Here is a 144179-nt window from a genome sequence, read left to right on the forward strand (position 1 = left end):
AAGAGAACCCTTAAGGCATCAGCATACCAAGACATTTTGGACAATTCCATGCTCCCAACTTTGTGGGAACAGTTGGGGATGGCCCCGTCCTGTTGCAACATTACTGCGCACCAGTACACAAAGCAAGGTCCATAAAGACATGGATGAGCGAGTTTGGGCTTTAGGAACTTGACTGGCCTGCACAGAGTCCTGACTTCAACCCGATAGAACACCTTTGGGATGAATTAGAGCAGAGACTGTGAGCCAGGCCTTCTCGTCCACATTAGTGCCTGACCTCACAAATGCGTTTCTGTAAGAATGGTAAAACATTCCCATAGATACACTCCTAAACCCTGTGGACAACCTTCCCAGAAGAGTTGAAGCTGTTATAGCTGCAATGGGTGGGCCAACTCAATAGTGAACCCTACAGACTAAGACTGGGATGCCATTAAAGTTAATGTGCATGTAAAGGCAGGCGCCCCAATACTTTTGGTAATATAATGTATTTTTTGAGAAAATATCCCTATCTCTTCCTTTTTATTGTCACCTGCTACTTATGTATCAATTAAGCTAGACTGAACATCTGGTCAGGGAGGACAGGGAGCATGCACTGTAGAGTAATACTTCATATTCCCATCGCACACATTCCTGGTATAAGCTTTCAAGGTTTGGGTGCTGCAGCAACAACCAGCTGGTTACTGGTTCAAGTCACAACGTAGATATTTGCCAGCACACCAAGGATCGGCACAAAGTAGCATCCAAACAGGTAGTTTATTGCATGATCACAACACAAGAAAGGTGCAACATTTCAGAGTCACGCAGGCCTCCTTCGTCAGGAAAGGTGCAACGTTTCAGAGTCACGCAGGACCCTTTTGTCAGGAAAGGTGCAACGTTTCAGAGTCACGCAGGACCCCTTCGTCAGGAAAGGTGCACTGTTTCAGAGTCACGCAGGACCCTTTCGTCAGGAAAGGTGCAACGTTTCAGAGTCACGCAGGACCCCTTCGTCAGGAAAGGTGCACTGTTTCAGAGTCACGCAGGACCCTTTCGTCAAGAAAGGTGCAACGTTTCAGAGTCACGCAGGACCCCTTCGTCAGGAAAGGTGCAACGTTTTAGAGTCACGCAGGACCCCTTTGTCAGGCATGCCTGATGAAGGGGTCCTGCTTGACTCTGAAACGTTGCACCTTTCTTGTGTTGTGATCATGCAATAAACTACCTGTTTGGATGCTACTTTGTGCTGATCCTTGGTGTGCTGGCAAATATCTACGGCATCCACTGTAGAGGTCACATGACCACTCACGTCAGCATTTCTTGATCCTTCATCCCACTGGCACAAAGTAGCATCCAAACAGGTAGTTTATTGCATGATCACAACACAAGAAAGGTGCAACATTTCAGAGTCACGCATGCCCCCTTCGTCAGGAAAGGTGCAACGTTTCAGAGTCACGCAGGACCCTTTTGTCAGGAAAGGTGCAACGTTTCAGAGTCACGCAGGACCCCTTCGTCAGGAAAGGTGCACTGTTTCAGAGTCACGCAGGACCCTTTCGTCAGGAAAGGTGCACTGTTTCAGAGTCACGCAGGACCCCTTCGTCAGGAAAGGTGCACTGTTTCAGAGTCACGCAGGACCCTTTCGTCAGGAAAGGTGCAACGTTTCAGAGTCACGCAGGACCCCTTCGTCAGGAAAGGTGCACTGTTTCAGAGTCACGCAGGACCCTTTCGTCAAGAAAGGTGCAACGTTTCAGAGTCACGCAGGACCCCTTCGTCAGGAAAGGTGCAACGTTTTAGAGTCACGCAGGACCCCTTTGTCAGGCATGCCTGATGAAGGGGTCCTGCGTGACTCTGAAACGTTGCACCTTTCTTGTGTTGTGATCATGCAATAAACTACCTGTTTGGATGCTACTTTGTGCTGATCCTTGGTGTGCTGGCAAATATCTACGGCATCCACTGTAGAGGTCACATGACCACTCACGTCAGCATTTCTTGATCCTTCATCCCACTGATAGCACAGTGCAAGTGCGCCCATCGCCCTTTCAACTGTAGATATGATCTCCCTCCTCCTGAGGTACAACAGTGCATGCACCCCAAAGCACGTGCAGCCAAAATGCATCCCACCATCATCACATGACTACCCCAATCCTCAGTGCCATGACTAGAACATGCATATGTTCTGGTCACAGGCGAAAGCATGCATGGCGGTTGCTCCAAGTGACCCCGCATGGCAGCGGGGCCACCCTCAGGAGAGAAATAGAGAAGAGGGACCTCCGAGAGAGGATGCAAACAAGTGGCAGGCTACAGGAAAAAAGAAAAGAGTTTAATAACACTTTAATTGCCCCTATGTACCCTATCCAGCCACACAGGGAAGGGCAGTTTCAATCCTCCCCTGGTGTTGCTGTTGTAGAGTAGAGGGCAATTAGACACTCTACAAATGATATTTATATTCTCTCTCTGACATTGACACTCTCATTGACCGGCTAAATTGCAAAGAGAAGTCTTCTGTGGAAAGCTGAAGAAGTTTCATGAACAATTTAGATACAACCCGCTAGTTCCCGAGGGGTATTCCCTTACACCACCACCTATATTAAGCATTATTACATCACAGAGACCTTCTGGACCTTTCCAGAGGCCCCCTGCCTCTGTGATATTTACTACGTCTGACCGTCATACCCATCTACTTCCAGAGCTGCTGGTTAAAGGGCTGTCAATATTACTTTTATTATGTCTTAATTAGTGATTAATTTACATTTCTTCTATGAAACCTCGAGCATTTTCAGAACAATTTTCAGATGCGCTTGTAATTATGGTTACCCTTATTTTTTAGTGCACTGAATTGCATTTTAAAGTCATTTTTACTAAGTTTTTACATTTTTTTTTTTCCCTTTTGATAATTTTTTTGTAACTCTATGTTTACGATGCATAAAAATGTGCAAAGATACCCAATACATTTATGTGTTTATTCTTATATGGAATTCATTTTTATATGGAATATTATCTGCATATAGCTATATACCCTTTTCTAGTAAAACTTAAAAAAAAAAAAAAATGCGATTTTTAGTTCACATATATCGCAATACATGTTAAAGCTGGCTTGCATCAAAGTGCATCAAACTGCATCAAAGTAATCCCTCTATGGCCAGTCCCTAATGTGCTCCGCAAAATTCAAATGTAGTGGATATAGTGCTAATATGGGGAAAATACAGTAGATACAAGTTGTAGGAGAGCTACAAGATCCAGGTTTGGACACTGACCTGAAATGAAATTGAAGTAAGATATACAGAGGAAAGTGGTTTACAGGTAACGCGGTTAACCACTTACAGACTGGACCATTTTGCTGGTCAAAGACCAGACCACTTTTTGCGATTCGGCACTGCGTCGCTTTAACTGACAATTGCGCGGCCGTGCGACGTGGCTCCCAAACAAAAAAAAACACATTATTTTTTACTTTTTGTTATAATAAATATCCCCCAAAAATATATAAAAAAACATTTTTTTCCCTCAGTTTAGGCCGATACGTATTCTTCTACATATTTTTGGTAAAAGAAATCGCAATAAGCGATTATTGATTGGTTTGCGCAAAAGTTATAGCGTTTACAAAATAGGTATACTTTTATAGCATTTTTATTAATAATTTTTTATTATTTTTTTTTTTTACTAGTAATGGCGGCGATCAGCGATTTGTATTGTGACTGCGACATTGTGGGGGACCCATCGGACATTTTTGACACATTTTTGGGACCATTGTCATTTATATAGTAATCACTGCTATATAAATGCAGTGATTCCTGTGTAAATGACACTGGCAGTGAAAGGGTTAACCAGTGGGTGGCAGTGTAGGGGTTAAGTGTTCCTAGGGGTGTGTTACTAACTGTGGGGGGTTGGGCTTTCATTTAGTGAACACTGATCTCTGCTCCAATCACATGGAGCAGAGATCAGCGTCACTAGTTGCTAGGCAGAATGGAGAAATGCTGTTTACACGGCATTTCCTCCATTCAGCCGTCCCGTGAGACGATCGCGGGTATGCCCGCGGCGATCGAGTCCGCGGGTCCTGCGACCGGACTCACGGGGGTCCCGACCAGCGCGGGAGCGCGCCGCCGCCGGCGCGCTCCCGATAGCAGGGCGGCATTGAAGATTGGACGTACCTGTACGCCAATATGCCTGCCTGTGCCATTCTGTCGACGTACATCGTCGTGTGCTGGTCGGGAACTGGTTAATGAGCGTTTTGAAAGAGGACCACCTTTTTTTTCTCATTCTGACTCGGTTTGCGGGTGTTGTCTCGCAAAACAAGCAGAATTCAAGCTATTAGGGTGTGCAGTACCGCATTTGGCCAGAGGTGTGGTTGCAGTAGGGACACTCGGAACGGTTCGGAGCCATTCAGAAATACTTGCAATCACTCGGAAATACTCCAATCCCGAGTGTTTCCGAGGCTATGAGTTCAGCTGAGCTGTCTTTGAGTATTTCAGAGGCTCCTTGGTGCCCCCCCCCATCTGTGACCACATGTGGTATTGCATGTAATAGAAGTCAATACAGAACAAATTATCTTCGTTTCCATTGACTTCTATGGGGGAACTAGCTTTGATATGCAAGTGCTTTGGATTACAAGCATTCTCCTGGAACAGATTATGCTTGTAATCCAAGGTTCCACTGTACATAGAAGCCATTAGGATTTGAGGACAGGTATATCTTTCATCCATTATTATATGGAGACATATATGAGACTCCGTTTGCATCAAAGTAGTTTTCAGAGATATATTATATCAGTTCTTGAGGCAGTCAAAGGCAAACCATGCATTATTGAATTTTATTTTCTTCAATTATGGGTTGAAGAAAAGAAAATTGCTTGATTCCTCCCCATCAACACAGTCAGTGTTGATGGGGTAATCCCTCCCGAGGAGCTATTTTATTTTGTCAGTGGGGGGTTTCCCAGCTATAGCTGCCAGCAGTGATCGAACGAGAAAACCAACTAGCTGGTTGTACCGAAGTCGATTGATGGATCAAATACAGTACAACCAGCCTGCCCATAGATGGATCGAAATTCAGCCAGTTCCAGCTGTCTATGGTCGGCTTAACCTGTTGCCACCCACCTAAAACATATGTTGGCATGTAGCCAATAAAGCCCACCTTTTTTGCCACCGCACATATGCGTCGCTGGGCATGATGTTTCTGTGCTGTGAGCATGCTCACTGAGCACTGAAAAGACAGCTCTGAAAGAGAGCTCTCTGTCCGGTCTAGTGATCAGTAGCTGGCGGGACCGACTTCTGATCACGTGACCACTATGACAAGCTGTGACATGCCAAGTTAAACATTCAATACTGCAAAGGGCACCAGCATGTTGTTTTGTATGTGGGCAGTTTGGGAGCAGCAGTAAAAACAGTGGCGTTGGTATGGGGGTGGTGGGGGTGTGCGAACCGTACTCCGGTGACACCCGCCAGAGGGGTGTATCATCCATGTGTGCAGGGTGTGCGGTGCACACAGTCCCCCAAGGCCAGGGTGGCCAATGTGCCCTGTCACACTCTGTCCACATGGAGTGCCACAACAAAGTGAATTAAATCATGCCCCATGGGGATCCCTGAAGTGTACAGGGCTGGGAGCTTTGCCATTTGCCTTTGCCTTGTCTATAGATCTGGCTGTCACCATCCACATCTGACTGCAGCCAGTGTGCTCCACTCTGCACTTCATAAGTTGCAAGGGTGAAGCTGTGGACGCAGTGGATGCGGTTGTATGGGACCTAGTGGCCCTGCTGAGTGAAGTAGTGCACAAAAGTTTTTTTTTCTGCAAGAGAGACCCCCCCAGCCAGTCCAAATGCCCCCCCCGCCAGTCCAGGTGTATAGAGTCGCAGTGACTACCACTCTATACACCTGGGCTGGGCCTGGGGAAGGCTCTCTCTTACCAAAAGAAACCGGTGCGCCACACCACTTAGCAGGGCCAGGACCCAGGTACCCTTACTGCCACGCCCAATATTTAGTGCAATTTAAACCACACCCACACCTTTTTTCCTGGGGGGGGGGGGAGGCTGACCCCACCGCACGAGGTGACACCAACCCTAGTGACACCACTGAGTAAAAATGAGGATGTATGTTTTACTGTCCCTTTGCTACTACCCATATGAACCCTTTTTAATTCAGCACAGTTTTATCTTTTATATTGACTGAGGCTTGGTTCACATATTCAATTGCCAATTCACATGTGATTCATTGTGGTGCAATTTAAGTCCATTCATTTTGAATGGGATCAAATCGTTCCACATCACACCAAAGTAGTGCATGTACTACTTTTGGAAATGCACTGCAATCGGATTTCATGGTAGTTTTCCCCCATGCCCGTGGAGGCAAACACACTACATTTGTGTAGCGGTACCTCCATAGGGGCTGCTGAAAGTTGTGGCCCACCTGTCACCCTGCCCAGCCCAGCATTCACTTCCCAGTCACTTTTGAGACAATGAACAGTCCATGTGGTCGGTTTGTATTTTTATTGAGGGATTTAAACTTTGATAGGGATAGGAATATATGGGATGGCCAGTAGAACAAGCAATCGGTTGATTGTATATCAATCAGTTGGGACAACTATATACACTTGGCTTACTCCAGTCTCCTCCAGCACACTCTTCTGCACATCACCTAACTCCAGGCACAGCTAGCTCATGGTTAGGCCCAACTGGGCAGCACAGTGGTGTAGTGGTTAGCACTCTCACCTAGCAGTAGGAAGGGTCACTGGTCCAAATCCCAACCACAACACTACCTGCTTGGAGTTTGCATGTTCTCCCTGTGCCTGCATGAGTTTCCTCCAGGTACTCCGGTTTCCTCCCACAATCCAAAGACATACAGTTAGGTCAATTGGCTTCTGTCCAAAATTGGCCCTAGTATATGAATGGGGACCTTGGATTGTGAGCTCCTTGAGGTAGGGACTGATGTGAGTGTGCAATGTACAGGGATAGGGACAATTGTAGACACTCACTCAGGTTGAACTGGATGGACTGATGTCTTTATTCAACCTTACTAACTATGAACTCTAATGCTGCATACACACAATCAGAATTCCAGCCAGAAAAAGACCAATGAGAGCTTTTCATCGGAAAATGCGACTGTGTGTATGCTCCATCAGAATTTAGCTGTCCGAATTTCCGCCAGCCAAAAATTGATAGCATGTTCTCAATTTTCCAGACGGAAAAACTTTCAATCGGAAATTCCTATCGTGTGTATGCAATTCCGACATGCCAAAAATCACGCATGCTCAGATTCAACTACGAGACAGAAGCTATTGGCTATTGAACTTCCTTTTTCTAGTCCCGTCGTACGTGTTGTACGTCACCGCGTTCTAAATGATCGGAATTTGGTGTGACCATGTGTAGGCAAAACAGGTTGAGCTGAACTCCATCGGAATTCCGTCATGAAAACCATCAGAGCTTTTTCCGATGAGAATTACGATTGTGTGTACGCAGCATAACTCAATCAGGCCTCAGCATCTGCCTTTTTGCAGGCAGGGACCATGGGTCCCTTTAATGTAGCAAAAATAGAAATAGGAAGTCTTTTAGTGCTAGCTGTCCTATGGTGGACTACTGCAGCTGCCCTACTCCACTGCCCATGACATCACAGTCATTACTGCTGGCTCTGCACCCATCCAGACTGCACACTCCCAGTCCTCTCAGGCATGTCTCCGCAGTCCTCCCGGCTGTACCTTACACTGGTGGTTCCCTCCTGAAGACTTACCCAGCAGTACTAGCTCCCGCTGTCCTCTTTGATCCCTCTTTGTGCCTCCTGTCCGGATCCTTCATGTGTTCTTGAAGGGATACTTCCTGCACCTGAGTCCCAGGCCCAAGGTCACCCCTCCTGGCCATGACAGCCTAGCACTCCATCCTCAGTTCTTCCACCCGACAACTCCTCCCCAGCTGGGCTTACTCTGGGTATATCAAGTAGGCCTGGCCACCGCCAATCCTAAATGGGGATTGGTCAGGGCTCCCTGAGACACCTCAGACAGATCCACCTCTCTTCCCCTCCTCTCTTCTAGAATCCTCTAGAAGCCAGAGGGAGATAACCAGAGAAGTGATGCTAACTGTGAGTCACCAGCCTACTCTGAGCCACTTCCAGCCCACACACAAATCAAAACAGCTTCCGGCTAGGCCTGCCTAAATATACCCGTACTCACCAAAAATCTCTCAGCCCTCTAACACCTACCTAAGTAGAGGGTGCTACATTTGCGATATGTGTTTAGGGTGTTGATATATTGATCGCAAGAGCAGTGCATTTTAAACGCAGTGCAGGAAACGTGCACGGATTGCGAGTTTCCCGCACCACAATACACTAATTCTGATTTCAGTGTGTTTTTACTGAACATTTGTGGAAATATCACAGAACCTAAAAAATTAAAAAATAAAGAACCGCCTTTTATTTCTACATGTCTGAGTGACATATGGAAAGTTTTTAGAAAATTTCTAAAATGTGAAAAATAGGAAATTAAGTTTGCTCATCTGAAGCTCACAGTAGGAGCAAAAAGATTAAAAGCTAAAAATGGCTCATACATACCTCCCAACACCCATCAGCAAAAGTATGCAGGCATAGGATACACCCCTTGCCATGCCCCCTTAAAGGAAAATTGTACAAAAAGAATGATTGGTTAAACCCACAAGTGCTTTTTTTTTTTTACCACTACTATTCCTTTATATTGGCTTTTGAAATTTACAAGTTCAGCAATTTAGAAACCAGATGAAAAGTTTAGCACTGGGAAACACTTTTTGATAGATAAAAAGTGCATTTTATATACAACTATATAGATCAGACCAAAATGAGGGACAAATGAGGAGGAATGAGAGACAGAGGGACATTGCTCCAAATCAGGGACAGTCCCTCGAAATCAGGGACAGTTGGGAGCTATGGCTCATAGGCTGTCTTAAGCTGGCCATACACTAACAATTTTCTTGTAGAATTTTCTTTAGAGTTACCTTCTACCTTTAGCTAGTACAAGGGCTGGCCTGATTGCATACAATTTGAAAGTGTTTAGGTTTGTACCCATATTATATGGTTTTGGTAAATCTAAAGGAAAATTGTACAAGAAAATTGTATAATATATGGCTAGTCTAATGCCACATACACACGACCGGACTTTCCAGCAGACTAGGTCCAACGGTCTTCCCGAAGGACTTTCGGCAGAGTTCCGACGGACTTTCCGAACGAACGGACTTGGCCACACACAAATGGACTAAGTCCGTTCGAAAGTCCGTTCGTTTTGAACGTGATGACGTAAACGGGACAAAACAAGGAAGTTCAATAGCCAATAGCTGCCCTTGCGTTGTATTTGGTCCGTCGGATCAGCACACAGACGAACGGTTTTTCCTGATTTTTTAGTCCGTCGGAATTGAGTCTGTCGGATAGATTTGAAACATGTTCTATTTCTAGTTCCGTCGGATCTTTTCTTTGAAAAACGATCAGACTAGCCCACACACGATCGGATTGTCTGATGGACTGATCCTGTCGGATCTAGTCTGCCGGAAAGTCCGGTCATGTGTACACGGCATAAGTCTTTAAGCTATTCAAATTACAAGGAGTTTAAAAAATAAATAAATAAAATAAAATAAAAAATATTACAGAGTCCATATAAAAGTCAGAGAGACTATAAGAGGCAGAGCTGCGTCTATCCTACACTCTCTCAGCTGTTGTGACATGAAGCCAGAGAGCAACTGCTTCCTAAAAATAGGGACAAGTTGTTTCGCAGAGCCTTGGGTTCAGTGGAAGATTGTACTAGATCATTGTGGGTGTGCATTGTGCAGCTTGACAGAGCATACATAACCTTAGACACTGCAGAAACTCAGTAGCAGATCCAGCAGCCTGGTAGAGTGTTAGCATTAGCAGTCACCCTCAAGTGGTGGGACAGGCGTGGAGAGGGAGGGGTGGTCAATGTTCCTTTTATAGGACTGCTCTTCTGGAATGTGAAGGTGCTGAAATAGCAGACGTGACTAAGAACTGAAGTTGTGATTATCGGCCAGGCTCTCTTCAGTGCTGTCCAATTTTGGGCTACCACAGTTACAAAGCATGGAAAACGTAGAAGTTTTCAACTCCGAAGCTAAGGGTCGAGGGCTAAAAGCCACCAAGGATTTCTGGGCTGGGGATGTGATCTTCGCAGAAACAGCTTATGCGGCCGTAGTGTTCGACAAGTAAGTTTATGTCATTTTTACATCTGTTTCGGAAACGTTCATTGGAGAATGTCTCTGTTCAATGTCACGGTGTCACCAGATATTTTAACGCAGGGCTTTCACTGATAGATATAGAAAATAGGATTCCGAGATATTCCATAAATGCTTGTAGAGTCACTATTTATTCTTACACAGCTTCAATTCTTTTGTTTTTACTTGCTGTATATAGGAGAGAAAGATTAAGGGACTTTCAAGGTACCAAAGAAAAGTCAAAAAGTACATCCAATGTAATAAAAATAGATCGATTTGAACAGTCAAAAATTGGACACAATACATCAACACTCACACATAGTATAAAATGTTATGGACGGCACCACCATGCTCATGTTTCCCATGTTGCCTCTTATTCTTAACAATGAAAATACCTCAAAAGGCTGGAAATATTTATTGAAACTTGTTGAATCGATTGCTCACGTTTTTCCAGTAATGTTGTAATTTTACTGTACACCAGCCATTCTCAACCAGGGTTCAGTGAAACCCTTGGTTTCCTCCAGAGGTTGCTAGGGGTTCCTTGAGCTGTGGCTTATGGTGTCAGAAACTTCCAGGTACGATACCAATTGGCAGAGCCACCAGCATACCTCCCAATTTTTTGAGATGGCAATGAAGGAAACCAGTTAGCAAAAGTATATAGGGATAAAACACAACCCCTGTCACCGCTCCCTTAAAGAAGAATTGTACAAAAAAATGATTGGTTCAACCCACAAGTGTTTTTTTACCACTAATATTCCTTTATACTGGCTTTTGAAGTTTACAAATGCAGCAATTTAGAGGTTGGATGAAAGGTTTAGCACTGGGAAACCCTTTTTGATAAGTAGTGCATTTTATGTACATATATATATATAGATCAGACCAAAATGTGGGACAAATGAGGAGGAAAGAGGGACAGAGGGACTTTGTTCCAAATAAGGGACAGTCCCTCAAAATCCGGGACAGTTGAGAGCTATGGCCACCAGCATGGCACCAATGATCTTTTTAGCTGTCTGAAAGGATGGTAGTCTGGCCCCCACTATAAAGAGGGCATACTGGCTACCAATGTAAGGAGGCATTATTTCCACTGACTCCTAATTCATTTAAGTTGGGGTTCCCTGAGACCAGAAAATTATTTCAAGGATTTTTGGCTAAAAAGTTTGACAAAAGCTGCAATAGACAATGTACATTTAGAAGACGGTGTTCTCTTTGTGTCAATTAATAGACAGGTAACAGAGGTACATGAGCATGGTGGTGCAGTCCTCGGAGTTTCACTTCCGTCTGCAAAAATCAAAAGTCAGATGCTACAAAAACTGTAGTTGCTGACTTTTCATAAAATGACACTTACCGGGCCAAGGATCCAGCGCTGTCCTCACCTGAACCGGTTCTTTACCGATCTTCGGGTCCCTGGCGCCAGTGTGTTAACCACTGCGTGGGCAACCGGCTGTGAAGCCGCAAGGAGTCACAGCCTGTTGCCCACAGTTAACATGCTAGTGCGGGAGCTGCTTGGACTTTGTGAATGGTCCTGCAACATTCTGGGACCTGTGATGTGTCCCAGAAGGTTGCATATGGGGTAGTTGTTGGGTGGAGGAAAACTTCCGGTGGAATTGCCTCAGCAATCCAACTGGAAATGGGAGAGGGTACCTGTCAAAGCCAGTTACCCACCCACCCCCCGCAAAAAAATGTATTCCAAATATAGCGGGTAGGGGGAGGAAGAGGAAGAGCCGAACTTCCCTCTTTGGGTGAAGTTCCGCTTTAGGTTGTTTTACTATATGTGAGTCTTGGGGGGTTATTTACAAAAGGCAAATCCACTTTGGAAGTGCAGTCGCTGTAGATCTGAAATGAGGGGGAGCTCTGCTGATTTTATCATCCAATCATGTGCAAGCTAAAATGCTTTTTTTAATTTTCCTTGCATGTCCCCCTCTGATCTACAGTGATTGCACTTCCAAGTACACTTGCAGTGCAAAGTGGATTTGCCTTTTGTAAATAACCCCCTTGGTGTTCTAAAAAAATTAAGTGTTAAAAATGTTTTATCACTTTTTATTAAATAAATTATTATATTATTAATATAAAAAAATAATAATATTAATATTATTCTATATTTTTGAATACTTTATGACTTATTTTGGTACCTTTGTACCTTGAAAATCGCCAAATCTTTCTCTCCTACATATTGCTTTTACCCTTTTACCTGGGATGTCGGTATCATTATAAACATAGATTAAACATTTCTGGGTCATTGGCTAGTATTTGCTATTCCAAACAACGCATGCAACCAAAAATTCCTAGGATGCCGGGTAAAGATATAAGCAGTGCTACATCTGTTAAAAGCGTGTTTTTAAAGCAGCGTTTTCCTGCCAGCAATCCAACATCCAGAAAGAATTTTTTGAACGCTGCTTTAAAAACACGCTTTTAAAAGCGTTTTTTAAACGTGTTTATGTGCGTTTTTCAGCATCAGTGTTTTTGTAATTTTTTTTTTTTTTTTTTTACATTTCTACCCAGCTTACATTCAGCTCTGCAATGTAAAAAAAAAGCACGTTTATAAGTGTGTTTTTCAGTGTTTTTTATGGTCAGAAGAATTGCTCTTGAATGCGATTTTAGGGCGTTCAGATAACAGCCCATAAACTCCCCTGCTGATAAACGTCAATAAACGTCCATGTGTGCATGGACACATAGGATAGCATAGAGGGGGGTTTACAGGCTGTTAAAAAGAACACCCAAACTCCCAAAAACTCCCAAAAAAACATCAGCTTTAGTGTTCATGTGGCTTTAATGAAAAATAAACACTGTATTACCACTGCTGGTACTGATTTAGTTTTTTTTTGTTTTTTTTGGATATTATGTTGAGGGAGTAAACACCTGCCAGTTTTATATTGCTGCCAGTGTCCATGCTGCGGAGAGTCACCCTCTCCATTTGTCCTGGTGACCAATGTCAGCAGGAAAGAAGTAATGAGAAATCCAGGCTTTACAGCTGTCACCAGAACAGGAATAGAGAGAAAGCCTTTTAATGGGGACACCTGTTTTGGTGACAATTGTCTAAGGGAGAATTCCCCTTCATTTAAAAAAACAATTCCTGTGACTGTCTTGTGTCAATGGGACAGAAAGTAAAGGGAGATCTTCTCAATGGGACTGAATGATAAAAAAAAACAGACCCATTTTAACCACTTCAGGTCCAGAAGGTTTACACCCCCCCCCCCCCCCTTCATGACCAGGCCATTTTTTGCAATACAGCAATGCGTCACTTTAACTGACAATTGTGCAGTCGTGCGACGCTACACACAAATAAAATTGATGTCCTTTTTTTCCCCGCAAATAGAGCTTCCTTTTGGAAATACCCTAAATTTTGAGAAAAAAAAAATTTTTTGTAAATATTTTGTACTTTCTGCTATAAAACACATCCAATAAAAAAATATAAAAAAAATCGAATTTCTTCACCAGTTTAGGCCAATATGTATTCTGCTACATACTTTTGGTAAAAAATCCCAATAAGCCGATATTGATTGGTTTTTTTATTTTTATGAAATTTTTCTTTATTTCTTTATTTTTTACTAGTAATGGTGGCAATCAGTGACTTATAGTAGGACTGCGACATTGTGGCAGACAAATCGGACACCAAGTAACACTTTTGGCACATTTTTGGGGACCAGTGACACTAATAAAGAGATCAATGCTAAAAAATATACTGTACTAATGACGTTGGCTGGGAAGGGGTTAACATCAGGGGCAATCAGAGGGTTAAATGTGTTTCTAGGGAGTGCTTTCTATCTATGTGGGAGGGTGCATTAACTGTGGGAAGATAGACATCCATGTTCCTGCTTAGCAGAAACACAGGATCTCTGTCTTCCCTGGTCACAGAATGGTGATTTGCCTTGTTTACATAGGCAGACCGCCATTCTGCCTCTCCCGGGAATGATCAGTTGGTCCCAGCGTAGGGTTGCCACCTTTTCTTAAAGTCAAACCCAAACACTTTAGCGGTGCACAGCAATTTTTTTTATAGTATAAATTATACATATATTTTGCTATTAAATAACATTCCTAATCATATGAAGTTAATAACAAAAGTCCTCCTTTACATCAGAGTCCACAGAGTTCCGCTTTTACATCTGAATCCGCAGAGTTCCTCTTTTACATCTGAACTTGCAGAGTTCCCTTTCACTGTTAGGGGGAACTTTGCAGACTCTGATGTAAGGGAGAACTCCAACATAAGGGATGCTCTGGGAACCCTGATCTAAGGGGGAACAGTGAGAACTCTGATGTATGGAGAGGACTCTGATATAAGGGGGAACTCTGTGGTCTCTGTTGTAAACAGGAACTCTGAAGTAGAGGGTGCTCTGAGAACCCTGTTTTACCTTAGTGTACTCAGAGGCAGGAGAGAGAAGAGAGATCGAATTGAAATCGAAATATTAAAATGTATTAAAATTGAAATTAAAATGATTTAAAAAATTGTTATTTATAAGTGGAAAAAAAAAATTGGGGATGATGATAGTGGGGGTAGTGACATTAAGTGTATTGACAAAGTGAATCTAGTCATTGGCGAGAATATAGAATTGGATCTGAACTGCTTTCTGGCCAATGACTAGATTCACTTTGTCAATACACTTAATGTCACTACCCCCTCTATCATTATCCCTGATTATTTTTTTCCGCTGATAAATATTTTTTTTTTAATCATTTTAATTTCAATTTTAATACATTTTAATATTTTGATTTTATTGTTATTAATTTAATTTCCTTTTTAAAATACAATTTATATAACCAATGTATTATGTATGGTAATTATTTATCAGAATGATATGCATTGATTTAGAGACAATCATATATTTAAAAAGTTTTAATGGGACTTTTAAAGCGCAAGAACAATTTATCAAATAAAAACGAGGCTAGTAATTTTCAGGATAGTACAAGGAGTAGAAAAGAAGGTTTCAATGAGAACCTCTATAGATATTCTCGGGGTACCCTGAATATATCAGATTAAAAAAATCGGAATATTTACAAAAAGGGGGGGGGCCTGAAGGTATAAATAACACCCCCAGGATTCCCTTCTGTTGACAATGAGTATCCTCTCTTAAGTGGATCAAGCGTCTGATCCACTTGAGAGAGGATACTCATTACTATTACTAGCCTCATTTTTATTTAATAAATGGAGATGGACCTCCAGTGTTGTCTCCTAATTTGATTTATCTCTCTCTATGGTACCATCAAATTGATCCACTTGTATCCATTCGCTTCTGGATTTCTCACTTTCCATTGAATACACAGTGATCAAATGCATAACTTCTGATATCAATAGTTCTCCTGAAGAAGCCTGAGTTTGTATGACGAAACATGTAGAGACTAATCAGCTTTGCAAACATATTTGTGTATTCTGTGATTTATTCTTTGGAATATTTATTCTATGTATTTATATTTTTTAATCTATTAAATTTTTTTTAATATTTTTTCTACATTTTGATTTGTTCTTGCGCTTTAAAAGTCCCATTAAAACTTTTTAAATATTTATAAAGGGATGTGGCGCTATAAATATAAGTTTTAATATCTCAGCCCTTATATATTTTCTTCTCCTTAGAAACAATCATGTTACATGTAAACCGGCACCGTTTTAAATATTTGATTTCCCTCTCCACCAATGAATATTGGTTTTGCATTATAAATACTTACGCCCATTAGTGACCAAGTACGCTTCCTGATGACGTAATAATGAAACGTACACCGGTACTTGGTCGTGTTACTTCACGCACTTCCGGTCCCTTTGGTTGTCTCCGGATAGGACGGTGGAACACACACCAGCTGCTGGGGATAGCAATGAGGCACCTTCCCGACATCGAAAATAATAATTTGCAGAATATTTTAAATGTTTATTAACTCTACTGCAGTGAATTGCATATATATATATATATATATATATATATATATGTATGTGTGTATATGTATGTATGTATATATATATATATATATATATATATATATATATATATATATATATATTATACAAGTTGTATATTGTGCCATCAGTGCTTTACAATGTAAGGAGACAGTAAATTTCAAGGGAGACTAAAATTTAAATTTTAAGCTGGTAATGACTTTTCTCGTCAGAGCTTACAATCTATCTGAAATCACGGATGACAGTATAACAGGGTGCTAAAAACGAACTACAGGGCTTTTCTTACCGAGAAGGAAACAGATGTGACATTTGGTAAATACTGTGATCTGTCACTGAGATGATGCAAACCATACACCAGGCCAGAAAGAAAAGCAAGTACTATGGAATAGCTGGAGCCAGACTGATGCACAAATAAAATGGGTTTCAGTTTTAACCACTTGCTTACTGGGCACCTAACCTCCCCTTCCTGCCCAGACCAATTTTCAGCTTTTAGCGCTGTCACTCTTTGAATGACAATTGCGCGGTCATACAACACTGTACCCAAATGACATTTTTTATCATTTTTTTTTTACCATAAATAGAGCCTTCTTTTGGTGGTATTTGATCACCTCTGGGTTTTTTATTTTTTGTAAAAAAAAATGTAAAAAGACAGATTTTTTAAAATAACATTTTTTGCAAACAGGTATTTTTTCTCCTTCATTGATTTATGCTGATGAGGCTACACTGATTGGCACCGATAGGCTGCATTGATGGGCACTGATAAGGCGACACTGATGGGCACTGATAAGGCAGCGTGGATGGGCACTAAGAGGTGGCACTGGTGGGCACTGATAGGTGGCATTGGTGGGCACTGAGAGGTTGGCTTGCTTTGATACCACCTGAAATAATTGTTTAGGTTTTCTTTGTATTATAAAGTTTTGGCAAATCAAGGAGATTTGTACAGCTAGATTGTATAGTGTGTGTGGCCAGTTTAGGTTTCTCTAATCTGTTTGATTCCTATTTCTCCAAATGAGCCCCAGCCAGCGATGTATTTGAGAAGTTCATTGGAATTACAGAATGTGAAGACTCTCATCTACTGTCTATGGGAACTTTTACCCATAGATGTATCCAATGTCCTTGTGAGCATTATTTTATTCAATTTATTGCAGCTAACTGGTCCTTAGATGTGGTTTATGCTTTTTTTCCCCCCTATATTTTCACCTGGTAATCCTGGGAATAACACACTTCCTGTCCCTGGGTGGCTACACTCGATCCCCTACACCAGGGGTCTCCAATCTTTCTAAACAATGGGCCAATTTACTGTCCTTCAGACTATAGCGGGGGACGGACTGTGGCCAGGGGAGTAGATAATGCCTTAGTCTTGGTGGTCAATGGGAGTACAAAAATTACATAGTGTTCTTGTGGTCAGTAAAGGAAAAATATTTCCCAATCACTGGTTTTAGTTGGAGAAATAGTGCCCCAATAGTTGGCTTAAGGGGGAAGAATATTGCCCAATTGTTGGTGCCAGTAGAAGGAATAGTGCCTCATTGTTGCTGTCAGTGGAAGAATTAGTGCTGGAAGGAATAGAACCATGTCATTAGTGTCAGTGAGAGGACTAGTTGCCCCTCATTGGTGTCAGAGAGGGAAATAGTACCCCATCGTAGTGCCAGAGGAAGACGTTATGCCCCATTATTGGTGTCAGTGGGAAGAATAATACCCCAATGTTGATGCCTGAAGGAGGAATTATGCCATACTCTTGGTGTCCATGGGAGAAAGTTATCCAAGGGCTGCATAAAGGCAAGCAAAGGGCCGCATCTGTCCCTTGGGCCACAGTATGGAGCCCACTGCTCTACAACTTTGGAAGGAGCAATGGTTCTCACTCAGACTGGACTTTAACTCTCTCTTCCTCTTTTCATCTCCATTACATGGGAGATGGGAGGAATTAGTATTTTACTGAAGGAAAATAGTTTGAGCTTTTAGTTCAGCACACAGGAAGTGACAAGAACCCTGCATTTCTGGCAAGATCAACAGGTATTTTAAGTACTTGCTGAATATGCTTATAGCCTGCAAAAAAAAAAAAACGAATGTAGTCACCACATCTAAGGACTGGTAAGATGCAATTTATAACTTTTTTTGTTCTTTGGTTTAGATATCTTTCCATTAAAGTGGATGAGCCGGGTGTATCTGGCAGACCACCTACAGTATACTAGTCATTCTTTCAGTGTTTTCCCCAGCTAATAATGAATCATCTCTCACAGAGACATTGCTATATAGAGAGCAGTACAGTGTGTAGAACCCATGTAATGACACTCATGGGATCCACTGCTGCTTCGTACAGCCACCAATTGAGATGAGTTAGGAGAGGTGGCTGTATGTTGTTGTGCACCACTGCACAGCCTGCGCACTGACCGATCCTACGAGCGCACACTATATGCATTTGGAGCAGATGTCAGTGCACATACAGGTGCTTTACGCAACTCCCGGCTTTCTAATGCATCTCAGTGTTTGGCTGTACATGTTGGCACGATCTTGGGAATGTCACTACACCGGCTCTGCATGCTGTACAGCCCCTGTACAGCTATGTGTATGAAGCCTAAAACCCCATGTCCCCAGTGCGAACTATAAAAGGGGTCATTTCAATCCTTACCTAGTTGCCTTTTGCACCCTCATTCAGGAGCGTTGGCTCTACGCGCTCCATTCAGAGAGAGAGAGAGAGAGAGAGAGAGAGAGAGAGAGAGAGAGAGAGAGAGCAAGCCAACAGGAAGGCACAGGGGATTATGGGAGTAGAAGGGGGATTTCCACGCTGTTGTTCAAATCTACTTCCTATTGGTTGCAAGACTAGTGCAGTAGTCAAATTAGAAAATATCTTGGTTAACTACCTGCCTGGAGTTTGCATGTTCTCCCTGTGCCTGCGTGGTTTTCCTCCGGGTACTCCGGTTTCCAGTGGCGTCACTAGGGTTGGTGTCACCCAGTGTTAAAAAAAAACGGTTTCACCTCCCCTCCATCAACTAAAATCCCACCACAGTACAGCCCTCTCTAATAATTACAGACCCCCTCTCTCAGTATATACCCCCCTTCAGTAGCCTCCCTGGCGGTATTCCCGAGTCTGGCTCGGGTTGAGATTGAATTACCATAAGCGGTATTCCCGAGCCAGACTTGGGATCGCATTGCTGGATCCATGTAAGGGTTACTTACCTTGTCCCCTGGATCCTGCGATGTCTCCCTGCTGTGATCAGCGAGCTGCTGTGTCTCGCTCGATCTGTGACAGCGCAGAGCTCCATTCCCTGCGAGCGTTGTAACGCACGGGGATGGAGTTCGGCGCCAAGTTCAAAAAGTAAAAAACACAGTATAGATACAGTATACTGTAATCTTACAGATTACAGTACTGCATCAAATAATTACACATCCCCTTTGTCCCTAGTGGTTTGTCCAGTGCCCTGCACACAGTTTTATATTACCGTATAAAATACTATTCTTTATGCCTGGAAACTGGAGATTGTCTATAGCAACCAAAAAATGTCAGTTTACATAAAAAATGGTTTTAGACCAGCTAGAAAACAGCGATAATAAATTATAATCACTCGCAGAATTAAGCAATAGTAATTTGTGGCGAAATTCGTCATTAAACACTAAAAGTAATGACAGCGACAATTCTGCAACTCACCATATTTCTGTGTTTTTGATTTTATTAAATTATTGAATAATTTTTATTATTATTATATTATTATTTGTTATAATTATTTATAGTTATTTATTTTATTATATTTATAAATACCACTTTCAGCACCTAAAATCTGAAATAATCATACAGCCAGGGAGGTTAAGTACAGACCACCTCTCTCAGTATAGATCCCCCACTAAGTACAGATCTCTCTCCCGCAGTATAGATCCCCCTCCCTCAGTACAGACCCCCCTCACTAAGTATAAACCCCCCCTTCCTCAGTTTAGACTCCCCACTAGGTACAGACCCCCTCCTGTAGTATAGACACTTCTCCCTCAGTACAGACCCCCTTCCTGCAGTATAGATCCCACGCCCTCAGTACAGACCCCTCTCAATAAATACAGACCCCCCTCCCACAGAATAGATACCCCTGCCTCAGTACAGACCCCCTCACTAAGTAAAGACCCTCCCTCCTCAGTTTAGACTCCCCACTAAGTACAGACCCCCCTACTGCAGTAGAGACACTTCTCCCTCAGTACAGACCCCCCTCCTGCAAAATAGATCCCCCTCCCTCAGTACAGACCCCCCTCACTAAATACAGACCCCTCCCACAGAATAGATACCCTTCCCTCAGTAGAAACCCCCTCACTAAGTACAGACCCCCCTTACTCAGTTTAGACCCCCCCCACTATGTACAGAGCCCCCTCCTGCAGTATAGACACCTCTCCCTCAGAACAGACCCCCCTCCATCACTTTAGAGCTTTCCCTCAGTACAGACCCCCACTTAGTACAGGCCCCCTCCATCAGTATAGACCCCCCTCCAGTGCAAACCCTGCTCTATCAGTATAGACCCCCCTCTCCACTTGTGCTAGTGGCCCCCCCCTCCCCTCCCATAGCACCCCCCAGCACATGTCCTCGTAACCCCCTATCACTCCGCCATAATTTTTTAACTTGCCCCCCTTCCTGGTCACTGTCGCCCCTCTTCTGGCCATCTACATTACAATTAACTGTACAGACCTCAGAACAGCACAGGGTATGCACAGCAGTGTGTGTCCCTCAAACCCCCTCCTCCTATGTAGATGTAAACAGAGAGCAGGGGGAGGCGGCTTTGGTCCGGTGATGGCGTGGGTCAGCCGGGTGGGGCCTGCACCCCCTAGCAAGGCCACTGCCGGTTTCCTCCCACACTCCAAAGACATGCTGGTAGGTTAATTGGCTGCTGTCTAAATATGTGTATCTAAATATAAGTATGTATGTACAGTCTGTATGAATGTGAGTTATAGACCTTTAGATTGTAAGCTATTTGAGGGCAGGGACTGATGCGAGTTATATGTTGTGCTGCATAAATTGATGGCTCTTTATAAGAACCTGTAATAAATAAATAAATGAAATAAATAAACTCTTTTGCTAACGAGGATTTATAAACTTATAAACATAGTGCATTTGCTAGATTATTTTTGTCTATAGTCATCAGCACAGACTGACCTCTGCATAGGCAGAGTAAATGTAAAGGTCGCACATAATTCCCATTTCATGGCCAGAATAGACACCCACTTGCAGCACCGAGCTGAAACTAAATCAGCATGAATACTGATGGTCATTCCTTCCCAGCACAGAAAATATATAACATTATTTTCAAGGGACACATGCATAAACTGATAGTCTTTCCATACTTAGGCTCTTTATTGACCAGAACAATGAAAGCTAATATATGATTAGTTAAAGAGAAAACTATAGTGGTTTAGCAAAACTACAGCCAAATGTAAAACCAAAAATTTAAAAAGTCAGGGACATCGGGTCAAGTTTTCCATTTTTAATTCTCTGCTCTGCTTTGCATTGGATACTTTGCAGAATATAACAGTCATAGGTTCTTGGGGGTGTATTCATAAAAGGTACTGCGAAACTTCATGCACGTTCATTTTGTGCAAATGAGGGCAAACTTGAATGTTATTAGGCTATGGGCAAGGGCGTTGCTAGGTCTACAAAAGATCTGGGGCTAGAGCCCATAGCAGCGTAGTAAAGAAATTCATACACTTGGGCAGGCATACACATGTATATATAGCAATATACGTGTGTGTGTGTGTGTGTGTGTATATATCCCCAGAGAGCCCCCCACTTACATTAGGGGCCCCAGAGAATCCTTCTTACATCAGAGTCCCCAGAAAACCCACTTACATTGGGTCCCCAGAGAGCCTCCCCCTTGCATCAGGGTCCCCAGAGAGCCCCTCAATTACATCAGGGTCCCCAGAGAGCCCCCCCACTTACATCAGGGTCCCAAGCGAGCCCCCCACTTACATCAGGGTCCCCAGAGAGCCTCACCACTTACATCAGGGTCCCCAGAGAGCTCCCCACTTACATCAGGGTCCCCAGAGAGCCCCCCACTTACATCAGGGTTCCCAGAGAGGCCCCCACTTACATCAGGGTTCCCAGAGAGCCCCCCTTACATTAGGGTCCCCAAAGAGCCCTCCCCTTAAATCAGGGTCCCCAGAGAGCCTCCCCTTAAATCAGGGTCCCCAGAGAGCCTTCCCTTGCATTAGGTCCCCAGAGAGCCACCCCACTTGCATCAGGGTCTCCAGAGTGCCCCCACTTAAATCAGGGTCCCCAAAGAGCCTCCCCTCCCCTTGGGGACCCCTGCAGAGACTCGGGGCTATGTGCTCCTGATTCTGAGCTATAGCCCCAAAAGGCTCCCCCTAGCGACACCACTTGCTATGGGGTTAATTTACAAAAGGCAAATAGACTGTGCAGTTACTCCAGAACTTAGTAAATGAGCAGAAGCTCTGCTGACTTCCATCATCCAATCATGTACAAGAAAAAATGTTTTTTTTTTTTTCCTTGCATGTGATTGGATATTCTTTGCAAAGTGAAGCTTTACCTCATTTACTAAGCTCTGAAGCAACTGCTCTTGCAGAGTGCACAGTCTGTTTGGCTTTAGTAACTACAAACCCTATTTTTTCTGCAGGTGAAATGTTTTCCATTCATAGGGTGAATCAAGAAAATATTGCATTATGGCCACTACATGGAGCTGATGATCATAGCTAATAAATACTTATTTCCTATGGTCTTCAGCTCCATCTAGTGGCCAAAATGTAGTATTTTTCTGATTCGCTCTATTCTTTATGAATGAATAACATTAGACCTGGAGGGAAAATAGCCTAGTAACATTTGATTTTGCCCCCATAAGCATAGAATGAATGTACATGCAATGTACATCTGTAAATCTTTAAGTTATTGGTGGCCAAACACTACACAAAAAATCTTTCGAAAATCTGTCATTTTTTTGAACAGTTCGTTAGTTTATCGTCTAGTTAATGGGCACAAATCGAAGTTCGGTTGTGATGTTTTTGAGCCGAAAAAAAGCAGGAAAAGTTTGGAAAACTTCAGCCAAACGGACGATAAAATGAAAGGTTAATTTGTTTCTTGCCTGAACAGTTTGCACTGGGCTTATGTGACAAAACGAGCAAAGAATTGATTAATTTATGCCAGTTGAACGATTTATCGATCACATTTTGGTCATTACACAATGGGAATCGTTTTCTCTCGCGACTATGTGTTCGTTTTTCAAAAACGTGTTCAAATTAGTTTTCGACGGGTGTATGGCTAGCATTATTTGTCTTGACAAGATCCCAAGAACTAATTTATATTGACTACAACAGTTGGCTTTGTAATTTACAGCTCTGACGGCTCAGACGCTATCAGATATTGGGAGATGTGTTGTGTAGCAGGGATGCTGGTGATGCCATATTTCACTGACACTGCGGACAGTCCTTTGTCACTAGGCAGTAGTACACTGAAAATGTATTATATGCCGGACCCTCAAGGTACTGCCTACCTTATTAATAAGTCAGAAAAAGTGAACAATACTAACATGTGGGGATTAGATAACCTCAAAACATGAAAAAAAGGGGGGGGGGGGAGAGAAGGAGGGCATGGGAGCTCATGGTATGCTGAAGATTAAAAAAAAAAACTTATGCCGTGTACAATTCTCGTTGGAAAAGCATTGGATGGTTTTTCCGACGGAATTCCAACGGAATTCCGCTCAAGCTTGTGTTGCCTACACACGGTCACACCAAATTTGGACCGTCAAGAAAGAGGTGATGTACAACACTTCGACGAGCCACGAAAATGAAGTTCAGTGCTTCCGAGCATGCGTCGAATTGTTTCCGAGCATGCGTAGGAATTTTGAGCGATGGAATTGCCACAGACGATCAGAATTTTAACTTTTTCCGTCGTAAAAATTGAGAACATGCTCTCAATCTTTTGCTGGCCGAAATTCCGCCAGCAAAAAGTCAGATGGAGCATACACACTGTCGCATTTTTTTAAGGAAAGCTCTCATCTGTCTTTTGTTGGCCGAATTTCCGATCATGTGTGCGCAGCATTAGCAATAAAAACCTGTAATAGCTCAACCAACCCTATGGTAGTACATATCTATGGAACTTCACTCACCCTACAATCATTATTAGCAAAACAAATGTATTGATGTCCAAGTTAAGAAAAGGACATAAAAAACAACATGCATTCATAGCATTGGAGCTATAAAAACAAAACAACCATCTCTGGATAGGTGGTGTAATTCTACCTAGGTTTCAAAGTTTGTTAATGTTGTAATACAGCTGGGATAATATCCCCAGGTCGGATGACCTATGTAGAGTGACCCTGGTGTTGAATCAAGGTTGAACTAGTAATAAAAGGGGGAGGATGAATGAAGTCAAACCACAAGGTTGGAACTATGAAGTAATATGATGAAAGGGGGGAGCCTTTCTGGGTAACAGTGGTGAAGAGGAGGTATACAAGGGGGGTGGTATATGTGTTTAAATGTCCAATAAGGTGATGTGTGGCTCGCTGGAACCATAAATAGGTGAACACGGTCCTCCTTAACCTCCCTCTCATTGTACCAATCAGAGTTCCTTTGAGACTTGCTCTAATGCCGCATACACACGACCGGACTTTCTGGCAGAAAAGGTCAGACGGAATCATTTCATTGGATATTCCAATCGTGTGTGGGCTTCATTGGATTTTTTTTCCAAAAATTCTGACGGACCTAGAAATAGAACATGTTTTAAATCTTTCCTGACGGAATCAATTCCTATCGGGAAAATCGTTCTTCTGTATGCTATTCCAACAGACCAAATACGACGCAAGGGCAGCTATTGGCTACTGGCTATTGAAATTCCTTTTCTAGTCCTGTCATACGTCATCATGTTCTAAACTAACGGACTTTGGTGTGATTGTGTGTAGTCAAGTCCTTTTCAGCGGAACTTCGATGGAAAGACCGTCAGAGTTTATTCTGACGGAAAGTCGTGTGTACACAGCATAAAACCCCAAATGAAACAGTCATATGAAGAAATAAATATTTCCAAAAGGTGATCCTTTCCCAAAAAACGAGAGTTATACTTATCAGCTTGTGATCAAGTCCACAGATCCAAAGTCCCAGGGTGTGTTCCTCCCTTATCCTTGAAAACGTCAGCCTTGTAAAGTATGGATGGGTCAAAAACATGTAGTCCAGAGATGGGCCGTGCTGGCCTGACTGGTTTCACCAATCCCTGTTGGCTGTGTCAGAGGTTGGTTGCCAATGTGGCTCCCCCCCCTTTTTTCACAGTCATTTTCTACTTCAACATACAATGATCCACTTGTCCACAGTTTCCCAATGTAGATCAGGAGAACTATTCATATTCCTTCATAGGTCCAACCTTGTGGTTTGACTTCATTCATCCTCCCCCTTTGATTACTAGTTCAACCTTGATTCAACACCAGGGTCACTCTTCATAGTCCATGGGACCTGGGGGATATATTATCCCAGCTGTATTACAGCATTACCAACCTTTGAAAGCTGAGTGGATCCACATCACCTATCCAGAGATGGTCCTTTTGTTTTTATAGCTACAATGCTATGTATGCACGTTGTTTTTAATGTCCTTTCTTAACTTTGACCTCAATAATTTTATTGCTAATCATGCTTGTAGGGTGAGTGAGCTCCATAGATATGTACTACCATAGGATTGGTTGAGTTATTACAGGTTTTTATTTCTAAGTTTGTTATTTGTCACTAGACAGTGCAGACAACTAAAGCAGCAGACAACCAGTGGTGGTGTGATATTGCTTGCATACAGACTCATTTGCCTTGGTAAAGCACCCCTCTAACTTTATAATTAGGCAAAAGGCAACTAGACCATTAATGGTCACTGTGTAGCTTATCCCTTTATTTGGACGTTATCGTCCAAATGCATTTTTGTCCAAAATTATGGGATTTTTGTGTTAATTTTAACAAAACGATAACAAATGCGCAGAATCTGAAATTCAAAATATCCGAAATAAAAAAATCGTTTATTTAGGTATCCATTATATTTTGGTATCACTGCGACAACAGTTCGATATAGATAGATAGAAGATTTGACATGACCGTGACAATAGCAATCTGTGTCTATCGAACCTGTTGTAATACCTTTCGACATGAAGATTCGACGAAGCAGCTAAAAATATACGATCACCGTGAGCAGACATTTACTCTCAAATGCTCCGCTCATAGGCTATAGAAGAATGATGTTTGACTAGTAATAATTAATAATTATAATTATTACTAATCAAACAACATTAGAGATCTACTATAGCTTGTGGGTAGAGCATTCGTCTGGAAATGTACGATCGCAGCGTCATACAGTTTGGCTGCTTCGTTGAATCTTCTTAGAATATCCGACAGATACCATAAGCTCCTCAATTGACAGATTCAACCTTAATTAATTCAGATTTTAGTACAAATGCATTTTTTAATGAAACAAAATAATTAAAATCGAATTTCGGGAGTAACTAAATACATTTATTTTTCGGACGAAACCGAAATTCCCAATATTTCAGTGTGCACATGGCTAAAAACCAATGAAATCTGTCGAATGACAAACAATGTTCTGAGAATTTTTGGATACATTTTCCTAAGACTTCTCTTAAAGTAGACGTAAGTAAATGAAGTAAATTAAGGCTTGCACCTTGTACAGTATAGGATTTCATGTCAACTGTGCCCAGTCTTGCCACAAAGTTAATCTAGCTCTGAGCAGTCCTCTGATTTTTTTTCAGCGAGATAAAATCAGACAGACAAGAAACAGATGTTACTGTGAGTGACAGGTGATTTACAAAATCTCATGCAGTGTGAGAGAGGCATTCTGTGTACTTCCCCTCCTCCTTTCTACTCCAGCTCTCCCAGGATTGGCTGCTCCACACCTCAGCATGATTGGGCATGCTGAAGTCATGTGGTGACTTTCCTGGGTTTTGACGGGATGTTGATGATGGGTCATCATGGGGCATAATCCACGAGACCAGCAGAAGTTCAGTGTAAGAAATATCAATGCCTGGCCAAGGGGAGTGTAGAGGTGGACGGGGAGTCTACTGACATCACAACTCCACCCACAGAGCTCGAGACAACAGACAGGCCCACAGAATCTGTAGTTTTTCAGGTCTCATAACACACAAGGGGAGACATTTGACAGGTAAGGATACATGCAGAAGGCATGTATATCCTTATAGATAACCCCTATGGCAGTAGTTTAGAAAGGATGAGAGTGGATTTACATCCACTTTAAGGATTTACATTTAAAATGTTATCTATGGTCAGCTTTAGACTTTTATCACCTTAACATGTATTTCTGTTGGAAGATTTTCCTTCTGCTCCTGTTCTGGTGGCCACTCAAAATTTTGATTTTCTCTCACTTGGAGACATTGGTCATCAGGACTAATACAGAGGGTGAATCTCCGGTGAAGACACAAACAGCAATACAGACCAGACAGAGTTGCTAACCCCTCAGTACGTTCTAGTCAACTCTGCATTCAGATTAGTATTTTGACTGCAGTTTTACTTTACATATGCCCATTGGGTACTCTATATCAGTCATCTCCAAACTCTGGCCTGCGGGGCTTGCCTTTATCCGGCCCTTGGAACACTCTTCTCCCTCTGACATCAAGGGGGTATTATTCTTTCTACTGACACCAATGATGGAGCATAAATTCTTCCTCTTATAACCAACGATGGGGCACTATTTCTCCCACTGACACCAACAACGGGACACTATTCCTCCCACTAATACCAATGATTACGATCTATTCCCCTTCCACCTAACCTCAGGGCGAGGACGTGCGGTGAGGTCAGTGGCTGGTGAGGTGCTGGCTAGTATCAGAGCCAGATGCACACAGGTGATGTTCGCCACGAACGTTAGAGCGAGAGCAATAATTCTAGCACCAGACCTCCTCTGTTACTCTAAACTGGTAACCTGTAAAAAAAATTAAAGCGTCGCCTATGGGGACTTTTAGGTACTGAAGTTTGGCGCAATTCCGCAAGTGTGTGAAATTTTAAAGTGTGACATGTTAGGTATCTATTTACTCAGCGTAACATCATCTTTCACATTATACAAAAAATCGGGCTAACTTTAGTGTTTTTTTATTTATTTTTTTATTCATGAAACAGTTTATTTCCAAAAAAGCAAGTTTGAAAATTTACCGTGCAACATAAAAAGTTGCAACGACCACCATTTTATTCCTAATGCTGCGTACACACGACCAGACTTTTCGAGGGACTAAGTCTGACAGACTTTCGACGGAGTTCTGACAGAGTTCTGACGGACTTTCCGAATGAACGGACTTGGCCACACACAATCACACCAAAGTCCGACGGATTCGAACGTGACGACGTACGACTGGACTAGAATAAGGAAGTTCATAGCCAGTAGCCAATAGCTGCCCTAGCGTCGGTTTTAGTCCGTCAGACTAGCACACACACGAGCGGATTTCTCGGGAGGAACTGAGTCCGGCAGAGTTCTGTCGGAAAAATTTGAAGCATGTTCCATTTCTAAAGTCTGTCAGACTTTTGCAAATCAAAAGTCCGCTGCAGCCCACACACGTTCGAATAGTCTGCCGGAATCATTCCGTCAGACTTTTGATGTTGAAAAGTCTGGTCGTGTGTACGGGGCATTAGGGTTTCCTCTAAAATAATATATATAATATTTGGGGATTCTCTAGCAAAATAATTATGACTTTTACATGTAGGAGAGTAGTGTCAGAATTGGTCTGGGTGGCAAGGGGTTAATTACCATAAGTAAGTAATATACAAATAATTATTCTATATTGCTTTTAAAGAGGAGGTCCACCCCTGAAAGGTGCCAAATGTGATACTGGAGGGGGGGGGGGGGAGGATTCCGAAAAGCGAAGGTTCAATTTTTGTGTGAACCTCCCCATTAAGGTAAGTTTGAAGTTGTAATTTCACCAGTAATTTCACAGTAAATAGATAAATAATAAATTATTATGTTATAACATATAGTATAATGATATATAATTTAGCTTGATTAAAACAGTACCTTTTTAACAGCAGCAGATTCTCATTCTCCCTCTTAACTGTGTGAGTAAAACTTGGCATTATAAATATTATACCCATAAATCCATGTTTTTTCTTTCTAGTTAGGACGGCTGGGCTGTAAGGGAGCCTTTGTCTTTTATACACATGCCCCCTTCTATGACACTGCAGTGAGAGGCGTGCCTCCACTTTAGCATTTTTATTGGACAGCTTGGGCCAATGGTGCTTTACCATTGGTCCAAGGCTCCAAGCTGTCCATTGAGCTCAGTGCCTCTGACAAGAAGTGAAGAGTGGAACTGTGAGCTCATCCTCTCAGTCTGCTGCAAACAGTGTGTGCCAGCTTGTATTTAAACTGGCTAATCTGTATGTAGCTTCTGACAGGCTGCGCAAGGAGCCCCATATCTCTGGAACCATAGCTGATAGGAGCCCCAATTTTGACCAGTGGTGTTGAAGGACTTCAGCTACATACCCCCCAAATTTGGGTTCTTTGTGACCCCAGGTCACCGAGCTACGACCCTCAAAGCTTTATTTATTTTTTTTATTTAAAAAATATATATATTTATGTTCATTGCAGGTGAGGCACTGCCTCTCACTGCAACAGGGGTGCTATGTATTTTTTTTTTTTTACACCCACTGACTACCAAGCGGGAAGCATTATCTATTCCCACTGTCCACAGTCTGGCCCGCCTAAAGTCTGAAGGACAGTAAACTGGCCCTTTGTTTAGAAAGTTTGGAGACCCCTGATCTACATCAATGAAGGGAGAGAGGAGCACAGGTAACCAATATCTGACAGAGGTATGATGATCACCTATAATAGTCTCCTAATAACGAGTTTTTATAAATCTCTTCCAGCCTCACACACTCTGTGTGTCACACATGCTTCAAGAGGCAGGAGAAGCTCCAGCGCTGTGGACAATGTAAGTTTGCTCATTATTGTGACCGCACTTGTCAGAAGGATTCCTGGGTTAACCACAAACATGAATGTGCTGCCATCAAGAAACTTGGAAAAGCACCAAATGAAAACATTCGGTAAGATTTTATGTATATAATGTTCTTTTGGAACTTTTTTTGTAACCCAAGACAGATTTGAATTTTCTACATGTCTTTGGTAAAAAAAAAGTCCCAATAACTGTATATTATTTGGTTTGCGTGAAAGTTATAGCATCTTCTATAGATACTGGAATTTGTATTTATTTATTTTTTATACTAGTAATGTCAGTATAAACTGTAACTTATAGTGGGAGTGTGATAGTGTGGCGGAAAATCCGATACTAGCTGACACTGGCTGTGGGGGGCTTTGTGTTGTTTACAACACAGAGCTCCCTTTTGTGAATGATGGAGCCCATCAGCAGGTCCTGGCGATCAATCATTGGCTGGGACCTGCTGATCAGCTTGTGCTGTAACAAATCAGTTGGCTGGGCAACACTGATCACGAACAAGATACGCGATCCAGCACACAGCGGCCACCTTTTTTAAAATTTATAACAAACTAAGAAAGACTATTTGTTTTTATTTCTCCAAATTTTTGGTATTTTTTTGTTTCTTTAGCAAAAGATAAACCTCAGTGGTGATTATATACCACTAAAAGAAAGCTCTATCTGTCTAAAAAAAAATATAAAAATTTAATTTGGGTACAATGTTGCATGCCTGCGCAATTGTCATTCAAAGCGTGACAGCCCTGAATATTGGCCTGGGCAGGAAGGGCGTGAAAATGCATGATTTTGAAGTAAATAAAGGAAAAGAAACACACCGGAAGCCCAGACTTTACCTCTATAAGGCAGTTGAAGCCCTCTAGTGTGTGTCTGCACCAAATCCAAAAAATCTAAGATGGCAACTGCTGTATTAAAAAGGCAAAACAAATCTCCTTTAAATAGTTGCAGACTTTGGGCATGCTACACATGCCCTAAAAAACATCATCATTGTACACAGGGCATGTGTAGCAAGCACACCCAGTCTCTCTGCCCTACTTCTGGGAGCCCCCTTTCAGTATACCAATGCTGCTCTCCCACCTGATCAGTGTATGGTGTGTTATATGGCCTCAGCCAGAGCTACTCCATTGACCACGGCCCCTAATACGTTTCGCCCTGGCCACTGGGCTTTATTCATATAGTTCTAAGCCTTGATAGGTGGAGCAAAATGCACCAGTGGGCATGGACAGTGCCACATAGCACACCATACACAGGTCAGGTGAGACAGGTGTTATGGATCCTTCTCTCTTCAACTATTTTCCTGCTGATTTTTATTTGTTTCTATTTCATTAAATATTAATATTTGAACTTTTTTTGTTTTGTTTATTGACATTTTCACACATTTAACATATAGTTACACAGTTACCATTAACCACTTAAACACTCCTCGTGACCAGACCAATTTTCAGCTTTCAGTGCTCTCACAATTTGAATGACAATTACTCAGTCATGTAATACTGTACCCAAATTAATTTTTTTGTCCTTTTTTTCATACAAATAGAGATTTCTTTTGGTGGTATTTGATCACCTCTGGGGTTTTTTATTTTTTGCGCTATAAATGAAAAAAGACCAAAAATGTAGAAAAAGTTTAGTTTCTGTGATAAAATTTTGCAAATGATTAATTTTTCTTCATAAATTTTGACCACAATTTATACTGCTACATATCTTTGGTAAAAATAACCCAAATGAGTGAATATTATTTGGTCTTTGTGAAAGTTAGAGAGTCTACAAACTGTTGTGCAAATCATAAAAAATTTATCACATCTGATGTACTGGGGGCCGATCTCATTTCGTGCGACCCGAACAAGCCAGGAAAGTACAAATACCTCCCAAATGATCCCTTTTTTGAAAGTAGACATTCCAAGGTATTTAGTAAGATGCATGGAGAGGTTTTTGATGTTGTCATTTTTTCCCACAATTCTTTGCAAAATGAAGATTTTTTTCCACACAATTGTCATTGTAATAGGTTATTTCTCTCACGTGGCATGTGTATACCATAAATAATGCCCCAAAATAAATTCTGCTACTCCTCCTGAGTATTATGATTCCACATGCGTGGGACTTTTTCACAGCCTGGCCACTTAAAGAGGCCCAACATGCAGGGAGCGCCATCAGGTGTTCTAGGAGCATAAATTACACATCTAACTTGTTGACTACCTATTACATTTTTTAAGGCCCTGGAGCACCAGGACAAAGACATGTTACACTGACTTGGCACTGATGGCAGATGGCACTGATACATGGCACTTATAGCACGTGACACTGATGTCACGTGACACTAATATGTGGCACTGATGACAGGTGGCACTGATGACAGATGCACTAATACATAGCACTGATGACATGTGGCTCTAATACGTGGCACTGATGACAGATGCACTAATGCGTGGCACTGATGACACATGATACTAATGGCACTGATACGTGGCACTGATGACACATGACACTGATAACAGATGGTACGTGACACTGACAGGTGGCACTGATGACACTGATACGTGACACTGATGACAGATGGCACTAATATGTGGCACTGATGACACGTGGCACTAATATGTGGCACTGATGACAGATGGCACTAATAGGTGGCACTGATGACATGTGACACTGATGACAGATGGCACTTATACGTGGCACTGGGGACAGATGGCAAGGACAGGGGGCACTGACAGGTGGCACTGGGAATAGGTAAAACTCGTCTTGGGTGCCCCCATAGCAAGTTGCTTGCTGTGGGGGCACTCAACAGAAAGGAGGGGCCAGGAGCTCCAGCCAGGGACTCGAGAAGAGGAGGATCTGGGCTGCTCTGTGCAAAACCACTGCACAGAGCAGGTAAGTATAACACGTTTGTTATTTTAATAGAAAAAAAAAACTTTACAATCACTTTAAAAAAACAATATATGTATTACTTTGTTTTCTTTAGTAATTCCAAAGTTATTGCCAAATAAACAGTTCCATAGCAGAAATGAAACAATTGCTCTGGTCCATAGGGGGTGAACAGGTGTAAGAAATGAAGTGGTTAAAGAAAAAAGGACATTTCAGTAAAACTTTGGCTGGCATATTTCCTTACACAGTAGGTTGAAATGTATGTCTTTATTACATATCAGGCTTGCAGCTAGAATTTTGTGGCGGATAGAGCGAGAAGGAGGAGGCCTCACCGAAGGATGCTTAGTCTCCGTTGATGACCTCCAAAGCCACGTTGAGCATTTTGACCAAGAGGAGAAGACCGCACTTATGGAAGATGTTCAAAGCTTTCTTGATTATTGGCCAAGTCAAAGTAAACAGTTTGCAATGCAGTACATCTCTCACATCTTTGGATTGGTAAGTCCAAACTGTAGTAAACTAAATCTGCCAGAATCCTTATGGAGTCCAGCAAATTTATTTAAAGTGTTTCTAAGCCCACAATAGTAAAATCAGTCTGTATATGCAGTAAAACATGCTTGTTATACTTACTGTGGAACCTAAGGGGTTAATCCTCTGCATTGAGTAAAAAGGCTGTTTGAGCCTGTCTTCTCTGATACTCCCATTCTTCCACAGTCCCCAATCCATTTCCTGATAGAACAGAGCCTTGGGGTTAAGCTGCACATTATTATTATTATACTGGATTTAAATAGCGCCAACAGTTTGTGCAGCGCTTTACAATGTAGGAGGGACAGTACAATCACAATACAGTTCAATACAGAAGGGACAGGAGGGCCCTGCTCATGGAGCTTACAATTTAAAGAAAGGGGGAGATGGTACAAAAGGTAATAGATTATTTTGGGGGATGATCTGATGGAGGTGGCTTGGGTATGGTTCTTAGGTGGAGTTGGGGTAGGCTTCTCTGAATACACTTGTTTTCAGGGACCGCCTAAAGGTGGACAGGGTAGGGGCTGACCGGACATTTTGGGTCAGGGAGTTCAGAGGATGGGAGAGGCTCTGGAGAAGCCCTGAAGATGAGCATGGGAGGAGCTAACAAGGGAGCTAGAAAGCAGGAGGTCTTGGGAGGAGTGCAGAGGACAGTTTAGGCTATATATACTGATGAGGTTGGTGAGGTTGGTGATGTAGCAAGGGGACAAGGCTGTGAATGGCTTTGTATGTTGTGGTTAGTATTCTGAATTTTACACAGTGGGGTAGTGGAAGCCAGTGAATGGATTGGCAGAGAGGGGCAGCAGTCACAGATCGGTTAGTGATATTTATGAGTCTAGCAGCAGCATTCTTAATATACTGAAGGGGGGATAGCCTTTGTAAAGGTAGGCCAGTGAGGAGAGAGTTACAGTAGTCGAGGCGGGAAATACACATGCTCAGTTTGGTGTGTATTGTTAGAGAGATTTTTTTTCTTGGGAGAGTGAATGTGATCAGCACAAGGCCAATCAGCACTGTCCAGACAGAGGGTGCGGGGTCCTGCATCCTGATAAGACAGTCAGAGGAGAAAGAAAACTCCTGCTACAAGCTTTAACCAGACACTGATAGAAGTCACAAGACTGCTATATACTGCTGATGAAAAGAATGTATTTAGCAGTTTATATTTACTAAAACTATTGCATTTCCATGTTCTGTGTACTGTGGGAGACCAGATATAGTGAATGCAGGGTCCTGGGTTTAGTGACACTTAAGGAAATAAATTTAAGTCTATTTTACAGATCACTAGGGCATTAGGGAAGCAAAGCAGGGATAGTAAAGTCAAGCACTTACTTGAAAGCTGAAAAAAGCAGGTTGCGCAGAGCTTTCTGTTTTTACACGTTTTTGACCCACTGCAACATGTATTGGGGGACTAAATTCAGCAGAGTCTGCATTGAAAATGAAATAAAGCCCTGTTGATATCAGCAGTGCCAGGGCAAGGTCATCCAGCGCCCAGGGCAAAGATGTCAAATAGTGCCCCCTCCTCCGACGTTCATGATGTGCAAGCTTAGAGGATCCTATGCCCAACAGTCACTAGCTTGTCAAAATCACTACTGTTGTCACTACTTCTGTCAGCCTTGTAACAGAAGGAAGGCACCCTCATCCCTACAAGAAACCATTGCGCTCAGGGCAACCGTCCCTCTCGCCCACCCCTGTTCCCCGGCCCTGGATATCAGTACCCACAGTGCAGAACTGCATGCACCCAACATGCAAGCATCATCGAATATAACTTGGAACTAGGACTATCTTTTTATAGCTCTAGTGTTTGATTGCTTTACTGTCTCTCTAATGCCCAGCTGATCTATTAAATAAAAAACAGCTCTACAGTTTTAGGTTTACTTTTAATGTAACACTCCACACAGAATGAAAATGTTGCATTTAAACTGATTTAGGGAATAAGCGTCTACCTGTGGGAATGCCTGTAATTTACATTTTAGTAGAACCTACATACATGGCTGACCAGTTTGATGAATATTTATCCACCTGGGCCTTGAATGTTTCATCATGACTCCAGTATTACCCTTTTGCTGAGTCCATTGTTGTCCTGCTTGGAATCTGGTTGGAATGTTTTTTGATGACATTAGCAGCACTGATTGACTACCTATTAATTGCAATTGACATGCATGCTGAGCTCACTATAGGTCTTTAAAGTGAGACAGAAGACTACCTCATATTCAGAGATAATCACAGGTCATGGTTAGTTTCTGCATTACTGATGGTGGACCAAATGGTTTCTTTTGCCCAGTTTGGAATAAGATTTTCTAAGGATACGTGCCAATTACCACGTTTGCATTGCATAGCTATTTTCTAATTTTGTTTGTTCCATTTTCTTCCCTCTCCTGTGGGTTGTTGGTCAAATTGAAAGATAAACTGCAATGGATTTACTTTAAGTGACCAAAGGGGTCTTCAAGCTGTCGGCGTTGGAATTTTCCCAAATCTCTGTCTAGTCAACCATGACTGCTGGCCCAACTGCACAGTTATATTCAACAACGGCAAGTAAGTCAACTATTTTCTAGAGCAATGTTATAATAGACAGACATTGAATTATTGTGTAAGATTTACTGGTGACCCTTTAGATAACCTGTTATATGTTCTATATACTGTACGGATCAATGGTAATGAAAATGTGCCTACCAGTAGAATGAGTAGTCATAATGAATGAATCTGGCTCAGTATTGTGGTATAACTAATTTAAAAATGTCTAATAATTATAATAATTATTGAATGTCTAATAATTATAATCATTATTTAATGTCTAATAAGTATCCTATTGGAAACGATGTGAAGTAAATGTGATAGTCTCTAAGGTTAAAATGGTGCCATTAGAATCATAAAAAGCCAGTTTAGGTGAATTGGACAGCTGGGAGGACACATCACAGCAGACCCGGAACTTACCGATGGACTATTCCTCCCTTAAGGTCTTAGAAACACCTTAAAATGTATACAAGGACAAAATAAAAAAAAACATTCAGTGCCTCTCAATTTTACATGCACATTTCCTCATGTTTTGCTCTACAAGTAAAAAAACAAACAAACACGTTGATCCTGCCAGAAATACAGTAAACCCATTACTACCTGGGATCTCTGCAAATGCTGCACTGAAATCCCCAATATTATTATCAGCCCTGCCCAGTTTGTCTCTGTAGACTACAGAACACATCCTCCCTATTTTATGGTGATGCGTGTGTGGGTGTTTTTTTAGTTCTAACTTCTTATCCAAGGGTGACAATGATGCTCCTCTGTAAATACAGTACAGTGAGTGAGCCTTGTCACACTTGGATAGGTCATGTTCCTGGCAGGATTGCCAGGTCAACATAAATGGAAAGAAACTAAAAAAAAGATAACCAATGCAACTGCCACACATAGGACTAGAACATTTTGGTTGTATGGTATTAATATATTTTAAGGATGATACACACAGGACCAAAATTTGCTTTCAGTAGGGTAACCTTGCCAAGCCAGACTCAAAAATGATGGTCAATTTTATTTTAGCTAGTTACATATCTGCGAAAGGTTCATAAAGTCTATAAACGTTTTGAGACAGGTTGCCTTCAGGCTCCCTCTACCTTACTAAAAGAACTACTACACTTTTTCCATAAAAACCCAACCACCCCTCCCTAGCACCTTCCACTAATCTAATTTGGACCCACCACCCTTTGTTAAGCTATACATACTTGGACAAATTAGGCTGCTGATATATCACCTACTTGGGTCTAGGTGTCGAAAACTTGCAACAGATACAGGACTCTGTGGTGAGGAACAAATCTGATGTTTGGCACAGGGCAGGGGTGGAGAATGTGGGGTAATGTGGGTTAATTGGGGGTGCAGAGTGTGGAGTATAATCAGGGATATAGGGTGTACAGAGTGCGGAGGATTGGGAGGAGGGAGCAGAATGCAGGGTAATGGGGGGGGGGGGGCTAGGGGTGTAGAGTGTAGGGTAATAGGGATATAAGGAGTCTGGAGTAATGGGGAATAAGGGGGTATGGGGTAGTGGAAGGATCGGGGGTACATTGTGAGGTGTAATGAGGGTGCAGATGGAGTAGCGGGAGAAGTGGGGGGTACATGGTGCTGGTAGTTGGGGATGCAGGCTGTGTAGAGGATTTGATAATGGGGAATGCAAGGGGTTCAGAGACGGGTGTAATGGGGGGATGCAGGGGTGCAGAAGGTGGGTGGTGGGGGATGCAGGGGGTGTAGAGTGTTAAAGAAGTGGGAGTACAAGTGGTGCAGGAGATGCTGAGTGTTTGGGTAGTGAAGGATACCAAAGGTGTAGTGTAATATATTACAATTTTGGTTTTTGGTTTAATAGCGCTTTACGTAAGGATTGTTTTGCAGATTGCTTTTGAAGTCTAAGGTTTTTCTTATAGCAAGGTCTAGAAGGGTTAATAAATATGTAATAGCAGATGTAATATCAGAACTCTGTGATTTGTATATGAACACTCAGCCAAGTGACCTTAAGTGTCCTTGTTCAGTAGAGGAAGCATAATGTCACGTAACGCACACACTAAATACTACTAGTATTAGTGTGTATAAAGCCCCATACACACTATCAGATTATCTGCTGAGTTTTTAATTCAGATTTACCAAAACCATGTAGTAGAAGGGCCTGCCTGATTGCATACAAATTGAAACTCCTAAGGTTTGTCCTCATATTATATGGTTTTGGTAAATCTGAAGGAAAAACTCAGCAGATAATCTGATAGTGTGTATGGGGCTTTAGTTTAAGTACTAAACGTAGGATTCTGTCATTCAGCTCTCACGAGGTGTGGTGCTATTTGACTACCTTGATGTTTGTATAAAAATAATAAGAGTAGTATTTGTTGCAAATGTGTAACTCAACCTTTACAAAACAACAGACACTTAAACATGACTGGTATTAGAATTTACATATTTGCTTCTAGCTGATTATATAGCGCAACTAAACCCATTGATTCAACGGTTTAAAAAAAAAAGTTACATTCCCGACACGTGGCGGGAATGTAACTGTCACATTGGTTGTGCTCTCAACCAAACAATCAAACTATAAAATGGCTGGAGTCATAATTGATCACATGTGAAGCATCATGGTATTTGAAGATAAACCACAGGCCAAGATGGCAGCTTCCTTGGCTGAAAACGATAGGGGGGTTTAGTTCCACTTCAAGCATCTTGCACACCATACCCTTTCTGAAGCCGATCCGGTCCAGTCTCCAGTGGCAGATGCTGTGTGCAGGAGAGAACCAACAACAGCTGGGAAATGCCTGGGAAGTGACATCACCCATAGACTTACTATGGGGCCACCATTGTTGGCTGCCTCTCCTGCACTTGCCAACACACTGAACCTGCTGCTGACAGCTCAGCGTGGGACCAGACTGGACTGGCTGCAGAAAAGGCATGTGTAGCGATTTTAGCTGTGAATAGATTTAGGATTAGTTAGTTTTTGGCTGAACTTCTACTTTAAGTTCTATTCACACAGTGACTTTGCAATGTGGCCCTTTTCTTCGCACCCTGCAGCATTGATAAAAAGTACTGCATGTCGTACTTTTTTCGATGCAGCAGTACTTTTTCAGCACACACCCCTACAACACAGAGGTTTGAACTGCCCTCATAGGCAAGCAAGACTTTTCGCCTTGTCTTGTAATGGGACTTTGCTGGGTAAAACCATTCAGCATAGTCCTAGGGCACCTGTTGTAAACAAGCCTTTAATGTGAAGTTATTGTTTCTCTAAGATCCTCAAACTGCTTAAAAGAGAAGTGTGGAATATTAAAAAAATAAACATACTTACTCACCTTGGTGGATACCCCGTCTACACTGGGAACTGAGCAATCAAAGACTGCTGGTTGCTTAGTTCTCAGTCTTCTTTGAGCCCTCCTGTGCTCAATGGAGTGCTGGGTTCTGGAGGGGGCAGGAGTGGCTGGCTCAGCCTCTCAGCTGTGTGCTGAGAGGCTGAGCCAGCTGTTGGTCCAGGCATCTGGGTAGATCCCAACATTAAAGCCTAGAGTCTAGAGTCTCTCTAGAGTGATGCCAGCCGACAGTGGACTTTAGCCCACTGTTGGCTGAACACGCTGAACACTTCCCTCTGCACTCCTGTGATTGCTAGGAGTAAGGAGAAGAAGGACCAAAAGACCTTTGGCTTTACTTCTCCTTTAAAAACATTTGTTGTGTGTTTATATTAGAGGGCTGACAGCCAGCCAAGATTCAGTTTTCATAGAAAAACCCAGTTTCTGTGTTGTGAATGTTGAAAATAAATTTCTTCACAATGCCTATAGATACATTATCATACAGATGTGAATGAGGGTTTGTTTTAGTGCTTTTGCTGCTTGATCAGAATACGCATGATCTGGGTATGGGTTCACTTTAAGCAGAGGTCTAGGTACTCCTGTTTGGGAGGGTCAGTTTTCGACCCAATTTGTAGCATTTTTTAATACCGAGTGATGATGTCACACTGCTGGATTATCATAGTGCATTGTATATAAAAAAAAAAGAAAAAAGAAAAAAAAAGATTGGTATGGTAATAGAATGCATGAAGGCAAAAAACCTTCAGCCTTCTCGTTGCATTTTATAAATTGACCAGCTGTAGACATTGGGCGTGCTACACATGTCCCAAAAAAACTTCCCAGAACATTACAGAGTGTGTAGCATATCCTGTCCTTCTTTCCTGCTGCTGCTCCCCCTACATTACTGGCAATCAGTTTGACAGCATGGAGTTGCTGTACAAATAGAGAAGCTATTACAGCTTCTGCTGTTGAAAGACTTTCTGAACAATGTTTATAAACACTTTTCAAACGGGATAGAGAGACAGAAAGTGACATTATTGTTATTTTTTTATTTATTCTTTTCCATTCATTTGTACATTAAGTGGGTAAGCTTTGATCTGCATATGATGAAAGTTAAATCAACCTTACAAGTAAAATAAGAGTTTTTTTTATTTTAAATAAAATGTTTCTATTTACCCTTATTAACTCTTAGTTTACCCTAATCAGCTCTAATTAACTTATTTTGCTCTCCATATTTTCCAGATTTTTTTTTTTTCATTTCTATTTCTATTTTTCATTTTTATTTGTTTCCTTTTTCTTTGGAAGACATTATGGAGGTTTTTTACTAAAGACAACTAAACTTTGCACTACAAGCGCAGACTACAAGTACAAAGTGCACTTGATATTGCAATGAAAGTGCACTTGGAAGTGCAGTCGCTGTAGATCCGAGGGGGACATGCAAGGAAAATAACAAAACAGCATTTTAGCTTGTACATGATTTGATAATAAAATCAGCAAAACTTCCCCTCATTTCAGATCTACCCCTTAGGCCGCGTACACACGGGCGGACTGTTCGCCCAACCTTGTCCGCTGAACAGTGTTTGGGCGGACAGTCCGCCCGTGTGTGGGCTTTCAGCGGACAGTTTCAGCGGACAGTTGGACGGACAAAGTCTTTCGGTAATTCCGAAAAACTGTCCGCTGAAACTGTGTTTGAGCGAACAGTCCGCCCGTGTGTAGGCCACTTTCGAAATGAGCAAACTGTTCCCGCTCGGAAAGTCCGCCCATTTCGAGCGCGTGTACAGGTAGGCGGGGCCCGCGAAGGAGACGTCGCGGGCTCCGCCGCCTGGAATGGGCTTAAAGGGGAACCCCAACGCCGAAAAAAATCGGCGTGGGGGTTCCCCCAAAGTCCACACCAGACCCTTGTCCGAGCACGCTACCCGGCCGGCCAGGAAAGGGGGCGAGCGAGCGCCCCCCCCTCCTGAGCCGTACCAGGCCGCGTGCCCTCAACATGGGGGGTGCCTTGGGGAAGGGGGGGCCGCGCGGCCCCCCCACCCCAAAGCACCTTGTCCCCATGTTGATGAGGACCAGGGCCTCTTCCCGACAACCCTGGCCGTTGGTTGTCGGGGTCTGCGGGCTGGGGGCTTATCGGAATCCGGGAGCCCCCTTTAATAAGGGGGCCCCCGGATACCGGCCCCCCACCCTATGTGAATGAGTATGGGGTACAATGTACCCCTACCCATTCACCTGTGAAATAAAGTACAAAAAAAAAACACAACACAGGGAAAAAATATTTTATTGCACAGCTCCGGGGGTCTTCCGTCTTCGGGGGTCTTCTCGCCGGACTCCTCCGCTATCTTCGTGTAGCTCTTTTACTAGCGGAGGAGCCCAGCTTTCTTCCTCCCCGCCGCCGGCCTCTTCTCCCGACTTCGGGGGTCTTGTCCCCCTCTTCGGTTCTTCTGCCGGGCCACCGCGCCTTCTTATAGCTCTTTTACAGGCGGTGGCCCGGTCTTCTGTCGCCGCTGCCTTCCGTTCTTCTGTCGCCGCCTTCGGTTCTTCTGTCGCCGGGCCACCGCGCCTTCTTATAGCTCTTTTACAGGCGGTGGCCCGGTCTTCTGTCGCCGCTGTCGCCGCCGCCGCCGCCGCCGCCGCCGCCTTCCGTTCTTGTTCTTCTTGTTCTTCTTCTTCTTCTTCTTCTTCTCCTGGAGATGTTGACTCGACGAGCTCTCCGGCCGGAATGCCAGGGACACGCTCCGCTGCCACTTATATAGTGACAATGGGGCGGTGTCACATGGTATATGTCACATGGGTTGGTCACATGGTGACCCCGCCCCCTTACGATGTCATAGTCCCCATGTGACATCAACCCATGTGACCAACCCATGTGACATATACCATGTGACACCGCCCCATTGTCACTATATAAGTGGCAGCGGAGCGTGTCCCTGGCATTCCGGCCGGAGAGCTCGTCGAGTCAACATCTCCAGGAGAAGAAGAAGAAGAAGAAGAAGAACAAGAAGAACAAGAACGGAAGGCGGCGGCGGCGACAGCGGCGACAGAAGACTGGGCCACCGCCTGTAAAAGAGCTACAAGAAGGCGCGGTGGCCCGGCAGAAGAACCGAAGGCGGCGACAGAAGAACCGAAGGCGGCGACAGAAGAACGGAAGGCAGCGGCGACAGAAGACCGGGCCACCGCCTGTAAAAGAGCTATAAGAAGGCGCGGTGGCCCGGCAGAAGAACCGAAGAGGGGGACAAGACCCCCGAAGTCGGGAGAAGAGGCCGGCGGCGAGGAAGAAAGCTGGGCTCCTCCGCTAGTAAAAGAGCTACACGAAGATAGCGGAGGAGTCCGGCGAGAAGACCCCCGAAGACGGAAGACCCCCGGAGCTGTGCAATAAAATATTTTTTCCCTGTGTTGTGTTTTTTTTTTGTACTTTATTTCACAGGTGAATGGGTAGGGGTACATTGTACCCCATACTCATTCACATAGGGTGGGGGGCCGGTATCCGGGGGCCCCCTTATTAAAGGGGGCTCCCGGATTCCGATAAGCCCCCCGCCCGCAGACCCCGACAACCAACGGCCAGGGTTGTCGGGAAGAGGCCCTTGTCCTCATCAACATGGGGACAAGGTGCTTTGGGGTGGGGGGGCCGCGTGGCCCCCCCTTCCCCAAGGCACCCCCCCATGTTGAGGGCACGCGGCCTGGTACGGCTCAGGAGGGGGGGCGCGCTCGCTCGCCCCCCTTTCCTGGCCGGCCGGGTAGCGTGCTCGGACAAGGGTCTGGTGTGGACTTTGGGGGAACCCCCACGCCAATTTTTTTCGGCGTTGGGGTTCCCCTTTAAGCCCATTCCAGGCGGCGGAGCCCGCGACGTCTCCTTCGCGGGCCCCGCCTACCTGTACACGCGCTCGAAATGGGCGGACTTGGCTCCGCCTTACGTGGGCGAGTCCGTTCATTTCAAAAGTTGAGCGAACTGTTTGGCAAACAGTTCGCTGAAACAGTCCGCTCGTGTGTGGGCAAGTCCGCTCATGCAAATTTTGAGCGGACTGTTTGCCGAAACTGTTTGACGAACAAGGTTGAGCAAACAGTCCGCGCGTGTGTACGCGGCCTTAGATTTACTACGACTGCACTTCCAAGTGTACTTCCAGTGCAATTTAAAGTGCACTTTGCACTTGTAGTTTGCACTTGTAGTGTAAAGTGGATTTGCCTTTCGTAAATAACCCCCTATGACTAGAAGAAAGCCTTCTTTGTTCTAAAAAGAAACTATGGGGGTTATTTACTAAAGGAAAATCCACTATGCACTGAAAGTGCACTTGGAAGTAAAGTCGCTGTAGATCCGAGGCGGACATGCAAGGAAAATAAAAAAAAAAGCATTTTAGCTTGCAAATCATTGGATGATAAAGTCAGCAGAGCTTCCACTCATTATTTCAGATCTACCCCTTAGATTTACAGCGACTGCACTTCCAAGTGCACTTGCAGTGGAAAGTGGATTTGCCTTTTGTAAATAGCACCAATGCATTATTATGGTATCTTAAATAGTGAAAAAAACAAGCCATCAGCAGAAATGTAAAAAATACTCTGGTTTATGAGGGGTTTTAGAGGTGTGAGAGGTGAAATGTTAATATTACATCCTATTGATGCTAGAAACATTTTTTTTACTCAAAGGTTTTGAGGAAAAGCCGGTGTTGTGTCAAATACTATCCCCCATCGGATAGTGTCCACCCTAACTGCGCTTGCGCAGTACGGAGGACAAGGAGATGCCGAAGATGAACGGCGCCTGAGTCCAGGTTCAAGCCCCACCATCCAAGTGGACATAGAGTTAGAATAAAAAATTACAGAGCGAAGCGAGGCCGTGGCCGAAGCGTGGTGAGCGAAGCGAGCCTGCAAGGGGCCCTGTTACTAAGTGCATACCGTATGTCCACTTGCATGGTGGGGCTTGAACCTGGACTCATGGCAGAAGGTACTAGCAAGTGCGTAGGCGCCGTTCATCTTCGGAGACTTTCGGAGTCTCCTTGCCCTCCGTATTGCGCAAGCACTGCGCCTGCACAGTACGGGGCGGACACTATCCGATGGGGGGACAGTTTTTGGCAGAACACCGGTGAGGTTAATCTCATTTGTGTTGTAAAATAACGTAGAACCTTAAATTGGGCCCGTTGTTTTGGCACAGTCTTTTACTCAAGGGTGTGATATAATAATATCTGTCTTTCTCTATTAGCAAGTTAGTTTAGCATGCTGTGATGAAGCCATTTTACAAGCAGGGTCCTATGTGTTCCTAATGCCTGACATTTAAATGTCATTTTATTCATTGAGGTATCACCATCCAATCTTACCCTCTGCTCCAAGAACAGCTGGTCTGGATTACTGGCTGACACTAACTGGCAGAGGCATGTACAGTTCCCACTTATCTCTAATGGCATGTGACACAGGTGGACATGTAGGCTGCCTTTAAAAATATTCTCTGAACGCCGGTGCTCGTTTAGGGCCCAAGGACACCTATACATTGAGTTGCATTACCAGACAGTGTATTATTGGTTTGTTGCAGCACTGTGCCTTTTCAATGACACCCTAATGCATTAAGACAACATACCCGCTGTAAAAGCACACGGAACAGCACCACCATGCGCTCTGGTGAGCTGTGTTGGAAAAAATGGTGCTGGCTCTGGTATTAGGATTTGCGCAGTCACAGTTTCAGAATTTATGTTTCAGAATGTATAAGACTTTGAAAATAATAAAAATAAAGAATATAAGAAAAATCTGTCATGTTTAATCTGAAGTCATAGTTGTGCAAATAAAAAAACCTATGCTCTATCATGTTTGTATAATACTATTATAATTGAGGCAATTGAACAGAAATATTACTTTGTAAATGTTACGGGCTATGTATCATGCATGAGAAAAGTAAAACCACTTATTATTTTTATTATGTATTATACAAATTGTAGGTATTTCGATTCCTAGAAAGCAGTGAGTATCTGAACCAAAATCATTTGAGCTACTGAAAATATTTTTGCATCAAAGCATATAAAGAAGAAGCTGAATTGATACATAGCCTCTCTTAATCATGAATGCCTTAGTGATCCCATGATCCCACCCTTTTAATTGAAGCTCTTGTTCCAATATGCATTGTAGACTCTTGTTTTGTTTTTCAGTCATGAGGCTGTAAAATCAATGTTTCATACACAGATGAGGTGGGTCGGTGTCCAAGAATCATTGTCCACCCTTCACTCCCCCATCACATGGACCCAGTAACCCACTCCATGTCCTAGTCCCCAGATTCCCATCACCTCCTCCATATTTGTATCCATGTTTGGGACCACCATTAATACTGTTCTTTCTGAAGCCTGACCATCCCGTTCTAATCTCACCCTCTGTTCCATGCATTGCACCTCCCACATCAATGACTCCTTGGTGCTCAGTGATATCATATCATCTAAAAGCATGAGCTGTTGTCAATACAGATTTTGAAAAATAAATGAGTCTAAGTCACCTACTGATCTGCTCCTTTCCCATTAACGACAATTTCTAACACCAATAAACTTACTAAAAAAAGGAATAACTTGACTACCAAGCCTAACTTTGAATAGAAAGATGTCTTTGGTCTCTTTGCATCTGTTATATCTACTCTGTAGTGGAAATAACAAAACTGGTGGAGGAATCTGTTTTTTGGTCCAATAGGCATGATTCTAAGGGAGTGTATCTAAGTAAAATTATATACCGTATGTATCGGCGTATAACACGCACCCCAAGTTTAAGAGGGAATTTAAATGAAAAAAACTTTTAGGAGGGAAGTTTAAGGAAAAAAAACTTACATTTAAATGCCCATCAATGCAGCCTTGTCAGTGTCAATTGCAGCCTTGCATTGCAGCCTTATCATTCATTTGCAGCCTTGTCAGTCATTTGCAGCCTTGTCAGTCATTTGCAGCCTTGCATTGCAGCCTTCCATTGCAGCCTTGCCAGTCATTTGCAGCCTTGTCAGTCATTTGCAGCCTTGCATTGCAGCCTTCCATTGCAGCCTTGCCAGTCATTTGCAGCCTTCTCAGTCATTTTCAGCCTTCTATTGCAGGTTTGCCAGTCATTTGCAGCATCGTTAGTGCGTTTGCCGTTTAAAAATGGCACCCTGCCGAGATACAGAGCGGATGTCATTTGTTCTTGGCCGTTCTCGGCGGCCTTCGGGTATTTTCGGCTGCAATCGGCCGTTCCCGGCTATTTTCGCCTGTTCTCGGCAATTTTCGGCCACACTCGGCCGTTCTTGCAGGCTTTCGGCTTTCCGAAAGCCACCAAGAAAAGCCAAGAATGGCCGAAGATAGCCGAGAATTGCCAAAGATAGCTGAAAATACCTGGAAGCCACAGAGAGCGGCAGAAGGGGATAGAAACAGCGGGGGATCGGCGTATAACACACACCCCGATTTCCCCCTGATTTTAGGGGGAAAAAGTGAATTTTATACGCCGATAAATACAGTATGTTTACCCTAGGCCATATCAAAGTGTCATGGGAAAGAACAGTTTTGGAAACCCTTTTTCATGATAGAATTGAAATATAATTCTAGTTAATTAAATGACTAGATCATGTGTAGGACAAAATGACTACCTTAATAGGATGTGATACTCAGATTGACTTGATTTTTTAAGATTCATATTTACCTAGGTTTAGGATTACTTACACAGTGGATGCAGCATCGGTCCGATCGGTCAGTCAGCAGCTCTCTGCTCTGCCCCCCCTCGTGCTCACTGAAGCCCTGAGCTGTGGAGAGGGTAGGAGAGGCTGGCTCAGGTTCTCAGTGGCTTGCTGAGAGGCTGAGCCAGGTGTCGGTCTAGGCATGAGGGCAGATCTCGATTCCATTGTTGTGATCTTGGCTGATCCTGGACCGGCTCTTTGACATCAGCTGACAGCAGGCTTTAGCTGCTGTCTGCTGAAAATGGGTCACAGGAATGTAGAATGAACTACACTCCTGTGATCCACAGGAGAAGTACAGCCAAACAAGCTTTGGCTTTACTTTTCCTTTAAGTGTATGTAAAGCCCAAACTTTTTTTTTGATAGAGTAGGGAACGGTTAAAGTGTATGTTATCTCTAACAATGGACTTATCTTATTGCTACCTCTTGGTCTATTAAATATAGCTATGTACGGTAACTGCTTGATAAGTAAAAAAAAAAAACTGTCCATCATTTCAGAGCTATCCTGTGCACATTTCCTGTGTTATCTCAAGGAGGCTTATTAGCCTTCTCACAATTTGCTGACACCACAAAAATGCTATGTGGTGTCAGCTCATGACTGGATTAAAGCCTAGTACACATGGATCTAATGTCGGACGACATTGGCCGGTTCAATAAAAAAGGCCGACATTCGGATCATGTTTATTGTAGCCGGTCGAACAGAAGCCAGACGTGCATGCTAGAAAAACAGCGACCGACTGGCTCCCGATCATCGCTTTCAGCCAATGGCTGAGAACACTGACCGGAGTTTTCTGCCAATAACTCAGCTGGGTTGGGGATATGGCTGTACTAACTTTGGATTGTTAGTACAGTGGCTGTCAGGTTTTTTTCCCTTCAACCCACTGGGCATGTACTAGGCTTTAAGAGCTGAGTTTATTTTGTGATTAATCAACAGGTATTTTTCTGTATTTGCAGGATGTTTAAAGGGATAAACATGAAATGTACATGAATAGCAAAGATGTACTGCATTATGTATTGTGCCATGACTTACACTTTAAGGTCTTCTTCACCCATGCAACCTTGCTTGCTGGCCCTAGTGAAAAGTGATCAGCGGGGGACTGCTTTTCATAGGCATTTGACAGGCGGTGGGGAGGTGATATGTAGCCTCTTAACCACCTACTTTAACCCTGAAAATGCTGACCCACCACACTGCAACTGTGCGCATGGCACTCATTTGCAGCACACCTGCATTCATTTGGATGGGTTGTGCAGTGGCAGCACTGCCTGCCAAATGTGACATGCCGTTTAATCTTTGTTGCAGCTAGAAAGCAAAACACTGTTGCTGGAGCATAGGTACATCCTTGTGTGGCAGCATTGTTGTGCTTAGGTAGGGATGGGTGGCGGTAAAACTTGCTGTTTGGCCTACCCTTAACTCATTCTGGGTGTATGTGTACCCCATGTTGGGAACCACTGATAGAGTGTGTCGCTTGAGTCTTAGATGGCGGAACACAGCAGCAGTCACAGGGTTCTTGAAAGCCTACACAAGCAAGATTTTTACAGGTAAAAAAACATGAATAAATCACATTAAAGTGGATGTAAACCCTCTCCTATACCAAGTGAAGTGAACAGCTTTAGATGATACACAGAGATGAAACAAATCTCCCTACATAAGTTTTACATGTATATCTGCTGTCTTCAGTTTTCTACATTCTTTAGAAAGTGCACATCATGCTAGAAATATTTCTTTCTGTTTCAGCAGTGGGTGTGGAGTCTGGGAATATACTATGTGACAGCTGAATGGAGGAAAGGCACCCCCTCCACATAGGCAGAGGAAGGAACTTGCAGAGCTGTGCTGTGAATACACAAGCTATCTGCTTATCTATCTCTACGTACCCTCCCTGACACAATTTTCCAGCTGCTTTTAGCTCCTATGTCAGAGAGCTTGTCTGAATCATGCTGCTAACAGAGGAACAAAGCATCAGAAAGACACAGCACTTAGAGCTTTGGAGAGAGATAAGTAAACACTACAGATATATGTGCCCAGGTCAGATTTCATGAATGGGGTTTACATCCACTGTAATCTTATAGAAAGATTGTTGTTGAAAGAATGGTCTGGCGATAGGGTCTCTGGGGAGAGCAGGAGACCTTTTTTGTTTGGAATGTTTTAGTCCTATTTAATAAAGTCAACTCTACTTATATCACTAAGAGACTCCAGCTTCACTATTTCCTCATTCTAGTGCTTCTCACTTCTAGTATTCTGTTACTCCATCAGAAATCTCTCACCATTGGTATCTGTAATGCCACGTACACACCACTGGACGTTTCGATGGACTAGGTCCGACAGTCTTCCTGATAGACTTTCGGTGGAGGTCCCACTGACTTTCTGAACAAACGGACTTGGACACACACGACCAGACTAGGTCCGTTCGAAAGTCCATTCGTTTTGAACGTGATGACGTAAACGGGACTAAACAAGGAAGTTCAATAGCCAGTAGCCAATAGCTGCCCTTGCATCGTATTTGGTCCGTTGGACTAGCACACAGACAAACGCTTTTCCCGAATTTGAGTCTGTCGGACTTGAGTCTGTTGGATAGATTTGAAACATGTTTTATTTCTAGGTCTGTCTGACTTTTTGGAAAAAAAGTCAGCTGGAGCCCACACATGATCGAATTGTCTGACGGATTCCAGTCTGCCGTACCAAGTCTGCTGGAAAGTCAATCGTGTGTACGCGGCATAAGAGATATAAGGAAACAGAGTGTGAGTCTCAACCCACCAACTTTTACTTTTTGTTTTAGAATCATCCAGATATCTTGGTGGTGGCTGATAGGGGCACAATAACAATTGTAAAGGTTTTCATAAAAAATACACATTGTATAAGTCTCTCTGCCATTTTTGTAAAGATAGTTTATTATATTAATAACACTGTGATTAAACAAGAAAGTGACTTCTGTAACCCATGTAATCCATCTAAACATTCTACACTAACATTTTCACAGAATGTACTCGCTAATCCTTTCCTCGCAGATCTGAATTGATATGTTGACATGAAAGGCCATGTTTGTCATAAGTATTCAATAATTTTAGTTACCCTGTCCGAATTTTTGAGGATGTGTTTTTTTTTTTTTGTTTTTTTTTATTACGATGTGAAAGGTATGAAAAAAGAATGTAAAGTGCAAAACAAGTAGAATGCACAAAGGATTGATTTATTTTTGCATAATATATTTTGAATGACATTGAGAGTTCGGACAATGGACTGGGATGGTAAAGAGAATGTCCCATTGATGATGCATGCTTGCAGGATTCACAACTAATACCCACTTAAAGGGTCAGTCTATCCAAAACTGATATCTCAGCTCTAGTAGAAGCTGGACAATTAAAATATTTAGATGTGAGATCTCTCTTGAAATCCCAGGTCTGAACACCTGTTGCAACAATTATGAGGGGGTTCCATTCTCTCTAAGAATATTTTTTATTATTTATTGTGGATAATGCAACAGGAGGAGTGGAAAATTTGAAGGTGGACAAGAATACCAAAAAAATAAAAAATAGGCAGGAACAGAGGTAGGAACTACAGCAGGGAGATGCTAACTAAAATCACCAAGAGATATAGCACAGGCATCCACTAAGTGACTCAACCTTCTTCACACTAATACAATAATATCTCTTTTTGGGTTAACTAAACCATAAATGATTTTCAACTCACCCTTTTATTTTGGGTATGGGTGGATGGTGCTAGGTTGTGTGACCCCCCACCGTCTTAAATATATATTGTAAACTTCAGTCTTATTGGCTATGCTGCCTCCATCATTGAGTTTTACTCTAATGTTGCATGCTGCACATTGTAAACTATTTCAATGATCCTTCTGTAAAATGATAACACCCTTGCAATGACTGTGATAGGTGGCTAGACCTGGAAACTTGGGTGCAGAAGATGTCACTATCCATGTACCTGAAGGACTTAGGACGTGGGTAGTAATTCAACCAACGGGCATCTACTAGGAGCAAATATATCAGATTGGGTTTGACTGACCCTTTAAAATGGATCTGTCTCTTTTGAAGTATGTTATTCATCAATCAGTTTTATAAAGCTATAAAACTTTTTAATAGAACTTATTTTCCGAAATTATTAAAATAAGAGGTACCAATCAGACTTCTGTGTTCACTGTAGGACAACCCAACTATGTAGTATGAGGCCTTTATTTAATATACTGTTTATTTAGATATTCTAAATGCTCTTCTTTGTTATAGGCTAATGTATGTACAAGCATGTAAAAATAAAATCTTTCCATTTAAAAAAAAATGTAATTATTATTTTTTAATATTGTAATTGTAACCAGAAATTACAATATTAACAGAATTACAATGCCACCTTTAGGCTGCAGTGCTAACTGCACCTGAAGGCTTATTTGATCAATGAAGCCTCCAGCCAGCATATAATCACCAAGCCTTGACTGACATGCCAAAAGACTTATATTGGATTCCAATAATCAGTGGGGACCAAAGCTGTCATTGCCATCTAAGATTGAGTGCTACCAATTGTGCAAAGTGACAATTGGTGGCTCTTAAAGAGTGGATTTTTATAATTGTAAACCTCAGCAAGGGACATCATACTGGAGAATTGTAATTTACAGGTAGCAGACAGGAAAAGGTTAAAGCTGATCTGTAGCCACCCCAGTAATGTTATATTTTTATTTGTGATGTAAAGTTAGATTGTGAAATGTATCTATTACATGTAAAGTCCAAGCTTTTGTAGATTAAACCATTTCCTCCCCCCACAGTTTCCCCCACTGACAGTAGAACCGTAGTGGAATGTCTATGACCATTGAGTGCAGAAGCCTTCTGACTTAGAACAGTAATGCCGCGTACACACGATCAAATTGTCCGTTCGTTATAAAGTCCGGCGGATTGTTTGCCTGACCAATTCCGCCGGACAATTCGATCGTGTGTACGTGGCATAAACGTCACTGCTACGCCCCATCTCTCAAAGCAACATTCAATTTACAGTACATGCACTGAGTGGGAAAGCTTATTTTTCTGAGCAGTGCCTCTATTACCATTCTGCACCCAAACTCCTAGGCAATGTTTAAACAGAAAATGGAGTTGGTAAAGCATTGATATTGGAATGATATATTAGGGAAAAAACACCATTTAAGATGCATTTTATGGTATTTTAGATGTACATTATACAGTTCACCTTAATTTATTCACTGCAGTGAGAAAAGTCAAAATTTGAATTTTCTTAAATTTATTCTATAGTCCAACTCAGTAGAGGAGTTTACAGAAGGTAGCTCTAAGTCTTTGACAAAAAAATGATATAAAAATGGGAAAACTTGCATAAACACTAAGATTGATGGGTAAGATTTTTCAAAGGGTACCGATCCTCTTAAAGTAACTCCAAAGACTTTGGTTATGAGATTGACAACCTTCAGCACTCTTGCAGTCACAATAATGCATGGTGCCCCTAGCTGGAATGCCAAGGGTTGACGCACTCTTGAAATCGCCCCAAAGGTTCCTTTGCTGCATTTTTTCTGATTTCTCGTGCTTGGTAATTACAGAATTGAGCTTCGTGCTCTTGGAAAGATCAACAAGGGAGAAGAACTCAACGTGTCTTATGTAGATTTCCTTAACCTCAGTGAAGACAGAAAAAAACAGCTGAAGAAACAGTACTATTTTGACTGCACGTGTGAGCACTGCACCAAGAAGACTAAGGATGAACTGTTGCTGGCTGTCATAGATGGTGAAACTAAGGTAGGAGTGTTGATATTCTTTTTTTTTCTATGCTTGGTTCTGTTTTAGATGAAAACTTATTAAAAATGCATACTGTGTAGATTAGTAGGATGAAGCAGAAACCACAGGCCAGCAACTATCCTGTTCTCCTAATAGAGGGCGGGCTGCATGGTACTACACTTGCGTGTCGATTTCTCTTTATAGTTTATTAGAGAAGCCATCTCCCTGCAGGTTTGCAAGCAGAGGTGGACTGCAACTCATGGGGCCCCTGGGCAATACAAGATCATGGTGCCCCCTGTGTCCACACTCAAGCCACACCCACACAAAGCCCCATCTACATATTGTAGCTCAGCTGCATGGGGGGGAGGGGGCATTTAAATATCTATTGCAGCAAAGCCTGCATGGAAGTTCCCGTAGAAGCCAATGGGCACTTCCAGGTTCAAAGGTGGCTGCCATGTTGCAGCCATCTTTTTTTCTTTTTTTTTTTACAAGAAACATGTTGCAGTCATCTTTATAATGCAACCAGGGGGGCATTTTATGAAAGCAGTGGGCCCGTGAGCGAGATCATAATTTGGGCCCTAATACCAAAGGAAGAAGTGCAGAGCATGCAGTGGTCCACGGCAAATATTGGGGGTGGTTCTCGGAGGCTGTAGGTTGAGCCTGCTTTACATAGTACAGTAAAAATGCCTGATGATTAAGAGGTTAATTGCCTTGTGTGGCCGGTCAGCTCCCATTCAGCTAATTTCTGACAGGGTTGCCAACCCCCACAAATTTTTATTTTATTTTACTGACAAAACATGGAAAATCTACTGATATAACACATTTTTTACTAAGTACCTGAAATATGCTAGAAACTCCCATTAGAAATTTAGAGAGGAAGAGAGAGTGGAGGGAGATAGACAGAACGGGGGAGGAGGGAGAGAGAGAATGAGAAGGAGGGGGAAGGAGAGATAGCAATAGGAGAGAGTGAGAAATATGGGAAAGGGGGGGGGGGGGAGATGGAGGAGAGATAGGGAGGTAAGAAGAAGAGGGAAGAGGGAGAGAGAAAGAGAGAGAGGGGGGTTAGAGAGGTGAGTAAGACGGAGGGAGGGGTGAGAGAGAGAGAGGAGGGGGTGAGAGGGAGGGATGAGAAACAGAGGGGGTGAGATATAGAGAAGGGGGTGAGAGAGAGAGTGGGTGTAAGGGACAGAGTGGTTGTGGGAGACAGAGAAGGGGGGTAAGAGAAAGATGGGAGAGGAGAGAGAGAGGGAAGGGTGAGAGATGGGGTGGGGGTGAGAGGAAGATGGGAGGTGAGAGACAGAGGAGGGGTGGGAGACAGAGGGGGGTAAGAGAGAGATGGGAGGGGTAAGAGAGAGAGAGGGGGTGGGAGAGACAGAGGGGAATGAGAGAGGGAGCTGAGAGATGGGGGGTGAGAGACAGAGGGGGGTGTGAGACAGAGGGGGTGAGAGAGAGAGAGGGGGTAAAAGAGTGACTGCAGGGCTTTAAGGAAGAAGGTAATTCTTCAAAACGCGTCAGTCAGCAGTGACCCCTATAATCTCCTCTGTTATGATCTGGAGTCTGTTGTCACCTTGACCAATTGCTATCATCTGGAGACTATTTGTGTTACAAGTTTTCATCTATACGTTTGTGAGTAGTTTCATATTTTACTTCTAATTATATTTACCTAAGGATAATGCACAAGGTTGGTGCACCCTTGTTTTCTTTATTTTCTCAGGGTAAAAGAGAGGGTGTGAGAGAGAGGTGGGTGAGAGAGAGAGATGGGTGTAAGAGAGGGGGGTGAGAGAGAGGGGGATGTAAGAGAGGGGGTGAGAGAGAGGAGAGTGTAAGAGAGGGGGATGAGAGAGAGGAGGGTGTAAGAGAGGGGGTGAGAGAGAAGAGGGTGTAGGAGAGAGGGAGTGAGAGAGAGGAGGGTGTCAGAGAGGGGGTGAGAGAGAGGAGGGTGTAGGAGAGAGGGGGTGAGAGAGAGAGGAGGGTGTAGGAGAGAGGGGGTGAGAGACAGGTGGGTGTAAGAGAGGGGTATGAGAGAGAGGAGGGTGTAGGAGAGAGGGGGTGAGAGAGAAGAGGGTGTCAGAGAAGGGGTGAGAGAGAGGAGGGTGTAGGAGAGAGGGGGTGAGAGAGAGAGGAGGGTGTAGGAGAGAGGGGGTGAGAGAGAGGAGGGTGTAGGAGAGAGGGGGTGAGAGAGAGAGGAGGGTGTAGGAGAGAGGGGGTGAGAGAGAGGAGGGTGTAAGAGAGGAGTATGAGAGAGAGGAGGGTGTAAGAGAGGAGTATGAGAGAGAGGAGGGTGTAAGAGAGGGGGTGAGAGAGAGAGGAGGGTGTAAGAGAGGGGGTGAGAGAGAGAGGAGGGTGTAAGAGAGGGGGTGAGAGAGATGAGGGTGTAGGAGAGAGGGGGTGTGAGAGAGGAGGGTGTAGGGGAGAGGGGGTGAGAGAGAGGAGGGTATAAGAGAGGGGGTGAGAGAGAGGAGGGTGTAGGAGAGAGGGGGTGAGAGAGAGGAGGGTGTAGGAGAGAGGGGGTGAGAGAGTGGGGTACAAACATACAACATGTATGAAATACATGTAATGCTATTTTATGCAGTTCTCTCATACGCATAACTGAAACAATGTTGGGAATAAATTTAACATAAATGAACAGCTTTGTCATATGAGATGATCAGAAAGAACAAAGCTGAAGTCCCGAGCAAACTTTACAGACCATAATCTTTCCGATTGTTGTCAGTTTGGTAAATGTTGAATCCTGATGCTATGGGCCACTGGACATTGCTTGCTGACTTACCTAACACATACAGATAGTAAACCTCTGTTTTCTTTTTGCAGCCTTCAGAAAGTGTCATTAAGGAGGTTATACAATTCTCAGTGGATACAATGGAAAAGATTGATAAAGCCCGCTCTGAAGGGGCATACCATGAGGTAGGTATACAGTCATTTTTTAGAACTAAAGGAAAAGCTCTTGTTAAAGGATAACTAAGCCCAAGAACAAAAATGTAACATGTTGTAGCTACAAGTCCTTAAATGTGGTGGCTGCATACATTTTCTGCTGCGGACATTTTCAGCACATACAGAAAATATCTGGAACTCCTGTCCAAAACAAAGTGTCCATACAGTATCAATTCCAACAAGCTGCTCCAAAGAAGATCTTCCTTCCTACATGTCTTCTGTAAACTACGGAAGCCTTTCTTTGGGGTGAGGGTGTGAGAAATGACCCTTCTCATACAAGACATTGTGCTAAACCTGTAGGTAAATAAGATTACCAGAACCATCACTAAGGCCCCTTTCACACTGAGGCTTGAGGGCATCGGCGGTAATGTGTAATATGTACTGACAGTCTTGCTGGTTAACAGCTCCTCTTTCCTCACAAAGACACAGCGTGAGAGGAAAGGATTGCTGATAACCAGCAAGTCTGTTTACCTTTGATCAGCTGATCACATGGTAAAGGGCTGCTATGATTGGCCCTTTACCATGATCTGTGATCAGCTGTGTCTGAAGGTCATAGAGCACGCTGGATGCACCTCTCAGGGGCATGCGGGAGGCAGGGTTCTGGGAGGATGTCCATGGATGCCCTCTCAGAACTGGAAGCCCAGGACTCAGATGGAAGGGGAGGGGGGGCTTCATGGTTTCTTAAACAGAGCCCTGAAGGTTCTAGCTATGCCTCTGCTACCATCATAAGGGTTTCATTTCTTCTACTGACCACCAATGAAAGGAGCATTCTCTCATTGTCCCCCTATGAGCTGGATTTCGTAAGGATACCCTAAGACCCAACAAATATTTTAGGCGTTCCCATGCAGCAAAAAGATTGAGAAAGCCTTGTATAGAGTAAGCATGGGTAAGAACCCCTGTCAGTTTTCTTTGGCTGTCTGTATTCCCACTAGAGAGATCCACTCTCTTTATGTGCCTGGAGACCACTGTCTCCAAGTGATAGAAACCCAACATTTTACAGTTGTCACCAGAACAGTAATAGAGGGGACAACTGTCCTAAAGTTGATTTCCCCTCACTTTGGAGGGATTTCTTCTCACACTCATTAGGTATCCAGTACAGGAAGTAAAGAGAAATAGAAGGGTCCGGTACGGCATTTGGTGGTGTCCCCATGCCTTTTCTTTTGTTTTTTGTGTGTAAGGTCGCCTTAAAATCCATACCAGTCCCCCGTCCACCCCAATAAGGGCCTAGATTTTATTTTTTTTGTGGGATATAGGTCTGATAGAGATAAAGTTCCCTGGTCACTATGTTCACAAACAGAATGAAGCCACTGGGCACTGTCATTTACTGACAATTAAAATGCATTTCTAGTCTTTGTAAATATCAGTTTTGCTGTAGTCAGTTGTATACATTGTACAGATGCATCAGGTTCAGGGAGTTCTCCAGGCTTGATATTTAAAGGAATTTTACAATTTTAAGGTTGTCATTTAAACATTATTGAAATTGCTTCTCTTCTTTTTCTTTTGCTTTGGTATATGTGTTGTGACCTATGTTATAGATCTCTACAGGATGGCCTTTGGCTCTTTGTTAAAAGCTGATTATACTGAGATTGTGTTTGTCTCCGATTTGGTGACCAGGTGGTTAAGCTTTGCCGGGAATGCCTCAAAAAACAAGAACCGGTCCTGGCGGACACAAATATTTACATGCTGAGAATTCAGAGCATAGCATCCGAAGTGCTCTCTTACCTGCAGATGTTTGATGATGCTGCTGATTATGCCAAGAAGATGATAGATGGATACTTGTAAGTAATTTGGGTGAAGTTCTATGCAAATCTTACAATTTTTTGGGTAAATATCATGATTGACTCTTGATGCTGCTGTGTACCACCTGAGATTTAACAATGAAGCCGCTGAACACTTTTTATTCACATAACAGAGTCACTTTAACTGTAGATAAACAGTACAAACAAATGTATAAATTACTCTATACTGGTACAACTACACCTACTAGAATCTTTGAGCCTATTTGCACCAGCCTGGTTCACTGAGGAGCATCTAATGCACATGTGTTAACAAGTGTTTCATCAAATTGTAGGCAGGCGCAATCTATTTTCTCCACTGCTGGTGGCGCTCAACCGCAGGGGAAGGGGGAGTCGAGGAACCTAGTTCCTCTATGGTTTCCTGGGTCACTAGGGGGCAGCTATCTGATTGGATGCTGGTATCCCATGTGACTCTAGTGGCCATCTTGGGTCAGGTAGCGTCTATTAAAGACCCTGGCTCCCAGGCTTGGCATGCATTTCACGTTTGGCTAAAGTAAGGAATGGTCACCCATCTGTCAGGGACAGTGCTTAGTGTCAGGGAGAGGTTCCAGTCAAGTAGGGAAAGTGCAGGGGCAAGCTATCCTATCTGGAAGCCTCTCAAATTTGGTACGGACCTGCCATGCTGCATTCCTCTCCTCAAGACAGATGAAACCTTCTACTACTGACACACCGCTGTTACATTCTGTCAATGCTCCTGGTTAGGTTGACTTCCCGCCAGGCTTGTGTATTTTCGAACTTCAATTACAATATATTTATGTTTCTCTACACCTGAACTCTGAGTGTTTTCTGACGCTGCACCATGCTGCACCTACCCACAACCTGTTACCGTGTGTTGTGCTAAAGTGGTTCTAAAAACAGAAGGTTTTTTACCTTGCATTCTACACATTTTTTACCTTGCATTATACGCATTAAGCTAAAAAACCTTGTTGCGCAGCGGCCCCCCTCAGCCCCCTAATACTTACCTGAGCCCCATCTCAATCCAACGATGTCGCACAAGAGCTACGGCTGTCTGGAGATTCCCCATCCTCATTGGTTGAGACAGCAGTGGGTGCCAATGGCTCTCGCTGTTGCCAATCAAAGTCAGTGAGCCAATGAGCGATAGGAGGCGGGGCTGTGCCACAGCTCCATGTCTGAATGGACACATGGAACTGCGGCTCAGGATCGAGTGCCCCCATAGCAAGCTGCTTGCTGTTGGGGCACTCGGCAGGAGGAAAGGGCTAGGAGCCCTAGCAGGGGACCCAAAAAGAGAAGGATCTGGGCTGCTCTGTGCAAAACTACTGCACAGAGCAGGTAAGTATGACATGTTTGTTATTTTTAAACGAAAAAAACAAAAAAAACAAGACTTTAATATAAAAAATATAACAGTGCAGCGCTAGAAAACGTATAATATGTGAATGTCCAAAGATCAAAAAACAAAATATAAAAAAAGCAGTCAACAATTAGTGTAAAAAGATTGCTTGTGGATAAGCTTGGTGAATCACTTCAAACTGTTCCTTATCCAGATATAGAAGGATAGTTTTTAGATATTTTAGCGTTAGAAATAGCGCCTGAAAATGACCTTCAATGCCACCCGAATGTGAAAGCCCGAGTGTTTTCGCAAGCAGGTGGTGCTCTTGCCCGCAAGCATTATCTGTGGGGCAGTTTGGGAGCGCTGCAATGAATGCCCAGCGCTTCCGAAGAGCCTGAAAAACGCTTTGGAAGCGCCACAACACGTGCATTTTTAACCCCTTCTTTGGCCTCTAGCTAGCTCCTACTTCGGGCGAAAAGCGCCGATTGAACAGCGCTAAAGCGACGCTAGAACGAGCGACGCTTTAGCGCTAACGCGCGGGCGGCCCCAGTGTGAAAGGGGTTTAAGGGAAAATAATCCACCACTCTGTGCGATGTAGTAAAACTTTGCAGTGAATACCCGCCACCAGCATACAGTGCACTCTCCAGAAACTGGATATAAACCAGCCTTGCATGGGTATCCTGTGTCCAAATGATGGTGTGCCCAATAGACTTAAATATCACTTTAAGGACGCTTAATACACTTAATAATGCTCTGCAGTAGACAATAAACTGTGCAAGCAGACTTTTCATCAGTGCAGCATAACACAAGGCGCGGTGTGCTGCAATGCAGATATGCTAGGGAGGTGCAGAGGTGTGCGATTCTGTGCGATTCTGAATGGCAAATGTAAATTGATCCTGCAATGTGTTGGTGTGACTGGACCCTTGCTCTTAACGTTTGTTCTGCTTTAAATATCCTTTACAAACTGGAGCAGCTATAAAGTAATATGGTAGGCAATTCCATCACAACAGTTCAGCTAATATGTTATAACTGATGACCATTGTCCCAGATTTATGTAAGCTACTACAGTCTTGCCATATGACCTATTACTGACTTATGTCTATTGCTTCAGGATTGCTTCCGTTGCAACCGGTGGAGCTGTAAATCCCATATTGGCAACAGAGCTGTGGTTGTCAATTACTGGCCTAGTACTAGTAGGCGATAATGTTTCCTACACAAATTTAGATGCCTCCATGCCCCAGTCCACTCGCTCTTAATTATGGTAAGGTCATGTCCTAGGACGTGGACATGCGGTAGGGAGTGGGGCCTGCACGCAGCTATACCAAGAAGTGCCAGAATTTTCTAATAACATCAGCTCAGGATTTGGAGTTCCTGGGCTGAAGAAGAATGCATATAAAGTATGCAGATACTATCTGGTTGCAGTTCTGGAGCCTGTCTGTAAGTGCTGTTTGGGTACCAATAGGTTTAATTTTAAGCTAACTATATTTACATTTAAAAAAAAAACTCAAAAGTCTATTTACATTTAAAAAACTCAAAAGTCTGTACCATATCTTTTTATTCAACTTAGCGCTGCGTAGACTGTCGGCGCTATATAAATTGTGTATAATAATAATAACATATTAAGCTTAAATAAAACGTATTTTTCCCTGATGACACTGATGACACTGATCCTTTTTTTTTTCCAACAGAAAAATATACCACCCAAACAATGCCCAACTTGGGATGTCAGTGATGAGGGCGGGAGTCACACACTGGCATGCTGGGCTTATTGAAGTTGGGCACGGAATGATCTGCAAGGCCTATGCCATCCTGCTGATTACTCATGGTCCTTCACACCCTATTACCAAAGATCTGGAGGTCTGTATAACAGTCATTTATAATTACATATATTTTCAAAGTCATCTTGAATTAAATATATATTTTAAAGTCATGAAAGACCCACTTGCTAAAATCCCCCTATTCAATTCCATATCCTGTGATTAGTACATACCAATGCTCCTCTTGTTTTAAATGGTGAATGTTCTCCCATTACTGTACACATGCTGGGGGGGGGGGGGGGGCCTCATCACAAAAAACACTGGCCCCTTGTTCCCCCTCTTTCCTGCCACTCTGAGCTGTTCAAACTGCAAGTGCATTGTGCGCTCTATCCTTCTCTATCCTTCTCTAGCTAAGCTCAGTTTGGATGGCCTGGAGTGTCCACTATTGAGCTTAGCTGGAAAAAGGAAGAGCACACTGTGCATGCACTTCGTTTGAGTGGCCACTAGGGGGCACACAATTCAAATATCCAGCTGACGGTGAACTTAACTTATGCCGCGTACACACGATCGGACTTTCCGGCGGACTTGGTCTGGCAGACCAGAGTCCATCGGACAATTTGATCATGTGTGGGCTCCAGCAGACTTTTTCTTCCCAAAAGTCCGGCGGGCCTAGAAATAAGACTGGCTTCAAATTTGTCCATCAGACTCAGCTTTTAGCGGACAATCGCTTCGTTTGTGTGCTAGTCCAACGGACTAAAACCGATTTTTTTTAAAGCACCCCTGTCCCCATGTGCTCGCATGCAGAAGCGAATATGAAAACGGTGTTCAAACCACACATGTGAGGTATTGCTGCGAACGTTAGAGTGAGAGCAATAATTCTAGCCCTAGATCTCCTCTGTAACTCAAAACATGTAACCAGTAAAAAAAAATGTAAGCGTTACATATGGGGATTTTTAAGTAGCGACATTTGGCGCCATTCCACGGGCGTGTTCAATTTTGAAGAGTGACATGTTAGGTATCTATTTACTCAGCATAACTTCATCTTTCACATTATGCAAAAATTGGGTAACTTTACTGTTTTTTTATTTTTTAAGCACAAAACTGTTTTTTTCCCCCCAAAAAAAAACGCGTTCGAAAAATTGCTGCGCAAATACCGTGCGAGATAAAAAGTTGCAACAACCACCATTATATTCTCTAGGGTCTTTGCTAAAAAAACATATAAAATGTTTTGGGGTTCTATGTAATTTTCTAGTAAATAAATGATGATTTTTACATGTAGGAGAGAAATGTCAGAATTGTTCTGGGTGCTCCAGAACGCCTGATGGTGCTCCCTGCATGTTGGGCCTCTGTATGTGGCCACGCTTTGTAAAAATATCACACATGTGGTATCACCGTACTCGGGAGTAATAGCAGAATGTGTTTTGGGGTGTAATTTGTGGTATGCATATGCTGTGTGAGAAATAAACTGATAATATGACAATTTTGTGGGAAAAAAAGAAGGAAAAAATATCTTGATTTTGCAAAGAATTGTGGGAAAAAATGACAACTTCAAAAAACTCATCATGCCTCCTACTAAATACCTTGAAATGTCTTCTTTCCAAAAAGGGGTAATTTGGGGGGTATTTGTATTTTTCTGGCATGTTAGGGTCTCAAAAATTGAAATAGGCCATCAGTACCTCAGGTGTGATCAATTTTCAGATATTGGCACCATAGCTTGTGGACTCTATAACTTTCACAAAGACCAAATAATATCCACCAATTTGTACTTATTTTTACCAAAGAAATGGTATAAATTTTGGCCAAAATTTATGAAGAAAAATTACTACTCTGCAAAATTTTATAACAGAAACGAAGAAAAATTCATTTTTTTACTGAATTTTCAGTCTGTTTTTTTTTATAGCACAAAAAATAAAAAACCCAGCAGTGATTAAATACAACCAAAAGAAAGCTCTATTTGTGTGGAAAAAAAGGACAAAAATTTCATATGGGTACAGTGTTACATGACTGAGTAATTGTCATTCAAAATGTGAGAGCACCGAAAGCTGAAAATTGGTCTGGTTATTAAGGGTGTTTAAGTGCCCAGTGGTCAAGTGGTTAATAATAACTTAACTATTGCTAACTAATAAATTATAGGTATTGTAATTTCCCTTCAAATTTGGCTGTTGGTGAACGTAACAAATACAAATTTATCCAAAAGTTACAAATTAGCCGTAATAACGAATGCCGTATCCAAACAAATGGAATTAATAGTTAGTTACTATTTCAGATTTTCTAATTATCGGGTTTTCGGATTTTAGAATTTCCAAATTTCAGAATTTTCCAATTTACGAATGTACAAATTTACAAATATACAAATTTTCTAATTTACGAATGTACGAATCTATGAATGTACGAATTTATGAATTTACGAATGTATGAATTTACGAATGTACGATTTTACTAATTGCGATCATAACGAATGACACGAAAAATGGAAAAAAATAAATAAATTAATGAAATGAAAACGAAAACTAACATATGTTTTGGCAGTTCACATGTCTACAAAAAGGTGACCATCTCACGCCAATCTGCTATAACACCGCCCATTTATTAACACATGAAAAAACAAACCTTGCACTCACAGATCATAAATAAAGAGAAACACCCTATGAATAAATGTGAGATTATGCATGTTTTTAATAAGATGGAATCAATGCGCACATTTTTAGCAGTAATTTGTGATATGATTTGCTTAGTGCCGTCACATTCTCTTGTTGTTTTCTGGGTGTTAAAAAAACCCTGTAAAAAATACTGTATTAGTCACCAGCCACCATTATATGATATATTTTGATCTATGTATTGTTTCCTGGCAGGTGATGAGGGGGCAGACAGAAATGGAGCTCAGAATGTTTCAGCAGAATGAATTTGTATATTACAAGATGAGAGAAGCAGCTTTATCCAACAAACCCATGTGTGTCATGGAGGAGCCTAGCAAGGAGAATGAGACAACCATGTTCCATAAAAAGCCATAAAAAGAGAGAACTTACGAGTGGGCCGCCAGTCATGTGACCTTCCTGGACTAGCAGTCATGCAGCAGGAGGACCTGACCAATGTGCATCAACTACAGGGACCCCCTCTTCTGACATCACAGATAACTAGATGTGCTTCATGATGTAAACTTGCTGAGCAGTTAGCGTTTAGTGTTCCCTGCCCCTGTGCTTTATTTAATTTTATGCAAATGTATGTAAATTGCAAATTCATATTTTACAACAGATAATAAAGACTGTTTAGGAAACATCAGCGTGCACAAAGGCTGGTTTATAGTCCACTGAAATCATTTGCAAGGGTGGATATGAAAATGAAAGATGAAGATGAAAATGGGTTCTATGATTGGAGACAAATTATAAAAAGTTACTGCAGAAGCACAGCCTTCTAGGAAAATGCAACTGGATTGTAATTTTTCTGGAAATGCCATCTCTCTTCTTTAATTCCTTACCTTTCAGAACTGTCTGCTTCCTGTCTTTTTTGGGCCCATTCAGCTCGTAAAACGCTCATCTCAAAAGTTCCAAAACGCCCAACAAGCAAAATCCCATTCATTTAAATTGCCGCTGTTCACATCTCAGTGTTTTGTCACCTGAAGCAAAATAATAGCCCCCCAAACGTCAGACGTCAATTGCCGTAAAAACGTGCAAACAGAATCGAGGGGCACCTGTTGCCCAAAAGAATACAGAAGCTTCTTTGGGGTGACGGGCGTCCCACCACTATATTTGCGTGTTTTTACCACCATTGTCGCCCCCCATATGCACAGATGTGACTAGAGCCTTAGGCCGCGTACACACGGGCGGATTGTCTGCCCAACTAAGTTCATCAGACAATCCAACAGACAGTCCGTCCAACTTTTGAATGAACGGACTTGACCACACACGATGAACAGACAGTCCGCTGAAAGCTTGCGCGATGACGTGTACAGCACGTACGACGGGACTAGAAATACGACGTCCAATACACTGCAATGCAACCTTCGGCGTGTAAATCCTTTCTGAGCATGCGCCATACTTAGTCCGTCCAACTTGCCTACACACGAGTGGACTGTCCGCTGAAACCAAGTTTGGACGGACAAAATTACGGAAATTCCGAAAGACTTAGTCCGCCAGACTGTCCGCTGAAAAAGTCAGCTGAAGCCCACACACGAGCGGATTGTCCGCTGAAACACGTTTCAGCGGACTAAGTTGGACGGACAATCCTCTCGTGTGTACGCGGCCTTAGGCAGATTACAGGTGTTTTTCTGCTTTTTACATTGGTGACCTTTTGATCTGTACAAAAACGTGGCAAAGATTGCGGTAAAATCATGTGATACGCTCAGGTGTGAATGCAGTCTAATGCCGCTTACACATGACCGGATATTCCGGCAGAAAAGGTCAGACGGAATCATTTCATCTGATATTCCGATCATGTGTATGCTTCAGCTGACTTTTTTTTCAAAAAGTCTGATGGACCTAGAAATAAAAATTCCTATCGGGAAAACTGTTCGTCTGTATGCTAGTCCAACGGACCAAATATGACGCAAGGGAAGCTATTGGCTACTGGCTATTGACGTACGTCATTGCGTTCAAAACAAACGGGCTTTGGTGTGATCGTGTGTAGGCAAGTCCATTCGGTTGAAACTCTGTCGGAAACGCAGTCGGAAAGACCGTCAGAGTTTATTCTGATGGAAAGTCTGGTCGTGTGTACGCGGCATTAGGGAGGGATTCAGGGAACAGGCCCCACTCACTCATTACTTCAGTTACTAAATTAGGATTGTACCGATACCGGTATTGGTGCAGATACCAATACTCTGATACCTGAAACAGATATTTTCAGTCTTGGTTCATTCAGATGTCAGCGGGGTTCCCCCACTGACAGCTAAAATGTAAAAAGAAATAGGTGGCAATTATTATTTGTTAAGGAGCAGGGCTGCCGTGCCCTTAGGCCGCGTACACACGCGCGGACTGTTTGCCCAACCTTGTTCGTCAAACAGTTTCGGCAAACAGTCCGCTCAAAATTTGCATGAGCGGACTTGCCCACACACGAGCGGACTGTTTCAACGAACTGTTTGCCAAACAGTCCGCTCAACTTTTGAAATGAACGGACTCGCCCACGTAAGGCGGAGGCAAATCCGCCCATTTCGAGCGCGTGTACAGGTAGGCGGGGCCCGCGAAGGAGACGTCGCGGGCTCCGCCGCCTGGAATGGGCTTAAAGGGGAACCCCAACGCCGAAAAAAATCGGCGTGGGGGTTCCCCCAAAGTCCACACCAGACCCTTGTCCGAGCACGCTACCCGGCCGGCCAGGAAAGGGGGGCGAGCGAGCGCGCCCCCCCTCCTGAGCCGTACCAGGCCGCGTGCCCTCAACATGGGGGGGTGCCTTGGGGAAGGGGGGGCCGCGCGGCCCCCCCACCCCAAAGCACCTTGTCCCCATGTTGATGAGGACAAGGGCCTCTTCCCGACAACCCTGGCCGTTGGTTGTCAGGGTCTGCGGGCGGGGGGCTTATCGGAATCCGGGAGCCCCCTTTAAGAAGGGGGCCCCCGGATACCGGCCCCCCACCCTATGTGAATGAGTATGGGGTACAATGTACCCCTACCCATTCACCTGTGAAATAAAGTACAAAAAAAAACACAACACAGGGGAAAAAATATTTTATTGCACAGCTCCGGGGGTCTTCCGTCTTCGGGGGTCTTCTCGCCGGACTCCTCCGCTATGTGTGTGTAGCTCTTTTACTAGCGGAGGAGTCCGGCTTTCTTCCTCCCCGCCGCCGGCCTCTTCTCCCGACTTCGGGGGTCTTGTCCCCCTCTTCGGTTCTTCTGCCGGGCCACCGCGCCTTCTTGTAGCTCTTTTACAGGCGGTGGCCCGGTCTTCTGTCGCCGCTGCCTTCCGTTCTTCTGTCGCCGCCTTCGGTTCTTCTGCCGGGCCACCGCGCCTTCTTGTAGCTCTTTTACAGGCGGTGGCCCGGTCTTCTGTCGCCGCTGTCGCTGTCGCCGCCTTCCGTTCTTGTTCTTCTTCTTGTTCTTCTTCTTCTTCTCCAGGCGATGTTGACACGTCGCTCCCTCCGGCCGGAATGCCAGGGACACGCTCCGCTGCCACTTATATAGTGACAATGGGGCGGTGTCACATGGTATATGTCACATGGGTTGGTCACATGGTGACCCCGCCCCCTTACGATGTCATAGTCCCCATGTGACATCAACCCATGTGACCAACCCATGTGACATATACCATGTGACCCCGCCCCATTGTCACTATATAAGTGACCGCACAGCGCGGCTCTGGCATTCCGGCCAGAGGGAGCGACGTGTCAACATCGCCTGGAGAAGAAGAAGAAGAACAAGAAGAAGAACAAGAACGGAAGGCGGCGACAGCGACAGCGGCGACAGAAGACCGGGCCACCGCCTGTAAAAGAGCTACAAGAAGGCGCGGTGGCCCGGCAGAAGAACCGAAGGCGGCGACAGAAGAACGGAAGGCAGCGGCGACAGAAGACCGGGCCACCGCCTGTAAAAGAGCTACAAGAAGGCGCGGTGGCCCGGCAGAAGAACCGAAGAGGGGGACAAGACCCCCGAAGTCGGGAGAAGAGGCCGGCGGCGGGGAGGAAGAAAGCCGGACTCCTCCGCTAGTAAAAGAGCTACACACACATAGCGGAGGAGTCCGGCGAGAAGACCCCCGAAGACGGAAGACCCCCGGAGCTGTGCAATAAAATATTTTTTCCCCTGTGTTGTGTTTTTTTTTGTACTTTATTTCACAGGTGAATGGGTAGGGGTACATTGTACCCCATACTCATTCACATAGGGTGGGGGGCCGGTATCCGGGGGCCCCCTTCTTAAAGGGGGCTCCCGGATTCCGATAAGCCCCCCGCCCGCAGACCCCGACAACCAACGGCCAGGGTTGTCGGGAAGAGGCCCTTGTCCTCATCAACATGGGGACAAGGTGCTTTGGGGTGGGGGGGCCGCGCGGCCCCCCCTTCCCCAAGGCACCCCCCCATGTTGAGGGCACGCGGCCTGGTACGGCTCAGGAGGGGGGGCGCGCTCGCTCGCCCCCCTTTCCTGGCCGGCCGGGTAGCGTGCTCGGACAAGGGTCTGGTGTGGACTTTGGGGGAACCCCCACGCCGATTTTTTTCGGCGTTGGGGTTCCCCTTTAAGACCATTCCAGGCGGCGGAGCCCGCGACGTCTCCTTCGCGGGCCCCGCCTACCTGTACACGCGCTCGAAATGGGCGGACTTTCCGAGCGGGAACAGTCCGCTCATTTCGAAAGTACAGCGGACAGGCCCACACACGGGCGGACTGTTCGCTCAAACACAGTTTCAGCGGACAGTTTTTCGGAATTTCCGAAAGACTTTGTCCGTCCAACTGTCCGCTGAAACTGTCCGCTGAAAGCCCACACACGAGCGGACTGTCCGCCCAAACACTGTTCAGCGGACAAGGTTGGGCGAACAGTCCGCCCGTGTGTACGCGGCCTTAACAACTGATGATTCATTCAGCCATCAGTGGGGTTCCCCTGCTAACAACTAAAGCAATTGGAGTTCTCAAAAAAAAAAAAAGCAGCCTTTATCAACATTGCTGCGCTGCCGAGACAGAATGATAAAAAGAAACATTGTTTCTTTCTGTATCTTTCTGTTTATACATCTACAGATCTAAGGCCACTTTACACGCGCCTGTACAGCGCCTGTAAAGTGCATCTCCTGTCACCCCAGTGTGAAAGCCTGAGTGCTTTCACACTGGGACAGTGCACTATGCAAAACGGGAAAAAGGTCCTGCAAGCAGCATCTTTGGGGCGGTGGCGGAGCGGTGTATACCCTATTGAAATCAATAGGCAGTGCTGCCAAAGCACCTGCAAAGCGGGCGCTTTTAACCACTTTTTAACCCCTTAAACAGCAGTAAAGCGCATACCATTACTGCCCCCACCCACTGCCTCAGTGTGAAAGTGCCCAAAAGAATGAACTACGATCTGCAGATACAGTCAGTTTAAAGCAACCTGTCAAGTAAATATTATTTATTTTTTATACATTTTTCCTCTGTTTAATTGTTATTAACCCTTAATGTACTCTAATCAACCTTAATTAACTCCTTATTCTCCTTCTCCATTTAATTATTATCCTGACGATTTAGAATTTTTTTTTAATCACTTTTTTAATGACCTATAAAAGTGGAGCTCCTCACCCCCTTACATGTCACGCATGGCATATCATGCCATGTCTTCTCTTCCGCTAAAGCTTTAGGCATCCAAAAGGATTGCCTAATGCTTTGGCCAATTGGGATACAGGTCTCACTGACCTGCCTTCTGATTGGCAGGGAGGAACGTTAGTGGGAAAATAGTGAAAATGAATTTGCAATGCCACACAACAGGGTGGGTTCGGGACACAGTGCTCTGCGCCCCGAGCCCACCCTATGTCAAAGCCTATGAGAGCCTCTGGCTCTAATCACAGGCTTCAAAATACACACCCCCAGCCTAACCCGCCATAGTATTTCATGTGTCCAGCATCCTGAATAGGGAGGGCGGCTGAGGTTTCGGGGGGGAGGCGCCCATGTGTCCACAATGCACGGGCCGCTACTGGGTATGTCTGTGCCAATTCATCCTCGCTTGCAACTTCTGCCCTGTTTCACCAACATAAGATCCTTTGCTTTATCTTTTGCATTGGATGAGGTACACAACAGCTGGAAATGCTGTATGACCCCGTGATATTGAAGGTCCCATTTGTGGGTGCAACGCTTTTAGATGGTTGATCTAGTTGCACAATTTGGAGTGTTTTTATTTCAGGGTTTGCTTTGATTATTTGGGACTTCATAATCAGAATGAAGTTTCCTGCTGATTAGTTTATGTCTGAGGTAGAGCTGCATGATTAATTGTTAAAAAATTGGGATCTCGATTCAAACCCCTCACGATCTCTGTGCAGAATTTCCTGATTCATTAATGTAACGAGTGTAGAGTATTCTCTGCTCACTCAGCTGTCAAAAGAAAAAAAAAAAAAAAACGGGCAGCCTGCCAAGTTTTTCACAACATTGTCCACTGCTAGATAACTATAGACATTGTAACTTTTCGTACTTCAAAGGATTGAACTTTGGTCTGTAGATGAGGGAAGTTTAACCACTTAAAGTGTAAGTAACCCCCCCCCCCCCCCCTATCGTTTTCAGCCAAGGAAGCTGCCATCTTTGCCTCTGTTTAATCTACAACTGCCATGATACTGCACATGTGATCAATTATGACACCAGCCATTGGATGGTTTGACAGTTTGGTTGAGAGCACAACCAATGGGAGTGTTACATTTCCGGAAATGAAACAGTTTTATGGATGGGTTTACTTTCGCTTTAGGCTGGGTTCACATTGCAGCGATGCGAGAACGCCACAAATCCGCTGCGGGTTCCCGCATCGCATACCTCCCGGCGGCAGTTCACACTGCCCTATGCGAACTGCTGGGAGTGTCAATGAAACGTTAATGACACCCCCAGATCAGTTCGTATATCGCAGTGCGATCTGCAAACTCGGACAGGAATCGGATCGCATGGTGTGAACACCCATGCGATCCGATTCTGCTGCGGACCAAAAAAAGGGTCCTGTGCGAGTTTGGGCCATGTGCGATGCGAATTCAGCCATACTATCTGTATGGCTGAACTCGCATCGCACAGAGATCGGATGTGATTTGCACTGCAGTGCGGTGCGAATCACATCCGTTCTCATAAACCGCTGCAGTGTGAACCCAGCCTTAAAGACTAAACCTTTTTCTTACACTTGTTTCTTACAAAGCTAAAATCAGTATTTTTTGCTAGAAAATTACTTGGAACGTCTAAACCTTATATATATATATATATATATTTTTTTTTTAGCAGAGACCCTGGGGAATAAAATGGAGATTGATGCAATATTTTATGTCACACTGTATTTCTGCAGCGGTCATTTAAACGCAATTTTTTTTGGGGTGAGAAAATACTTTAATGAAAAAAAACAAAAACGAATAAATTAAGTTAGCCCATATTTTTTTGGGTGTAATTTGAAAGATGATGTTATGCCGCTAGGTCGGACAACATGTAAAAATCAATGTAAGTGAATGAGAGCCATCTTAATGCACACTCTAACTTCAGAAAAGGTTCCTGTACTTCTTCAATCCGACTTGTAGACGACTGGTACCCATTGATTTCAATGGAGGTCGCCTCCAAGTCGGATCTCCGTCTATGCGGAGGAGACTCTCACAGAATTATCAGCTCTCAAGAGGGAACTCCACGCCAAATTTATAAAAAAAAAATTGGCATGGGTTCCCCCTGCGAGAGCATACCAGGCCCTTAGGTCAGGTATGGATTTTAAGGGGAACCCCCTAAGCCGAAAAAATGGCGTGGGGGTCCCCCAAGATCCATACCCTTATCCGAGCATGCTACCCGGTCGGCCAGGAAAGGGGGTGGGGACCAGCGAGCCCCCCCTCCTGAGCCGTACCAGGCCGCGTGCCCTCAACATGGGGGGGTGCCTTGGGGAAGGGGCGGCCCCCCACCCCAAAGCACCTTGTCCCCATGTTGATGAGGACAAGGGCCTCTTCCCAACAACCCTGGCCGTTGGTTGTCGGGGTCTGCGGGAGGGGGGCTTATCGGAATCCGGGAGCCCCCTTTAATAAGGGGGCCCACGGATCCCAGCCCCCCACCCTATGTGAATGAGTATGGGGTACAATGTACCCCTACCCATTCACCTGTGAAAATAATGTACATAAAACACAACAAACAAGGGTTAAAAATAATTTATTGCTCAGCTCCGGGGGTCTTCTTCCGTCTTGGGGGGTCTTCTCGCCGGACTCCTCCGCTATCTTCTGCTAGCTCTTTTACTAGCGGAGGAGCCCGGCTTTCTTCTTCGCCGCCGCCGCCCTCTTCTTCCGACTTCGGGGGTCTTGTCCCCCTCTTCGGGGGTCTTGTCCCCCCTCTTCGGTTCTTCTTGCCGGGCCACCGCGCCTTCTTCTAGCTCTTTTACAAGCAGTGGCCTGGTCTTCTGTCGCCGCCGCTGCCGCCGTCTTCTGTTCTTCTCTTCTTCACTTCAGGAGATGTTGCCTCGTCGCTGTCTCCAGTCACAATGACAGAGACGCGGCGTGCAGCGACTTATATAAGGACATCGCCGGATGATGTTCCCGCCAATTATAATGTCACAGTCCCAGCATCCTCTGGGACTGTGACATCATAATGGGTGGGGACATCATCCGGGATGTCCCTATATAAGTCACCGCACGCCGCGTGTCCTGTCATAGTGAACGGAGACAGCGACGAGGCAACATCTCCTGAAGAGAAGAACAGAAGACGGCGACAGCGGCGACAGAAGACCGGGCCACCGCTTGTAAAAGAGCTAGAAGAAGGCGCGGTGGCCCGGCAAGAAGAACTGAAGAGGGGGACAAGACCCCCGAAGAGGGGGACAAGACCCCTGAAGTCGGAAGAAGAGGGCGGCGGCGAAGAAGAATGCCGTGCTCCTCCGCTAGTAAAAGAGCTAGCAGAAGATAGCGAAGGAGTCCAGCGAGAAGACCCCCGAAGACGGAAGAAGACCCCCGGAGCTGTGCAATAAACTATTTTAACCCTTGTGTGTTGTTTTTTTTTTTACTTTTTATTTACAGGTGAATGGGTAGGGGTACATTGTACCCCATACTCATTCACATAGGGTGGGGGGCCGGGATCCGGGGGCCCCCTTATTAAAGTTCCCCACCCGCAGACCCCGACAACCAACGGCCAGGGTTGTCGGGAAGAGGCCCTTGTCCTCATCAACATGCGGATAAGGTGCTTTGGGGTGGGGGGGCCGCGTGCCCCCTTCCCCAAGGCACCCCCCCATGTTGAGGGCACGTGGACTGGTACGGCTCAGGAGGGGGGGGGGGGGGGCGCTCGCTCGTCCCCACCCCCTTTCCTGGCCGGCCGGGTAGCGTGCTCGGATAAGGGTCTGGTATGGATCTGGGGGGGACCCCCACACCATTTTTTTGGCGTAGGGGGTTCCCCTTAAAATCCATACCAGACCTAAGGGCCTGGTATGCTCTCGGAGGGGGAACCCACGCCAATTTTTTTTTCATACATTTGGCGTGGAGTTCCCCCTTGAGAGCTCATTCTCTGATTGGCCACGGCAAAAGTCGCCTGGCCTGGGGCGACTTAAAGTCGTGTTGTAAGTCGCCCCAGGTCGTGTCTAAGTCGTGTTCAAGTAGTGTCCAAGTTGCCTCCAAAAGTCGTGTTGAAAGTCGTGTTGCCCCTGTGTGAACCGACCCTTAGTAAATAAACCCCATAATGTGCTATACTTATACTGACCTGCATTAATAAATTCTACCAGCAGATGGCAGAAGTGCACCATTAACAGTTTTTATGTATAGAGGACTTTTTAGTTAAAGCAGGCGCATTTATCTGCATTCTCTGGCAATTGCCCTATAAATTTTAAAAAAATTATTGTGCATAAAAATATTTACTAAATGTAAAATAAAATCCTCATTAGAAGGGTGTCCAATGTGCATCAAATATTTGTGAAGGTGATGGTCTGGAGAAGATCATACACAACCTTTGATCTATATCACAGGTTAAGGTTTGATAAGATTGTATGAATTACTGCTGCCACGTTTGCCAACACGTGTAATAAAATATCTATTCATTTCATCTATTCATTTACCAATCAGCACCTTTTACCTTTTTACAACACACCTTAGGCGACATTCACACAGGCAATACGGTGCGAATTGTTTGTTGCTAAATACTGCTGCAGCTGCACTGTGTTCTATGGCCTACATACAAACTGGCTGATTAGCTGTGGCCAGAAATTCTGCAGAAATGCCATCCTTGGGTGCACATTGGGGTTGATTTACTAAAACTGGAGAGTGCAAAATCTGGTGTAGCTCTGCATGGTAGCCAATCAGCTTAGTTCAGTTAAGCTTTGATTGGTTTCTATGCAGAGCTGCACCAGACTTTGCACGCTCCCATTTTAGTAAATCAACCCCAATGTCTGTGTCCAGGGTCGGTCAGAGACTCTATTCACATGTATTTGTTAAGATGGATGATTACATGCAAACAGCAGTGGCGCCAATCATTGAGAGAGTATAAATTTGACAGCTGCCACATGTGTGTGGGCAGCATTTAGCAACTGCTGGCAAGATTCCTCAGATTCTCACTGCCAACCACCCCTGGCTGCCATTGTGAATGTAGCCAAACTGAGAGAGAAGCAGTGGTTTCCTTTGCTGAGCTCCTCGGGATACTTGCACACAGAGATGATGTTTCAATATCAGTATTCAGAATCCTGGGCAAAATTTCTTGTGTTTATATTGCACATATTTGCGCCTACACGATTAAAATAAATTCTAGCTCTCAGAATGGAATTCTAACCTCTTTAAATTAACATTTTACACATGTGCGCAGGTGTTTACACACACAGGGAAAGATCTAGAGCTGAAGCGGGGAAGGGTTAACTGTGACTCCAATTGTCACATACGTATATGCAGAGCCAGAGGTGACTAGGGTGGCCTCTTGCATGGTTCCCATCCAAGCAACCCTGGATGTTGAGACGGGCTGAATTTAAACTTACCACCAATTTAATGGGGATTATACACTGACTATGAATGTAAGGGTGATTCTGCACTAACCACCAATGTAAGGGATATTTTACACTGCCTACCTATGTAATGAAGGATTCTACACTGACAACCAACCTAATGAGGAATTTCCGCTGACCACCAATGTAATGATGGATTTTACCCTGACCATCCATCCATGTAATGAGAGGTTCTACACTGACCACCAATGTAATGAGGGATTGTACGCTGCCCATCAACATAATGAAAACTTACACTGACCACCAATGTAATGAGAAAATTTACACTGATCACCAATATGGGGGAAGGTGGAGGGGGGATTTACAGTGAAGACCAATGTATTGAGTAATTTACATGTAGTGCTACCAAAATGAGGGCCACTTACAGAATCCGTACCGCACTGGTTGCTATGACCTTGCAAATTCTCCGACACCTCGGACATTCTGGGTTCTGACATTCTTGTGGCGACAATAAGCACTTAGAAATACACTTAGACATGTTAAAGCAATTTAATCTTATTTTACTGGGAGATTTCTTAGCAATGAAACTCAGTAAGTTCAGTTGGTAGATGGTGAATAAAGTCCCAGAAGATACAAGAGTGATGATCCTATGATAGTAAAACAATAGTGCGCCTCACACCAAAGTCCATGTGCCACACTTCCCTTTGGGGTTAAAACTCTCCAGAGAGATGAACACATCAGGCATTGATATGTATGGGCAACCATCAGCCTCAGTATCATGGAAAGGGTCACACTTTGTCCTGCGATCTCCACCGGTACTCAGATAGAAGAGAGTCTCAAATAGCGTGATATTGTTTCATCTCACGTTTATTAAAGTGTTCAATCAATACATCCCATCCATTTCCATCAGTAAAAGTGCATATGAGGTTAACTTTAAAACAATCAGAATTTAACACGACCCAGGTAGTCTAATGCCCCACACACATGGTCGGACAATCCGACAACAAAATCCATTGGATTTATATATCAGCCCACTGATATGCAGGGATTAACCCTGCGAGTGCATGCAGCTCTCACTTCCACAGCATAACAATACTACAGCATGGGCAACATTCTAATATATATCCTACATAAAGAGACATCGATTATATCCTCATACATTATTCATAGTGTCTACTGATTAACAATAAGTCCATAACAACCTATCATAATACACTATTCTATATGTCAACATCCTCCTAAGGACATAGTGTAAAAGACTAAGCTGTAACACTCATGAAATAATAATCATATATAATGATGCATTAAAATACAGTAGATTCCTAAAATTCCTGCAAGAATAAACTAAAATGATATATTACTAGCAAAAAAAAATAGTATTAAGCAATAAAAGAATACAAATAAAAATTAAAAAAGAAAAAGAAACACCATTAAAAATCTGAAAGCTTATTACAAAACTAAAACAATCATACTCATAAGCACATTACATTACAGCGCAGAACTAAGAACTGGAGTAATACTCAATATCATGATATTATGATCAGTACAGTATAACTCCACAATATCAATAAATAAATGATTAATATAGTGTTAAAATTAATCTTAAAATGACCACAACACCCCCTTCTGTGTAGTCAATCATAATAGCATTAATAATCGCTAATGAAACAATTTATGTCTAGCTCCACATTTAACCTCTTAAGGGTAAGGGTGTCAATCAAAAAGATCCAGTATGTCTCACGTTTAGAGAATTCCCTCAATTGATTAGACCCTCTCCACAAAGGCTTAACATGATCCACCCCCTAAAATGTCAAGCCTGAGGGGTCCCGATTGTGGAAGTGCAACAAAATATTATGGTCTTTATGGTCTTTAAAACCCAGTTTGATGTTCTGAATGTCTTCCGCAATCCGGAACTTCAAGGGTCTTTTAGTGCGGTCCACATACATCAACCCACATGGGCACTTCAAAACCTACGCCACATGCGTTACATGTGATGAACCCTTTCACTGCAAATTCTCTGTGGTTCAAAGTCGAGATGAATTTGAATACTCCTCTCATAAGTACAGCCACTTCCCTACATGCTTTGCACTTACGACAGGCGAAGAAGCCATCTTTATCCCAAAAAATAGAGGGCCTGGAAAGTCGATCAACATTTTCTTTACCATCCTATCTCCCACACTAGGGGTCTTTTTGTAAAATAAAGGACAGTGGGCAATACAGGTTACAAAATATTATCTAGGCATAAGATATGCCAATGAGCTTTAATGATGGACTCAATTTCCTTATACTGCGAATGAAATGTTGAAATTAAACTCCATTGATAGTCTGTCTGTGTCCTAGAAATTGTCCCATTACTAAAACATTCCTCTCGTGGGATCATACTCCTTCTCAGCAAAATGTTCTTTTAATATCTCAGATTGTATCTCAAAATCCTCTATTTTTGAGCAATTCCTTTTAACTCGCATCATTTGACCCTTTGGTATGTTCCTTAACCATAAAGGATGATGTCCACTCTGGAGAGGTAGGAAACAATTCTGGTCCATTGGTTTAAACTAAACCTTTGTCTCCAATTTGTCATTCACCCTATAGATGCTGACATCCAAAAAATTTATTTGGTTTTTAATCTACTCAACTAGTTAAAATTATATTGTTTTTATTACTGTTAAGGTGATCCAAAAAGTCTATCAAAGTAGACTCAGTGAGATACCAAAGCAGCCGGGGGGAGTGGCCGGATGTGCAAGGTGCGGAGGGCGTGTGCGGAGATGTGAGTGAGGGACTGACAGGCTCTCTCCCTGTGTCTCCAATGCTACGCATACAGTGGTTGGAGAGATGGAGCGGCTGAGCGGCTGAGAGGAGCGGTGATCGGCGGGACGCGGATAAAGCGAGGAGATAGGCGAGACTTCGGAGTTTGCCGAGGGGAGCCGAGGCATTCCGAAATTCACCGGAAGTTGCCGAGTCCCGCCGAAGCACGCCGAGTCAAGCTGGAAGGACACGTTGTATGAGAGACGCCACGGGATACGCTATGGTCGGGTACTGAGTGTCTCGGGGGACACGCTGAGAGTGGTGAGAGGAGCTGCGAATGGCTGTGGAGTGGAGGAGATCAAAATCTCAAAAACCTTGAGGTATGTGAAGGGAGAATGGGAGGACTGGACGGAGGCAGAGGAGCCAGAATACTTAATAGCAACGAAAGGGGCTACCTGCTCCCTCCACTCCAGACCTCAGTCCTAGCTGCGCAGTGGTAAGAAGATTTGTATGAGTACATATTAGAGCTGTGTATTAAGGAAGACTCCAACTCATATATTAAGCGGATCGATACCTTACCACCTCCAAACATTCCAAGCTGGTTAATAATGGACAGCCCGATCTGTGAATCATAAAGTATAAGATCTGTGTGAGTGTCTGAACCGTTGGGGTTTTTCTTTTTCCTTTTCTGAAATCGCATAAGCAGGGTATAGCGAGATATATCCTGTTTACAATGGTATCGGTATTGAACAACGTTTTTTTTTCTTGAAGGAAAAATGATTGATTTTGTTCGGTTGGATACCTAGTTTGCCAACCCAGCATATGGGACTTTCTTATCTGCCCCCCTCCATTATTGCCATTATTGCCTCCCCTCCCTCCCCTCCCTTTTACCCTGGATCTCTTTTGAGGTGTTAGGGGAACATTTACTTTATTTCTCCAAGATTTTCCGGACTATAATATTGGCCTCTGGGGTTTTTTTTTTTCTTCGTCATAGTTATCATAATTACGCTGCCTTACTGATCAAAGCCTCCATTTTAGTAGTGACTTTTGTAGTAATTTCGAATAAAAGATGGCGAGGCGCCGAGGAACATGTGCTAGCGGAGAGTGAAGGGACTCAACATCTTCGCTCCTCAAAAGAAAAGAACTCACAAGTAGCACAAGCAGCTGCAGCAAAATTAGAGCGGTACACTCGTACATCAGGTCAGTCTCCAACAAAGGGAGAGCAATTGATCTCGCTGGCTCAACCTACACATACGAAGCCGTAACAGGGGGGCTCAGTGGATAGAAAAAGCCAGGGCCAACCCTCAGCATTAAATACTACAGGTGCATCAGGCTCAAAGAATGCAAGTAAACGTCAAGGGGTAACCCATGGGGACGCGGAAATCACTGCTAAGAGTATTCCCCCCGCCGAGGAGGACCCAACTTTAAGAGAGGTTCTTCAGGCGGTCAACGCATGCAAAAAGTCATTGGGAGAGTTATGCGGTCAGTTTAAGAGTATGAAGGAGGAGCTTTCACTGATCAGACAGGACATGCAAAAAGCAGCAGAAAGAACAGCACTGCTAGAAACAAGGATAAGCCAAATGGAAGATGATTTGTACCCAGTGCAGCAAGAAGTTGTTAGCATGAGGAAACAACTAGTCAATCAATATACCAGAATGGATGAAATAGAAAATAGACTTCGCAGAGATAACATAAGGATGTTGGGACTACCTGAGGGAAGTGAAGGACCGGATCCTATAAGATTCTTAGAATCATGGTTTATAGAAAAGTTTGGTAGAGAAAAATTCTCAGCATTTTTTTCAATAGAAAGGGCTCATCGAGTCCCTTTCAAGCCCCCACCTACGGGGGGTCGTCCCAGGCCTTTGATCCTGAAATTTTTCAATTATAATGACAAAGTGGTATTGATGCGCAGGGCAAGGGACTTGGGCAACGTCATGTATAATGATGTGAAGATTTCCTTTTCTCCAGATTACTCGCCAGAATTACAAAGGCGTAGGGCTGAGTTCTTAGAGGTTAATCGTACCTTACGGTCCCATGGGATTACATATGCCCTCTTATACCCAGCGCGTTTGCGAATAGCGGTGCTGGGGGGAACACAGTTGTTTGAATCCCTGGGTGATGTAGTCTTATGGTTGGAGGCTAATAAAGAGTCATTATAGACATATTAGGGGGGTGGGGGAGGTGTGATGGGGGAAGTGGGATTTTTTATGTTTCACTTTTTGTTACTGAGTATCTTCTTGGGAGCACGGGGAGAGAGATGAGAGTGGTTTAAATGAGGTATGAAATATTGATAGAAGGGGAGACAAGGGTAAAATTTGTGGTAATTTTTGTTACTTGTTTATTATCACTATTGGTTCTTGCACTTTCCTTGGTGGAGGAAGAAGGTTATAAGAGTGGGGAAGGGAGGGATGGGAAGGATGGTAGGGAGGAGTGTGAGAAGGCCATGTGTTCCCCCTTGGGGGAGTGCCTAGATAGGTGGAGGGTTGGGGGGGGGGGCGGGAGGGGATTGATAGAAATGGGCGGGAAGGGAGAGAGGAAGGATTGGATCAAGTAATTTTTGTGTTAGGAGATTATAAGAAGCTGAAGGTTGAACACTGTATAGAGGGTGCACAAATAGTAGTTAATTCAGAAGTTAACATCATAAAGACGACACACTTATGGGGATCTCATATTTTAGGAGGGTGGGGGTGGAGCACGGATAGAGTATCCTCACCCCTCTGTTTACTTTATTGTTTTTGGATGTTGAATGATGCAGGATAAAATACTTAACGTCGCCTCCTGGAATGTAAGAGGCCTGGGGACCCCAATTAAACGAGCAGCGGTCTTCTCGACGCTGGAGAGACATGGGATCGGACTGGCTTGTCTGCAGGAGACACATTTAACAAAATTAACCATACCCCGACTTAAAAATAGGAGGTTCCAAAATCAGTACCACTCTACTTATACATCTTACTCGAGAGGAGTGAGTGTGATGATAGGAACGGGTGTGAGGTTCTCTTGCAGACAGGCCAGTATTGATGAATTCGGTCGGTATGTTTTTTTATATGGTAGTTTGGAGGATAAACCTTATGTCTTAGCAGGTGTTTATATACCGCCCCCGTTTAAGATGGAGGTGGTATACAAACTTATGGACTTCTTGGTGGATAAGGAGGAGGTTCCAGTTATAATGCTAGGGGACTTTAATGAAGTCCTTGATAGATGGACTGATAGATTCCCCATCAAACGTCAATTGGGAGAGACAGGGTCAACAAGACTGTGTCACTTCCTGAAGGAAGTGGGACTGATAGACATATGGAGGGTGAGGAATGTGAACGTTAAGCAATACTCCTGCTTTTCAAGTTCGCATTCGACACTCTCCAGAATAGATCTGGCCCTGGGAAATGAGGAAGTACTACAGGACGTAAGGAATATAGAGTATCTGCCTAGAGGGATATCGGATCACTCATTATTGAAAATAGTATTGAGTATAGGGGAAAAAAAAAGAATAATAGCGGAGGGCTGGAGAATTAGCCCATTCTGGTTGGAATTACTGACGGATGTAGAAGAAATCCCAATAAATATAAAAGAGTTCTTAGTATTTAACATAGGTACGGCCCCGGCTAATATAATATGGGACACATTAAAAGCGTATGTTAGAGGCATCTTGATCCAGCAGGTAGCTAAAATCAAACAGAAAAATAGGAGCTGGGAGGAAAAGATTAGGAAGGAAGTAATAGAGGCAGAGGAGAACTATGTTAAAGACCCTACTTGTGAAAAGAAAGGGATATGGTTGAATAAACAGCAGGGGTACAGATCGGTAATTATTAAAAGGGAAGAAAATAAGCGGTTATTCCAGAAGCAACGTTGCTTTGGAGAAGGAGAGAGTGCGGGTAGGATGTTGGCCCAGTTAGTAAAAACTAACTCCCCCCCATCTATAATCCCAGTGATCAAGTCCACCAATGGAACAGTTCTCACAAATGGGAAGGAGATTGTAGAAACATTTAGAGCCTTCTATGAGGACCTATATAGAGCCCGAGGTCAGAGAAATTAAGTTAATATGGGTGCTTTTCTGGAGAAAGTGAAACTCCCAACCCTCACACAAGAGGAGAGGGAGGATTTGGAAGCCCCCTTAACCTTGACTGAGATACAGCAGGCGGTGTTAGGTATGGCCAATCAAAAATCTCCAGGGCCAGATGGCCTGCCGGTGGAGATATATAAAAAATATAGTTAAATCCTACTCCCAGAACTACTTAGGACTCTAAAGGGGGCAAAGTTAGAGGGGAGACTACCCGCATCCATGAGGGAGGCGACCATTATTGTGATTCCAAAGGAAGGGAAAGACCCCCAAGAGGTAGCCTCATATAGGCCAATATCACTCTTATGCTCGGACGCAAAAATTTTAGCTAAGGTACTGTCAAATAGGCTAAATAAGGTAATTAAGAGGCTTATACATATAGATCAGACAGGCTTCATTGCAGGGCGCTCAACCAGCATGAACATAAGAAGGGCATTTTTAAACATTCAGGCGCCCCCGGTGGGTGTGGGCTCGAGGGCCATCCTGTCCTTGGACATGACAAAAGCCTTTGACAGTTTAGAATGGGAATACTTGTGGCGTGTCCTGGAGGGATGTGGGTTTGGACCCACATTCATCGGGTGGATTAAAATGTTGTATAGTGCCCCCAGTGCGAAAGTAAGAATAAATAAAGAACAATCTGAAAGGATAGAAATGAGCAGAGGGACAAGGCAGGGGTGTCCACTTTCCCCAATGCTCTTCGCTATTGCAATGGAGACATTAGCGATCGCTATTAGATTAGATCCGGGGATAGTAGGGTTTCAAATGGAAAAGGGGTGGGAGGAAAGGATCGCATTATACGCGGATGATGTTCTCCTATTTTTAGGGGACACTGGCCAATCTTTGGTAAGGGCAATTAAACTAGTGGAAAATTTCGGAGGATTTTCGGGCCTAATAATAAACTGGGGAAAGTCAGAGCTGCTTCAACTAGATAAACCAGGTGAGGGAATTGCATTGGGGATTCCGCGGTTGGAGGTGGTAGAGGTAATGAAATACCTCGGCATATATTTAACAGCGGACCTAGAGCAATATGTTGATAAAAATTTGGCCCCGTTAATTGGTAAATTTAAGCGAAGCTGCGATGCCTGGAGCCGACTCCCACTGTCAGTAGCGGGCAGATGTAGTCTGATAAAGATGATATGGCTGCCACAATTGTTATATGTCCTGCACAACGCCCCAGTGTGGATAGGGAAAAAATGGTTTAAAAAATTTGAGACCCTCTTCCGGAAGTTAATCTGGAGGGGGGACAGGCGAGGATTCGACTCCAGGCATTGCAGCAGCCAACAGATAGGGGGGGATTAGTGGTGCCTAGCCCCAGGAATTATTATTTAGCAGCTCAGTTGCAACAACTGGTGGGCTGTGACCAGGAGGGAGAGGTTAACCCAAATGGCAAAGCAATGCTGATAGGTGCCCCACATAAAACCATGGTGGAGGTTCTAGAGGCAAGTTCTTTCCACCGTAAGGACCCCATAACAAACATGGTAAGCAAAGTATGGAAAACTGCAAAAAAGATGCTAGGATGTAAAGGATGGACAGATTACACCCCATTATGGGATAATATGAATGTACAAGAAGTACTGTCAATTGGGAAAATTAGTACCTGGGAGAAGAAGGGTATAACCAGGTTAAGTCAAATTTATGATGGTACAACCCTGAAAACATTTATGGACTTAAAAAGGGAATTTGATCTGCCGCAAAAAACATTTTATCGATACTTGCAGCTTCGGCATGCCCTGACAGAGCAGTTTGGCCCACAGATATCTGAATGGGATAAGATATCCCTACCCCAGAAGATAATGGAAGCAGATAAACCCCAGGGAGTTATCTCCGCCATTTATGAACTACTAGGTAAGACATCTGAAATAGAGCCAGGCTTAGTTAAGCAAAAAACAATAAAAATAGTGTAGCGCTTCAATAATAAGTGTAATCAACACAAATTATATAAAAATAGTAATAGCGAAACAGAAATCGCACAGAACCAAATGCCTAGAACACAGTTGAATGAGTGTTTTATGTTGGACTTTGATTTCTAGGCATTTGGTTCTGTGCGATTTCTGTTTCGCTATTACTATTTTTATATAATTTGTGTTGATTACACTTATTATTGAAGCGCTACACTATTTTTATTGTTTTATCTGTTGAACTTTGTTTGTTTTTGGTGTTGGCTGCTGTTGTGGCCGTTGTGGCCATTTTTTCACAAACTATAGCGCAGTGTTTTCCCTTTTTATATTAGTTAAGCAAAAGAAGAAATGGGAGGAGGATATAGGTGAAATCACAGAGGAACAATGGAAGAGAATATTGGAATTAGGTCCATGGGTATCAGTCTCCCCGTGACAGAAAGTATCACATTTAATGTTGATACATAGGGCCAATTTCACCCCTAAAAGGTTGTTACTATTTGGAAAGAGGAAGGATGCTGACTGCCCTAGATGTCGAGGATACGGGGACCTTATACACATGGTGTGGAGGTGCCCAAAGCTTTTTCGATATTGGGAAGGAATAGTAGAAATTATAAATAAAACTTTTGGGACTAAGTTAGACCTAGACCCCAAAACCTGCATTTTAGGATATAGGGAAATAACGGGAGAACAAAAAAATACTACGTTGGCAGTTATACGGTGTTTATTCCAAGTGCGGAAATTGATCGCGCAGAAATGGCAATCTGAGAGGGCGCCTCTTTTGGGTGAATGGACCCGAGTTATCAATGATATAATTTGGAAAGAGAAGACCGTATACATACGCAGGGGAAACCTTAGGAGGTTTGAGAAAATTTGGAGGCCATGGCTGAATGAAATAGGGTACCCGCCTGATCAATAAAAAAAAATGAATGTAAAATAGAGAAATTTAAAAACTACGGAGGGTGAAATTGGAGGCCTGTGTTCAATCTGGAGGGGGGGGGGGGGGTTGGGGGGGAGGGAGGGGAGGAGGGAGTAATAAAATATTGGTTAAACAAAAATAGAAAATGCTGAAATTACCTAACAAAAGAAATATCCGTGTTACCGGTACGCAGATAACCTGCTTCTACTTTATGTAATTTTTATTTTTATTTTCAATCTTCTTTTATTATGGAGTAAAATAAACAAAAAGATTTTAGAAGGAAAGAAAATAATAATAATAAAGGGAAAAAAAAAATGCATATGATGGTTCAGCAGCCCAGCCAATTTCACACAAGTGGTGATAATAAACTGGTTATTAATACTGGGCATCCGTGCCACGGCGGCTGCTGAAATCAGTATATTCTGCTGGCTGTCCTCTGATGCAATAAAAAAAAAAAAAAAAAGTAGACTCAGTACCTGCCCAAATAAACATATATCAATGTAACGCTTGTAAAATAGTAGTTCAACTCTCTTCTTCTGAAATAGGAATTTATCTTCCCACTCCCCCATAAATTAATTTGTTATACTGGGTGCAAATTTAATACCCATGGCTACACCTTTTCATTTGGGAGAAGTGTAGTTATAGTGCAAGTCTAAAGGAAAAACTCAATCTGAAAAAAAAAATTTGGGGACTTTTTAAGCACATATACAAAAGGAGAAATATATATATAGAAAAATATAAATTTTATTCAATTAAAAAATCCATAAACAAGAATAAATTGATCAGTAACAGATACCATTATACGTGTAAATTGTTATCTCTACATGTTTCACCTGTTACGGCTTCCTCAGGAGATTCTTTTGCAATGAACACTGTAGTTGTGGACTGATCACTACAATAAAAAAGATGTATATCAAAACAAACAATTATATGTAGCACTAACCCCCGAAGGAGCTGCTGGTTTGATTGGGCTTACCGTTACCTTCTTCACCTCGATTTGCATCTAGGGGTTTCCCATGGTAGATGGCCCAGAAACTTTAGAGACTGACAACAGATCCGATTAAAGGGATTTTTCTTTGCAAAAACGTAGTTAACGAACAGTCTCTTAGTATAGGATCAGAGGGTTAGGAGGAAAGTTCAGGTATTCTTAGTGTCAAAGTCAATAATAAAGAACTTGCTTACTTTGACTAAATCTAGATAATAGCCATTCAAAGCTGGATGTTCACTCAAGTTGGATAGTCCCTCTCTCACAAGGCCTAGGAGCCAATAAGGTACTTAAATCAGGAATAAGTCTTTGCCACAGACTTTATTGTAGAACATGTATGAATAAGTCTCTGCCACAGACGTTATTGTAGAACATGTAGGAAACTAGGACTTGTAGAACACTCATGTGGTACCAGTATCTTTTAGCCAGTTCGGCGATACCCATGAAACAGGATTCACTGAGGTACTTCAGCCCTACCAGGCTCTTGCTAACAAGCCAACCTGTGCGTGGCCTTCTTCTGAAGAGCCCTCCCCTGGATAGCTACGAAGTCGCTGGGCCTCTCCACGACCGGAGACGGCACCGGACCAACTCCGAATCCTTTCCTTAGATTCCCTGCCTCGGGCTAGCCAGCCCCGAGACATAAAGTCAGATGGATCTGCACCCCAGGCCATAGCCTTCCTGGGGGCTGGTCAGAAGAACCAGGACCATGGAGTCAGAACATACTTCTGGACCGGGACCCCAAACCACAGGACATCCGTATCTTAAGTACCCTCTCCCAGAAAGCACAGCAAGAGTGACCCTCCCACTGGGCTGGCTCCAAGAGAAAATAACCTTAAAGCACCCAACCAGACTGTGGTTCCATGCCTGCCAGAAGAGACAGTGCCCCCTATGGCCAGGCTGAACATCCTATAGTCCAGTCAGACTGATGCTGAGGTCAAAATTAGGAACAATTATAACCAAACCAAACTGCAGTTTAGGTGTAACTTTAAATTTCGAAACATATATTGCATGCTCTACAGGAGCCGGCGCTACATATACAAAGTAAATACATGTAAAAAACAACAAAAAAACTAATTAAATACATAGTTTAATATAGGACTGTGTGCTAACAAACAAAATGCATGCTCTGATCTGGTACCAACCTTAAAAAGATCAATGAATGATTGATTCAATGATCAATGATCATTGAATGATCATTGATCTTTTTAAGGTTGGTACCAGATCAGAGCATGCATTTTGTTAGCACACAGTCCTATATTAAACTATGTATTCAATTAGTTTTTTGTTGTTTTTTACATGTATTTGCTTTGTATAATTGTTTGTTTTGATATACATCTTTTTTTATTGTAGTGATCAGTCCACACCTACAGTGTTCATTGCAAAAGAATCTCCTGAGGAAGCCTTAACAAGCGAAACATGTAGAGATAACAATTTACACATATAGTGGTATCTGTTACTGATCAATTCATCCTTCTTTATGTATTTTTTAATTGAGTAAAATTTATATTTTTATATATATATTTCTCCTTTTGTATATGTATGTGCTTAAAATTTCCCAAAAATTTTTCTTTTCTGTGCTTTTCATTTGGGAAAAAAACGTATTATTAAACCAAAAATAATTATGGAAAAATCAGAAGTCCAAGCATCTCATAAAAACACTTTCTGGGGGTGGAGTAAGTCCTCTTTTTGGCTCAAGGCCCAATTCAGGGCCAATATAGCGTTGTCACGTCATGACACAGTGAAAAATCTCATTATCATTATCAGTGAACTTCCCTTCCCCAAGAAACTGTAACACATTTTTTGTGTCTCTGAGATACACTTTTGTCACTGTAACACTTTTTTGGAGAAAATGGTCCAAATACTCACCCATCCTAGATGTGACCGACCCAATGCTATTTACAATGGGCCTAGCTGGGGGGTTTTGGGGGTCCTTGTGTATTTTAGGGAGGGTATAAATGATAGGAATACGAGTACTACTAGGGGCAAGATATTTTATCTCCTTCATTGTAAGGACATGTGACTGGTAACCAAATTCAACTAAGGCCTCAAGTTCTCTACTATATTGAGAGGTGGGGTCTTTCTCCAATTTTTTATATGTATCGCAGTCTGATAACATCTCTGTTAATTGATTGTTGTAAAAATCTTTAGTCAAGACTACCACTCCCCCACCCTTATCCGCAGGTCGAATAATCACGTCATTCCTAGTTTCTAGCTGTTCTATACCTTCCCGTATGTAATATGGGACCACCTTTTTCAAATCCCTCAATACTAATTCTTTAAAAACATAAAAATTATGTGCTGATAGGTCCATTTGAGCATTGACAAATACATGGGATTTATTGATGGGTCTTTTTAGACCACATTTCAAACCAAGATTTAAAATATTTGTTTCTTTTGGGGTCAATTGAATATGGGTTAAATTGTATATTCCAGTTAATGACTTCACCTTCTTTTTTTGTTGGACTCTAGATCCTGCCCTACAACCACTACTTCTTTCTGTCTTTGGCCTTGATGTTGGTACTGATCCCTCTCTTGATATGGTTGCTCCCTCCATTGTGGTTCTCTGTAAATTGGGGCCATGGGTGGGTATGGGGATGGTGGCTGCCTGCCCTTCTGTGGTAGATATCCGTGGCCTCTCCTCTGACCACCCTTCTCTCTCCCTAAAAAATTACGTGGAGGGTATATATCATTATCGTTACCGTAGTGCCATAAGGGAACACAACCCATTGGCTACAGATATATGGTAAAAGTTGTTACTTTGTCAAAAGTTGTCAACTGGTAGCGGCAGATTCCTCTTCTTACCCCCTCTTCCCCTCATCCCCCCTCCTCTATTTTGGTTGCCCCTCTTAGTGGTCAAATACCCAGTAGTGTGATGAATTTGTTTTACACTATCTGCATTATTCTGCACTGGTCGGGGAGGGTGGGGAGTTTGTATTGGAATTCTTTCCTCAGAACTATGGCTATCTACCACTGGTTCACTTTGATTGGGATCAAGTGTACCATGACAACAGTATATGGATTTCATTTTAAAATCGTTCAGATCTCGATGGAGTTTTTTTAGACTTTTTCTTATGGGTGTCCCTATCTACATTCTCTAGTCTTTTTTTAATGCAGTTATTAAAATCAATAATTTGCTGGGATTCTTTAATTGGATCCAGCTGCAATTGCAGTTTTTCTTTGCAGGATTAATTCCTGTAACCTCTAACCAACACCATTAAAGAATCTCAGCCATTCTGCCATGGACTCAGGGTCATCCAGACCATCCTGTGGTGGTACCTCCCATTTCAAACTTTGTACTATAATTTGCTCTTTAACTGCTTTCCGACCACCTCACGCAGATATACTGCGATAGAAGGGCACGTACAGGCAGAATAATGTACCTGTACGTTGCCCTTTAAGAGGTGGGTTGCAGGTGCGCGTGCCCCCACCAGGAGCTTCGTGAGCATGATCACAGGTCCTACAGTCTCGATGTCTGTGGGGATACCCATGATTGTCTCAGGGAGAGTAAGAATGGGGAAATGCTAAAGTAAACAAGCATTTCCCCATTCTGCCTAGTGACACTGTCACTGATTCCAGCTCCCTGTAATCGGGGGCGGTGATTAGTGTTGTGTCACACACAGCCCCCCCCACAGTTAGACTCCCTCCCTAGGACAAACTTAACCTCTACAGAGCCAGCTAGTGGTTAACCCCTTCACTGCCAGTCACATTTACACAGTAATTAATGCATTTTTAATTGCACCGATCGCTGTATAAATGTGAATGGTCCCAAAATCATGCCAAATGTGTCCGATCTGTCGGCCATAATGTCACAGTTATGATCAAAATCTCTGATCACCGCCATTACCAAATAAAAAAGCTATAACTATTGCGCAAACCAATCAATAAATGCTTATTGCGATTTTTTTAACCAAAAATATGTAGAGGAATACCTATCGGCCTAAATTGAGGAAAAAAATGTTTTTTTTAATATATTTTTGGGGGATATTTATTATAGCAAAAAGTAAAAAATAATGCATTTTTTTCACATTTACACTATTTTGTTTATAGCGCAAAAAATAAAAACTGCAGAGGTGATCAAATAGCACCAAAAGAAAGCTCTATTTGTGGGAAAAAAAGGACGTCAATTTTGTTTGAGAGCCACGTCGCACGACCGTGCAATTGTCAGTTAAAGCGACACAGTGCCGAATCGCAAAAAGTGCTCTGGTCTTTGGCTAACCAAATGGTCCGGGGCTTAAATGATTAAGATAATGTTCTAGTACTTAAATCCCACCAAGTTCTCACCTGTTTTTCTAGTGCGTTACCCAATGCTGTAATCATACAATTATAATTCTCCTCAGAATTAATCTGTTCTTCAACTGAGAACAGATTATTAATATCTATTTGTCTATTACACAGAAACCTAATAGCATTCATTGCTAACCAGAGTAAAAAAAAACACAATGTAAAACTACAGTGAAACCCAGACCTATTTCCATACGAGTATAAGGTTTCTTAAATAATATAAAGTGACAGATACACTAAAATACGTATTAACGTTATTAATAAAATCACATATGCATAACAGTATTGTTAAAATAGTAATGAAAAAATAGTCCAGCTCAAGTTGCTAAAATCACTACAGCAGTGCTATTGTCATAATAGATTATGATCAACTTTCATGTGAAAAAAACACACAAGTAAGTTCAGTTGATAGATGGTGAATAAAGTCCCAGAAGATACAAGAGTGATGATCCTATGATAGTAAAACAATAGTGCGCCTCACACCAAAATCCATGCGCCACACTTCCCTTTGGGGTTCAAACTCACCAGAGAGATGAACAGATCAGGCATTGATATGTATGGGCAAACATCAACCTCAGTATCATGGAAAGGGTCACACTTTGTCCTGCGATCTCCACCGGTACTCGGATAGAAGAGAGTCTCAAATAGCGTGATATTGTTTGATCTCACATTTATTAAAGTGTTCAATCAATACATCCCATCAATTTCCATCAGTAAAAGTACATATGAGGTTAACTTTAAAACGATCAGCATTTAACACGACCCAGGTAGTCTAATGCAGCGTACACACGATCAGGAATTTCCAACGGGAAATGTTCGATGTGAGCTTGTTGTCAGAAAGTCCGACCATGTGTATGCTCCATCGAACATTTGCTGTCGGAATTTCAGCACACAAATGTTTGAGAGCAGATTCTTAAATTTTCCAACAACTTGTTGTCGGAAAGTCCAATCGTGTGTACACAAGTACGTTGCACAAAAGCTCACGCATGCTCGGAATCAAGCAGAAGGAGCAGCACTGGCTATTGAACTTCCTTTTTGTTGGCTCGTCGTATGTCTTGTACGTCCCGGCGTTCTTAAGTTAGGAATTTCTGACAACATTTGTGTGACCGTGTGTATGCAAGACGAGTTTTACCCAACATCCTTCGGAAAAAAAATCCATAGTTTTGTTGCCGGAAATGCCGTGTGTATGCGGCATTAGACTCGCACTATAGGAAGGCAGTGTCCACTGCTTGCTTCCTGGTGCGTCACTTCCTGTTCGTGGAACGCAAAGGTAATTTCCCGTCACCGTAGGGTCACGCACTGATGCATTTTGTCATCATGACTTCCTCTGAGGGCGTGGCCTTATGGTGCAGTACTACAGCATGGGCAACATTCTAATATATATCCTACATAACTGAGATATTGATTATATCAGCATATATTAATCATAGTGTCTCCCGATTAACAATAACTCCATAACAACTTATCATAATACACTATTCTATCTGTCAACATCCTCCTAAGGTCATAGCGTAAAAGACTAAGCTGTAACACTCATTAAAAAATGATCATATATAATGATGCATTAAAATACGTTAGATTCCTAAAATTCCTGCCAGAATAAACTAAAATGATATATTACTAGTAAATGTTAAAAACTAGTATTAAGCAATAATAGAATACAATTTAAAATGAAAAAATAAAAAGAAAGACCATCAACAATCTGAAAGGTTATTACAAAACTAAAACAATCATACTCATAAACATATTACAGTGCAGAGCTAAGAACTGGAGTAATACGCAATATTATGATAATCAGAACAGTATAAGTCCACAATATCAATAAATAAATTATTAATATAGTGTTAAAATGAATCTTAATATTACCAAAACACCCCCTTCTGTGTAGTCAATCATAATAGCATTAATAATTGCTAATGAAGGACTTTATGTTTAGCTCCAAATTGAACCCCTTAGGGGTAAGGATGTCAATCAAAAAGATCCAGTATGTCTCACGTTTTGAGAGTTCCCTCACTTGATTAGACTCTCTCCACAATGGCTTAACATGATCCAACCCCCAAAATGTCAAACCTTATGCCGCGTACACACGAGCAGACTGTATGGCGTACTTAGTCCGTCATACAATCCGACGGACAGTCCGTCATACTTTCCACTGAACGGACTTGACCACACACGGATACATGAACAGTCCCTCGAAAGCTTGCGCGATGACGTGTACAACACGTACGACGGGACTAGAAATAGGAAGTCCAATACACAGCAAAGCACCCTTCCGCCGTGTAAATCCTTTCTGGGCATGCGGCATTCTTAGTCCGTCCAACTAGCACACTGACGACCGTATTGTCTGCTGAAACCAAAGTATGACGGACAGAATTACGGCAATTCCGAAATACTTAGTACGCCAGACTGCACGCTGAAAAAGTCCGCTGAAGCCCACACACGAGCGGACTGTCCGCTGAAATGTGTTTCGACGGACTAAGTACGCCATACAGTCCGCCCGTGTGTACGCGGCATTAGTCTTAGTCACTGCGGATGTGTCATCGTTATATAAGGTGATACAGCATGACGACACCATATTGGCTCTGAAAAAAAGAGAGGATTTACCCCACCCCCAGAAAGTGTTTTTACGAGATGCCCTGGACTTCTGCCTTTCTCATAATTATTTTTGGTTTAATAATGATTTTTTTTTCCCAAATGAAAATGTGTAGCCATGGAAGCTAAATTTGAGCCGAGTATAGCAAGTTTATTTATGGGGGAGTGGAAAGATAAATTCCTGTATCAGAAGAAGAGATATGATTATGAACTACTATTTTACAGGTGTTACATTGACGACCATATGTTTATTTGGGCAGGTACTGAGTCTACTTTGATAGACTTTTTGGATTACCTTAACAGTAATAAAAACAATATAATTTTAACTAGTGAGTGGAGTAAAAAAAATTATTTTTTTGGATGTCAGCATCTATAGGGTCAATGACAAATTGGATAAGAAAAGTTTAATTTAAACCAATGGACCAGAATTGTTTCCTACCTCTCTAGAGTGGACATCATCCTTTATGGTTAAGGAACATACTAAAGGGTCAAATGATGTGAGTTAAATGGAATTGCTCAAAAATAGAGGATTTTGAGATACAATCTGAGGTATTAAAAGAACGTTTCGTTGAGAAGGGGTATGATCCCCAAAGATTGGATGTTGTTGTAAGTGAGGTGAAGGTTATCCCACGAGAGGAATGTTTGAGTAATGGGACAATTGCTAGGACACAGGCAGACTATCAATGGATTTTCATTTCAAGATTTCATTTGCAGTATAAGGAAATTGAGTCAATTTTTAAAGCTCATTGGCATACCTTATGCCTAGATAAGATTTTGAAGCCTGTATTGCTCACTGTTCCAAAGAGGAGTAGTCAAATTCACTTAGACTGTGAACCACAGAGAATTTGAAGTGAAAGAGTTCATCACATGTAACATTACGCATGTGATGTATGTGGGCCGCACTAAAAGATCCTTGAAGGTCCGGTTTGCGGAAGACATCCAGAACATCAGACTGGGTTTTCAAGACCATAATGTTTCGTTGCACTTCAAAATTCAATCAGGACCCCTCAGGTTTGACATTTTGGGGGGTGAATCATGTTAAGCCATTGTGGAGATGGTCTAATCAAGTGAGGGAACGCTCCAAACGCGAGACATACTGGATCTTTTTGATTGACACACTTACCCCTAAGGGGTTAAATGTGGAGCTAGACATAAATTGCTTCATTAGCGATTATTAATGCTATTATGATTGACTACACAGAAGGGGGGGTTGTGGTAATTTTAAGATTCATTTTAACACTATATTAATAATTTATTTATTGATAATGTTACTGTACTGATTATCATAATATTGAGTATTACTCCAGTTCTTAGCTCTGCACTGTAACGTGTTTATGAGTATGATTGTTTACGTTTTGTAATAAGCTTTCAGATTGTTGATGGTCTTTCTGTTTATTTTTAAATTTTAATTGTATTCTATTATTGCTAATTTTTATCATTTCAGTTAATTCTGGCAGGAAATTTAGGAATAAACTGTATTTTAATGCATCCTTATACATGATTATTATTGTTACAGCTTAGTCTTTTACACTATGTCCTCAGGAGGATGTTGTCATATAGAATAGTTTATTATGATAGGTTGTTATGGACACTATGATTAATATATACGGATATAATCGATTTCTCTGTTATGTAGGATATATATTAGAATGTTGCCCATGCTGTAGTATTGTTCAGCTGTGGAAGTTAGAGCTGCACGCTCTTGTAGGGTTAATCCCTGCATATCAGTGGGCTGATATATAAATCCGGGAAGCTGCGCCCTAAGGCCACGCTCTCAGAGGAAGTTGTAATGACGAAACGCATCAGTTATTACCTTAAGTAACTGGAAATTACCTTTGCGTTCTACGAACAGGAAGTGACGAACCAGGAAGTAAGCGGTGGATGCTGCCTTCCTATATTGTGAGTCTAATGCCACGTACACACGATCGGACTATCCGGCAGACTTAGTCCAGTGGGCAACCCCCTGGACTTTGCAGTGGATGACTTTCCGAACAAGCAGACTTGCCCACACACGTCCAGACTTTTCCGGCGGACAATCCGCTGGACTATGGCGGGAGTCTGCCGGACTTTTGAAATGAACGAACTTACCCACACATGGAGTAAAGTCCGTTCATTTTAAACGTGGCTCCAGATAGATGCGACTAGCGCAGGAGGTCAATGTCGCCGCCTCCATCGGTGAGATTGACACCTCGCTGGCCCTGTTACCTGGTATGGATTTAAAGAGGAACCCCTACACTGAAAAAAACGGCGTGGGGGTCCCCCCAAAGTCCATAGCAGACCCTGATCCGAGCACACAGCCCGGCCGGTCAGGAAAGGGTCTGGGCACTCGCTTGTCCATATGAGCCATACCAGGCCGTGTGCCCTCAACATGGGGCATGTTGATGAGGACAAGGGGCCTCTTCCTGACAACCCTGGCCATTGGTTGTCGGGGTCTGCAGACGGGGGCTTATCGGAATCCGGGAGCCCCCATTAATAAGGGGCCCCCAGATACCGGCCCCCCACCCTATGTGAATGAGTATTGGGTACGATGTACCCCTACCCATTCACCTGGTGAAAAAAGTGTAAATAAAAAACCACAACAAATGTTTTTGAAATAATTTATTAGACATTAAAAGTCCGGCCGACTAGCACACAGACGGGTGGATTGTCCGCCGGACTGCCGAGTCCGGCGGACAATTTTGAGTCAAAACTTCTTTCTAAGTCCGCTGGACTTTTGGAAAGAAAGAGTCCGCCCAATAGTCCGATCGTGTGTACGCGGCATTAGACTACCTGGGTCGTATTAAACGCTGATCATTTTAAAGTTAACCTCATATGCACTTTTACTGATGGAAATGGTTGGGATGTATTGATTGAACACTTTAATAAATGTGAGATGAAACAATATCACGCTATTTGAGACTCTCTTCTATTCGAGCACCAGTGGAGATCGCAGGACAAAGTGTGACCCTTTCCATGATACTGAGGCTGACGGTTGCCCATACATATCAATGCCTGATGTGTTCATCTCTCTAGGGAGTTTGAACCCCAAAGGGGAGTGTGGCACACTGACTTTATTGTTAGATGCACAATTGTTTTACTATCCTAGGATTATCACTTCTGCATCGTCTGGGACTTTATTTACCATCTATATACTGAACCGACTTGTGTATTTTTTTCACATGAAAGCTGGTCATAATCTATGATGGCAATAGCACTGCTGTAGTGATTTTAGCAACTTGTGCTGGACTCTGTGTACTATTTTTTCATTACTATTTAAAAAATACTGTTATGCTTTAAACTTCAGCGGCTTCTGTGATTTTATTAATAACGTTAATATGTATTTTAGTGTATCTGCCACTTTATATTACTGTATTTATCGGCACATAACACGCACTTTTTTTCCCTTAAAACGTCCGAGAGCTACAGAGCCTGCCGAGATACACAGGATATCTGGCTCTGTATCTCGGCGGCGCCATTTTTAAACGGCAAGGCTGCAAATGATACTGATACAACGCTGCATAATAAGGCTGCATGACAAGGCTGAAAATGACACTGACAAGGCTGCATGACAAGGCTGCAAATGACACTGACAAGGCTGCATGACAAGGCTGCAAATGACATTGACAAGGCTGCAGATGGACACTGACAAGGGTGCAATAATGGGCATTTAAAGGTAAGTTTTTTCCCTTAAACTTCCCTCCTAAAAGTTTTTTTGCTTAAAATTCCCTCCTAAACTTGGGGTGCATGTTATACGCCAGCACGTGTTATACGCCGATAAATACAGTATTTAAGAAATCTGATACATGCATGGTGCCGAAATAGTGGAAAAAGGTCTGGGTTTCACTGTATTTTTACATTTTTTTTTTTTTTACTCTGGCTAGCAATGGATGCTATTAGGTTTCTGTGTAATAGACAAATAGATATTAATAATCTGTTCTTAGTTGAAGAACAGATTAATCCTGAGGAGAACAATAATGGTATGATTACAGCATTAGGTAACGCACTAAAAAAAACAGGTGAGAACCTGGTGGGATATATGTACTATAGAACATTATCTTAAATAGCAAATTATAGTACCACGGGATGGTCTGGATGACCCTGAGTCCATGACAGAATGGCTCGGATTCTTTAATGGTGTTGGTTTGAGATTATAGGAATTAATCCTGCAAAGAAAAAGAGTGAAAATGAATAAATTAGAGAATAAAATCAATCAACTGCAACTGCAGCTGGACCCAATTAAAGAATCCCAGCAAATTATTGATTTTAATAACCACATTAAAAAAGACTAGAGAAAGTAGATAGGGACAACCATGATAAAAAGACTAAAAAATTCCATTGAGATCTGAACAATTTTAAAACTAAATCCATATACTGTTGGCAGAGTACACTTGATCCCAGTAAAAGTGAACCAATGGTAGATAGCCATAGTTCTGAGAAAAAAATTCCAATACAAATTCCCTTTCCCCCCGACCAGTGCAGAATAATGCAGATAGTGTGAAACAAATTCATCACACTACTGGGTATTTGACCCCTAAATGGGGCAACCAAAATAGAGGAAGGGGGGTGAGGGGAAGAGGGGGTAACAACAGGAATCCACCGCCACCAGTTTATGACAACTCTTACCATATATCTGTAGCCAATAGGTTTGAGCGCTTATGGCACTATGGTAACGATAATGATATATACCCTCCACGTCATTTTTTAGGGAGAGAGAGAGGTGGTCAGATGAGAGGCCTCGAATATTCACCACGGAAGGGCAGGCCACCACCACCCCCATACCCACCCATGGCCCCAGTTTACAGAGAACCACAATGGAAGGAGCAACCGTATCAAAAGAGGGATCAATACCAACAGCAAGGCCAAATACAGAAAGAAGTAGGGGTTGTAGGGCAGGATCTAGAGTCCAACAAAAAAAGAAGGCAGGAGACAGATTAACTGGAATATACAATTTAACCCATATTCAACTGACCCCAGGAGAAACAAATATTTTAAATCTTGCTTTGAAATGTGGTCTAAAAAGACCTATCAATAAATTCAATGTATTTGTCGAAGCTCATAAATACATCAGGAATCTCAGTATTCTGAAACACTTTTTAAATAGGAATTTGAATCCAGTTAGCTCAAATGGTAATGTATCAATATCTGTGGATAGTGGGTTGAAGAAGAAATCCTTATTCAACCCTTGCTACCTATCAGCACATCATTTGGAAGTTTTTAAAGAATTGGTGTTGAGGGATTTGGAAAAGGTGGTCCTTAAAAAAGTTGTAAACCCATATTACATACAGGAAGGTACAGAGCAGCTAGAAACTAGGAATGATGTGATTATTCGACCTGCAGATAAGGGTGGTTGAGTGGTAGCCTTGACTAAAGATTTTTACAACAATCAATTAACAGAAATTTTATCAGACTGTGACACATATAAAAAATTTGAGAAAGACCCCACCTCTCAATATAGTAGAGAACTAGAGGCATTAGTTGAATTTGGTTACCAGTCACACAACCTTACAATGAAGGAGAGAAAATATCTTGCCCCTAGTAGTACTTGTATTCCTATAATTTATACCCTCCCTAAAATACACAAGGACTCCCAAAACCCCCCAGCTAGGCCCATTGTAAATGGCATCGGTTGCGTATAGGATGGGCCAGTATTTGGACCATTTTCTCCAAAAAAGTGTTACAGTTACAAAAGCTCTCAGAGACACAAAAAATGTGTTACTGTTACTTGAGGAAGTAAGGTTCGCTGATAATGAGGAGATCTTCTTAGTCATTGCGGATGTGTCAATGTTATATATGGTGATACAGCATGACAACGCCATATTGGTCCTGAATTGGGCCTTGAGCCAGAGAGGACTTACCCCCAAAAAGTGTTTTTACGAGCTGCCCTGGGCTTCTGCCTTTCCCATAATTATTTTTGGTTTAACAATTCGTTTTTTTTCCAAAGGAAATGTGTAACCATGGGCGCTAAATTTGCGCCAAGTATACCAAGTTTATTTATGGGGAAGTGGGAGGATGAATTCCTGTTTCAGAATAAGAGAGATGAACTACTATTTTACAGGCGTTACATTGACGACCTTATGTTTAGTTGGGCAGATACTGAGTCTACTTTCATATACTTTTTGAATCACCTTAACAGTAATAAAAACAATATAATTTTAACTAGTGAGTGGAGTAAAAAACAAATACATTTTTTGGATGTCAGCATCTATAGGGGTGAATTACAAATTGGAGACAAGGGTTTACTTTAAACCAACGGACCAGAATAGTTTCCTACCTTTCCTGAGTGGACATCCTTTATGGTTAAGGAACATACCAAAGGGTCAAATGATGCGAGTTAAAAGGAATTGCTCAAAAATAGAGGATTTTGAGATACAATCTGAGATATTAAAAGAATGTTTTGTTGAGAAGGAGTATGATCCCCAAAGATTGGATGTTGTTGTAAGTGAGGTGAAGGCTATCCCACAAGAGGAATGTTTGAGTAATGGGACAATTGCTAGGATGCAGACAGACTATCAATGGACCTTTATTTAAACATTTAATTTGCAGTATAAGGAAATTGAGTCCATCTTTAAAGCTCATTGGTATATCTTATGCCTAGATACGATTTTGAAACCTGTATTGCCCACTGTCCCTAAGTTCATTTACAGAAAGGCCCCTAGTGTGTTAGATAGGGAGGTAAAGAAAATTTTGGATCTGCCTTCCAGACCCTATATTTTTGGGGATAAAGATTGCTTCTTTGCATGTTGTAGGTGCAAAGCATATAGGGAAGTGGCTGTACCTATGAGAGGAGTAGTCAAATTCACCTTGACTGTGAACCACGGATAATTTGAAGTGAAAGAGTTCATCACATGTAACATTACGCACGTGGTGTATGTTTCAAAGTGCCCATGCGGATTGATGCATGTGGGCCGCACTAAAAGACCCTTGAAGGTCTGAATTGCGGAACACATACAGAACTTCAAATTGGGTTTTAAAGACCATAATGCTTCCTTGCACTTCAAACTTCACCACAATCAGGGCCCCTCAGGTTTGACATTTTGGGAGTTGGATCATGTTAAGCCATGTTAAGCCATTGTGGAGAGTGTCTAATCAAGTGAGGGAACTCTCCAAACACAAGACATACTGGATCTTTTTGATTGAGACCCTTACCCCTAAGGGGTTAAATGTTGAACTAGACATAGATTGCTTCATTAGCAATTATTAATGCTATTATGATTGACTACACAGAAGTAATTTTAAGATTCATTTTAAAACTATATTAATAATGTATTTATTGATATTGTGGAGTTATACTGTACTGATTATCATAATATTGAGTATTACTCCAGTTCTTAGCTCTGCACTGTAATATGTTTATGAGTATGATTGTTTTAGTTTTGTAACCTTTCAGATTGTTAATGGTCTATCTTTTTATTGTTATTTTTTTAAAATTTGAATTGTATTCTATTATTGCTTAATACTAGTTTTTAACATTTACTAGTAATATATCATTTTAGTTTATTCTTGCAGGAATTTTAGGAATCGACTGTGTTTTAAGGCATTATTATATATGATTAATATTTAATGAGTGTTAGAGCTTAGTCTTTTACGGAGGATGTTGACATATAGAATAGTGTATAATGATAGGTTGTTATGGACTTATTGTTAACCACTTCAGCCTCGGACCAATAAACACCTTAAGGACCAGAGGTCTTTTTACAATTTTGCACTGCGCTGCTTTAACTGGTAATTGCGCAGTCATGCAATATTGCACCCAAACGAAATTTGCGTCCTTTTCTTCCCACAAATAGAGCTTTCTTTTGATGGTATTTGATTGCCTCTGCGATTTTTATTTTTTGCGATATAAATGGAAAAAGAGCGAAAATTTTGAAAAAAAATGATATTTTCTTCTTTTTGTTATAAGAAAAATCGAATAAGCTAAATTTTAGTCATACATTGAGGGCAAAATTTATTCAGCCACATGTCTTTAGTAAAAAAAATGTCAATAAGCGTATATTTTTTGGTTTGCGCAAAAGTTATAGCGTCTACAAACTAGAGTACATTTTCTGGAATTTACACAGCTTTTAATTTATGACTGCCTATCTCATTTCTTGAGGTGCTAAAATGGCAGGGCAGTACAAACCCCCCCCCAAATGACCCCATTTTGGAAAGTAGACACCCCAAGGAAACTGCTGATGGGTATGTTGAGCCCATTGAATAATTATTTTTTTTGTCCTAAGGGATTGAATAATGACAAAAAAAAATAAAATTTACAAAAAGTTGTCACTAAATGATATATTGCTCACACATGCCATAGTTATATGTGGAATTGAACCCCAAAATATATTCCGCTACTTCTCCCGAGTACGGGGATACCACATGTGTGGGACTTTTTGGGAGTCTAGTCGCGCACGGCACCCCGAAAACCAATCACCACCTTCAGGATTTCTAAGGGTGCAAATTTTTGATTTCACCCCTCACTACCTATCACAGTTTCGAAGGCCATAAAATGCCAAAATAGCACAAAACCCCCCAAAATGACCCCATTTTGGAAAGTAGACACCCCAAGCTATTTACTGAGAGGCATGTTGAGTCCATGGAATATTTTATATTTTGCCACAAGTTGCGGGAATATTACAAACTTTTTTTTTTTGCACAAAGTTGTCACTAAATGATATATTGCTCACACATGCTATGGGCATATGTGAAATGACACCCCAAAATACATTCTGCTGCTTCTCCTGAGTACAGGGATATCACATGTGTGGGAGTTTTTAGGAGCCTAGCCGCGTACGGGACCCCGAAATCCAAGCACCGCCTTCAGGATTTCTAAGGGCATAATTTTTTTATTTTACTCCTCACTACCTATCACTACCTATCACAGTTTTGACGGCCATAAAATGCCAAGATGGCACAAAACCCCCCCAAATTACCCCATTTTGGAAAGTAGACACCCCAAGCTATTTGCCGAGGGCCATCTTGAGACTATTGAATATTTTTTTTTTTTGTCCCAAGGGATTGAATAATGACAAAAAAAAAAAAAAAAAATTTTTTACAAAAAGTTGTCACTAAATGATATATTGCTCACACATGCCATGGTTATATGTGGAATTGCACCCCAAAATATATTCAGCTACTTCTCCCGAGTATGGGGATACCACATGTGTGGGACTTTTTGGGAGTCTAGTCGCGCACGGCACCCCGAAAACCAATCACCACCTTCAGGATTTCTAAGGGTGCAAATTTTTGATTTCACCCCTCACTACCTATCACAGTTTCGAAGGCCATAAAAAGCCAAAATAGCACAAAACTCCCCAAAATGACCCCATTTTGAAAAGTAGACACCCCAAGCTATTTACTGAGAGGCATGTTGAGTCCATGGAATATTTTATATTTTGCCACAAGTTGCGGGAATATTACAAACTTTTTTTTTTTGCACAAAGTTGTCACTAAATGATATATTGCTCACACATGCTATGGGCATATGTGAAATGACACCCCAAAATACATTCTGCTGCTTCTCCTGAGTACAGGGATACCACATATGTGGGACTTTTGTGGAGCCTAGCCGCGTACGGGACCCCGAAATCCAAGCACCGCCTTCAGGATTTCTAAGGGCATAATTTTTTTATTTTACTCCTCACTACCTATCACTACCTATCACAGTTTTGACGGCCATAAAATGCCAAGATGGCACAAAACCCCCCCAAATTACCCCATTTTGGAAAGTAGACACCCCAAGCTATTTGCCGAGGGCCATCTTGAGACTATTGAATATTTTTTTTTTGTCCCAAGGGATTGAATAATGACAAAAAATAAAAATAAATTTTTTTTTTACAAAAAGTTGTCACTAAATGATATATTGCTCACACATGCCATGGTTATATGTGGAATTGGACCCCAAAATATATTCAGCTACTTCTCCCGAGTATGGGGATACCACATGTGTGGGACTTTTTGGGAGTCTAGTCGCGTACGGCACCCCGAAAACCAATCACCACCTTCAGGATTTCTAAGGGTGCAAATTTTTGATTTCACCCCTCACTACCTATCACAGTTTCGAAGGCCATAAAATGCCAAAATAGCACAAAACCCCCCCAAATTACCCCATTTTGGAAAGTAGACACCCCAAGCTATTTACTGAGAGTCATGTTGTCTGAACGAAAAAAAAGAGATTGATCGGTGGGTATGCCCACCATTAGATACCTCCCTTCATCCACCCACTTCTAATGATGGACATACATGCACCATTTATATATGCCGAAGCATGGGGGCATCCTCCCGCAAAAAAGTTATGCCGCATACATACGTTCAAACTTTTCCACGGGCAAGCCCTCCGTCGGAATTTTGACCGTATGTACGCGGCATTAGGAGCAAAATCGCTCCTCCACCCCTTATGCCCCCATGCTTCGGCATATATGCTCTTTTTTAACTGTGGTGGTGAAATCACCGCCTACAGCCCTGGAGTCACGGCTTTATGTATCGTGGGAGCAAACGCTGTTGCTGTCAAGATAAATAAATCCGCGCTGCAGCTGAATGGCGTACCTGCTAAGCAAACTATGGTTAACGTTAAAACAAAGTAACATCACAGGAAAACCTTACCATACCATACCTGCAAAGCAAATGCCAAAAAAAACAGTAAAAAATAAAACATTTTTTAACACAACCTGTGCCTAAAATATATATATGCCGAAGCATGGGGGCATCCTCCCGCAAAAAAGTTATGCCGCGTACATACGTTCAAACTTTTCCACGGGCAAGCCCTCCGTCGGAATTTTGACCGTATGTACGCGGCATTAGGAGCAAAATCGCTCCTCCACCCCTTATGCCCCCATGCTTCAGCATATATGCTTTTTTTTAACTGTGGTGGTGAAATCACCACCTACAGCACTGGAGTCACGGCTTTATGTATCGTGGGAGCAAACGCTGTTGCTGTCAAGATAAATAAATCCGCGCTGCAGCTGAATGGCGTACCTGCTAAGCAAATTATGGTTAACGTTAAAACAAAGTAACATCCCAGTATAACAGTAAAACCTTACCATACCATAACTGCAAAGCAATTGCCAAAAAAAACAGTAAAAAATAAAACATTTTTTAACACAACCTGTGCCTAAAATATATATATGCCGAAGCATGGGGGCATCCTCCCGCAAAAAAGTTATGCCGCGTACATACGTTCAAACTTTTCCACGGGCAAGCCCTCCGTCGGAATTTTGACCGTATGTACGTGGCATTAGGAGCAAAATCGCTCCTCCACCCCTTATGCCCCCATGCTTCAGCATATATGCTCTTTTTTAACTGTGGTGGTGAAATCACTTCCTACAGCACTGGAGTCGCGGCTTTATGTATCGTGGGAGCAAACGCTGTTGCTGTCAAGATAAATAAATCCACGCTGCAGCTGAATGGCGTACCTGAAAACATGAAAAATGGTTAACAATAACACAGTAAACAGTAAAGTATTAAAAAAATTAGAGAGAAGAGAGAGAGAGAGAGAGAGAGAGATAACAATAAAACGACAACTATTTTTGGTTTTTATATTTTATATTTTTTTTGGTTTTTTTATTTTACTTTTTTTTTATTTTTTTTTATACACTTTTTTTTAACTGTAAACTGTAACGGTTCGGGTCTCTCAAAATGCGATGGCATCTTGGGAGACTCTGTGTTAGTGTGCCTAGCCTGTGAAATGCTGTACCCTACGCTAATACTTCACTAGTGTGTGGTAGCGTTCAAAACACTCACCCTGACAAAGACCAGGATTGCCAGGACAGCGTGGACAATAAGAACGGGTGTCACGCCTAAATCCGCGCTTGCTACAGACACAACATTTTTTTGGGGGGGTTCGTTGGGTAGGGGTACTCGGGAGGACATAAGAATAATGCCTCTCATGCAGCCGGCTTACTGCATTTGGTTGGGAATGGTGAGGTGCAGAACCCTCTGGATACAGAAGCTCTGTGACAACCTCTCTTTGGATGAAAAGAAAGGTTAATGTCCCGCCTGAAGTTTTGTATAGCACAAAAGCATTCAGCAAAGCCAATTGAAATAAGTAAGCAGACACTTTTTTGTACCAGCGGCTGGCCTTACGGGAAGCTAGATACGGCGCCAACAACTGGTCATTGAGGTCCACCCTTCCCATATTTTTGTTATATTCGTGGACACAGAGGGGTTTCTCCACAATACCAGTCGCCGTAGAAATTTGGACCGTCGTGTCTGCATGAAGGGAGGTAAGAACGAAAACATTCTTATTATCCCTCCACTTCATATCGAGCAAATTATTACACCGATAGCAGGCTCTCTCCCCCAGCCTAAGACGGGAATCTACAAGCCGCTGGGGAAAGCCCCGGCGATTAGGTCGCACGGTGCCACATGCTCCAATCTGATGATCAAATAAATGACTAAACAGTGGCACGCTGGTGTAATAGTTGTCCACGTACAAGTGGTACCCCTTTCCGAATAAGGGTGACACCAATTTCCACACTATCTTGCCAGCGCTTCCTATGTAATCAGGGCAGTTCTCCGGCTCTACGTAACTATCTTTACCCTCATAAACCATAAAGCTCCATGCATAGCCTGTGGCCCTGTCACAGCACTTATAGAGCTTGACCCCGTATCTGGTACGCTTGTTGGGAATGTACTGTTTGAATGACAAGCGACCAATAAACTTAACCAGGGACTCATCAACGTAGACAACTTTTTGGGGAGTAAACAAGTCTGCAAAACGTTGGTTGACGTGGTTTATGAGGGGCCGAATTTTGTAGAGCCGATCGTATTCAGGGTCTCCACGTGGACGACAAAGTTCATTGTCACTGAAGTGCAAGAACCGCAAGATCTGCTCGTATCGTTTCCTGGACATGGAGTTAGAGAACACGGGCATGTGGTCAGCCGGATGCGTGGACCAATAAGCCCGCATCCGCATGAATTTATGTGTGCCCATGTTGAGGGAAAGGCCCAGAAACTTCTTAAATTCGGAAACCGTAACTGGTTTCCAATCTCTGGCAAGAGACGGCAACTGGGGATTAGCGGCGATGTGTTGACCAGCATATAAATTGGTTTGGTCCACAATAGATCTATAGAGATCTTCCGTGAAATACAGAGAATAAAAATCGAGTGGCGTAAAATCATCTGTATCCACCTGAATACCGGGTTGGGCAGTGAATGGGGGAAGTACTGGTGCTGCAGAAGTGGTGGGCACCCAATCAGGATTGGCGAATTCTGCAGGAGGGGCACTATGGGAACGATGGGCCTGTCTTCGTCTTCTTGGTGGCAGCGGGACACTACTTGTGCTTGCCACCTCGCCAGCTTGAACTGCACTTATGGGACTCGCCACGTCACCACGTGATACTGCAGTGCTGGATGTACGTCCAGGGTGTACTAGGCCGCTGGTGCTTGCCAGTTCACCAAAAGGATGAGCGGCGCTAGTACTGGCTCTATACTCCATACGAGGGACTTGCGGTTCCTGCACCTCAACAACATCAGAAAATCGGGGTCGGGTACGCCTGACGTTAGCAGGGACCTCTTCTTCGTCGTCAGAGCTATCTGACATGGAGGCGCTGTCCTCTACAGGTTCGTATTCTGAGCCTGAATCTGACAGATCAGTGTCTTCCTCTTCACTATCTGTCATGCTCAGAAACGTGTAGGCCTCTTCACTAGTGTACCTTCGCTTTGCCATTTTGGGCTCTAAATTTAGGGGTACAGTAGTGAGACTCACAGGTAAAAAAGCACCTAGCCTGTCAGCGACTGTATAAAACGCTACAAAAAAAACTGTTAGCGATCGCAGGGATCAGGCCTGACTCTGCGAACGCTGCAGTTATGTGTGTTGTGTTTTGTAAGTGACAGTGATCGATCGATACTGCACTTGGGTGGGCTGGGCTGGGCTGGGCAGAGGGGCAAAACGCAGGTGCTAGCAGGTATCTGGATTGATCCTGCTAACAATGCGTTTTTTTTAGAACCCTTAAAATATACTAAAAAAACGCATTGTTAGCAGATCAATATCTGAGCTAGTATAGATCTGATCAGATCAGATATTGATCTGTTCGGATACTATACCACTAAGGGAGGTGTATGCTTTGCGCGTGGGTGTTAGCGGTACTGGCACTAACCTAGCACTGCCTGGGGCGACGCAGACCCTTTCTGACCCTAAAACCAAATTTATATCACCCGCCGGGTGATCAGGGGGTTAAACCTTTATTAGGTAATAAATGGCGGGTGCCCTGATGCTATAAAAAGCGAACTACCTAACCAGCGTCACCCGTAACACTTATACGGTGATCACTGGTGAAAGGGTTAACTAAGGGCAATCAGGGGTTAAAACCTTTATTGGGTATTTATATGGGGGTACCTGAAGCTTTATAAAAACCTGACGGGGAACCTAAATAACTAAATAACTAACTGGCTAACCAGCGTCACCAGTGACACCTATGCAGCGATCACTGGTGAAAGGGTTAACTCTAGGGGCAATCAAAGGGTTAAAACCTTTATTAGGTTATATATCGGGGTACCTAACGCTATAAAAACCTGGCGTTGAACCTAAAAAAAAAAACTAGCTTCCTAGCGGGACCAGTGACACTATTGCAGCGATCAGAAAAACGATCGCTTAGTGACACTGGTAAAAGGGGGTGAAAGGGTTAACTGGGAGGGCAATCAAGGGGTTAAACCTTTATTAGGGGGGGTAGGGGGCTACCCTGGACCTAAAGGGGCCTAACACTAGCTGCCCTGACACTTTTTACAGTCACAACTGACACTAAATGTAGTGATCAATAAATAAATGAACACTGCATTAGTGACACTGTGACTGGGGGGGGGGGGGGCGGGGGGCCGATTGGGGGGGTGATCGGGGGGTGACTGGGGTGAAATGTGTGCCTATGTGTACCTATGTGTCAGTGGACTGTTGGTGCACTTACTTGAATGTCTTCACTCCTCGCTGTCCGGTTCAAAAAGACCGCCACAAGGAGTGTGACATCACTTCCTCCTCCTGTGTTTACATTTTCACAGGGGAGGAAGCTCGTCACTGGCCAGGAGCGATCGAGAGGGGATGGCCAGAAACCAACGGCCATCCCCTCATCGCGGATCGCTCCGGCACCGAAAGGGACCGCCGTATCTAGCGGGAGGGGGTCCGATCGGACCCCCCACCCGCTGGAAGGCAGGCACGTACACCTACGTGATTGTGCCTGCCTGTGCCATTCTGATGACGTATAATGGCAATACGGCGGTCCTTAAGTGGTTAATCAGTAACATATCAGTAACATATACGGTGGACGCTGCCTTTCTATAGTGTGAGTCTTAGTCCTTGTACACACGGTCGGAGATTCCGACGGAAGGTGTCCGATCGGGCCGTTTTATTTGTGTGGTCTCCATCGGACTGTTTCCGTCGTAGTATCCGGCGGACCAAGTTTTCCAACTTGTTGGTAAAATTTTCAGACAAAATGCTCCGATCGGACATACTCCGATCATGTGTAGAGAATTCCGATCGGACAAAGTGCCACACATGCTCAGATCAAATTCCTACATCAAAGCTATTGGCTACTAGCCTGAACGTAGTCCCATCGTAACAAAATAACGTCATCACGTTCTGAACGATCGGATTTTCCGACAACTTTGTCTGACCGTGTGTATACAACAGTTTCGGACAAAATCCGTCAAACAAAATCCGACGGATTTGGTTGTCGGAATGTCCGACCGTGTGTACAAGGGCTTAGACTACCTGGGTCGTGTTAAACACTGGTCATTTTAAAGTTAACGTCATATGCACTTTTACTGATGGAAATGGATGGGATGTATTGATTGAACACTTTAATAAACGTGAGATGAAACAATATCACGCTATTTGAGACTCTCTTCTATCCAAGTACCGGTGGAGATTGCAGGACAAAGTGTGACCCTTTCTATGATACCGAGGCTGATGGTTGCCCTTACATATCAATGCCTGATGTGTTCACCTCTTTGGTGAGTTTGAACCCCAAAGGGGAGTGTGGCACACACACTTTGGTGTGAGGTGCACTATTATTTTACTATCCTATGATCATCACTCCTGCATTTTCTGGGACTTTATTCACCATCTATCAACTGATCTTACTTGTGTGTTTTTTTTTTTCACATGTAAGCTGGTCATGACCTATTATGTCAATAGCAACTTGAGCTGGACTCTGTGTACTGTTTTTTCATTACTATTTTAACAATACTGTTATGCATGACATTTAAGTGGCTGCTGATGTGATTTTATTAATAGCGTTAATACGTATTTTAGTGTATCTGTCACTTGATACTCGCATGGCGCCGAGATAGTGGAAATAGGTCTGGGTTTCACTGTAATTTTACAATGAAACTCAGTCATTTACAACTGACATCAGCCACAGATTTGCTGCAACAAATAATCCTGTAGGCAGAAACAGTCAAATATGGTAAACCAACAAACACTGGCTTAGATTGAGCCCTATGGGTTCAGGCAGTAAGAAGTCAGAGAATTGACCTGTTTTTGTGTCAGACCACTCCCTTCTACTCCCCAGCACCACAGCCCCACAGCCCCAATAAACCGTATATACACTGTATTTGTTTTAGTTCAAACAATCTAACCTTTAAGCCTTTAGCCCTTTAGGCTGGGTTTACACTGCCATGAGGAGCGGCTCGCTGCTGGCGTCCGGTATGTCCCTTTTCACAGTTTCAGGTCAGATTTCAATCCTAATTTTTGGCTGAATTCGGACCTGAAATTAACCAGAAGATGCACAGGACTCACACAATTCACTCTGCAGCTGTCCCAGAGCTGTGTAAACCGTCCCCATTGAGAGGCAGTCACAGTCTCCTGACATGTGAATTGGATGCGGGAAAACCCATATTCAGTTCGCAATAGTGTGAACCCAACCTACGAGTCCTGGCTTTTAGAGTCCTGGGTGAAAGTATGGGCCCTTATGGCACTAACAGACTTAATCCTTTTTGGAGGAGTGGGGGGGGGGGGGGGGGTATGATGTAATCTCTCAGAAGAAAGAAAGCCTTGCAGCCTCAGCTAGCTCGTTGGTGGTGCAGTTTAGGTGTTCTGACAAGCAAGGTGGAATGAAATATGTTTAACCCCTATTTCTTATTCTGGGTGGAAGTAATATGACAGTGCACCCAAATGGCTGTATTGTATTTTTTGACTACCTGTCCCAAGATGCTTTGCTCCATTCTTAGTTCTCATTCACTCTGGCTGCAGGATGTGATGACATAGAGTCCAGGCTGGGCATTAGAAGAAAACAGCCACACCGTAGCAATACTGCAAACTGACCCCCCAAATGTAATGGGGTAATTTACACTGACAACCAACGTAATGGGGAATTTACACTGACCACTAATGTAATAAGAGATTCTACGCTGACCACCAACATAATGGAAATTTACACTGACCACCAAGGTAATATAGCGATACCCCTGTAGGGGCTGCTGGTGAATGTGGTCGTCTCCCACCCTGAACAGCCAGGCACAGGAATTTCCAGTCAGAGACAAGAAACAGTCCTTGCAGACTTGTTTTTTTTTTATTAGGGGAATTGAACTTGGATGGGGAAGGGTGCATATGGGATGCCCATTTGATCAATGAAACTCTGTAGGGACTTGAACTTTATACACTCCAGTATATACATTCTCTCCTCTTCTACTTCCAGCACACACCTGCTTGCAGACTATCACACAGGATCAGCTAGCACAGGTTTCAGACTCAGCACAATCTCAGCTGGGTCTGGATGAATGCCCTTTGCAGGCAGGGACTGCGGACCCCTATTATGTAGCAAAAATGGAAATCTTTGGTGCTAGCTGTCCTAGCTGTGGCTACTGCTCCCAGTACCACCTCTTCAGGCACTGCCAGCCCTCCTGGCTGCAGCTGCCCCTTTCCACTGCCCGTGCCACCACTGTCTTCCCCACTGGTTCTACATCCATCCCAGTCCTCTCAGGCATGCCTCCTAGTTCTCCTGACTGTGTGTCAATCACCAGCACTATTGGCTGTTCCTGTTGTTCTTCCTGGAGACTTACCCGGCAGTGTTTTCACACTGTCCTCTCATTGCACCCAGTGCCTCCTGGCAAGGACACCTCTGTGTGTTTTAAGAAGGTCCTGTCCACACCAGAGCTCAGGCCCAAAGGTCAACCCCCCCCAGGCTAGGGAACTCCCTTCAAGGTCATGACATTCTAACACTCCATTTCCAGCTTCCACCTGAACTCTCCTCCCCAACTGGGCAGACACAGAGTATTTGAGCGGACCTGCCCCCTGCCAAGTTGGGGATTTGTCAGGGCCTTCAGAATGCTCCAGGCAGCTCTGCCTTACTCCCCCCCCATTTTTCTAGAAGATTCCAGTACATTCTAGAAATAGGGGGGAGGTCACAGTGATGCTGCCTGCGAGTCATCCAGCTCTCCCTGGATCTCTGCCCAACCCAGGACAAAAACAGACAGACTTAGCTGCCAGCCAAGCCTGCACAAATTTAACTACACTAGAAAAAAAAATCTATTTACACTTCTAGCACACTAGAGAACTGGAGAAAATCAACAGTTTACACCAGGGGTATCCAAACTTTTTTCCAAGAGGGCCAGATTTGATGAAGTGAACATGCGTGAGGGCTGACCATTTTGCCTGACATTCTTTGAACCATTAAAATTCGGTCTAAGTGTGTTCGTTTGAACACTAATACATGGCCCAACGAGAATTATCTTGCCTTTGTGGCTGTGTGTGTAGAAGAGATGAGCTTGGGCGTGTGATTTAGATATACTGTATTTATTGGCGAATAGCACGTACCTTCACTTTAAGAGAGAAGTTTCAGGAAAAAAACTTTCAATTTTAAATAAAGAACTGTGAAGCAAAATAAGGGTCAGTGTCCATCTGCGCGCCCACCATTGCTGGGAATGCAGCACCCACCATTGCCAGGAATGCACCCACCATTGTCAGGATTTCACTCAATATTGCCAGGAATGCAGCCACCATTGCCAGGAATGCAGCCACCATTGTCAGGAATACAGCCACCATTGCCAGTAATGCAGCCACCATTAGCCAGGAATGCAGCCACCATTAGCCAGGAATGCATACCACCATTGCCAGGATTTCACTCACTATTGCCAGGACTGCACCCACCATTAGCCAGGAATGCACCCACCATTGCCAGGATTTCCCTCACTATTGTCAGGAATGCACCCACCATTAGCCAGGAATGCACCCACCATTAGCCAACAATGCACCCACCATTGCCAGGATTTCACTCACTATTGCCAGGAATGCAGCCACCATTGGCAGGAATACAGCCACCATTGCCAGGAATGCAGCCACCATTAGCCAGGAATTGCCATCAGTGCAGCCTTGGAGGGGACATGGAGGGGGCAGGACAAGCGCCAAAGAACAAGAGAATCTCCTGTTTACACAGAGGCTTCTTTAAGAGAAAGTCCCGCCTCCTTTGATGGACAGAACAGTTGTCCAATGGCGGAGACGGGACTTCCTATTACAGAGGCTGCCATGTAAACAGGAAATACTCCTGTGTGCATGGCACTCGTAGCGCCTCCTATCTCCAAGGCAGCCAGACTGAGCCTATATATCTTCTGTGGCCCTGGTGCTGGGAGATCGTCGGAGGTGACAAAAGATATATATGTTTAGATAACCAGGCGGGCCATTTAAAACCGGACCGCAGGCTGTAATTGGCCCGTGGACATGCCTGGTTTACACTGATCACCAGTATGGGGGGGGGGGGATTTACAATGACCACCAATGTATTGGGTAATTTTACATGGACCACCAAATGTGATGTGGACATTTACACTGACCACCAATGTAATGAGGAATTTTACATGGACCACCAAAGTAAAGAGATGTTCCACACTGACAGACCCCCAATGTGATGTGGACATTTACACTGACCACCAATGTAATGAGGAATTTTACATGGACCACCAAAGTAAAGAGATGTTCCACACTGACCACCAGTGTAATGAAGTTTTTTACACTGACCATCAATGTAATGAGAGATTTTACACTGCCAACAAACATAATGAAAATTTACACTGACCACCAATTGGGGGGGGGGGGGGGGGCTGGGGCAGCAGTCATCGCACCCGCTTAACCTCTTCCCACCCGCACTATAGCCGAAAGACAGATACAGCGTGGGCCTAAATTGCCAGTACGTCCTCCCGTGCATGAGCTGCTTGCGCGCCCCCTGCGGAGCACGAGCGGCTTGTTCTGTGATCAACGAGTCACTGAGGCTCAGATCAGAGTAAGGGGCTGATCCCGGCCCCATATCAAGTGATCAGCTGTCAGCCAATGACAGCTGATCACATGATGTAAACAGAGCCAGTAATCTGCTTTTTTTCCCCTCACACGATTGCATTAAGAGAAAAAAAAACTGGTCACTGTCTGGAGTAAACGGGACATCGGTCCTACACACTTCAAACCCCCTGCTGCTAAGCAGTGCCCACCAGTGCCACATATCAGTGCATATCAGCACTGCTAAGCAGTGCCCACCAGTGCCACCTACCAGTGCCCACCAGTGCCACCTATCAATGCCCACCAGTGCCACCTATCAATGCCCACCAGTGCCGCCCATCAGTGCCCATCAGTGCTTCATCATCAGTGCCACCTATCAGTGTCACCAATCAGGACCCATCAGTGCCACCTATCAGTGCAGCCTCATCAGTGCTCACCAGCACCACCTCATCAGTGCCCATAAGTGCCACCTATCAGTACAAATCAGTGCCGCCTTATCAGTGCCCATCAGTGCAGCCTCATCAGTGCAGATCAACGAAGGAGAAAAATTACCTGTTTACAAAATTTTAAAATTTTAACAAACTATGAAAACTGATTTTTTTTTCAAAATTTTTGGTCTTTTCTTTGTTTAGCAAAAACGTAAAAAAAAAAAAGTGGTGATTAAATACCACCAAAAGAAAGCTATATTTGTGTGATAAAAATTATAAACATTTCATATGGGTACAATGTTGCATGACCGTACAATTGTAATTAAAGTGCAACAGCGCTAAAAGCTGAAAATTGGCTCGGGCAGGAAGGGGGTTTAAGTGCCCATCAAGCAAGTGGTAAATTGGAATATAGGCAAGGGTTAAAACATAAAGAAGCTGCATAGTCAGTAAGTAATTACATCAGCTGATGAAAGTGCTTACAGACTGAGGGTTTAATATCACTTTGATGGTTGTATTGTTGAAAGAGGAATCTTGTAAAAATATGAAAGTCATATCAAAAGTTACTTTAAGGTAAACACAGCAGTGTTAATTCATGCCATGCACTCACTGAAAAATATGTCAATAAAACAAATTTGCAAACGCTTAAAACTTTCTGCCATCTGCTGCTGTCATTTATCATAGACCCCTACTGCATACAGCTGGCTGCATAATAATAATTAACATCCGATCTCTATACTGTAACATGTGGGATAATAAGCAGCATGGGATGGGAACAGCCTTGAGAACAGATGATAGTGTTTCCCAGGGTAGAGCTCTCTCACCACTATACAGTTTTTTTTTTTTATAGAAGACACTATGTGTGATCAGTCTCCAAGCTGTCCCCTATTTCTCTTAGTGGTTACGGATGTGTTACTTTGGTGGAATCCTGACATGGGGGCCAATTACAAACATTATATTGATGATCTCATAGTTTTCTGACACCTCACACACACAATGAAAATTGAGGCATGGAGCGCTGCCAAGTTGTCAAAGGTCCCAACTTTCTGAACTAGGAATGAGGGACACCTACCAGTGCCGAAATCAGGCAGACTGAACTCCCTTGTTCCCAGCAGTCATACTTCACACAGTTTGGAGACCACTGTTCTAGGGTCTTGAAGCCAACTCCCTAATTACATTCATGCATTGTGTCATTAGAGGATGAGAAGAACCAGAAAGAGATAACCAACCGTAATGATGCACCACAGGGAGGCCTTCTGAGATGCATGTCCTCCCAAGAAACTGAGGCCTACTTCATTTGTCAATTTTGCATTGGTGAGAATCCAGAAAGTGATGGTCAGGTTGAAGTGCCACTTTACTTTAAGGGTTAAAGCTTACAGTTCCGTGAGTTAATGATTTTGCATTTTTAGGCTGGGTTCACACTGCAGCCAGGGCTGGATTAACGTAGGGGCTATTGGAGCTGCAGCTCCAGGCCCCTACCTTAATATAGGCCCAACCACCCAAAAAGGACATGGAAAGCAATGGATCAACGGGAAGAGATCTCCCTTGACGAGCCCTGAATTCCACATGCAACGCCTGGGCAGAGTGGTGGGATTGTTAATGGGCACTGCATGAGCAGTCCTAACAGAAGCCTGGGGCATGCCAATGCAGGGCTCTTACAGAAGTCTGGGGCTTCCATAGTGTTAGGCCTGCGCAGCTGCACTCTTTCAGCTCCGAGTGCACACCAATGCACGGCCCTTACAGAAACTTGGCAAGTCAAATGCCAGGCTTCCCTAGTGTTATGCCTGTGTGGCTGCGCACTTTTGAGTTTGGGCGCATGCCAACACAGGCTCTTGGAAAGCAGAAGGGTTCCCAATAAAAGGCCCACCAAAATCCTCAGCACCAAGCACATGATACTATTAATCCGGCCCTGACTGCAGCGATGCGGGAACGCCGTGAATCCGCAGCGGGTCCCCGCATCGCATGCCTCCCGGCGGCAGTTCACACTGCCCTATGCGAACTGCTGGGAGTGTCAGTGAAATGTTAATGACACCCCCAGATCAGTTCGCATATCGCAGTGCGATCTGCAAACTTGGACAGGAATCGGATCGCATGGTGTGAACACCCATGCAATCCGATTCTGCTGCGGACCAAAAAAAGGGTCCTGTGCGAGTTCGGGGCGGGTGCGATGCAAATTCAGCCATACTATCTGTATGGCTGAACTCGCATCGCACAGAGATCGGATGTGATTTGCACTGCAGTGCGGTGCGAATCACATCCGGTTCTCGTAGCCGCAGCAGTGTGAACCCAGCCTTAAATCAAAGTTTTCTCTCTCTCTCTCTCTCTCTCTCTCTCTCTCTCTCTCTCTATATATATATATATATATATATATATATATATATATATATAAATTGCTACACAAGCTGTTATTAAAAATTACACTTCCATTTCAATCTGTAACCTCTGAAATTTTCTAAAACCATCATAAAATAATCCAGCTCAGTATGGCAGCCTGCAGGAGTTCTGTGCACATTTGGTGTACTAAATGCCCCAGAAATGTAATTTCCTGCTTCTGTGATTTGCTCATTAATTTTCCAAGAAGTCTTCATTAAGATACAAGTAAAAATGTTGCCATCCCCTACAACAGGAATTTCATTTTTGGTGGAATACACCCCAAGGCTTGGCTATTAAAGTGGTTGTAAAACGCTGTTACACCACTTATACCTACAGGTAAACCTATAATAAGGCTTACCTGTAGGTACTGTGAATATCTCCTTAACTTGCACTGTTTAGGAGATATTCAGAGTTCATGCAGCCAGTGGTGACACTGTCACATGTGCTATGAAGGTCTAGCATACAGTACCAGGCCTTCAGAGCCGGTGCCATCGGCTCCTGCGCCCATGTGCAGGAGTGACATCATTGCACCCCCAGCCACACCAGCCGAGGCTGCAAACCCAGAAGGAAGACCAAGGGAAGATGCAAGCCTTCTCATCGGTGACAGCGTGGCTCTGGAAGGGCTTAGTTTTCATGTAAGTCTCTCATAATGTGCTTGTATGCAATGTATACTAGCACATTATGACAGTGCCTTGCAGGGAATTTTTTTTTCTCCAACTGCGGTTTACTACCGCTTTAAGAGATGCCAACAATGCCTCTTTCCTCATTAGAACAAAGGTGGTTCAACCAGTTAGGGGTTTGGGTAACTGAAAGTGACTCTATCTCCTAAAAAAGGAATTATTGTAGAGTTGCCTATCCTCTTCCCGACTGCCACATGCTGATATACGTTGGCAGAATGGCACGGGTGGGCAAAAGGCCATACAGGTACGTCCACTTTAAGATGCGTTACTGTGTGCACACACCTGTGCTCCGTGGCTGTGACCACGGGTCCCTCGGACTCAATGTCCACCGGGTGCCCGCGATCGTGTTACGGAGTGGAAGAACGGGGAGATGCCTTTTTAAACAAGGCATTTCCCCGTTCTGACTAGTGACATGACAGAGATTACTGCTCTCTGTCATCGGGAGCAGTGATCACTGTCATGTCAGTGGTAGCCCATCCCCTCACAGTTAGAATCACTTCCTAGGACACACTTAACCCCTTGATCACCCCCAGTGTTTAACCCCTTCCCTGCCAGTGTCATTTACGCAGTAGGCATTTTTATAGCACTAATCGCTGTATAAATGACAATGGTCCCAAAATAGTGTCAAAAGTGTCCGATGTGTCCACCATTATGTCGCAGTCACGATAAAAAACGCAGATCGCCACCATTACTAATAAAAAAATTACTAATAAAAATGCCATAAAACGATCCCCTCAGGGGCGTAACTATATGGGGTGCAGCAGTTGCGACCGCAACTGGGCCCTGTGCTGCAGGGGGCCCGTGCAGCCTCCTCTACATATGGCCGACAGCAGCATAGGCAGCTAGGGGTACCAGTGCACCATGCACACGGGTGGCTGGAGAGTGACTAGCAGAGCTCCATGCTCGACTATCCCACTGGCTGCTCTTTAGTTGTGCATTCCCCGCATGACCTGTGTCCTCGGCTGGCTCCTCAGAGTACCCCTCTCCTGCTCTATGCATTGCCGCTCAGTCCGATGTCTGTTCTCCCCAGCCAGAGTCCTGCCCCCCCCCCCCCCCAAGTCCGGTCCACAATGCACTGCATACTTCTCCCGGGTAAACAAACTTTAAGCACACAGATGCAGTGCAGCCCTATGAGATCCGGCTCCCCGGAGGATACTGCAGGCTTGCCTGCCAGCCCCCTCCTCCCCCGTCATACACAGATGATGAAAGGTCTTTCTGGGAGATATGCTGATCACCCGTCCAGCACACTGGATGGAGCCCACGCCAACATGGATGAGTGCGTGGCCTGCAGCTTGGTCATGGTGAGTGAGAGGACCCCATCCCCCACACACCATTACTTACCCCCTCCATCTCCCCCTGGGGACAGGGGCCCCTTCTCACCTGGGGGCAGTAACTTCATCTGCCCTGGAGAAAAGGACCTCATCTCTTCTGGGGACGGGGACCCCATCCTGCCTAGGGACAGTCCCCCAATGGGGCACCTAAAAATTAAAAAAAAACTAATAAAAAAAACTACTGATGCCAGTGGTGGAACTACAGGGCTCACAAAGGTCATACCTGTGACCACGCCCTGGAGTTCCACCGCTGGACTCGGAGGGAAGGGCCCTGGCTGGGGTTCAGGGGGGCCCTTCATGGTTTCTTGCATCGGGGCCCTGAAGGTTCTAGTTACGCCACTGGATCCCCTATTTTGTAGACACTATAACTTTTGCGCAATCCAATCAATATACACTTTTTGCGATTTCTTTTTACCAAAAATATGTAGAAGAATACATATTGGCCTAAACTGAGGAAAAAACATGTTTTTAATATATTTTTGGGGGATATTTATTATATCAAAAAGTAAAAAATATAGCTTTTTTTCCAAAATCACATTTTGTGTTTATAGCGCAAAAAATAAGAACCGCAGGAGGTGATCAAATACCACCAAAAGAAAGCTGTATTTGTGGGGAAAAAATGACGTCAATTTTGTTTGGGTGCAATGTCGCACAACCGTGCAATTGGCAGTTAAAGCGGCGCAGTGCCGAATCGCAAAAAGGGCTCTGGTCAGGAAAGGGGTAAAATCTTCTGGGGCTGAAGTGGCTAGACATAGCTGCAGCAGCCCCTTTTTTTTTTAGCAATGGGCAAATGCCGAGCTGTTCTGAACGGGCAACGTTTTTGCACAGTGGACCTTACCTTCCCACTGAGGGATGAAATCTTGCTGTAGGAGATAAAGCCCCTTCCATAAGACTACAAGAAGAAGCTCTAGTGAAACAGAGGATTTCGATTTTTTTGGTAACCTAAGGCAGTTGGAATCATTCGGTAATTCATAATACAGTGATAACAGGAGCGGCTGAAATGTCTTTTACCTTTGGTCCTATAACTCTTCACACAAAGTGGTTGCAAAAGTCTAATATTATAATCTAATCAACTATAAAACAAAACTGGATCCAGCAGGTCAAGATAAACTATTGAGTGTGGTAAGATATACTGTAGCTTCGGGTAAAGTCATACAGTTTGTTTAGTGCACTTTTGCTCATTGGGGTGATATTTTATTCCACTTGAATTAAATATTTATTGTGACCTTGACATTTTCACGCACACGTCTCCATCAGGGGTTTTCATATACAAACCTGCTGATTCGCTATGTGGAGTCCAGTTTTAAAAAAAGGTCAAAAATTATTGTTGCCCTTTTTGGCGCAGTAAAGATAAGTTAGATCTAATGTTGTAAGCCCCATTTCTAGCTGCTGACAAGGCAGCACAGCCAGCCCTCCTGTACTGGACCCGGGGCCCCATCAGTTCAAAAGGGGGGCCCAGACGCCAGCTAAACTGCCTTTCTGCAGACACTGATCCTTTTCTGCCTCCCCTGCAGGGATGTCAGCTTCTCCTCTATTCTTCCCCTCCAGCTGTGCTGCAGGGGGATCAATCCCCCTGCTTTCTTGGTCCCTGTACACCCCTTTTCCCCCTGTGTGTTTCCGGCTTTCCTCCTCTCCTGCTGGCAGCTGCTGTGAGCACATAAGGGGATGTTTTAGGATGGAGAGTGGGAAAGGGGGGTTGTAAATATGTCATATAACAATGATTTTAGTGTATTTTTAGCGAAAATATAATTTGTCATTTTCTGAGGAGTGGGGCGGTAGGGCCCTGTCAAGTGGGCCCCCATATCTTTGAATACCAAAAAAATAGAAAAATTAACCCAGAGAAAGTCTTTAATCAGGCGACTCTTTGGACAGATTATATAAGAGGGATTTTTATGAGGTTAAAAAATGTCCTGATTGCTGAATTGCATGCCACCTGGGATATAGTCTTCCTAGAAAGATATTTAAAGGAGATGATTCCCAGAAGACTGCGGTGGCATGTATACGCAGACAAAGGGGATTTAGAACCCCAGGAATGGTTTCAATATTTTAATGGGGTAGGTCTTGCCTTTTTTGGAGTTTTTGGTATCCAAAAAATGGAATAAGGCCGCTAAATTACAACAAGATATCAATGAAATTAAGGAGAAGCTCATACCATTTAATAAGGAGGGTTTATATCAAGTTTATACCAAAGAACTTAGAGAGATTATGGCAGATTAAGAAGAGGAACAGCGGATTAAGAAAAGGAAAAAATATCTCAGGGGCATTGAAGATTATAAGACTAGTAACGTTTTTAACTGGCAGGAATTGTATAGAGACATCCAGGTACCTAATGGGTATACTGGGGGAGTTGAAAGTATGGAAGCTAGTGGGGGAACCCAAGCACACCCTCCCCCTGAAAGTGACAGAAGGGAAATTGATTTAAAGACCCCACAACATAGGGATCTAGGACCACCCAAGGGAGGATGGGAACGTCCCTCACATCAGGTGAAGAAAAAGGGGACAAATGCCACATATAATAATAATAATAAAAATTATTCCTATCCCCCAAAGAATCAATATCAATATCCCACTACCAGCAATTATCCAAAAAACATGGTTAGGTCACAATATTTAGGCCAAAATAAAGAAAATAGAGGAAACAGACCACCACTTACCCCGCATAATTATGGGAATCAATACACATTCTCAGGGAAAACCATCTGGACTACACATATTGGGATGAGCGGCATGAGGGCCCCCTAAATTCTCCTATCCCCCCTGGAGATATGATGTTCCTGTAGAAAATTGTTATGGTTCCCTTCAGGATTACTATGATAGTGATTATGAGGCGGAGCTCCACTTAGAAATAGGTCTAACTGTTTTTTTAGGGAAAGGTCCAAACAAAAAAGGAATAAAAAGAGAGGATGTAGGGGAGGGAAACGGAATAACCCCCCAAAAAAGAAAGAGATAACTAATGAATGGATTTTTAATTTAAGTGGGGTAACCCTAACAGATACAGTGTTACATGATCTACAAAAAGCACAATTTAGAAAATAAAAAACAAACAGCTATTGAAAAGGGGGTGGAAACCTTATGTGAGAAAAATTATTTAATAATATGTCCCGTGGACAAGGGAAGGGGTATTGTACTCCTTAAGAAACAGGATTATTTGGATGAAATTAATTATTTATTGGCAGATAGAAATACCTATATGATTATAAATTGGGATCCCACCCTTGGATATAAAAAATAACATAATGAATTGGTCCAAGATGGTTTTATAAAATTCAGAAAGAAATGGAATTTTTAATTCCTCTGGCACCTAAAATGTCGATTATATACTATTTGCCAAAAATACACAAGAACCCATTTCAGCCACTGGGTAGGCCCATAGTGAGTGGCATCGATTCACTAACCTCTAGGGTGGGAAAATATGTTGACTTTTTTCTGCATCCAGCAGTGGTCAAGACTCCTGCTTTTCTTAAAGACTCTATGCAGATTATTAATGAAATATCAGAATTGCATATTGAGGAGGATTTACTACTGGTGACAGCAGATGTCTCGTCCTTATACTAATATCCCCCGTGAGTTTTATGGCAGCTAGATATTTTCTAAATAAAGATGAATCTATCAATAAATCCACAATGGAATTAGTTTTGAAGTTCGCGATGGAACATAACAATTTTTATTATGATGAGAAATACTTCCTACAACGTACTGGGGTGGCGATGGGGACAAAGTTTGCCCCCAGTCTCGCCAATCTTTTCATGACCCTCTGGGAAAATGATTTTCTTTTTTCTTGGAAATGTCCCCACCTACTTTTTTGGCGTCGATATATAGACAACGCGTTTTTTCTTTAGAAGGGAGACGAAGAATCTCTCAAATCATTTATGGATATGATTAATTTTACCTATGAATGCAGTACAGTTTCTGTCAACTTCCTAGACCTTGTAATTACCAAGGAAGATGGGAAGCTATATACTAAAACGTTCTTTAAAGCAACTGACAGAAACGGTTATATACCCATGGGAAGTTGCCATCACCCTAATTGGCTTAAAGCTATACCCAAAAGCCAATTCAAGCGAATAAGAAGGAATTGCTCACGCACAGAGGACTTTCAAATTCAAGCTAATGTCTTCACCATGAGATAATCCAATTCCAAGTTATTTCCTCACCTAGGTTTCTGCTGGTTATTGGTTATCCTTGGTTACAGAGGCACAACCCCTCTTTTGATTGGCTCTGTGCTGAGGTTCTCTCCTGGCCACCACAATGCAGTGAGACATGCTTCCAGAATGTAGCCAAGGTCCTTTGCACCTCTTCACTCTCCTCCCTTCCGGAGGAGTACCACGATTTTAGCGATGTCTTTGGCAAAGGTCAAGCCAGTAGTTTGCCTCTACATTGGCCTTATGATTGTTCAATTGACCTTCAACCTTGTGCCATACCCCCTCGTGGCCTAGTTTACCCTCTGTCGGTCTTGGAGGATAAGGCAATGGAGGAGTATGTTGCAGGCGCACTTTCTCAAAGGTTTCATCAGAAAATCCTTGTCCTGCTGGTGCTGGTTTCTTCTTTGTGAAGAAGAAGAGCGGTGAGCTGAGACCTTGTATTGATTATGGAGGTTTCAATCGTTTCACGTTTAAGAATGCCTACCCAATTCCAATGATTACAGAGATATTTGACCGCCTCAAGGGAGCAACGGTTTCCACAAAGCTTGATTTGAGAGGCTCATACAATCTCGTGTGGATTAAGGAGGGCAACGAGTGGAAAACTGCATTTCATACCAGAACAGGCCATTATGAGTATCTTGTAATGTCTTTTAGCCTTTGTAACGCCCCAGCAGTTTTCCAGGAATTTATTAACAATGTCCTCCGAGATTTGTTGCATTTATGTGTGGTGGTTTATCTTGATGATATCCTTATATTTTCCAAGTCCCTGGAGAGCCACCACACAGATGTCTGTCATGTGTTTCAGAAACGAAGAGAGAACATCTCTATTGTAAACTGGAGAAGTGCGAGTTCCATTGTGAACAAGTTAAATTGCATGTCATTTCCACTGCTGGTTTTTCGATGGACCCAGAAAAACTTTCGGCAGTCCTACAGTGGCCCCGACCCATGGGTTTATGTCCTCTGCAGCGTTTCCTGGGCTTTTCCAACTATTATCGGAAGTTTATTCGTAACTTCTCGTCTCTGGTCAAGCCCCTAACTGATATGACCAGAAAAGACGGTAACCCTTTCCCAAACCTTTAAGAGTCTCAAGGCTGCCTTTGTTTCTGCTCCTGTGTTCGCACATCCTGATCCTACGTTGCCTTTTATCCTAAAATTTGATGCTTCTGAGACTGGAGTTGGCACCCTTCTGTCTCAATGTCCTAACTCTGAGCCCACGTACACACGGTCGGAGATTTTGGCAACCAAATCTGTCGGATTTTGCCCGTCGGATTTAGTCCGACGGATTGTGTCCGAAACTGTTGCATACACACGGTCGGGCCAAGTTGGCGAAAAATCCGATCTTTCAGAACGTGATGACGTAATTTCGTTACGATGGGACTACATTCAGGCTAGTAGCCAATAGCTTTGATGTAGGAATTTGATCTGAGCATGCGTGGCACTTGGTCCGATGAAAATGCTCTACACATGATCGGATTAGGTCCGTCCGGCCCAGTTGGTCGGGAAATATTTCCAACATGTTTGAAAATTGGGTCGGACGGAGATTCGGACGGAATCAGTCCAATGCATATCACACACAGTCGGATTATCTGACGACACGGTCCGATAAGACTCATTCCGACAGATTCTCCGACCGTGTGTACAAGGGCTGAGAGTGTTATGCATCCATGTGGCTACTTTTCCAAGAAATTGTCACCTGCAGAGTGCAATTACGAGATTGGTGACAGAGAGCTGTTGGCGATCATTTTAGCCCTGAAAGAATGGAGACATCTCCTTGAAGGTACCACTGTGCCGGTTCTCATTCTTACTGACCATAAGAATCTCACATTCTTGTCTGAGACTAAGCGCTTCTCTCCCAGAAGGGCGCAATGTATTTTCCAAAGATATATATTAGAAAATATATTTTTTCAATATGTTTTTCATAAAATGTTTAACGTCTAATAAAGACATTTGAACATATATTTTTTCTGATATTTTTGTAATATTGACTTGGATAAAAAAAATATATAACATAGATAAAATTCTGAATACATTTATAAGAGACCCACTCCCATTTTAATATGGTTTGTTTTACTCTTTTAAAAAATCAAAACCAAAAGATTCAAATAAAATATTTTATTTTTTCATAAGATTTTAATCACAAAATCAATTTACTACAAAGTAGATACACCTCTTGCATTCACCTTCTATTCCCAAATAATTTTTCTACAAGTCATTCTGATTTGAGAAAGCTCGTTGGCTGACCAGCAAAACGTCTTCAAGAAAAATAGAGCAAGTCCAGTTACCTTGATTTATTGATTGACATGAATGAATGAGAACCTTCACAGACATCCACCTCCACAGTCCAAGCATCTTGTCTGCTTACAGAGTACCAGAGAAACTCCGCACTCTGGATATAAATCTTCAATGTTCTGTTTAATCCATGAATCAGTAGTTACACTATTATTACCAAACTTGTTCATCCATGTCTTTATGGACCTTGCTTTATGCACCGGTGTGCAGTCATGTTGGAACAGGAAGGGGCAATCCCCAAACTGTTCCCACAAAGTTAGGAGCATGAAATTGCCCAAAATGTCTTAGTATGCTGACACTTTAAGTGTTCCTTTCACTGGAACTAGGAGGCCAAGCCCACCCCCTGAAAAAAACAACATAATCTCCCCTCCACCAAATGATTTAGACCAGTGCACAAAGCAAGGTCCATAAAGACATGAATGAGCGAGTTTGGGGTGAAGGATCTTGACTGGCATGCACAGAGTCCCGACCTCAACCCAATAGAATACCTTTGGGATGAATTTGTGTGGAGACTGCGAGCCAGGCCTTCTCATCCAACATCAGTGCCTGACCTCACAAATGCTCTTCTGGAAGAATGGTCAAACATTCCCATAGACACACTCCTAAACCTTGTGGACAGCCTTCCCTGAGGAGTTGAAGCTGTTATAGACTGGGGTGCCATTAAAGTTTATGTGCGTGTAAAGGCAGGTGACCCAATACTTTTGGCCATTTAGTATATATAGTTTATATTCTTTTTATACTAAGTCCAGTCCATTGTTTGGATATTTATTGGCATACTTTACACCAGTGCTTGCAGTTCCAGTGCGTTCCAGTTCCAGAAAAAAAGTAGAACATGCTGCATGTTTCCTGCACTGGACTGTACTGGAACGCTGTAAAACCCATTAAAAACGCACAGGAATGCACCTGAACACACTGGAACACACGTGTCCTTATTTACAGTTAAGAAAAAAAGAGGGGGAAAAATACACTTTAATGCATCAAAAACACGCATGCAGAAAAGCATCGGGAATGCATCTGCCATATCTCTTGGAAGTGGGCACAGGTTCCTGTCAAAAACAGGAATCTGTTCTGTTCCCTTCCCCCGAAAGGTGCCAAATGTGGCAATGGGGGGGGGGGGGGGGAGGCAGATAAGTGGAGCTTCCACTTTTGGGTGGAACTCTGCTTTAAGTGTCATATCCCCCCAAGCTGCACTGCTGACATGTGTCAATACTAGGAATGAGCCGAACTAATTTTGCTAATTTTAAAGGCTTATATGCAAGTTATTGTCATAAAAAGTGTTTGGGGACCTGGGTCCTGCCCCAGGGGACATGTATCGATGCAAATTTTTTTTTCAAAAACTGCAGTTTTTTCAGGAGCAGTGATTTTAATAATGCTTAAATTGAAACAATAAAAGTGAAATATTCCTTTAAATTTCGTACCTGGGGGGTATTTATAATGTGCCTGTAAAGGGTCACATGTTTCCAGTGTTTAGAACAGTCTGAGAGCAAAATGACATTTCTAAAGGAAAAAAAGTCATTTAAAACTACTCTGTATATAATGAATTGTCGGTCTCGGCAATACACATAAAAGTCATTGAAAAAAACGGCATGGGATTCCCCCACAGGAGAACCCTGAACCAAAATGAAAAAAAAATCCATGGGGGTCCCCCAAATTCCATACCAGGCCCTGCAAACATAAAGCTACTAGGAGCTTGCCAGATCCTGGGCCTGCTGAACAGCAGGGCCGGACTGAGAATAAAAACCAGCCCTGGAAAAAATTTCATACCAGCCCCACAGCATTATTATACCAGCCCAACAGCACGTCATTATTTTCTTGTTCATGAAAGGGAAAACCATACATTTTAAAGCACATTTGATGAACATTGTATTATATATAGATATGATATGCAAATTCCAGTTAAAAGTAGTAAGTGGACAATCATCAAGGGGGACCCCAGGAACTGGGGGGGGGACCACCTTCCACAGAAAGAATACACTAAGGTAAGGGGGTGGGTGCCCACCAAATGCAGCTTTACTCTGCCCGTGGATGCAGTCTCACTGTGCCCACAAATGCGGCCTCACCGTGCCCACCATTGCAGCCTCACTGTGCCCATTATTTCAGCCTCACTGTGCCCATCAAATGCAGCTTTACTGTGCCGTGAATGCAGCCTCACTGTACCCATGAATGCAGCCCCTCCTGTGACCCATGTCTCAGTCTGCAGTCTCTGTCTGTGGGAAGGTGTGTTGTTGATGCTCCGTACGGTACCTTGCATGCCAGCAGGATATCCATGACGGGCAGCAGCAGGCAGGGTCTGTTCTTATTTTGGATGGGGACGGTGCTCCTTCCAGAGGATCTGTTTGCTGTGAGATGGAGTGGTCCCTGGCCACCTGCACCTTCAGCCATACCCATTTTCCGGCCCCAGTCAGCCTGTCAGCAAGGGGGAGTGGAGAGTACAGGGGTGGGGAGTGGAGGGTGCTGGGGTGGGGGAGCCAAAAAGAACAGGAGTGGAGAACACGGGGGGAGTAGAGAGCACTGGGGGGGGGGGCTGGAGAGCGATAGGTGGAGCTTGAGAGCACCAGGGGGCCAGATAGAACAGGGGTGGGGAGAATGGAGGACTGGAGAGTACTGGGGTGGGGGCTGGAGAGTTATGGGGGGAGCTAGAGAGCACTGGGGTGGGGGCTGGAGAGTTTTGGGGGGAGCTGGAGAGCACTGGGGGGGTGAGAAAGAACAGGGGGAAAGCACTGGGGGGAGTGGAGAGCACTGGGGGGAGAACAGGGGGGAGAGCACTGGGGGGGGAAGTGGAGAACACTGGGGGGGGGAAGAACAGGGGGGAGAACAAGGGGGGAAGAACAAGGACGAAGAGCACTGGGGGGAGTGGAGAGCACTGGGGGGGGGGAACGGAGGGAGAACACTGGGGAAAGTAAAGAGCACTGAGGGGGAAAGAACAGGGGGGGAGAGAGCACGGGGGGGTGAAGAGCACAGGGGGGGAGCACGGGGGGAGTGGAGAGCACTGGGTGCGCGGGAGAACAGGGGGGGCACTGGGGGGGAGAACAGGGGGGAGAGCACTGGGGGAGCGGATAGCACTGGAGGGGGGAGAACAGGGGGGGAGTGGAGAGCACTGGGAGGGAAGAACAGGGGGGAAAGAAGAGCACTGGGGGGGGGAGAACGGGGGGGAGAGCACTGGGGGGAGTGGAGAGCACTGGGGGGAAAGGAAAGCACGGGGGGGAGAACAGGGGGGAGAGCACTGGGGGGAGTGGATCGGCTGCATGGAGGAATATAGAAGGCTCAATTCCTCTATATACAGCCCCCCCTCCCCGACGATCCTCCTATCCAAGCACACAGGGCTGGCTGTCTGGGGTGGGCATCTCCTCCTCTTGATCACAGTGCTGGCTGGCTCTGTGTTCGGCGGCCGCTCTGTAACATGGCCCCCCCCCCCCCCCCAGATCGGCTCGTGTGATAGGTGGAACGTTGATTCTCTCTACGATCACACAAGCTGGTCTGGGGGGGGGGGCATGTCACAGCGCGGCCGCCGAACACAGAGCCAGCCAGCGCTGTGATCTGCAAGAGAGAGCAGAGGATGGAGCCGCAACCAAAAGCGGCCCCAGGGCAGGCGGCCTACCGGGAAATCTCCCGGTATCCCGGTAGGCCAGTCCGGCCCTGCTGAACAGTATATATATAATTTTTTTAAATAGGAATTCCAACTTTTTATACGTTGGATCCCTAAGGCTGCTTTCACACTGGGGCGGTATTCAGGCGTTACAGCGCTAAAAATAGCGCCTGTGTAACGCCTGAAAAAAAACGGCCCCTTTAACTCCAGTGTGAAAGCCGGAGGGCTTTCACACTGGAGCGATGCGCTGGCAGGACGGTGAAAAAAGTCCTGCTAGCCGCATCTTTGCAGCGGTGAAGGAGCGGTGTATTCACCGCTCCTAAACCGCTCCTACCCATTGAAATCAATGGGACACCGCGGCAATACCGCCGGCAAAGCGCTGCTACAGCGGCGCTTTGCGGGCGGGTTTAACCCCTTTTCGGTCGCTAGCGGGGGTTAAAACCACCCCGCTAGCGCCCGCACACCGCCGCTAAAACGACGGTAAAGCGCCGCTAAAAATAGCGGCACTTTACCGCCGACGCCGCTCCCGCTGCAGTGTGAAAGCAGCCTAAGCATTTGAGCATTGTCTGCCGGACAAGTCAAGCTTTTATTCAGAAGATATAGCAGCGTCAATTGCTGGTATCTTCCACCTTGAGTACATTTTTCCTCCATAGGATAAAAAGTGTGAAAAACTTTTTAGGAGGGAAAAAACCGCTTATCTGGATAATCCCACTCAGAAGTCTTTCCAGCAATTAATGGACAGGAAAGGCATGTGCAGCTTGAGGAGGCTTTTAGCGAACCGAAACAAGAAGTGGACACTCAGTTAATGGTAACATAAATGTGGAGCGGACCAATTCAGTAAGAAATTACACCCACAAAAATTTGTTAAACTAATATATCCCAAATTACATGACTATTATTATAGTATTCACCTCCTGTTAATGTACTGAGAAGCCTCATTTCAAACTTTTATACATTCTACTTAACTATAAATCTATTGTATGACTCTTTTTATTGCATTATATTCAATAAAATATTTAAAAAGAAGAAATTACACCCACAATCTCAGAATGTGAAGCTGATCCTTCCGCATTTGACCCCTCAGAAGAGGAGTCATCAGCATCCCCCCTCAGGGGAGGATGCCATTACAGAGATGAGTTTTAGGCTTTTAGAACTTGAGGGAGACCCTTTTAGCCCTTTGGGGTGTTTCTACCTCCCTTTCTGACCATAGTCCGATGCATAACTGCAGAGTTATTACAAGAAGAAATCGCATCCACTGCTTGAGAAATAGTCCAGCAACTGGCGCTGCTATTGGACTTGATGGACTTTTTTCAACCTCACCAACTATATAACTATTAACGCTCAGCCTTATGCTTTTAGTAAATGTGCCAAGGAAAAACCTGTGTCACCAACCTCTTACATGCCCCTTTTTGCTGTTATGTGCCTCTGACATTTGCAGCCAGCAAAAATGAAGCTTTAAAACATACTCCCACGCTAAGCGTTGCTGCACGACAATGCCACGCTAAGCCCCGCCCCTTCCGCACATCGTGTGTGTGTGTCTGTGTGTGTGTGTGTGTGGGGGGGGGGGGGGGGGTGCTGGCAAGGAGGAGACCTGCTGAGCAGCCGCCGTGAAGGGGCAGTGAAGAAACGGATTGGCATCGCTGATTGTTTTGGCTTCCCCTTTCCAGGGAGAGGGGGAGAGCTCTGTCCAGGTGGGGGGTGTTTCGTGGAAGAAAATCCCCCCCTACCGGAGGTCTGAGCTCCTAGCCAGAGGAGAAGCCTGCTGATTCTGACACCGCATGATCTCTGAGATATGTGCTCTATACAGCTCTCATTGGTGACTGTTATGCATGACAACATTTACTTTTTTTTTTTTAAAGGAGACATTTCATAAGAAAATGTTAAAATTCCTTAGGCCGCGTACACGGACGTCTGTCGGATTGTCTGACGGACTTAGTTGGACGGACACTCCGCCCGTCCAACTAAGTCCGTCAGACAATCCGACAGACATCCATCCTACTTTCAAATGAACGGACTTGACCACACACGATGAACAGACAGTCCGCCGAAAGCTTGCGCGATGACGTGTACAGCACGTACGACGGGACTAGAAATACGACGTCCAATACACTGCAATGCAAATCCTTTCTGAGCATGCGCCATACTTAGTCCGTCCAACTTGCCTACTCACGAGCGGACTGTCCGCTGAAACCAAGTTTGGACGGACTATATTACGGAAATTCCGAAAGACTTAGTCCGCCAGACTGTCCGCTGAAAAAGTCCGCTGAAGCCCACACACGAGCGGATTGTCCGCTGAAACATGTCCGTCAGACAGTCCGCCCGTGTGTACGCGGCCTTAGAAAAACTCCACTTACCTTTCCCGCCAACAGTAAAACCAACAGACCCAATCTTCACCCTTCACAGTGGGTTCTGTTAACAAACCTTCAGGAACCAGGGACCCTCGGGGAACCCACACTCCTGGACCCGTAATAGCACCCCGCTAGTAAAACTTTATGGCTGAAAATACCAAAGCACTGGATCCCAGGGTCCAGCTCTCTAAAAAGAGAAGCATTACAGGCAAAACCTTGTTTCTGGCCCGGGTACCATACCATTAAATTAGGCCTAAAAGACACTTTGAATGGATCCGGCTGCATATCTAGCCCCAGCAAGGATTGCTCCAGTGGAGCTCAGCATAGCACATCTTTACTCCTGACCAACACCTTAGACACTGGCGAAACGGAAAAACTGAGGTACTCCCAGTAGTGGGAGGGGTTATATAGGGAGGCAACTTCCTGTTTAGGGCGTGCCAGTGTCCAGCACCTGAAGGTGACCTATAACCCATAGTAATTACTATGGCTCTGTGTCCCGTGATGTACGATTAACCACTTCAATACAGGGCATTTATACACCTTTCCTTCCCAGACCAATTTTTAGCTTTCAGCGCTCTCACACTTTGAATGCCAATTACTCAGTCATGCAACACTGTACCCAAACAAAATTTTTATCATTTTTGTCAAACAAATAGAGCTTTCTTTTGGAGGTATTTAATCACCACTGGGTTTTTTATTTTTTGTGACACTTTTTTTTCGTTTCTATGATAACATTTTGAAAATAAGTAATTTTTGTTCATAAATTTAGGCCAAAATTTATACTGCTACATCTCTTTGGTAAAAATAACCCAAATTAGTGGATATTATTTAGTCTCTTTGAAAGTTATAGAGTCTACAAACTATGGTGCAAATCATTGAAAATTGATCACATCTGATCAAACCTTGAGGCTCTGAAATGTCAGGAAAGTATAAATACCCCCCAAATGACCCCTTTTTGAAAAGTAGACAGTCCAAGGTATTTAGTAAGAGGCATGGTTAGTTTTTTGAAGTTGTATTTTTTTTCCACAATTCTTGGGAACAATAAGAATGTTTTTTTTTGTTTTGTTTTTTACAAAATTGTCATAATAACAAATTATTTCTCACACACAGTATATGCATACTTCCAATTACACCCCAAAATACATTCTGCAACTCTTCCCGAGGATGGCAATACCACATGTGTGGGACTTTTACACAGCCTAACCACACTGAGAGGTCCAACATGCAGGGAGCATAAATGACACCTCTAATTTAATAACCATCTATTACATTTGTGAAGGCCCTGGAGCACCAGGATAATGGAATTACCCACAAAATGACCACATTTTGGAAAACAAACACCCCAAAGTATATTCTATGAAGCATTATGAGTCTTTTGAACAGTTAATTTTTTTACACAAGTCTTCAGAAAACGTGAAAAGAAAATTAAAATCTTTTTTTTTTTACCCAAAGTTGTCCATTTATAAGATATTTCTAACACATAGCATGTATATACCAAAAATTACACATTCTGCTACTCCTCCTGAGTATGGCGATACCACATGTGTGAGACTTTTACACAGCCCGGCCATATACAGAGGCCCAACATTGAAGTAGTACCTTCAGGCGTTCTAGGAGCATAAATTACACATCTCATTTAATTCCTACCTATCACACTTTTGAAGGTCCTGGAGCACCAGAACAATGGAATTACCCCCAAAATGACCCCATTTTGGAAAGCACTCGGGTACACCGATGGACTGTAACAGGTGCTTGGGTACTCAGATGGACTGTGATAGGTACTCAGGTACTCGGGTATTCAGTTGGGCTTTCGACAGGTACTCGGGTACTCAGATGAACTGTGACAGGTACTCAGGTACTCAGATGAACTGTGACAGGTACTCAGATGGACTGTGACAGGTACTCGGGTACTCAGATGGACTGTGACAGCTACTCAGGTACTCAGATGGGCTGTGACAGGTACTCAGGTACTCGGGTACTCAGATGGGCTGTGACAGGTACTCGGGTACTCATATGGACTGTGACAGGTACTCAGGTACTTGGGTACTCAGATGGGCTGTGACAGGTACTCGGGTACTCAGATGGACTGTGAAAGGTACTCGGGTACTCAGATGGACTGTGACAGGTACTCAGGTACTCGGATACTCAGATGGACTGTGACAGGTACTTGGGTATTCAGATGGGCTGGGACAGATACTCAGGTACTCAGATGGGCTGGAACCAGGGCCGTCTTTAAGGCAGGGCAAAAGGGGCAGCTGCCCTGGGCCCTGTCATTGTTGTGGGGCCTAAAGCAGCTGCCTCATACTTGCCAACTATCCCGGTTTACATTCCCTTGTCCCTTGAAGTTTTAGTCCTGTGCTGCTACTAATGCTGCCCAGCTCTTCCCTATTGTTGTGTACAGACGACTCACCTGCAGACCTGTGTTAACATGTAAATACTGGCATTCATATGTAAATAGCACTGCCATGCATATGTAAATAGCTGAGGCCAACTGCATTGATATGTAAATAAAGGCAGCATTCATAGGTATATCATGCCCCTCTGCAGTGAGGAGAAGATGTGCTGTAACCTATAGCAACCAGTGAGCAGTATTACTGTACAGCAATCTCTAGCAGCCAATCAACAAGCAGAAATGTGCTGTAACCTCTAGCAACTAATCAGTGAGCCTTAAGGAGTGCTGTAACCTCTAGCAACCAGTCAGTAAGCAGTAATGATATGCTGTAACCTCTGGCAACCAATCACAATCGCTGCCTGATCTGATACAGTAAACTGATTTTAAGTCTAGCTGCTATTTATTGTATGTCTCAGAGAAGGTGGAGAGGGAAATTGCATGGGGGGAGGGGGGGCCCTAAGAAAATTTTTGCCCAGGGTCCAATCAATATTAAAGACGGCCCTGGCTGGAACAGGTACTGGAGTACTCAGGTGGGGTGGGACAGGTACTTGGGTACTCAGATGGGCTGGGACGGGTGATGACAGGTACTTTGATGGGTGATGAAAGGTACTTTGATGGCTGGTGATAGGTACTTTGATGGCTGGTGACAGGTCCTCTTTATTGGGGGGGGGGGGTAATCAGTGTGTGTGATGTTACGGCAATCTCCTTCTCACACATGATCAGTGTGTGAGGAGGAGAACCCGGTAACATCTCGTTACCGCGGTTTGTTTACATTCTGTGACCGGCTGTGATTGGACACAGTCAGTCACGTGGTAAAGAGCCAATTTCATTAGCTCTTTACTGCAATCAGGGTTGGGCTGTGTCAGGGTGAAAAGCCACATCCCGATCTGCACGCGCCCTAGGGGTGTGCATGAGCGCTGTGAATGTACACAGTACACGTGACCGGCTGTGATTGGACACGGCTGGTCACGTGTATCGGGGGTGGATCGGGGATGGCAATCACACGGATCGGGGATGGGCTGTGTCCGAAGGATACGCCTCATCCATGATTGCCATTCTGCGGGCCCCCGGGGGCCTGCAAGTGCAGTGAAATACCGAGGACGTCATATGACGCCCACCCAGGATGGGAGATCCCATCTGTGGGCATCATTTGACTATGGCCCGGTATTGAAGTGGTTAAAGAAAAGGAAGTTCAATAGTCATGTGATATCTCCATTACGAACGCTAGTTTTACAAGACCAAACGCTTCCGGCTTGTACTTGATTCTGATTTTGCATGGACTTTTGTGCCATAGACTTGTGTACACATGATCGGAAAGTTGTTGGCGGAAAATTTGAGAACCTGCTAGCCAACATTTGTTGGTGGAAAGTCCGCCAACAAATGTTCGATGGAGCATACACACAGTCGGACTTTCCGCCAACAAGCTCACATTTGTTGTCGGAAAATCCAATCATGTGTACGCGGCATTACAGTCAGCCAATCACTCTCCTTTGTAAGATGTTAAAAAAATTACACTAAACTCTGGTTTAAAAAAATATATTACATTTAAGTATGTGTTTTCTTAAATCAAAAAAGTAGCTTTGGGCTATGGGCTTTTGGGCTGTGGGCTTCCTTCTTTCCTAGCCACCCAATCATGCTTCTTTTGTGTAAGTTGTGTAAGTAACTTCCCGAAAAGGGCTTTGGGCTATGGGCTTTGAACTTTAGGCTATGAACTATGTGCTTTGGGATATGGGCTTTATACTTTTTGCTATGAGCTTTGGGCTCTGGGCTTTATGCTCTGGACTTTATGCTTTGAGCTATGAACCTTCAATTCTAGGCTATAATCTTTGGGCTCTAGGCTTTATGCTATAGGCTTTGCAGTGTACATGACTGCAACTAACGTGCACTGCTTGTTCCAAACAGACATGAGGGGAAAAAGGAGCGGTGTAGGAGTACCATTAACTAATGGATGTTTATGAAATTTTACTGAATTTTTACTGAAAAATAAAGATTTTTTTAGTGTAAAAAAAAAAAATCCGGCCTCCTCCAACCCTTATAGCCGGCCAATTCCTCTCCTTTTTTCTAAGATGTTAATAAAGTGACACTAAACTCTGAGGCCGCGTACACACGCGGGGACTGTTCGCTCAACTTTGTCCGCTGAACAGTGTTTCGGCGGACAGTCCGCTCGTGTGACTTTTACACAGCCCGGCCATATACAGAGGCCCAACATTGAAGTAGTACCTTCAGGCGTTCTAGGAGCATAAATTACACATCTCATTTAATTCCTACCTATCACACTTTTGAAGGTCCTGGAGCACCAGAACAATGGAATTACCCCCAAAATGACCCCATTTTGGAAAGCACTCGGGTACACCGATGGACTGTAACAGGTGCTTGGGTACTCAGATGGACTGTGATAGGTACTCAGGTACTCGGGTATTCAGTTGGGCTTTCGACAGGTACTCGGGTACTCAGATGAACTGTGACAGGTACTCAGGTACTCAGATGAACTGTGACAGGTACTCAGATGGACTGTGACAGGTACTCGGGTACTCAGATGGACTGTGACAGCTACTCAGGTACTCAGATGGGCTGTGACAGGTACTCAGGTACTCGGGTACTCAGATGGGCTGTGACAGGTACTCGGGTACTCATATGGACTGTGACAGGTACTCAGGTACTTGGGTACTCAGATGGGCTGTGACAGGTACTCGGGTACTCAGATGGACTGTGAAAGGTACTCGGGTACTCAGATGGACTGTGACAGGTACTCAGGTACTCGGATACTCAGATGGACTGTGACAGGTACTTGGGTATTCAGATGGGCTGGGACAGATACTCAGGTACTCAGATGGGCTGGAACCAGGGCCGTCTTTAAGGCAGGGCAAAAGGGGCAGCTGCCCTGGGCCCTGTCATTGTTGTGGGGCCTAAAGCAGCTGCCTCATACTTGCCAACTATCCCGGTTTACATTCCCTTGTCCCTTGAAGTTTTAGTCCTGTGCTGCTACTAATGCTGCCCAGCTCTTCCCTATTGTTGTGTACAGACGACTCACCTGCAGACCTGTGTTAACATGTAAATACTGGCATTCATATGTAAATAGCACTGCCATGCATATGTAAATAGCTGAGGCCAACTGCATTGATATGTAAATAAAGGCAGCATTCATAGGTATATCATGCCCCTCTGCAGTGAGGAGAAGATGTGCTGTAACCTATAGCAACCAGTGAGCAGTATTACTGTACAGCAATCTCTAGCAGCCAATCAACAAGCAGAAATGTGCTGTAACCTCTAGCAACTAATCAGTGAGCCTTAAGGAGTGCTGTAACCTCTAGCAACCAGTCAGTAAGCAGTAATGATATGCTGTAACCTCTGGCAACCAATCACAATCGCTGCCTGATCTGATACAGTAAACTGATTTTAAGTCTAGCTGCTATTTATTGTATGTCTCAGAGAAGGTGGAGAGGGAAATTGCATGGGGGGAGGGGGGGCCCTAAGAAAATTTTTGCCCAGGGTCCAATCAATATTAAAGACGGCCCTGGCTGGAACAGGTACTGGAGTACTCAGGTGGGGTGGGACAGGTACTTGGGTACTCAGATGGGCTGGGACGGGTGATGACAGGTACTTTGATGGGTGATGAAAGGTACTTTGATGGCTGGTGATAGGTACTTTGATGGCTGGTGACAGGTCCTCTTTATTGGGGGGGGGGGGGGTAATCAGTGTGTGTGATGTTACGGCAATCTCCTTCTCACACATGATCAGTGTGTGAGGAGGAGAACCCGGTAACATCTCGTTACCGCGGTTTGTTTACATTCTGTGACCGGCTGTGATTGGACACAGTCAGTCACGTGGTAAAGAGCCAATTTCATTAGCTCTTTACTGCAATCAGGGTTGGGCTGTGTCAGGGTGAAAAGCCACATCCCGATCTGCACGCGCCCTAGGGGTGTGCATGAGCGCTGTGAATGTACACAGTACACGTGACCGGCTGTGATTGGACACGGCTGGTCACGTGTATCGGGGGTGGATCGGGGATGGCAATCACACGGATCGGGGATGGGCTGTGTCCGAAGGATACGCCTCATCCATGATTGCCGTTCTGCGGGCCCCCGGGGGCCTGCAAGTGCAGTGAAATACCGAGGACGTCATATGACGCCCACCCAGGATGGGAGATCCCATCTGTGGGCATCATTTGACTATGGCCCGGTATTGAAGTGGTTAAAGAAAAGGAAGTTCAATAGTCATGTGATATCTCCATTACGAACGCTAGTTTTACAAGACCAAACGCTTCCGGCTTGTACTTGATTCTGATTTTGCATGGACTTTTGTGCCATAGACTTGTGTACACATGATCGGAAAGTTGTTGGCGGAAAATTTGAGAACCTGCTAGCCAACATTTGTTGGTGGAAAGTCCGCCAACAAATGTTCGATGGAGCATACACACAGTCGGACTTTCCGCCAACAAGCTCACATTTGTTGTCGGAAAATCCAATCATGTGTACGCGGCATTACAGTCAGCCAATCGCTCTCCTTTGTAAGATGTTAAAAAAATTACACTAAACTCTGGTTTAAAAAAATATATTACATTTAAGTATGTGTTTTCTTAAATCAAAAAAGTAGCTTTGGGCTATGGGCTTTTGGGCTGTGGGCTTCCTTCTTTCCTAGCCACCCAATCATGCTTCTTTTGTGTAAGTTGTGTAAGTAACTTCCCGAAAAGGGCTTTGGGCTATGGGCTTTGAACTTTAGGCTATGAACTATGTGCTTTGGGATATGGGCTTTATACTTTTTGCTATGAGCTTTGGGCTCTGGGCTTTATGCTCTGGACTTTATGCTTTGAGCTATGAACCTTCAATTCTAGGCTATAATCTTTGGGCTCTAGGCTTTATGCTATAGGCTTTGCAGTGTACATGACTGCAACTAACGTGCACTGCTTGTTCCAAACAGACATGAGGGGAAAAAGGAGCGGTGTAGGAGTACCATTAGCTAATGGATGTTTATGAAATTTTACTGAATTTTTACTGAAAAATAAAGATTTTTTTAGTGTAAAAAAAAAAAATCCGGCCTCCTCCAACCCTTATAGCCGGCCAATTCCTCTCCTTTTTTCTAAGATGTTAATAAAGTGACACTAAACTCTGAGGCCGCGTACACACGCGGGGACTGTTCGCTCAACTTTGTCCACTGAACAGTGTTTCGGCGGACAGTCCGCTCGTGTGTGGGCTTTCAGCGGACAGTTTCAGCGGACAGTCTGCTGAACAAAGTTTTTCGGAAATTCCGAAAAACTGTCCGCTGAAACTCTGTTTCAGCGAACAGTCCCCTCGTGTGTAGGCTTGTTCGTCAAACTAAGTTCCGCGCATGCTCAGAAAGGATTTACACGCCGAAGTTTGCATTGCAGTGTATAGGACGTCGTATTTTTCGTCCCGTCGTATGTGCCGTTCACGTCATCGCGCACGGTTTCAGCGGACTGTTCGTTCGTCGTGTGTGGGCAAGTCCGTCCATGCTAATTTTGAGCGGACTGTCCGCTGAAACTGTTTGGCGGACAAAGTTGGGCGAACAGTCCCCGCGTGTGTACGCGGCCTCAAGCGACTCCTTTTCATTGGTGAATGTCTGGAGTATATATATTTTTTAGGCATCATCTACTATAAGCAGAAACAGAAAAAAAATATACATATACATTACCCCATGTTGTTTTCAGGGTATCTGAAAGAGGATACTATACATTCTGAATATCCAGGATGGGGCTCCATTTTCATCATTCCCCAGGACGACATACATGTACACATTGTCTTGATATGCAACAACGAAATAATATGGAATAAACGCCTGGCACAGGGGACAAGTCCGGTATTGCTGAACCCATCTGTGGATACAATCAGAATGGAATATGTGATTATTACATTGTAATTCAGTACAAGAATCCTCTGCACTATACTCACTGAGGAAAATGGAACGGGTAGGCTGCTCCATTGCTGGTGGTCTCTGGGTAGGCTGCTCCATTGCTGGTGGTCTCTGGGGAGGCTGCGCCCTTGCTGGTGGTCTCTGGGGAGGCTGCGCCATTGCTGGTGGTCTCTGGGGAGGCTGCGCCATTGCTGGTGGTCTCTGGGTAGGCTGCTCCATTGCTGGTGGTCTCTGGGGAGGCTGCTCCATTGCTGGTGGTCTCTGGGGAGGCTGCTCCATTGCTGGTGGTCTCTGGGGAGGCTGCTCCATTGCTGGTGGTCTCTGAGGCGCTGGTTGCTGATCCCTGTTGTGGTCTCCAGGGGGATGGCGAATGTTGTTGGCTCCATCCTCTCATCTCCTCATCCCTCCTGGGATCGCCTTCCACGGGACCGTTGACGTGAGGGTTGTGGCATCTTAATGCCGGTGTACCTGATAAAAAAAAAAAAAAAAAGCTTAAAATAATTAATATTAATAATAATAGTAATATATACAATAATAATATGATAATAGCAAAAAAATTTAATAAAAACGCTAATAATCGCAGGAAACACAATCTGACAATGTGAAAATTAGGTGTGAACCTTCCTCTATGATAAATTAACAATCCGTGATTAATAAGAGCTGCTAGCCCTCAAAGTGAAGACAAAGCTAACTTGAGTATTATTTAATAGTGATTGAGGGGCGCTATTAACGAGTAGGCATCCACGCTATAGCCGAAAGACGGCCACAGTGCGGACTCCAATTGCCAGGAGGGCGTCCCTGGACCTCCTCCTGTTTACTTCCGCGATGCGCATGCCCGCAGGCGCGCATCAGGGAACTTCTCTGTTGGCCCTGTCACTTGGACACAGCCAATCACAGATCGTGTTAAATGGCCAATCACAGCAGCCATTTAGTACTCAATCTGACTGTGCAATGAGAGATGATCTCATATGTAAACATATGGGATCATCTCTCATTGTCGGCTCTCACTCCTCATACAGAGACAGCATGTGAGAGCGAATGGCTGCAGCGGGAGTGAAAGAAAATAAAGTGCCATCTGTCCCCCAGTGCCACCTGCCAGTGCCATCTGTGCTAGGAGGAGGGATTGAAGAGGATTTGTGCTAGGAGGAAGGATTGGAGGGGTTTGTTCTGGGAGGAGGGATTGGGGGGGTCTGTGCTAGAAGACGCAATTGTGGGGGTTTGTGCTGGGAGGAGGTATTGGGAAGATATGTGCTGGGAGGAGGGATTGGGAGAATTTGTGCTAGGGGGAGGGATGGGGGGGATTTGTTCTCGGAGGAGGGATTGGAGGGGATTTGTTCTGGGAGGAGGGATTGGAGTGGTCTCACCTAGAGGTGAGATGTGGGAACTTATTGACCCCATATGTCACTGCAAAGAGGGCCTGTCATGCTTATTCCTAGTATAAGGGATGTTTACATCCCTTATAAAAAAGTAAAATTAACAATAATAAAAAAAAAAGTTTAAAGCGCCCCTGTCCCCATGTGCTCGCATGCAGAAGTGAACGCATACGTTAGTTGCACCCACATATGGTAGTGTGAAAGTAATTCTATCCCTAGACCTAATAAAAAAATTTAAAGCGTCGTTCATGGGGGTTTTTAAGTACAGAAGTTTGATGCAATTTCATGAGTGTGTGCAATTTTGAAGCATGACATGTTGGGTATCTATCTACTCAGCATAACATTATCTTTCAGAAAAAGTTATGCAAAAAATTGGGCTATGTCTGCTCTGCTTATGTAGACACAGCCCGTTCTATGGGCAGCCAAATGTAATCTGATCAGCCAGATGGATGGGGAACGGATCCCGCCTGTTTTTAGCAGATCAGATGTCCATAGAGCAGACTGGAGGGACCAATTGGGTCCACCCAGGGCAGCCATCAGAAATTGTGGGGCCCCTTAGACAGCTTGAAGCCTGCCCCCCCCCCCCCCCAGGCCTGACCACCAACATTCCCAGGGCCCACCCACTGGCCATCCCACCGAATCCGCCCACTAGCTATCCCACCAAGTCCTTCAGTGCACACACTTTATTTTAACACTCATACAATGTCATATGAAAATGCACAATGCATTATAAGTCATTAGTGCTTTCAAGGTTTAACAGTAGGAAATTATACCTGCCAAAAAGAGACATCCAGATCCAGCAGCTGAATGCTCTCAGCCTCCCTCACACTTGAATGGTCTCAGCCCTCCTCACATGTGTATATATGACACATAGACACAGACAGACATGTACATAGACATGTACACAGAGACATGTACACAGATATACACACACATGTACACAGAGACACACACACATGTACACAGACACATACAGAGACATGTACACAGAGACATACACACACACACACACACATGTACACAAACACATACAGAGACATGTACACAGAGACATACACACACACACACACATGTACACAAACACATACACACACACACACATGTACACACACACACATGAACACAGACACACACACACACACACACACACACACATGTTCATAGACACACACACATGTACACAGAAACACACACATGTACACAAACACGTACACGCACATATGTACACAGAGATATGTACACAAAGACATGTACACAGAGACATATACAAACACACATGTACACAGACACATACACACACATGTACACCGAGACATGTACACAGACACATACACACATATACACACACACACACATGTACACAGACACAGGTAAACAGAGATATACACACACATGTACACAGACACATACACACACATGTACACAGACACATGTACACAGAGGCATACACACACATGTACACCGAGACATGTACACAGACACATACACACATATACACACACACACATGTACACAGGCACAGGTACACAGAGACATACACACACATGTACACAGACACATACACACACACAAACATGTACACAGACACATACACACACATGTACACAGACACATGTACACAGAAACATACACACATGTACACAGACAGATGTACACACATGTACATAGAGACATACACACACATGTACACAGAGCCATGTACCCATTGAACAAAGACACACACACACATGTACCCATTGATCACACATGTACACAGACACATGTACCCATTGAACACACACATGTACACCCTCCCCCTTCACTTGTAGAACAGCCCTTACTTGTAAGGTGGTGCTCCTGATCCCAGCTCTTGTGCAAACATGAGGCGTGCACATGCAGGAATTTGCCAGAGGTGGCCGCAAAGAGCCCAATGCAAGCTCAGTGATAGAGCTGCTGACTCACATTCACTCCAAAAGCCAGCACAGCCACGGAGCTCCCCGACACCCATCCTTGCCTTCTCCCACCTGGCCGGGCCCGTCCAGAAACTCGGGCCCCTTACAGGTGTATGGGCTGTACCCCCCTGATGGCGGCCCTGGGTCCACCCGATAAATTGACAGGTGGACCCGATTGGTCCTCTAGTATGAAAAGAGCCTTAAAATATCCTACCCATTTTCTGGATGAAATGTCAGAGATTTTTACATAAAAAAAATCTGTAAATGCGTGCTCAAAAATATACCATAAAAATAAACACACGGCAAAAAGTCCCAGCGATCTTTCATGCATGAATCCCAACGTATTATTGTGCTGCCACCCCAGTAAGTGGGAAATGTGGTGGGAAAACATAAAGGGGTCTGTTTTATATATATATATATATATATATATATATATATATATATATATATATATATGTGTATGTATGTATGTATGTGTTGCATGAATGTAACAAGCATTTGCCCAAAGATTCTGACTGTATTTTGCTTAATTCAGTGACCTCATCGGTTCCATCTAGCACCCATAATGTAGTATTTTCCTGACTGAAGTATTCCACGAAAAGTATCACATTATGAGCATTAGATGGTGCTGACGATCATAAGAAATCAACGTATTAAAGTGATACTAAAGCCTAGTCTTTTGTTTTTTTTCTTTAAAAATAACAAACATGTTAAACGTACCTGCTCTGTGCAGTGATTTTGCACAAGGCAGCCCAGATCCTCCTCTTCTTGGGTTCCTTGCCAACGCTTTTGGCCCTTCCCTCCTATCAAGTGACCCCCACAGCAAATAGCTTGCTCTGGAGGCCCCCGAGCCACAGTGTGTACATTCAGACACGGAGCCACGGTTCAGCCCTGCCCCCTCTCTCTCTTCAAGTAACACAATGGCCTAATAAATATTATATCCTTTTATAGATTTTACATATAATTAACCACTTATCTACCGGGCACTTTCACTCCTTTCTTGCCCAGGCCATTTTTCAGCTTTCAGCACGGTCACAATTTGAATGACAATTGCGCGGTCATGCTACACTGTAACCATGTGAAAATTTTATAATTTTCTTCACACAAATAGATCTCTCTTTTGGTGGTATTTAATCACTGCTGAGATTTTTGTTTTTCCTTAAAAAAAAAAAATCTTGAAAAAAAAAAATAGGATTTTTATAACAGCTTACCTGTAAAATCCTTTTCTTGGAGTACATCATTGGACACAAAGCCTTAAAGTGGTTGTAAACCCTTACAACACACTTTTACCTACATGTAAGCCTAGATTAAGACTTACCTGTAGGTCCAAGAATTATCTCCTAAACCTACACGGTTTAGGAGATATTTGCCGAAAGACAGGCACTGCTGTCTACGGCGCATGCGCAGGCGCACTGAGCACGGCACTGTCAACGGCGAATGTGCCACGCGTAGCGGCTCCCGTGAGCATGCGCGGGAGTGACGTCATCGCGGCTTCGCCGAATGACAGCGGCAAAGCAGCAAAGACCCACCGAGAAGATGGATGCGCCAGACTACAGGGGACAGCGGTGACATCGCTTGCTCCTGTGTCAGGTAAGTGACACATTATGGACTACTATGCGATGCATAGTAGTCCATTATGCTTTACCTTTGCAGGGAATGAAAGAGGAAGTAAACTCATCAGGGTTTACTTCCTCTTTAAGTAATTACTTAATGGGTTATGGGCCACCTTCAGGTGTTGACACTGGTATACCCAATACAGGAAGTTAACACCCCTATATAACCCCTCTTTCTTCCAGGAGTACCTCAGTTTTTTGTAGCTAAAGCAATATACTTAAACCCCATAAAAGAGGAGAGGGACCTCTGTGTCCCATGATCTACTCCAAGAAAAGGATTTTACAGGTAAGCTATTATAAAAATCATATTTTCTTTATCGTACATCATGGGACACAGAGCATTAAGTAATTACTTAATGGGATATCCCATAGCAATGCTACTTGAGGGGAGGGAGACACAAGGCACCCCCAGACCTGAGGGCTTATACTGATGCCTGCAGCATACTGTGCCCGAGGGCGATATCCTCATTCCTTCTTACACACACTTGATAGAATTTCATGAATGCATGGACCGAAGACCAAGTTGTGGCCATGCAGATCTGAGCAAAGAAGGCCTGCTAACGCACTGCCCAACAAGCACTAACCGCTCTGGTAGAGTGTGCCTTAACTTGAAAAGGGGTAAGCTTACCCCTTAAATCATAAGTTTGAATTATAACTTTCTGAATCCACTTAGAAACAGTGGATTTCAATGCTGCCTGTCCTTTCTTAGGACCCTCTGGCAGAATAAATAAGACATCAGTCTTACGAATCTGAGCAGTTTTCTTTAAATAGATGTTCACTGCTCTAACTACATCAAGACAATGTAATGACTTTTCTTCCCTGGAACATGGTTTTGTGAAAAACGATGGCAGGACAATATCTTAATTCAGATGAAAGCCTGAAACCACTTTTGGCAAAAAGCCTGGACAAGGGCGTAACACCACTCTGTCCTGATGAATAATCAAATATGGCTCCTTACCAGAATGAGCAGCCAATTCCAAAACCCTCCTTGCTGAGGATATAGTAACCAAAAGGTGTTCAGTAGATTAAAATCAGATTTCTGTTCAGGGCACTTGAGTTCCTTTGCAACAAACTCATGGGGTTTATTTACTAAAATACCAATACTTGTCAAAAGGACTAGAGGAATATGCTGTATCGGTTCGAATGGCTGTTTTTGTAACACAGACAAAACTAAATTCATGTCCCAAGGGCTCAAGGGTGTTTTAACTGGTGGTTTTATCCGTATTACCCAAGCGGCCTTTGAAATAAAATTGATAAGGCTCAGACTGCCAACCCTTGGGTTCACACCAAGAAACATAAGCCTTCCGAAACCCTATAATATATAATTCTGGAAGCTGGCTTTAATCAAAGTTGAAATGACTGACCCGGAAAGCCCATGTTTCTTTAGCGTTCGCAAAGTAGGATGGAATATCGGCCCCTGTGAAAGCAGGTCTGGCCTTAGTGGAAGGGGCTATAGACCCTCCACTGCCATCTTTATGATTTCTGCGTACCATGACCTTCTGGGCCATGCTGGTGCTACCAGAATTACCAGCTTGATCCTGCAAAGAAGTCATGGCAGCAACTGAACAGGAGGAAATGCAGAGATGAGTGAGAACTGATCCCACGGGGTCACCAACGCATCTGTTCCGCATGCGAATGGATCCCTTGTCCTGGACACAAAGTTGACTAACTTCATGTTGAATCTGGACGCTAGAAGATCTACTGCTGGAATCCTCCATCTTTGGCAAACCGCCCAAAAAACGTTGGGGTAAAGAGACCATTCCCCTGGGAATAACTGCTGGTGACTTAAGTAGTCCGCTTGCCAATTCTCAAAGGATGAAAATTGCCGATAGGCATGGGACATTCTTTTCTGCCCAAATTAGAATATGGTTCACCTCTCTCTGAGCTGTCTCTCTCTTGGTGATTGATATAGGCCACAGCCGTGCATTGTCGGATTGGATCCTTACAGGACAATTCTTCAACCTGGAGGTCTAGGTTTTCAAAGCCAGACATGCTGCCTGAATCTCTAGGATGTTGATGGGCAGTTCTTTCAGATCTTGACCACTGTCCCTGGGCACTGGGCAGTAGTTTTCTCTATTACTACTCCCCAGCCTAAGAGGCCGGCATCTGTTGTTACCACTTTCCAGATAACTAGTCTGAAGGATTTTCCTTTCAGCAGATTCTGGGTAAGTAACCATCAGATGAGGCTTTGGAACACACTTGGGGATAGTCGCATTGGCAAGTCCAAAGCTTGCGTTGTTTTGTTCCAAGCAGATAGGATAATGTTTTGCAATAGTCTTGAATGGAACTGTGCATAGGGAACTGCTTTGAATGAAGCTACCATCTTTCCTAACAACCTCATGCAAAGGCGAATTGAGGGATTTCTTTTTTACCTGACCATCCATACCAGCTCTTGTGTGGAGATAATCTTTGCCGGAGGCAAAAACACCTTTTTCTGGGCTGTGTCTATGATCAGGCCCAAATACTCCAGCTTTCTTAGCAGTTTTAAGGAAGATTTCTCTAGGTTGAGAATCCAACCCAGACTTTTAAGGTAGCTGGTTGTAATGCATACACTCATC

General features: G+C 43.7%; 1 protein-coding gene across 2 annotated transcripts; it reads left to right on the plus strand.

Annotated features, from left to right (window-relative positions):
• Positions 1-9765: 9765 nt before the first annotated feature.
• Positions 9766-63457, plus strand: SMYD1 (SET and MYND domain containing 1). 2 transcript variants are annotated; one of them, XM_077477987.1, is made up of 10 exons: positions 9766-10114; positions 29820-29996; positions 33040-33253; positions 35679-35809; positions 45183-45221; positions 52240-52432; positions 55223-55315; positions 56957-57120; positions 60115-60283; positions 63036-63457. In XM_077477987.1, exons 1-10 carry the CDS (start codon positions 9993-9995, stop codon positions 63192-63194), a joined length of 1461 nt encoding a protein of 486 aa, XP_077334113.1. In that variant the 5' UTR covers positions 9766-9992; the 3' UTR covers positions 63195-63457. The 2 variants fall into 2 exon arrangements, with proteins under 2 accessions (XP_077334113.1, XP_077334114.1); XM_077477988.1 differs by lacking the exon at positions 45183-45221 and having other exon boundaries at positions 9767-10114.
• The last annotated feature ends 80722 nt before the right edge of the window (positions 63458-144179 follow it).

The sequence above is a fragment of the Lithobates pipiens genome, unplaced genomic scaffold (assembly GCF_037356315.1).
Source record: "Lithobates pipiens isolate NorthernLeopardFrog02 unplaced genomic scaffold, aLitPip1_a1.2 Scaffold_13, whole genome shotgun sequence".
Lineage (NCBI taxonomy): Eukaryota > Metazoa > Chordata > Amphibia > Anura > Ranidae > Lithobates > Lithobates pipiens.

Coding starts and splice junctions, on each gene's coding strand:
- SMYD1 (XM_077477987.1), top strand. CDS start 9,993: ATGGAAAACGTAGAAGTTTTCAACTCCGAAGCTAAGGGTCGAGGGCTA. Junction 45,222..52,239: donor ATGTTTCATACACAGATGAG/GTGGGTCGGTGT, acceptor TGGTAATTACAG/AATTGAGCTTCGTGCTCTTG. Junction 57,121..60,114: donor AAGATGATAGATGGATACTT/GTAAGTAATTTG, acceptor TTTTTCCAACAG/AAAAATATACCACCCAAACA.